A 144,179-nucleotide genomic window follows, 5' to 3' on the forward strand; every position below is an offset into this window, starting at 1 on the left:
GTTCCCATAGTATAGAGCCTTGTTGTTATTATGTGGGGGGTAATAATGAAAATCCCCCACGCTTTTAGTGAGGAATGGCAAATCACCAGAATAACAAACTGCGTAACACGCGAGCCAGCCAGCCTGCGAGTGGAGCAGAAACATTGTTTGCCAATTGAATTGCGAATTTTTGTTTTGCTCCGTGTGAAAGCAACCCACGTTAATCACAAAGCTGACCCTGATCTAGTTAATGTTTTATCCTATAAGGCAGCGCTCATTTTGTTTACGCTGTGATAATGTCGAACATGGAAGCGTATTACTCCGTAAGTTACCATTGGGTTCATGATCATTATGGATTATACCAACATCTTTGATTATCTACAGCAGTGTAATTTTACATAAATTAAAACGCAGTACTATATATGAATGATAAAAAGGTATCGCCCTTTCTCGCAAAAAAAGCAGGCGTTAAGTTGTTCAAACACCAAATAGACACATATTGCGAGGCATCAAGTTTCCATTTGCCACACATACTTGTGCAAAAAAAATGCATCTCAAGCTGTCTCTTGGGTGTGGACCAATCAACTTCAAGGACAGTGCATACATTATCAGAGTTATGTTTTTGTTTGCGTTATGACTGCAGGTATTGTGGTCTATGCAAACATGACTCCTCGTAAAAAAAGGTGTCAGTTTTGTTGCCAGATAAAAGGGTAAAAAACCAATTATCATATTTTTTACTGGCAAATGAGGTACCAATAGAATGTATGCATTGTCATTGAAGCTGAGGCAGTCTATGTTATGGCTTTGTCTCACCAGTTCTACAGCAAAGACCGCCAAATGAGGAACATCGTAACGCCTGCATTTATGCCAGAAAGGGTATGAATCCTGTTTTTGGTCATTCAATATCTTCGAACTAAATATTTTAGGGAGTTGAGTCTGAGATGGCTAAAGTCTGCACAACTACTGGTTTTGAATGTCACATTGCATAGCTTTACATTTCACAAGCGAGTTGGACAACATCTGGAAATCCCCTCTGCTCCTATTGACGTAACAGATATGCCTCAGGTTATCGGATATCAATGAAGGTCTGAGCCACTTCGTTTCAACGTGGTCGAATATCACATTTAATAACCATTCAAGATGTGCTTTTATTCAATTGGCGCATTATAATTTACTGGTCAATCTAGATTTGAAGTTTTCGTGACTGCAGGGATCCATACTCTTCGAAAGAACCAAAGAGTATTTACTGGTCAGTTTGATCAAGCTTGGAATGCATCGTCTGTATGACCCGAGGATGCGAGGAACCTGAATTGAACCAGCCGTATGAGTGTGTCGGGGAGATGCATTTTAGAGTTTGCCTCGCCTCTGGTTGTGTGGCTCTTCCTGGGGGCTAACACCCCTTTTGACACGCGGAATGTGGGATTGCTGGGATTGTCACAATTGAGTTATCCTCCAATAAATGCGGCACGTTTCCTTCGATCACAAATACTTCGGGCGGTTTTAGTCACGGCATTGAGACGCTTGTCTGGAACTTCCTAAAAAATTTGGATGAGTGTTTTTCTTTTTTTAAAACATCGTCTTCGATGGAATGTGTCATTGTTATGCTTCGGAAAAAAAAAATTTGAGCTTTGTTTTTGCAACTGGTATGTTGGCTAAAATGTGGCCCCTTAAGACAACTGGAGTATTTGGCAGCTATAAATTTCCACGCGATAAGCCACTTTGTTGAGCTATCCTTTGTGGCCGGGTCACTTTTGACAACCAGCTCCAGTGTATTAGCTCAGTGTGCCTTACGCGGCAACATATAAAAAAAATAGTTTAATAGATTAGTTGAACATAAAATAACGTGACATGACATGGGAGCACTCTTCAAAGCGAGCTAATTCAGTGATTTACCATGCGGCTTGACGAACTGCCTTGCCCCCTCTCTCCGTCTCCCGACGAGCTTATTACGTCTCGGTCATGCAGTCTGCTTCTGCTCGCCATGCCGCACCATGCAGTTTGTGTGTGTGTGTTTTTTTTTTACGAGCAGCAGAACAGATGGGAGCTGTCACATTAATAATAGGCGGTCGCCCATTATTATTGAGGATGGTGGGGAGGGTTTGTTGGGGGAAGAGGGCGGAGGAACGTGACAAGAACGATGTTTTATTTCCACGTGAAATGCCGAGTGCGCATTTTACGCACGTAAATTATGCAACCTGGCGGCTCCCAAATTGAAGACAGTCCACGGATGTGCAATGTCAGCGAATGCTTTGATTATGTTTATTGAGCAAATGGTGAAATAAACCAGTAGCATTACAAAGAAATTACAGTGATGTTAGTAGAACTCTTAACGTCGTTACGTAACTTCAAAAAAAGCATAGTTTTCTTTCTCCTGTTGTCATCGCATTACAATGCGGTCTTACTTTCAGCCCTGGTATACATTATACACACTCAATTAAAATTTCCACAAAATAAGAATATGTACGTGAAAAATCTATATTTACATTTAGCACACAAGGACACAACAATGCAACCACGCAAACACAACCTGACTATTACCATTCCGAGAGAACTACTGCCTCAAATTAATTATTGTGTTCAGTTTGTATGCCAAATGCAAACCTCCCACCCTCCCCCCCTCGGTCATGTGGGGAAAAGGACCAATCAGAACCACGCGTGCTTTGTATAAAGGTGCAGCCCTGCAATGGCTTGGGTCATGTCACTGCTGGTGGAAAGGACATCCCCCTAGTAGTGGGAACTTCACGATGTGCGGCCTCCCCTTCTACGCTGGAGGAGGTGTGAGCACCCACACACTTAACCCTACCACACAACATCTGCCGACTCATACTGATGGGTGGTGGACAGAGGCTGGGGGGGGGGGGGATCTAAGAAAATGTCTCTGTCATTACAACTGCCTCGCCGGGAGAGCAAATCGAACCGGCGATCTTTGGGTTGGAAGTTCAGCGTGGTTAGTTGACCCCTCCAACCCCGCGCACATCCGATTAGCATGGTTGGCTTTCGACAGGTGCGAAAGAAGTTCAACATACCTACGTACACACGGTGTGCTCCTAACCATTAGACCAGGGCAGCATTCTTCCACCATGATGTAAAACCAGGTTATTTCTGTAAACGTGCAAGAAATGTCTGAAAACTAAGCGACAGTCCGTGAGCGTAGTGAAGGATGATGAACTATATTTTTTTTCTCAGAGACTACATGCATTAACCGTGGCACGCTTTTACGAGTCCCAATTTGCACAAGCCTGACAGATGACGTAACAACTTTGTGTATTGTAATATATGCATGGACATTAACTGTAAAGTATAAATCAACTGTTAGAGTTGATGTTACATCACTGCTGAGCTCACGTAAACTGGACGGTAAACCGGCCATTCTCTTATGAATAATAATAATAAAACATCTTATCGTTTAATTTTAAAAGTGCGAATAGAAACATTAAATAAAACATTAATAACAAACCGTAATGATCAATAGACTTCAGTGTGATCAATGGACCTTTCAGTTCCAATGGCTTTGCACAAAAAACAACCTTTCCTTGAGTAAAGGAACACCTGGAGGGAGATATACCATTGGCAGCTGAGAAGCATTTTGTGTAAAGCCCATTTGTGAAGTCAATGGTATATAAAAATAAATAAATAGACAATGAAATATAATTTTTATACGGGGGCAGTGTGGGGTGGGTGGATGTACTCTGCTTAAGGTATATATTACGTGTTTACTTGTTTGCTATATATGTGTCATTTAACACCATGGGCACCTTTGCAAACGAGATATTCCATCTCAAGGGGTCATCCAGGTGAAACGTTTTAATAAAAAAGTATAACGGATCCGACACCATAATGTACAACCACTTCTGAGCCATTTTTTGAAGACTACATTTCTTTGTCTGTGTACATAGTCCCCATATGTCATATGTAACGTTAGGGTTGTTTGACCATACTTCACCACGCCGGTCAGCTCGGCTTGGTGCAGTAGGCGAGGAGAGACGTTGTGAGGATTGCACAATACCATGGATTTTTCTGTACTGCCGTCTGCTAACAACAGCCCACACCATATTTTTGTATTGTGTGGTGGTCACCCATCCAAGCACTATCCAGGCTCAAACCTGCTTATACTTCTGAGATAAGATGTGATTGGGCACATGCGCTGCGGGATTTGGTCCGAGGCTGATTGAATGTGTTCAGAAATGCAGTTCAGATTGTCGCCGGTTAGTTCAAGAGAACAACTTTAACGTCACCTGACTGGTCTCTAACAATGAAATCACACCGATCGTGACAAACGTTCTCATTTTGGTTTGTGCCTGTACATTCTTGAACGACATCTCACGAATATGACCGAAAGAGAATAAGGCCTTCCAATGCGCACGCTTTCCCGATATTGGCTGAGAAACAAAGGGTCGCGCGGTGTTCCAGAAATAAAAAAACACAAGCAGCAATTTACATGGATCGATGCGATTAGTCCATTCCCAACATTTCTAAATGCGAACGCCACCACTGTCAATCCTCAAAACATGTGTTTGCGGACCCACCGTGCACCAACAACAAAATGACTCCCAAACACCGTATCGGCTACGGTTCCGGGTAACACATCCCATGGACTTGGAGATCTTCAGTCGTCCGCAGACCACAGGCTGGCAGCCACTGGTCGATTCCACGATGGCAGCTTTTGCTTGCACTTTACACACAAAGGTTGTGTGGAGTGCAAGCATTTTCAAGAAGTTTAGCTTTTTTTCCCCTAAAATGTATGCATGCGGACGATGTTCATCACCATGTAGAGTTGGTATAGTTTCTCATGAGCGCATCGATTTACTGCATGTGCTCCTGAGCACATGGGTTTTTTTTCTTTAAAGTGTTTAGGAATAACGGACTGAACTTGTAATTGCTTTAGTAGGACCATTACATTTACAGAACTCCTATTAGCCACGATTATATTGTCCGCAACTCCTATTATTCACGGGACTATAGGGTCCACGGAAACTCATATAATTCATGAAGTAAATTCGCAGATGACTCCGCGGATAATAGGATCCGCAACTTTCGTCAACCACGTCTGATCACGGATAAGAGGAGTTCTTTAACCACCACTTTGGAGCCTCCACTTATGTATGTATGGCTTGGTGTACAAATGTGCCACTGCGACCCCTAATGTACTACAAAGGAAGACATTCAATTGTAGTCTTGCTGTGACATTCGATAACGAACTAGGTAACATAAAAAAAGAGCCATCAAAACAGACACCTTTTAGTTAAGCATATAATAAACGCACATCCAAGACTTAACAAGAAAAAAACGAGGACTCAATAACATTACCATCAACGGCCGTGCTTCGTTTAAGACGCAGACTTCTGCGACTAATGTTCGATTCATCATAGATTTGTAGGTCAGATCGCGTGAGTGTGACACACTTTGGCCCAAAAACCAATTGTGAATCACAGCTTGATATTTCATTGTTGCAAGTCTTATTTGAAGATAGTTGTGAAGAGCAGTATTGTAATACAAAGTTTTGAGTGTGCGAGCACTTCTAAAAAAATAAGTATAAGGATGTCATACATGTGGTGATATGAATTTGTTTTTTTTACCATTAATTACCAATTTAACCATTATCAATATCAATGGGCTAGAAAATATCTATCTGCATGCATGTGAGGCATCTATAACTGGTTGAAGATATCATCTCCAGGGTACGGCATTATATAAGATGATGTTAAACAGTCTTTAGCACTTGTGGAGTTCATCTTCTTGGTTCTTTCGGTAAAGTCACGTAGAAGGGAAGTAATAAAATAATAAAAATAAAACATAATAAAACAATTATTACTTCCCTTCTACGTGACTTTACCGAAAGAACCAAGAAGATGAATCACTTGTGGAGTGTTTTTCCATAAAGCTTTTAAAAACAATTCATATTAAACTGTACAATAAAATCACTCGTAACATATGACAGGAACATGCGATGCCCCAAACACACATGTTTCACTTACTTTCATAAATAAGTACATTCTATTCTACTTTTGCGTGTGGAAATATGTTCAAGAGCTTAATGCCAACGTCGAGGTTTGCTGGCCACGAGAGAGCTTCAGAAGAAAGTTGGCGTAGTTTTTGCAAGTTCCTCCATTTAGTAAGTAATTAAGCAAATTACACGTACGTTTAAATTGTTGAAGCCGATAAGGCGATTGTACGGTGTGGGTTATTGAAGGTCTTGCCTTTTGTCTGGTAGAGGAATCTTCATTCTAAACCTGGAATGAGTTCATTACTGTTACCTAATCGGATTTGCTGTGCATCCCTAAAGAATGCAAGGTCATACCTGGAATCTGTATGGACATTAATTTGCCGTACCTAGATAGATACAAAGTGGTTTTTGCCAACTACGACATTACAACCAAATAATTAGATGTACAAAATCAATGATGTCACATGAACATTTAAAATGTATTTATTTATTAGTGCTAGAACTAATAATGCGGTCATTCCGAATAAACCTGTGCATGCCACATTACACAACCTCAGATTCACCTTATGACCATTGAAGTACTTGTGTAAAAAGATGCATTAAAACTCATCTTGTAAGCACGATATATATCTATATAATTTATATGTGTAGGAGGTATAACATATGTACAGGTGATTCATGTTAAAGCTTATATTAAAAGAGAACGTTTGAAAGTCATTTTTCAGAAAATACTGTTTGCGATCTTTAAGGTCTGCTTCGATTCCCACAGCTACAGCCGGTGCTAAGCAAGAGACAACACAGACCATCATCTTCTTGGTTCTTTCGGTAAAGTCACGTAGAATGGAAATAATAAAATAATAAAATAATTCTCAGCGACGTTTCGGCCACAACGCAAGCAGCCGAAACGTCATGAGAATTATTTTATTATGTTTTATTTTTATTATTTTATTATTTCCATTCTACGTGACTTTACCGAAAGAACCAAGAAGATGAATCCCTGCAGTCACGAAAGCTTTAATTCGAAATACAGACCATCATCTTCAGCAACGGGCATTAGCAGGAGGGGGGTACCAAAAGTAACTCTGCTGAACCCTCCGAGCCGCTGACATAGAAAGGGGTGCAAGTTTGCCTTTACTGTCCACGGCTTGCGAGAAGCACTCGTCCCAGATGGGACACTAGCGCTGGGCGCGGTTGCCACCACTTGCATGTTATGGGAAGCAAAAGAATGTCTCACAATACCGGACGATGTGAGAACTACAATACGACGTGTAAATGCATTGTCTTCGGTGGTGTAGCAGTAGTAGTATTGTTATTATAATTCCTACACAACTTACAAAAAAGCTGGGACTTTTCATATTCCGGGAAGACTTCCCTAAGACGGTGCACCTCAAAATAGAGGACGATGCTGGGAATACCAGGACTGGTGTCAATCCCAAGTGCTTTGGTGGCTGTGCGGCAGAGGAGGGGGAGGGGGGGCGGTGTTGGGGTTTAGCCTCTGGACAGGGCCCTGGCCTCACTTCCTGCGGCACACCTCGGCGTAAGCGAGCTCGATCTCGCGGTCCGCCGGGCAGGTGCGCATGAACTCGTCCTGGGCGTACGCGTTCTTCAGGTAGCGCCAGATGCCCGTCAGCTGCTCCGGAAAGTCAAAGCCTCTGTAGCGCTTGCACACCACCTGTGAAGAGAGGCGTGCGGAATTGTTGGGTGTGAAGGAAATTGGACAATACCCGCTCGTTGCACTTGCCCAGTCGTTAACTGAACGGTTGCATGAGACTTGGTGCCTTCTGGCAGTTTTTTGGTTTGTTGCTGAAAGAAAAGATTAACTGTTCAAGAAAATGGGAGTCTTGTCATTCTGGTTATCTTGATCGTAAAGGTGCAGCCCTGCAATTACTTGCTAACGCCACTCCTGGTGGAAGGGCCTCCACTCGAGGGAGCTCTGGAGAGCTACCCCCTCCTCTCGAGAATATTTGTCCTCTTTTATGCCGGAGGAGGTGGGAGCACCCACATTTTACCCCATCACACGTGACGTTTATACTGCTGGGTGGACAGAGGTGCGAGTTTTAAGAAACTCGCTCATCGTTTCAACTGCTGCGCCAGGAGACTTAACCGGTGACCTCTAGATTACCTGTTCAGTGTGCTAACCATGACACCAAGGCTTCATTCATAATATAGTCAAGCAACCATTTCTGTTCGGTTATACATTGTTTTATATTCTTACATCACGTTAAGTAAAATTTTACAGGTTTTTTACATATCGACTGCATTTGGGAATATATTCTAGTATATTTCAGAAGCTGCTATAATACAGTTTATTGCGTTTAGCAAAAGCACTTAGGACTGGTCACCAAATATTGGTGTGAATTACTGAGTGCATTATTGATAGGTCTGGGTGAGTGGTGAAGTCAGGGAATCCATGAAATGTAGATTCTCTAAACCAAATATAACCAGAACCTTGTATACTTATATATTATTTTCAATGTTACCACAAAACATTTTATGAATTGCATCCGAAGGCCCTCCCATTTTCTAAAATAGGAAACCACGAATATTATTCAATAGTAATCTGTAATGGGATATTCTCCTGCATTCTATCTCAGTTCACATCACACTCCACGGGAGACAAATTAGTTGCTTCAGTAATAATAGGATTGTACATTTGTAGTGACATATATTGGGTCACTACGGCGTTTAGCGCCAGCTACTGAGAGAAGAGTGCAACTGTGCGTGTTAGAGCCTCTCTCTGGCACCAGAGGACGTATGGCATGGAAGGGGGCCCTAGGGGGCATGGTTCTGGTGACAGTCAGAGAGGGCATTTGAGGACGTGACAGTCTAGGTGAGCCCGAGAGGGCACGTGACCAGGACAGGATAATGAGGGGGGCCAAAAGGTGGCGAGAGGGACACGTGATGTTTCGCCCAGAACCTTCTAGTAGGATCTAGAAGGCGGCGTGGCCGAGGGCGGAGCCAGGCCATGCTCAGGGGCATAAAAGGGAGGTCCTAAGAGCAATCGGGGCTGTCTGTTGGAATGGAACCCATCGATGCTACGTCTTTTCGATCCTCGGTCCCCGGTTATGTAGCTACCCTGTTGTGGTCTAGTTAACGAGTGTACGTTTATGTAGTCACCCTGTTGGGGTGTGAGAATAAACATGTTGCCTCCAAGTTCAAGTGTGTGCCTCCGTGGAACCCACTACACATTTGAAAGTGTTTAGCACGCGACCTAAAGCAATGTCTAACTCAATGCTGAACCTGTGCTCTGAATTAACCATCCTCCTGGCCATAATTGTTGGCAGGGACAATCCAAACAATGTGGAGTTTGGATGTTTCTATTTATAAGCACTCAATTGTACTTATGCAAAACTTTCAGCTTCCTATCAGTTCTCGAACGTCATTCTAATTGACGTTTAGCCAGTCAATCACGGTTGTCTAGATATACAAGACGTGTAAATCAATCGTGAAAATTATTTTGTATATTAGTGTGTGGTATTCATTTAGCTTTTCTTGAGTTCTCACTGTTACAAACTCGGTGGTGCTGTGCTAGGCCATGCATTGTGTTGGGAAAGAGCTCAGAGCTGGAGTCTAGCCAAATTCATTGGTGATGGGAATGAGACCAGCAACGCATTACAATTGAGAACCCTGTTTTATTCACAGGTGGTTACCTGGATACAAACTCAGGATCTCAGCAGTTCCGGCTCAGTGCTCTGACATCCGAGATGCCAAGCTACCTCCACAAATGACTATGGGTTGAGTTTTACCTGACTCAATCAGAGGTCCCTGGCTCCGGTGTGACTTTAGTCAGCATCTGTATTTTATTATGTTTTATTTTTATTATTTTATTATTTCCCTTCCACGTGATTTTACCGAAAGAACCAAGAAGATGAAGACAGCATCTGTTTCATCTTCTTGGTTCTTTCGGTAAAGTCACGTAGAAGGGAAGTAATAAAATAATTAAAAAAATAAAACATAGCCTTCGTCTACTTGACTTGTCAGGTAGACGTTATTTAGTCATTCTATTTATCTAGTCGACTAAAGCCGTCAAGAATGTAGTTCACCTTCAGTTATTTAAAGGTTGGTGTGGGAGCCACGAAATTTTCCCTCTCCCAACCACATCGAGCAGGTTGTCAAATCAATGAACTTAGTACATCTATTTGATATTCATTTACAAATTAAAAAAAACATTTGATCTTCCTCATTGCACCGGAGTTTCTCATATAGTTGATAAATGATCTTCGTCTGCACCTTCATTCAGCCTCGTAATTGTTTGTCTCATCACAGCAAAGTAAGGCTTTGGCCTATGGTGGGCAACCATCTACAAAGGGTGGTCCAGATGTCTTGTGACACGCAATTAATTGTCTCCTAACATTTTTATTTATTACACGTTTTTTATTCATTCACTCTGTCTGTTGTTGTTGTTGTCGTATCCTCAAATCTTGTAACTCAATTTTTACCCACTTCCCAATGTGGTATCGACTGTAATCTTGGTAAACTTATGTCATACTGATGACAATACTATATTCTATCATAAAAAATAAAAAAAAACATATATTTTAAAACATTATTTTTTATATGTTATGTTTCGGCTTGGGTCTAATTGTCCACGCTCAACTGACATTGGCTGTAAATCACTACGGTCCCTTACGCTATGTCAAACTTTCGGGGCCCCTTCCTGGAGTCATGGAGTTCTGCCATTACTCGTACGGTACATTTCATTAAAGCGTGTTTTAAAAAAGTATTTTAAAATATTACTTATTTTAAATTGCTTCCATTGCATGACACACCCATTGGTATGCATGCAAAAATATGAAGTTTTAGAGAATTAAATAGGGGGGATCACAAGACATCTGGACCACGCTGTACAATAGCCGTCATTCTTGATGCTTATCATCCACTCAATAGTCAACGTCGGCTCAAATAAATATATATAATAATTATCGGTGAACATTTCCGTCGCTGGTTTCGTTAGCAAAGCGAACATCGCCCGGGCGGCTCACCTTGACAATGTGGAGTTTGGGCAGGAGGTCACAGTCGGCGAGCGTCAGCTGGTTCCCGTCCAGGAACTTTCGCTCGGTCACGTCGCTGCTGTTTTCCTCGTACGGCAGCGGCTCCTTCAAGTAATCGTCGAGCCGCTTCATTCGCCTTCAGGAGGTTCTTCATCAGGTCTGCGCAGAAAGCGTTTCCGTATCGGGGGGACATTCGTGTTATGTTGTCGTGCGGTATCAATAATTCAGCGATGAATGCGCCAACAACAACAAAAAACACATTCTGTTGTCTCGAGTGAGTAAGACAAGTGTCGACTGTTATATAAGAATAAAAAATAAACTCCATTAATGTTTAAGAAGTGAAACTGAGCCCTGGGCACTCACAGTTGTCAGAGCCGTTGTCCGTGGCGCTGGAGTTTTTGATGTATGCCGAGAACCTGGAGAACACATCAGCCCCTGCCTTGTAGGACGACTGATATTTGACGCCCAGGCTTGGGTACCTGTAGAGTGAACGACGCATTGCATTAGATTGGTGTGAATGCAAAAAGCAAGACATTCGAATTCCGTGGCCTAATAAAGGCTTTCATTCGAGGCATGAAGATCCTTTGATGTAATGATTAATATCAATTCTCAAGGCTCACAATATACCGCATCGAATCACACTTGAGTAATCGGCATTTTTCAATGTATGATATTACACGTGGATGATATGCGAATCTCTTACATTTAGGCAAATGGAGATAACTAAATTGTAAAAATGAGACCAACGAGAAACAATAAAAATATGATGGTAAAAAAGAGATGCAAAAAAGTGTCTGTTCTCGCATGGAGTTGTTGCACCTTAATCTGAACATTGCATTGAACTGCCGAGTAGGGAACCATTACACCCCTGGTTTTCATTACGAATATATCTTACCTTTGAATAATTTAGCCATTTGAAAAAAAACAAATGCAACACAATATTTTTTTAAAAATACCCTTGGGTCTTGTGCTAAAACAACACAACTACTTTATATCATGCAAGGAATACACATTGCACCATGGGAATTGCTACCATATTGTAAGTCCCTTTTATAAATGTTTGATGCCACGTGTAATGCGTTTTTCCAGCCATTTGTGTCCCTTGCGTGCCATAAAAATGACGCACAAATGCGCCATTTGGCGGCTTGTTTAATAAATAATCAAAAGCTTTCGCGAGATGTGATTAATGGATGAGCACATTTCATATGGTGTACAGTGTTGCATTTTCAATTACAAGATGCCAAGGGCAGCATTTTAACCCTTCGAGGCAGTAATCCCGACGAGGACACTGAGCGGCTGATTCAGGACCTTGTGAACAATTTCATTTTCACTCTACGGAGCTTTGAGTCAAGACGGATTATCTGTGTCATCTCCACGGGGCATTACAACCGCGAAGTATCGTACGCCGCCAACACGTTTGCCCGGTTTATTCTTTTTTTCATAGATGCTCTCCTCTAAACTAGAAGCTGTTTGTTTTTGATGTTTTTTGTTGCTGTTGTCGTGCTGATAAGTAAAACAAAAAGTTGTATGATATAGAATTCTACATTCATTGTTAAAACTAATGGCATCACAAAAACACTGTCGTTTTGTTTGGTTTTGCCATGGCAGTAGTTTTGCTAAATGAGTATACAGTGCTTCATGTAATTGCCAATCATAATATATTAATCACGTACAAATGCCACATTACTGCTGCGGTATTCAGAAATATATCTGTTATAACTACATCTTGCATCTGCTGAAAACATTCCCATTTAGAATGTAGCAAATAATATGTGTGATGACAAGTACGCAATCAGCTAAGTGACCAATTTGGAGCAAGCACGTGCAGCATTTGGTCTGACGGAGCGCGGCCTCTAATGCACATCTGTGGAACATGAATCGTTACATTTCCTCTTATTTGTCCTTTGTTGTCACGAAGCCATTGTGCATGGCTTTGTGACATCGTCAAAAGCTGGTCCATCTAATGCCTATTGTGTGGACTGCTGCATCATCTGCTAGACTGGGTGGGTAGGGGGGGCATTATAAAGGATAATGCAGAGGATACTGTCCCCGGCTTTTAAAACCCATGGCTATCAAAGTATTGCCTTAAAGGTAAAATGTAGATAATGTAAATGACAATCATGAATCCATCCATTGCTAGAATGTACCGCACCATGAGAGGGTCGTTGTGAGAAAGGGTGGGCACTATACTGCCCTTACTGTATTTGTGGCGCAACTTGTTGTGTAATCGTCTTCAATGTTCTTCACAAATACATTTTTGGGGTTTTATAAAATAAAAAAATGTTGTACCCAGCCTAGAAACAGGGGCATATTCTTGAAAACAGCCCAATACTCATTATCCATTATGAAATCCTGGCGTTCCGTTTGTCCGTCAACTGAATTGAAAGAGCCTTTCAGAAGGCCTGCAACAAAAAAGTTATAGAAAGTGGACCCCAAGCCCCTCCCCCCGAGATGCGGGGGTTAAAAGTTTATCCAACAGGTTTACAAAAATTGTCGACCCCCCCAAATTCGTTCTTAATTCCCCGCAAAAAAGACATTTCTTGTAACACAAGAAATGCATGCCTACACACCCTACATACATTAGAGTCAGTAGTACCTTGTACAAATTGGGGTGGGGGGGGGGTGAAGAGGACATCAGTGGGGGCGATGAGCGAGGCGCAATGCGCCCAAATTCTAGTGCATTAAAATTGACCGCACGCATTAAAAACTCCCTTTCGGTAAAGAATACAGGATAATACATTACTGTCCTGTAGCTGCCTATCTTCACTTGAATAAAACATGAGATCAAATAAACAGATAGCAATATGCATTGCATGTTATGCTACACACCAAAACCAAGATCCCCCGTATATCATTTAAAATGTAAATGTTGTGGCTTGGCTCTCCAACACACCGGTGTGCTGTACTAGTGACGAATTAGCACGTTCTGTTTACGTGACGACGCTTACTAGTTGGTTGTGTCGGGTGGTGGCGGGTTTTAACGACACATTTATATATTTACGCGAGCTAACCCAACAAAAACACCTCTTATGGATTTAAAAGGCTGTTGGGGCAAGTGCTGTTAGCGAGCACCTATGCAGGCCGGGACGACACACAATAATGATGTTTGCCACAGAACCACCCCTAGCCGCCCCCCCCCCCCCCCCGTGTTAACGTTGAACCCACTGCCCCACAGACTCACTCACTATGAGGCTGAGTCTACCTAGGGGAAGGCCCAGGAGCAGTTCAAATATTCCCAACTGGACATTGGTCGTAAGTGGGAATTGAACTTGGGGTATTCAGGTCCATAGCGCAGTGCGCTAAGCACTACACTCATACGTGCAGCTCTCAGACATACAATGTGTGCATATATAAGTAGTTTTATCCACCACTTTATTGTAACAAATGCAACTTTGCATGTTTTAATAATGCATTTTTCACTCTTAGTTTGATCTCGATGTTGTTGTAGTGCTTGTTATTTGATCATCTGTGGATATTCAAATTCTCTCCCCTCTTACCTCACTCTAGGCTGCTTCACATGCACTCCTCACCACCGTTCAAGGCCGTTTGTTGAATCCCCGAGTCAGCCTTCACTCTGTGGGACGTTGCTTCTTCTCATCTGGTACCTACAGGTCTGGAACTTCCTCCCGCTGACCATCTGCACTGCTGCTTTTCTGCCCGTGTTTCTAAGTCCAGTCTCAAGACCTTCACTTTCTCCTGTTCCCACGACTCTCTCTTGTCGCACAAAAGTAGAGTAAGTGAAGTTACTTGACCACCGGTTAGCTGTGTTTTAGTTAGTAAGTAAAATGTAACCACATTATAATGTGGCTTTGAAATCTACACAAGATTTCACTTGCCCAACACATAAACAGTGCTTCAACTTTGTCCGTGGCCCAATCACCCCCTAGAATCTTCCCGATCTCATCAGATCTCAGAAGCCAAGCAATTGTTCGTGCACCTTCAGTATTTGTGTGGAATCACCACTGGCGTTTGGCAAGTTTTGTTGGCATGGCATAGTGCTGTGGAGTGGCCAAGGATGGCAGGTGTTGAGTTGCACCCTCCCCCCACTTGTATGGGATTTCTAAGCAGACTTTTGTGGCTTCTTCCTCACGAAATCAAAACACTCATTCGTCGTATTCGACAAACATTCCAATGCAGGAGGACGCTCCTGAAAGGCAGTCTTGAGTCTCACGGAGGCTTTGCCAGATAAACAATTGGCATTATAAAAATAACTGTTTTATTTTTCTGAACTAACCTCATAGCATAAAGCGTAGCTAGTTAGAGGCTACTTTCTAACCCACGTTCCGCTAAAACGAGTCACCCCTGAATTTAAAAACCACTCCCACTTGCTGCTTGTTGACTTCTTGAAATAAAACGAAGTGAAACGTTTGATCCTTGACCTTTATATATTGCACCCCTTTCAGAATCAGAGGTCAAGTAAGTTGAAACATGCAGCACACGTGATGCGAGAGTTCTATTGTGATCACGTCTGTGGCAGTGGCAACAAATATGCACGCATTATTTGTCATAATAATGACGGCAGTTTTAAATTGTGGTTTTACATGACACCACGAGATGTGGTTTTTTGTGTTCCCGTGCTGCCGAGACGTGAAAACTACAAAGTATTGGGCGCACTTGGCGTCAGCTGTGCGACTGTCGAGCATCAGTGTGACTCAAGAACGCTTTGAAGGGCTCTAGTGAGCCACACCCAGAGTGACAGCCTCTGTTACCAGGGCCAACAGCGTCAGTTTAGCCCACGAACCAAGGGTGATTGGTCAGTACCACCTGGCGTGGCAATTGTTGCTCATACCCACCAGCAGCAGTATCCACCCAATGTGGGCAGAGAGTGTGTCAGAAATATACCACCTGCTTTATGGACACACTTCCTATATATTTTCATATTCCATGGATGTTTAATGTAATTTTTTTTTAAATTTCCCCTAAACATTATGTTCTATATATTAAATTACAAATCTGTGCTGCAATACCGTTAAAAAGACTAGACGCTATTTTTATTTTACCAAGTAAGGGTCTTTTTAAGTAGCAACCTGGCCAAAAATGATAGCTTTAATTAAGTGGCTTATCGTGGACATTTATAGCAGCCGAATACTCTTCTGAAACAACATATTTCCCACGAAAAGCTACCACAGTGGCGTTGCAATCGAACAAACACGTGATCGAGAGATAGCATTTTTCCAGAAAATAATCGTTAGCATGTGCCACCGTTGGTGGTACCAATAGTCCCTATTTTGGGCAAATGGTTTTGAAGCGCCAATGTGACAAGTGCGCGTGTGGCGGGGTCGGTTGTGCAACCGCACACGCTTGGACACTATCTCAGAGCTGCGGCGAGGGCCTGCCCCGTGCCGGCGAGCCATCTGCCTATCTTCACCCTAAGCGCCAACTTCTCCTGTAGCTCTTGCTCATGAATGGGTAAAGGTGCAGCCCTGAAATTGCTCGCTCACGGCACTGCTGGCCAAAGGGCCTTCACTAGAGGGAGTTCTGGAGCACCCCTTTTATTTTGGCTCCTGATCTGTACTAAGCGCAAGACTACTGTTTCAACACGCGGTAGGCTTTCGTGACCAATATTATTCGATAGAGGTTTTTTTGGGGGGTTAGATCACGTCAATATAAATGTCTCGTTAAAGCCACCACCCGACACAGCAAATTCGTAAGGTTTGTCACGTAAACAGAACATGCCAATTAGTTACGAGTTCGGCACACTAGTGTGTTAGAGTGTGACAGAACTACTGCTCACAGGGATTATATATGATGGAAACTAAGAGATGCCAGTGGTGTGGTTAATACGATTTCTATTTTTAGCCTTGTTTTTTACAGTTTCACAGGCCCATTAACTTAACTTTGCTGTATAAATTTGAATATGAATTGCACACGTAGTAAATAATTGTTATCACCATAATTTGCATACAAATGTCAAAGGCAAAATTAATTAACCGAAAGTGACTTTACCGAAAGACCCAAAGAGTATAATAAACCTATTTTTAATTAAAGAATCAATTCATCATTAAGTACCAAGTGGTTCATTAATGTAAAGTTTGCGGCATGCCCACTGACACTAACTGAAGTGTTGATACTACCAAAGTGTAATCAGCTGTTGTTCAGCACTGCATATAATGTTCATTTCCCGTAAATATCAAGAGGCGTTTTAGTCATTAGTCATCCATTCACATTTTTTCACGAGGAAATAATAGTAATTTTCAAACCTTCTACTAATCCACTGCTGGATAAAGGGCTCCCTCCACATGCCGTATTAGTAATGGGGTTATATGATCATACTTCCCTCGGCTGACCAGTGCGGATTGGTCAAGTGGGATGTCCAAACCGCTTTAGACATCACTCGCCACTGATGTTAGCCGTGGCTGCGAATCAAAAACTCGGGCACGCTGGGTTCATAATGTAGCACGCGGATTGCTGCGCCAACAAGAAAATGACAAAACTACGAAACTTGAATATCTGTACGTACAGTATATGAATCTCTGTATGTATTTGAGGCTCTGTGATGGGAGTTAATTGTCAGGCCAATGTCCCCACACCGGTTGTACTGGATTCCAATGAAGTGAACGTCGACATCAAAAGTGCTGCCCAAGGTAATTGGCCAATCGGTAGACGTCTTAGCCACCTGGCAATGTTCCGAGTCCACAAGGTTTGATCCTCAGCTTATCCACCACAATAGGACACTTATGTAAAGTATTATTACAATATATATTTTTTTACATGATTCAGCATTTCTTATTATTATAGCTACAACTTTTTAGTCACCAAATAACTTGTGATATTACATATTATTAGGAAATAGTGTTGCTTCTTGATTATGATTTGTTATGATTTAGGAATACTGTTATTGTTTTCCTACTTACATGGCCCATTATGGTGACATGTTAACTACCTTGCCTGGTATACAGGAGGTCGTGGGTTCGTTCCCAGACCCTGATGCCTGCTGTATATTTGGATTTTTCACTGGGTCCTCCGGTTTTCCCCTCCACATTTCTAAATAATGCGATAAGCCACTTCATTGAGCTTTCATTTTTGTCTGGGTCGCTACTGAAAAAGAGCTGTATAGCTCGATGGACTTTCATTGGTAATATAAAAAGAGTCAATCGTAGTAAGACACTCTGTAGCCTATGGGATGGGCAGGGGATAGGCAGGGGCTGGGCAAGGCAAGGCCACATTGTTTCCCTCTTAGTTTATTTCAGCATTGATTTACGTCAGAGAAGGCCGATGATAGCTGGTTACTCACAGGGTTCAGAATAGCCACGTTTTCAAATGTCGGAGTCGCCTTAGTGATGGAAGGGTGTGGTGGCGTTTGGATTAAGTATGTGGCATATTGTGTCTAAATTTGGAACGTACCGGACACATCCAATAAAAAGTCACTGGCCTCTTTGTGTATGTATGTGTGAGTCGATATGTGTGTGTGAGTCGATGTGTGTGTGAGTCGATATGTGTGTGAGTCGATATGTGTGTGTAACTCTATGTGTGTGTGTCAGTCGATTTGTGTGTGTAACTACATGTGTGTGTGTCAGTCGATTTGTGTGTGTAACTACATGTGTGTGTGTCAGGTGTGTGTAACTCTATGTGTGTGTGTGTGTCAGTCGATTTGTGTGTGTAACTACATGTGTGTGTCTGCCTTTTTCGCCCGGGTATTCACCGCTATCGAGTAATAAAGTACAAGTTGGTAGTTTTTTCTAAACGATCCCTGGCTGTGATGGAGGGAAATAGATGAGGAGAGAATAGCAAAGGAAGGGGGGAAATAAGCCATAGAAGCTGATAGAAGGTTACATTTCGATTTGAAGCTTTCGTGACTGCAGGGATTCATCTTCTTGGTTCTTTCGGTAAAGTCACGTAGAATGGAAATAAAAAAAAATAAAACATAATATAATAATATACTTATTGTATTATGTTTTATTTTTATTATTTTATTATTTCCATTCTACGTGACTTTACCGAAAGAACCAAGAAGAAAAAGGTTACATCTCATCAACAGTGGTATCCAGACAGCCTCCGCGGCTGAAAAACACATTTTACTTATCAAGTAGGGAAATTTGGCAAAATCAGAGATCCTGTTAGCCTCCACTTAAGTATTATCAGACACCATGATTAATTTCACCGTTCGCTTTGAACATAATTGTGATGTCTTCAACGGGGAGCGGAACGTCAGTTAACATGTCATGAAAATATTTAACAGGCCTTCAGGGAACCAGATGCAATTGCCCCTTGCAAACTGCGCAGTTTTTTTTGGTTGGGGTACTTTTTCAATGACAGGGCACGCTTTTTTGAGTCCATTTTCTCCTCCTTGCATAGCCTACAACAACCAGGGCTATAATTGTCCCCGTAATAGAAGGGAGGTGGGGGCAAAACTCACGTGAAATAACAAGCCTGTCTGAGACTTAAAAGGAGCCTTCTGCCGTAACATCCCTCTTTCCCTGGATGCAATTAAGATACTGAGCTCGGGGGCTTATTTCACGACAATTTAACCATCACTGCCCTCCGCTCCTGTTTGATCGTGAAGTTCATCCTCTGTCTGGTTTATTATCCTTGCACGTGAGCGCGTCGTTGATGGCCTTTGCCCAAATGTGTACAACGACTACGACAGAAAGCAGTTGAGGTGGGGTGCGCGTGATGGAGAGATGCACGAACGTACGACGCACGTACGTTCGTGTACATGCTGTGCGCTGAACTTCTTTGCTGCCTAAATTTCGATTTTAAAGCTTTCGTGACTGCAGGGATTCATCTTCTTGGTTCTTTCGGTAAAGTCACGTAGAAGGGAAGTAATAAAATAATAAAAATAAAACATAATAAAATAATATAAAATAATATAATAAAATAATATATCTTCTTGGTTCATTCGGTAAAGTCACGTAGAAGGGAAGTAATAAAATAATAAAAATAAAACATAATAAAACAATAAGAACCAAGAAGATGAATCCCTGCAGTCACGAAAGCTTTAAATCGAAATAAAATAATATAATAAAATAAATTAATTTTTTCTTTTTATATTTTATTACTTCCCTTCTACGTGACTTTACCGAAAGAACCAAGAAGATTCTTTGGTGCCGTAACGTGGCCAACCTGAGTGAAACACCGGTGACCCGCGATGTCCCCCCGCGGGTCGGCGCTTTGCGAGCTCGGCAGCCCCGTTTGCACTGAAATCCGAGATACGTGGCCATTCCAGTGTGTGTGTGCGCGCAGTCCGTGTGTTTGAATTACAATTTGTTTAGACATTGGAGCAGCCTGTACAATATCAACATGAATTGTTTCCATTCAGCCGCTCCGCATTGGGTTACTTCTGTCCGTAGGCGAAGTTTGACTTCTGTATTTGGAGGATGATCGGTGCAAGGGTTCGCTTTGTCGCTCGCATAAGGCATCGCGGTTGCATATAATTGAGTTATTTTTTGAAATCTTATTTGTAAACTACTGAATTTTTTTTATGAAGGTGTCCACCACCGACACAGTCAATTAGTAAAGGTTTGTCACGTAAACAAAACGTGGCAATTCGCTACGAGGACAGCACGCGCCGGTTGTGTTGGAGAGTAAAACCCAGAACGTTTACAATTCGAGCCTGACGTTTCGGCAGTAATTACAACGAGCATCATCAGGCGCACACAGCAGCGTGTTAAAGGTGTCCAGTTTGGGCGAGGCGTCCCCCCCTCCCCCTTACCCACCGTGCCCCCCTTACCCCCCTCCCGGGTCCCCCCGCCCATGCTCCCCCCCCCCGCCCCCCGCCCCCCCCGCCCATGCTCCCCCCCGCCCCCCCGCCCCCCCCGCCCATGCCCCCCCCCCGCTCATGCTCTCCCCCGCCCCCCTGCCCATGCCCCTCCCCGCTCACGCGCCCCCCCCACTCACGCTCCCCCCTGCCCATGCTTCTGTCTCAGTCTTTGCTGCGTTTTGTTAAAAGCCGCGGATACATTTGTAACGTCACTTGCCCGGTAGGCAATACTGTGGGACAACACCTCGCCGATGTACATAACACACGATGAGTAATCGCTGCACGTGCTGCTGCACCCCCACCCAACATCGCATTGCTCCCCCGATGTTGTGCCACTCGCACGAGGGGGACGAGCGTGCAAAGCCAGTTTTTTTTTTGCTCAGCCACGCTGCGGTTTCGCAGTGGGTAGGACGCAAATGTTGTTCGCAGTCTATTTTTGTACATGCCGTTTATAACTTAGAAAATATATTTTTTGTAACAAATCAAATACAGTAAAACCTTGGATTGCGAGTAACTTGGTCTGCGAGTGTTTTGCAAGACGAGCACATTTTTTAAATAAATTTAATTTGATAAACGAGCGAGGTCTTGCAATACGAGTAGTACGTGTATATTCTTTGTCTGCCGAGCGTTACGTGATCACAACTGATATACGAGTGCTTTGATATACGAGTGCTTTGGATTACAAACACGTTTCCGCAACGAATTATGCTCGCAATCCAAGATTTTACTGTATACATCTTTTTTTTGCCATGTTTAACTTCTGGTTCACGCTCGTAACGGATAATGTACCATATTAAAATTCTAATGTGATTATCACCTTTATCATACTTTTTACGTATGAAAAATAAAACTAATAATTCTGATGTTTAAAGTCCCTCGAATGTTTACACTGATCGTTGATCGCGCGTTTGCATGCTTTTGCATGATAAACAGTCTTAAAATCTCAAAAGAATGTTAATCCATTCTAAACAGCAGAATTTAGTTAAAATTAATGTAAGTATGTGATGTGGTGAATGCACTATCAACATGCTTTCGTTGCCAAAATTGCCTATTGAGGTATAACCAATGTATCACATATTTGACAGATATAATCGAGGCATTTAATGAGGGTAGTGGTGATACAGTGGTTTGGATTCCCAGCCAAGGCTAACTAACATCAATGGCGAGCGATATCTGAACTCCGCCTGCACACCCCAACATTTCACAACCAGCATTGACCAGTGTGGTGAAGTATGGTCAAAACGACTCCCAGGAGGCGTTCATCCAGCATTGGATGAACAAGGGCTTCCATAGTACGTTTCATTATCATCTTATACTATTAACAAAAATTATATCCATGCCTCGAGTTTTCCGCAGAGGTCGCAAACGGGTTTTGATTCCTTACCCGTACCCGGCCGCACCAGGGTCGCAAACAGGTACCCGTACCCGGCCGGGTACGGGTAGGGTACGGGTATCGGGTACCTGATTGCGACCTCTGGGATGAAGCCATGTTGCAGGCGCGGGTGGGTTGATTCTAGGAACTTGAATTGTGAGAAGAGACAAGACGTTGGGAAATGAGTGACAAACAGTTACTCACCAGTGACTCACGGTCTAGCCGTACCCGTACCCGGCCGCACCAGGGTCGCAAACGGATACCCTTACCCGGCCGGGTACGGGTAGCCGGGTATCGGGTAGGGTTACGGGTATCGGGTACCCGGTTGCGACCTCTGGTTTCCCGGCTGGTTGACAGGCGGACTTGCTATCCACCGAATAAACCTCGGAGGGATTGAGGAACCAAACTCTCTCCCAACATCAACGGGACAGTTGTCAGAGCCCCCGACAAAGTAAATATGAAGCCCCGAATAGTTAATAAAAGACGCTACTTTCTCAACCACCTCAACTCAAATTCACCCAATTCTTTCTGCACCAAGGTAAACACGAGCGGTGTGTCCACGAACGGGAGCCGATATCGCCGCTTACATTGCCGTTATTGATCGTTCCGAGTGGCACGCCTGTGATGCTCAGGCTGCAATCTACACGAGTGTTTATTGAGCCAGACCTTGGCACAGCTGTGTATATTCTCACGTGCTTACGAAGAAAGGACATCGTCCGAAACGTCGCCTATCACATGTTTCCATTGTAAGGTGACATTGTCGCTGACGAATGTGTTGATTTTGTGTTGTTGTTGTTGTTAATTGTGCGTGGTTGCACCACACTTCCTATGCAGCGGCATCGCTAAATCATGTGCGCACTGCAACAGGGGGTGATTCCTTCATGCTTTTATCGATACCCCAGTGCTTTCTAATGACCATCCATTTCCTCAACGGGTCGTCGAACAGAGTGAAAGCGACGGGTCCGTATCTCACATAGCTGTAGGAAGCAGAGCGTTACGAGATTTAATTGGTGAATAGAGAATGGTGAGTAACACACGTGCAGAAGCTTTCAATTGAGGTGTTGTTTTCTCCAGTTTCTATCTACAAATGCATTGCACTGTGTGGTGTGTCTGTTGTCAGGTAGTGGCTGTTTGAGGAATGTTGTGAGGTCTTCGTTTGACTGGTATAACGGATGTGCTCCTCTACACCCCAACTGTAACTCTGTTGCGATTGGCTGCTGTCAGCCATTGCCACCGGAGCTAGCCAAGTAACTGGCTAAACGGAATTGTCCGTGTGACAAATGAACATTGACTTGAATTGAAACGGCGGAAGAAGCAGTTTTAAAGACAACAGATAGCGCCACTATATTTCGATTTAAAGCTTTCGTGACTGCAGGGATTCATCTTCTTGGTTCTTTCGGTAAAGTCACGTAGAAGGGAAGTAATAAGGTGGCAGTAACAAATGCAGAAGGCTGACACGGTGCATTTAAGATTGATCTAAATTTGCCATTTGTGCACCTATTAATGTAATTCTTTGGCCAGAATATTTTTTTAAAATCATGGAGAATAGAAAGAAAAACATCACAATAAACATTGTCTCGTGCTCCGGTTACAAGATTGTGATAAGAGTCGTCGCCTTAAACTAAACTTTGTCAAAACGATGTTTTATTTTACCAGGTAAGGCCCACTGAGCTATGTAGATTTTTTTCGAAAGTGATCTGGCCACAAATGATAGCTCAACGAAGTGGCTTATTACGTGTAAATTTGTAGCAGCCAAATACTCGTATATTCCATTACAGTGCAACGGGTTCTATAGCTAGTCATTGTGAGGAATACATTTTACAGTGCTTTGTCAATCTACTGCTGGATATCACCATCGTTCATCATTCGACATGTTCTATCCACTGTTGATCTTTGGGTGGTGGCTTCCAATGTTGTGTTAACTCAAAAGCATTTAACTGCAGGCAGGGTAAAAACAAATATACTGCAGAATAGTGTGCGTGCTAAATGGAGTGAACAAGGCTATTGCCTTTAGCAAGTAGACACGCGTATGTATGTTTGTTTATGTAATACGTGTTTGCATGTTTAAACTGTTTGTATACGTGCACTATTACGTGTCTACACCATAGACAACATCGCAAATGAGATTCTCCATCTCAAGGGTGGTTTCACAGGTGACATTTAAATTTGGCCCGAGTCTTGTCAGTTACAGCTACTGAATTATTGCTGTTGCTGTAGACGATTGTTCTCACTGGCAACATTGGCAACAATGGCAACAAAAGCCATTGAACCTTCACTTTGATGTTACGATCAAACTGTGCTGGATATTTTGTGCACTAAAATAACACCTACAATTAAATTAAAGGTCACGCAAATATAAGTGTACACTGCTTAACCATGAATGATGCTAGGAAATCGTGAGGGCTCAGTTCAATATGCTGAACATATACGCGTGGTGAAAGTGATAGTTTAAAATGACTACGTTGTTATCCAAGTGTGGTGAAGTATTGTCAAATAACTCCCACGATCCACACGGTCTGGGGAGGTCTTCATCCAGTGGTGGACTGGCAACAATGGAGGTATCAGTGCAGAGCTAACCATGAATACATAATATTCATGCCTGGGTAATACAAAATTCACATAGCACTCAGCAGCATTCTGAACAATACTTTTTAATTATACTCTTGATGTTACACATTTTTGTCAGTCCCACTGCTATGTGTATACCTCTCCAAGCTGTGCCGCTCAGTGGGTTCATTTGGCCATACTTCACCAAGCTGGTTACAGTGTGGGTCGGCGAGTGAGAGCCCAAGACCGGTTAATATATGACTCGCTCTGATGTAAGTGGCCATGGCTGGGAATCCAACTACCCAAACTGCCAAGATATGGTTAGTAATGTAGGGGGTTACTTTCATACTTTATATTTAAACTCTGAGCACAGTGGACTTACTATTTTCTGCATCAATTGACTGTGAAATATACGGTCAGCTATTCCTTTTCAGATTGCAGAATTCTGCGATATTGAAAATGCACGTTTTCCAGTGTCACCCAGATTCCACATTGTCACATTTTCATTTGGACAGATGCTTTTGACTTAGGGTTATTCTTTGTGCTGATAATGATGTACATGTTCATAACTAAATCATGTGTTATGCTATAAAATATGTTTATAGTACACAGTAACATTGAACACATTATTTAGTAATCAAAGCAATGTGGTTTTCCTTTTACGTGTGGCTTGCACTAAAAATTTTCCATTTTGGTGAATCACAATAACACATTTCCGATATTACAGCTGGTCTGTGTTTAGTCAAAAGGAACACAAAGGAAACGGGAAGTGACGATGACATTAGGACATGGTTTGGTGGGCTGCAGATATTGACAGAACCGCAGTCTTGGTTCGTCAAGAAGCGGAAGTTCATGTATGGTGACTTGAATACACAGTGGGTATACTTTAATTAGTAACTGCATGGCTGAGTCAGAAATTACATTTTTGAATAAGTACTTTTGAAAAATTTTTGTAACATGTTTTAAGTGGGAAGATTCAAAATGTACATGAAAGAAAATGTCATTGTATTTTTTCCCTCCAATGTATTCCGATTGCCGTGTCGGAATCACATCATGAGACAAAATAATCCATTTGGAAAACGCACACAGAAGCTTGCCTCGTGTCAGAGAATGGCCTGCAAAAGAGATTTTGCACTGGACCTATCACAAAGAAATTAATAAAGTGGATTAGTTACCCTTTACACAGTAATAGTTGCATTTTCTCATGCTCTTTATAATGAGACTTTCACATGGGAGTCATACCAATATTTTACTTTTATTTTAAGAGCTGGGAATCTAGCCAAACATGCCGCAAGGCTAAATTTGTTTTGCCAATTGGTGACTGGGTTGAGGACGATGAGCTCACGGCACGTGAGTAGCCAGTTTAATCGTGGGCGGCTGCCCAGATTTTAACCCAGTGTCTCAGCGGTTCTGGCTCATTGCTCTGGACTCTGAACCAGCCAGCGACATCTACACAAGATGAATTAATTATTTTCTTGGTGGGCCCTTTTATTACTTTGGAATATTTGCAAAGGGTTTTGTTTCAACATGAAATTCTGAGCCACATCGTGTCTTAATAGGTCCATAATTGGCGTGGCTGCGCAACTTCGATGTATGATCTTGCATTTAGGGCCTAAAAAAGACACCGCAATGCTCAAAAAGAAACCGAGTCAGAGCTGTACCCACACATCGGGCTGGGCAAAGGCTTTCAGAAAAAGATGCGAAATAAACTTCGCTGCCTTTGTGTTAGTCCCATATTTACCTATTATACATATAATATTACGTAAAATTCGTAAATAATAATGGAAACATAAGGGTAAACTTTGAATGCCTTACAAGATACGATCGTTGTGAATGGATATCTTCATCAGTTGGCCTAAAAGCAGAACGTGCCCAATCTCATGAAATCTGAGAAACCAAGCAGGTTTGAGCCTTGACAAAGCTAGGATGGGTGACCATCCATATGCTAAGAGGCTAAATGGTGGGTAGCATAAGGTAATGTAATTGTACTTTTATGCTCTCAACATCGGTGTGATGTTAACTATCTTGCCTGGTATACAGGAGGTCATGCGTTCGATCCTGACGCCTGTATATTTGGAGTTTGCATATTCTTCCCATTGTCGCGTGGACTTTTATCAGGATCCTCTGGTTTTTCCCTCCACATTTAGAAACATGCCTTTAGAGTATTTGGCTGCTATAAATTTCCACGTGATAAGCCACGTCGTCGAACTATCATTTGTAGCCAGGGCACATCTAAAAAAAGAGCTATATAGCTCAGTGGGCGTTACCTGGTAAAAAATTGTTTAATAGTTTAAATCTATGCTACCCACCTTCACCAACCCACACTGACGGCGTGCGGGAGGGGGGGGGGGAGGCCTTCATCTAGCAGTGGATCATCAGCTCGTGTGTGAATGCTCACCTCGGGGGGCAGAGAGTCTCCTCCAGGAACTCCTCGATCTTGATGAAGTCGGTGCGGACGTCCCCGTTGAAGGTCAGGAAGGGAGGCTGGGATCCAGGTGCCAGGGAGCGTAGGATCGCTGGCTTCCTGCAGGTGCACAGGTTTTGGGCAAAAACGAAATGTGCATGGAATTTATGGAATACTCTGGAGAACTATGGGAACCTCATTTGCCAGTAAAAATATGCAGGTATTGCGGTCTATACAAACATGACTCCTTGTAAAAAGGTGTCAGTTTTGTTTATATGTTCATTGTCGTTTTCTCTTGGACCCTATTTCATCCCAATTGCGTTATGTGATGAAATAAAGAGTCCGTTCGGATATCTTGTAGAGCAGTGGTGCTATAGAGCGGCTCAGGGATGTGGATATTGGGGGGGGGCAGTAAATTCCCACCAGCTCTGCCATATCAGAGTGCTGTTTACCTGCCCTATGACAGTCAAACCAATATGTTTAATTCTCAGAGTTCAAAATCAGCCAAATTAAGATCCAAATTTAATTTGATGTTATTATTTTGCATGGTCATCATTGGTAACCAGGCTGGGACCATCCACAATCATCAAGTAATGACAATAGGAATCCTAAAACTTCATAAACAAATGCAAACCTATCTTTCTTTAATAATTATTAACTGCAGAGACAACAAAACGTTTGGTTCAGTGATCTGAGTCTTGTTAATGACTGAGGTTGCTAGGTGGACCACGGCTTGTGTGTTCATGTTAAGGGCTAGGGGTCACTGATTTCAACCTCTATTGATAAAAGCACTCCATTTCAAAGTTCACAAAAGTGCTGAGGCTGTCCAGTCTATGAAGCTTCTAAACTGACATTGAATATCCTATGACATTACATATATATTGAGGAGGCTATTGATGCCAAAGTCAGGTAATAATGGGAAAATATTAACAATTTTTTAGGGATTCATCTTGGTTCTTTCGGTAAAGTCACGAAGAATGGAAATAATAAAATAATAAAATTAAAACATATTTCTCACGACGTTTCGGCCACAACGCAAGCAGCCGTCCTCAGGTGGAGAGCAGGTCTGTCCATCCCAGCTTAAATAGTCGCTCCAAGCCTGGCGTGTGTCATTCAGACTCTGTCCACTCGACAGACCTGCTCTCCACCTGAGGACGGCTGCTTGCGTTGTGGCCGAAACGTCGTGAGAATTATTTGATTATGTTTTATTATTATTTTATTATTTCCATTCTACGTGACTTTACCGAAAGAACCAAGAAGATGAATCCCTGCAGTCACGACAGCTTTAAATCGAAATATTTTTTAGGGAATGAACCAATACATTATTTAGAGTGGAGGTTGCAGGATGGCATAATGATTAGCACACTGCGCTCTGCAACTGGAGACCAAGGCCAGTCCCCAGCCACGACGCACATCGATGGTCAGGGATATCTGGCACAGTCCTTGGCTGCCCCCTTCATCAACCCACACTGACCAGCATGGAGAAGTATGGCGAAAACATTCCCCATGGCCAACACGGCCTGGGGAGGAGGCCTTCATCCAGCAGTGGCTTGATAAGGGGCTACACGTTCTTATTGTCATTTAGAGTACACGTAATATGCTGTGTCTAGAATTAATGCAATATAGTACTGTATTCCTAATAACTAGAACATATTTCCTTCATTTAAATTAAATGTCATGGTGCTCCAACTTCGGTGATACTCAAGGCAGCTGAGGCCCAGTGCATCTCACATTAGGACGCTTTAGGTGATTCAAATAAAGCACTTTATGTAAACGATGAGAAAACCCACAGTTGCCTCTTTGTTTGCCCTACTGCTTGTTGAGATGGTTACATTACCAAATTAAACTCTTCTTGAGATGTTGGCTGAAAGATAACGACCAAACGTTTAGCTCTTGAGCTACTGACTGACTCAATGTTGAGCGCATTGTACTGCACGTGCGATGTGGCAGTCACATGACAAGCATGCAAGGAATTATGAGAGTTGTGCCTTACTGGTGTTTGTGACCCCATCCTGGGTCTCCCCTAGGTCGACTCAGCTTTAAATGAGTACCTGGTGTGGTGGTTAAGCATCAGTGCTGGGCAGACAAAGCCAGGCAGCTGGGCGTGGTGCTGGCCAACCGCATGCAGTGGCAGCCTTAATAGGTGCTGCTCGCTAAAATAATTTAGCTCTACAGTCTGTTAAGGCTATATATGTGTGTTGTTAGATCTATTAATAGAATGCCAATACAGGAGGCACGGGTTATACTGCTGCATTTGTGACTATCATGCATAAACGTGTGCGCAATGTGGTGACACGTCCTCATGTCATATGCCCTCATGTCATATGCGCCACACGAGGAAGAAGAATAAATGTACACTAAAGCCATTAAAGCCAAACCTGCTCATTACTGGTTATTTTTTTAACAAATATTAAGCCAGCTCTTTGCAAGCTGGTTCCAAGTCACATGCAGTGGCGTAGCTAGGATATAAAATTGGCAACCCCCCCCCCACCCCGTTTAATCACATACCAAAATGTAATTACTTGACATGTAGGCTGTGTGTGGCGGGATGTATAAACTTTTAGGTTGAGGTGTAGATTTGTGCAGTAGTTTCAGGCTGCCGCGCCCGCCGCAATAAGTTAAAACGTAACGTTATAAGCCTCATTTTGGCGCCCCTTTACCTTGGCGCCTGGGGACACGTGTACCCCCCTGCCCCCCCCCCCTAGCTACGCCTCTGGTCACATGTCCATTTTGTTTGTAGTTTAACCATTTATGCTTTCAGGTTAGCACTGGCAAAACAAACGTGGACAGCTGGGAACAAATGTAAACAATGAAAATAACGTTTCTCATAAGTGACCGATGAATTCTGTGCATTTTACATTGTCCACTTAAAAAAGACAAAATTATGCAAACCCACGGAAGAGATATACCAGAGAACACAATAAAGTATATCGTTTAACAATATACTTTCATATATCCCATTCCAGGAATTTGGGAGGATATTTATCAGTCGGGCGGATATTTAAAAGAAATGTCCTCATTGCCATTCCACAAGTCAAGACATATCAGCATGGGCGTGTGAAAATGTACAGATGCGTGGATTTCCCCTAACTCGTGTTAGGAGAGGGGATGATGAGGGTGATGGAACAGTTGTGGTTCCTGTTTTTGTTCCCTTGTTGTCGTTACTGGGAGGTCACATGTGGACGTGACTTGTGCCGGGGGCATGGCTGTGATTACTCATTCTCACATGTTCCACCGTAAACCTCGGCCTTTAAGTTCGTACCTTCCCAACAGTTTTATTTTTTAATGTACAACTGCAATCGTTGACCGCGTTCTGTGCGATTGTATGCGTGTGCAGTTTGGGTAGCTGCCTTTGAGTTTGACAAGAAAAAGTATGGACAAGAAACATGCGTTTAAAGCAGAGGTCGCAAACGGGTTTTGATTCCTTACCCATACCCGGCCGCACCAGGGTCGCAAATGGGTACCCGTACCCGTACCCGGCCGGGTACGGGTAGCCGTTCCCTACCCATACCCGTACCCTACCCGAAATGAGTGACAAACGGCTACTCACCAGTGACTCACGGCCTACCCGTACCCGGCCGCACCAGGGTCGCAAACGGCTACCCGTACCCATACCCGGCCGGGTACGGGTAGCTGGGTATCGGGTAGGGTACGGGTATCGGGTACCCGGTTGCGACCTATGGTTTAAAGTGATGCACTTCAAAGTCTCGTATGCTGGCCGATTTGTGTTCGGGGGTATAAAAGCGTCAAATCACACAAGGGGCTATTCACAGAGTCAAAGAGAGTCGAAATAGTGCTGAGCAGACCCACGTGCAATACGTGCTGTGCGTAGTAAAAATCATCTACCCAGCCAACTGGTTCAACCTTAGAGCGAGTGACTCACAGCGGAAGGTCGTGAGTTCAAATCTTGGTTGGGGGTTGACTTTAGCCCATCATCCTTCGACAGATCATTAAAATGAGTACCACCTTTTAAGGAAGTCAGCAGTGGTTGTCGTATGGAGAGCATCACTCCTGCCGCAGGGATGTGGAATGTCTACTGCTGGCTCAGGGCTGTAAACAGGATATGAGCACTTCCTCCTTGATTACTTGAGCAGGACATCACTTTTACCTTTGCACTCATAATATACGGGTGGCAACGCTGTCCACGGTCAACAGGAATGATATATATTCCTAGGTTTTTTCGGTAAAGTCACGTAGGTAAAAAATTTAAATTAATAAAAGTAAAATAAAAATAAAATAAAAATCACGACGTTTCGGAGGCAACACAAGCTTCCGTCTTCAGGTGGAACCGTCACAGCACGAAAGCTGTATCAAGTGAGATACATTCAAAGAAAACAGTCCTTGTATATATACTGGTTGAGGGTGGGAAGAGCCAAGGTAGGCCCTGAATATTATTTTGTGAGGTTCGGTGCGGCTGAAGCGCGCTGTTCGGAATAAGCCTTTGTTGTGTAAACTAGATGCGGATGGATTTGTAAAGCGCAAAGAGTTTGCTTCGTCGTCTTATAAAAGCATATCAACTGCTTATCTAGCTTGCGTAAAAACAAAAACCGAGCCCTCTTCCCGAAATTATATCGGTTTTCCCTTAAAGTAAAACTGCTACGAATAATGAAATGCGTTGGTATGCAGTTGAAACAGTGGGTGATGCCACAGTGGCTTACACACACACTAGCAGTGGGAAGGACTCTGGCATGCGAGCAGCACTGTCTTTAACGACCTGTCATTCTTCATACTTTTGTCCAGCCTGGTGCTAGATTTGACACTTCGAGTGAAAAGCTGCTACTGTACGCACACGTCGCAATTACGGGGAAAGGCGGTAGAGATGGGCGATGCTCGTTAAAGCCTCGTCGTGTGCCCCCAAATCTCATGGCCACGAAGACAAAATCCCAGTGGTACGCAATCAACGCACGCACACAAACGGAAGACCGTTAGTAAACAGCTTGTGATAATGTTCCCAAAGAATGCAACAGCACAGGGCGCTGGTGGCTGCGTTCACTACTAAAACACGAACACTTAATAAACTTGGAACGTCAGTAGAGTGCTGAGCCTTCAGTTGGCAGACCACACTTTGTGTTGAGACATATCTTCTATTGGCCAGACATGAACATCACAAAGAAATTACGCATGACCCTGTACTGCATGATATTTAATTAACTCTTTGTGTTTGCATATCGCAGAACTGTATATGACACCATGCCCAGTAGATTATGATATGCTTTAATAAGTAATAAAATAGCAACCCTTCATTAATTGCTCGACAAGGGGGTTTGTTTGACAATACTTCATCAGCGTTGGTCAGTGCAGTCTTGGTGAGGGGGCAGTCGAGGACCGTATTAGGTTCAAGCTGCTACTGATGTTTGCCATGGCTGGGAATCGAACTCTGGTTTGCCTTGTTCAAAGCACAGCGTGCTAACCGCAGCGCCACCGCTCCACTCCCGCAAGCAAATACTAAGGAAAACGTGGAATTGGGAAAACATCCCCAAAACTGATCAATGTTAGCCTGTTGAGACACGTTTGGGTTGCAAATACAGTAAACTGGTAAACTAAACATTGTATTTACAGAATTGTACCGGAAGCAAATGTTTTAGTTTATTTACTGCGTTAAAAATAAATGTGACACCCTATGATTCACACCTGGACAAACAAACACATGTAGAATATAACCTATATTTTATCTTGCAATAAATGTTATATACTGTGGCTTCAAATTTCATGGCATTTTTTCTGCATGAGATATTTTATGTCATGCTAAAAATACTGCAGTATTTTACAGATCAGGTGTATCACCTCACATTATTTAACCTGAGGTATAAAACCATGCTCAGTGACTCTTACGGGAGGCAAAGTGTCAAACACCTCATGGTTAATACTGCATATAATGTATTTAGTATATGACTATATTTTCTAAGCGTGTATATATAACGAAATATAAAACAGGGCAGCTAAAAGACAAGTTCTACATTTTTACAAAATCCGCTTCACAAATTCAGCAGAAAACATTAGCAGTTTACAAACAGGACCTTGTCTAACAAACCAAAGCATCCTACAGCAAATAAGAGGGGCGGATATGCAGTCCACTCAGAAGCAGATGCTAAGAGGCACTTAAAAAGGCCGCACATCAGAAAGGGAACATTTACTCTAGAAAAAAATATATATACACGCGAATCGTTTTCCTTTTTGCAGCGCTTTAATGGGATGGGCTTTCCGGAATTTTCAGCGGGGAGAGAGAGAAAAAAAATGAAGTCGAAAACTTTCCTTTGAAAAGCGGGAAGGAAATGGTCCGTCGAAAACTTGAACTGGGATGACATCCAACGGACGTGATGTCTTTACCGATAAGTAACTAAAATGCTGCGGACGCAGTGGTATACAAACGTAAGAAAATTGCTTCGGATGGTGAAGTTCATTGTGTGAGTGTCCTTCGCGTCCTCTGAATGTCCCTCTTAAATTAAATTTGTGTACGTTACAAATTTATCAGCGAAATACTTTATTTTGATAAAGACCACATATAGTTACGGGCAGTGATGTGTTTAGTTTGATGTGTGTGTGTGAACGTGTTTGTGGCATGTAGTCCAGGACCGGGGAACGGGAGTGGAGCGCTTAGCACGCCGTGCAATGAACCCGACGAGCCGAGTTCGATTCCTGTTCATGGCCAACATCAGTGACAATTATCTGAACTGGTCCTGGGCCTCTCCTAGGTTGCAAATGAGTACCTGGTGCGATGTGTAAAAACATCGCCACTGGGGAGGCAAAGGCGACCGGGCGTGGTGTTGGCCACCCACCCCCTTGTGTGCCGTACCAGCCTTTATAGGTGCTCACTAACAACACTTGCTCCAAAAGTCTATTATGGCTATACGGGGGATCTTTATCTTTGTATTTTTATGGAATGTAGTCGAGGCCCGCTTTCTATTCTGATGTCACATCGGTCAACATGACTCACAGTGAAGTAATAGTTAATGTTTTCAAAATAACGTTTGCATATGTTTTGCTTGACTGAACGTAAGTAAAAATACCCTCCCCCAGCCAACGCCAACTCAATGTAATTAACTTACGGGCGAATGTGCAGCGCATGTGCGCGGTTTGCAGTGGTGGGTGGTGCGAGCATTTACTTTGTCATGTCGACCGTGGTGACGTTGAAGGTAACCCCCTTGAGCCAGAGCACCATGAAGATCCTCTGGCACAGGGGACAGTTTCCAATTGTCTCTCCATCACTTCCAGCCTGGAAAACACCAGAAGGCATTCGAATGTATTGCAACACACGCACTCGTCTGGAATACAAAGAACAATTCAGCAATGCAGCCAGTGCCGGATTATCTTGGTAGCAAAAGTAGCTACATATGCTATGGGCCCCGCACTTTCAAGGGCCCGCGCTATCAATTCCGGTTTAGTGAATCTGCACTTGCTCTATTACTATAGTACTACACTGCCTTCAACTTTTATGAACGACTTGGTGTTTAAGGTTAACGATTTGTCGTATTATCTGGCCGTATAGCAAATGAAAAAATACAATTACTTTACTACGCAAGTAAAAATTTGCGTTTTAATATTTATGTGGTTTATTTATTTATTTTATAACATAAGCGGCGACCCTTTATAACATAAGCTACAGGCCCCGCACTAACTTAATTCGGCATTGAATGCAGCACAAATACACACGCACAACGAATTATGACTACCCACAACCACCACACGGAGGGGACGATGACAGCTTGCAAAAAAAAGGACATTATCATTTTTACATCATCGTCAATCATCATTGGTTATCGTCGTCAGCCATGATAAATCCACTGCTGGATGAAGGCCTTCCCAAGCCGTCGCCATCGCTCGTGGTCCTGCATTGTGATGACCCATCTAGTTGATTTCATCCAGAGCCGGCCCAGCCACTAAGCGACCCTTGCAATTGCAAAGGGCCCCGTGGCCAGCAGAGGGCCCCCTAGAGTCACTGCTAGCGAGTGGGTGAAAAAAATCATACATCAAAGGGGCCTCCAACCAAATTTTGCTTAGGGCCCCCAAAGGTCTAGGGCCGGTTCTGATTTCATCGCTTAATTCTCTCTAGCGGACAAACCATCAGGTGTTTGAGCCTGCTTCGGCTGTCGCGTCTTCGTGAACGTCGACCACCTGCCTATCTTCTCTCCTCGCCAAGCGTCGCGCCCAAACCCACGTCTGTATTCTATGAGATTTCTTTTACCAATGGCAAAATATAGTAGTAGGTTTTTACCCTTTTAAACTGGTACAAAACTGACACCTTTATAATGTCAAAACTGACACCTTTAGAATAAAGGTGTCAGTTTTGTACCAGTTTAAAAGGGTAAAAACCTACTACCACGTCTGTATTATTTATCGGTCAATATGATGCGTTTGTTTGTTGGCCACTTATTTGTCACTTGTTTTGAACATGGAGGCCTTTGCTCAGCAACGGTGTAAAAAATAATACCTATATGTTGCCCATGTACAGAGAACATTAATAAGTAACACGGCAAATTTGGACTACCCACAGATACTTCACAAAGGGTGGTAATGACCGTTCCAAAAACTTTTTTTCAAAACGCATGTATTCAAATTTATATATGATGAGAAATGAGAAACTCTCCCTATCCCCCCCATAAAAACAGAAAAATAATGCAGGCCAGAGAAGCCATGAGTTTCAAACAACAACACAAAAGCGCGCGCGTGTGTGTGCTTTTTTCCTGCCACACTTTTTTGTACCTTGTTCATTTATCCCTGGGTAACAACAATAACAACAACTAAATGTTGCTTTAAATAATTGTGAGTTTGCTCTGCGACTGCTCTGTCTTTGGGGCTTGAGGCCGTGTTTCTGTTGTCGTCAGCCCCCATCCTACCCAGGGTGGTTAAGAAAGGTGACATGGGTTGGGATGAAGTCGGGTGGGGAACCTGGCCCGGACTCCTCAAAGAAAGTTCAATCTTGCCCCTTTGTGGAATTGGGGCCCTTTTCTCCAGACACTTGCCTCTTATTCCCCTCCCCACAACCGCCGCGTCCTTACATGGGGGACCCAATGATGGGCTCTTGGTCGACGAGCTTATTTAGCAACTGCCGTGAGCGTCTTCGTCAATGTTCATGCATCATGTATATAGTGTAGTATCTCGACCGGGCTAAAACAACATTGAAGCAGGGGGTGGGAAATAAGTTGGTTGCATTGTAAAATAATTTGAGTCGTCTGCCAAATGGCACAACCCTCATCCCATCTGATTTTGAGCTTCATGTAACTGTAAAGTCGTTTTCGATATAGTCATGACACTGAATTTAAATTTACATGCCTGTTCATGTGCCCCCGCCCCCCAGAATAAAGCTTTCAAAGATATCTAACAAACGACATTTGTTGTCCGAAAGTCAAAGTAAGCTATGTACAGCCTATACTAGGGATGAGCATTGGATTTTTATATTTTCAGACTTTCAAAGACACGAATGGCTAATGATTGCATTGGGATTCACGAGGCTCCGGATTGTATAGGCTTTCAGTTGGCGCACTGTGCGATGGTGAATTCATATCGCAGTGCCGCCGGCTCATATTGCTTTGCTTGCGGTCACAGCTCATTTTAGTAGCATGACTTGTCTCCTGGCTTCACACAGCGAGTGTGGCCGACAAACAGACGCACGCATCTCGCTGAAGTTTTTGTTTCAATAGAAGAGACTACAACATATTTCGCAGGCGGTACAGATACCACGCCATTAATTTGGTGTCAACTGCCAAGTGTCATGAATCTTGACTTAAAGCTTTCGTGACTGCAGCAATTCATATTCTTGGGTCTTTTGGTAAAGTCACGTAGATAGGTTGAAAGAAAATAATCAAAAATAGCAGAAAACTACGACGTTTCGATCGCAATGCAAGCGGTCGTAGTTTTCTATTATTTTTTGTATTATTTTCTTTGAACATTTTTACGTGACTTTACCGAAAGACCCAAGAATATGCCAAGTGTCATGTTGTTCATATAGTTGGTGAACTTCTTTCGCACCGTACGTAGCCAACCGTGTGAATCGGAGGTGTTATCTGTGACCCCAACGACTCCAAATTATCTGTGGAAGCTGCAGGGTCCACAAAACCCATTATCTGTAGCCCTTTTCTTCCCATTATCCACGATTAGCCACCATTGTGTTTTTTTCTCCTCGCAGGTAAGTGCAGTACACCCGCGATGATTGTATCCCACATCACCGTGAACAAGAGGAGTTCTGCAGTATTATTATATTTCCAAAGTGATTGTGAACCACTCTTTGTGTACACGGGCACTTTAGTGCACACTTATTTTTCAGTTGGCCTTCTATTGGTGAGCAATTTGAGCAACATCTCATATCACCATAATGATTATTTTAAGTAGAAGTTAAGCCTGGTCCTCGACAGATGTCTTGTGACCCGCGTTTAATTCTCTAAAACTTAATGTTGCTAACGGTTTATTTACGACAGAAATTAACATGCAAAGGAAAACAAATTGTTGGAAGATCAATTAATTGGGGGTTACAAGACAGCTGGACCACCCTGTGTGCAGCAGTCCCAGCCACTGGCTCCCTGCTGAGTTTTCAAGGTTAATGGCCATGCCCAGTGGTCAACGTTTATCTTGGTAGAAAACTACAGTAAACGGTTCCTGTGAAATTATCAATAAATCCTCATTCTGCAGCTGCTGCAGTCTTTTATGTCCAGGGTAGGGAAAGGATGGCCTTAGGGAGAGTATAGAAAGAAATATGCGATATTTGCGGGGTGTTTGAGCCTCTGTGCAATCATGCTGATGGCGATTACTGCGAAATACGTGATGTTTATTGTGATGCCTCTTCTTTGTGTATTATGATCTGGTGCCTGGGGTCCTAAGGGCACAACATTTGTATATTTATAAACTGTTTGTTTTACTATATGTGGGTCAAAAGACCCCAGTATTTGCCTTTGAATAGGAAGTGAACACACCGTTCACATCCGAATATCAGTTTTAGCGGCGATGTCCTTTCTTTTGATGATGGTGTGTCACTTTAATAACCTTTATGTAACCCACACCAACGCCACGTTTGAACCTTGACCACATTTTACGACTCAGCGTTGTTCCACTTCTGTAACACCACGCAGCTATATGAAGTTTGCAGGCTCTTAAAGGGAAGTTTACACATTTTAAAAAAACTTTGGTGTTTATACCAAAGTGTAGCAGGGCTATGTCATCGGCCGTGCAATAATTATTCAAAGTTTACACCTTGTACTCAAAGTACTGACATACTTCCCATGATTGTTACGTGGTTTTTTGAACGTGGGATGTAAATGGTTGAATGCAAGTTTAAATAAATTCGTAAGAAAATGTGCAAAACACTCCTTTTGAAATTACCCAGTCTTTCCGACGCAGAATCCTCCCATAAAAGACAGTGATGAGACTCAGTTTGGCATAGTATTTACAAGGACTGTACACAAATATTGATAAGGATTACATTGTATGTATGCATTGGAATATGTGACCTCGCTGTCCTGATTACAAACATAAATTAAAGCGCCATTTCAATGATGTAATTACTGAAATGTAACATTGGCAAAACATTGGCAAACGCGTAGCTTTTGTCCACAATGTTGTTTTTGTGATAACAAACACATTGCAACCTATAACCTCTCCTTTAATTCTTACAGAACAAAATGTATTGAGGTACTATTTACTGGAATCTGAGCAGGTTACAACACGACTTTCTCGCTGTCTGTCTGTTGCACCGAACCAAGTTCTGTCTCATCCACTTCACACAGTGAGTGCTCTTTGTTTTAGAAGGCTCTGGAAATGTTTGAGTGGGTAGGCATTAGTGGTGTAACCATTGGAAGAAAATATTTGCATCGCATACACCTCATTTATAAACAGCCCTTTGCCACACAGCGCGCGTGTATTTATGGTGACATTCTCAACGAGTGTCTTGTTTTCATTTGCACTTGAATTTATAGATATATACAGTATAGACATATTTATATTTTTTACAAGTGAATATCTCAACACTATTCTGTTCCACGATGGCCAGACATCTGAGGACGGCTGCTTGCGTTGTGGCCGAAACGTCGTGAGAATTGTATTTTATTATGTTGAATTTTTATTATTTTATTATTTCCCTTCTACGTGACTTTACCGAAAGAACCAAGAAGATCTTGAAAGAGGTGGAGGGTACCCACACTTGACTCCACCACAGGCGACCTGCCAGTCGACCGTGATGTGACGGAGGCGTTGGTTGCAGTGAAGAATCATCATCACCCTTTGCCGATTCATTTTAACTGCCAACACCAGAAGATTGAAATGGCAACATCCTCCCGAAGTCCAGTGGCGCTAACTATCATTAACACCATTGCAGCATTCTGCCTCTTACACTGCATTCATATGATACGGTAATTAAAGTAGCGAGGATAATATCGATTTCATAGTGCTTATTTCAGAACGGTATCGTAGCCTACAGTACTGTTGTTAAATTACACTGCACAAACTGTGGCCAGCATATACAGGGTGCTTCGAAAATGTGTTAACGCTTATGAGAATTTACAACCACACCACAAGAAATGTTCCTCCAGGCTCTGGAGACCACCTGGAGAAGATTCGAGGCGTGTGTTGACAATGATGGTGAACAAGTGGAGACTCTTTGACTTTTAAAGGCTATTAACATTACATTTTCTTGGTTCTTTCGATAAAGTCACGTAGAAGGAAAATAATAAAATAATAACAATAAAACATAATAAAATACAAATCTCACGACGTTTCGGCCACAACGCAAGCAGCCGTCCTCAGGTGAAGAACAGGTCTGACAGACCTGCCGAAACGTCGTGAGAATAATTTTATTATGTTTATTTTTTTTATTTTATTATTTCCATTCTACGTGACTTTACCGAAAGAACCAAGAAGATGAATCCCTGCAGTCACGAAAGCTTTAAATCGAAACATTACATTTGTTATCATGTTCCCATTAAAAACGATAATCCGCTAATAAGTGTTAAAAAAAATGTTCTAAGCACCCTATATATATAGATGGTGCGCAGAAAAAAACAACTCACACAGGAACCCTCACATTGTAAAACAAGCCTGCAAAGTAAATGTGGTACTGAATTACCACCAAGTTTAAAAAAAAGTCGCTACACTTGTCAGCAGGCATGACCTCATGTGTTATGCATGTCCAAGCCACTTGACTTCTTTCTCGAGGCACAATAGGCCCCTCTTACAGCTTTATTTACTTCTGATGAAGTTTATTCATTGCTGCAGCTTGCTGTCTGAACATCCTTTACACGATTACGGTATTTCACTGCGAAATATCCACCCGTTTCTTACGATATACCAAATAAAACACACGCGCGCACAAATTGGGACACCTAATACTATAACACGTTTCAATCAATTGAACAAAAAAATGCGCTGATGATTATGGCAACAATTGTGTACAGCACTTCTGTAATGCGCGGCTACTTTATTAAGACGTTTCCTCACTCAAACATTCACGTGGGTGTCTCGAGACACGAACGATTTCCTTCAATTATCAATTTACGCACGCACTTGGCTTGTCAAGGCACCAAACATCCCTAATGCTATTTAGAGTGGCGTAATCGTTACAGGTGTGTCTCGCACCCAGGGCATTGTCGTGCACACGAGTTAAGGCCACATTTATTTACTTATTTATTGCTCGTGCCACACCTGAACGAAACATTTTGACCCAGCCCAATGTTCACGTCCAGCTGAGGAATGTGAGCCGCGTCCACTGAAATTGTCTTTGCTGGCCATGCATTTTTTGTTTGTCATTATCGTCTCTAAATAATGAACTTTATCCATATATACAGTATACGTCTATTCACTGTCACTTAAATTCCGAATAATGAAACTCTGTTTCACGTTAGGGTATTTTATATATCGGAATTGCAGACACCCGAAAGCGTTTTAATACACACATTTGATGATGCCCTGTTAAGATGTGGTGGTTAAGATGATTAAAATGCTGTATGTGCATTTTATCATAAGTAAATAAAAAATATGTTCATGGCCAAACAGATGAAGTAATGTCTATATTTACATTTTACCTGCCTAACGAGTATTAACAAAAGTATTGCAAAGCAGGAATTATTTGCTTGTTGCATATTGACAGCAACCAACATATCATAGGCCAACACATCATAAAATATTACATTCATGTTAATAATAAATAACAAAACAGTATTTTCAGACATAGCACAAGTATTATTTATTCATACATAACACACACTTTTTTGGGGTTAATTAAGAGTTTTGGTCAAATAAACTTTTTTTTTATCATACCACCTTATAGAGGTGTTCCAATAGTGTCAGAATAAGGTTCTAAACGGAATTGACCAGTCACTCTCGTATACTCGTATTGAAAGCACCTTCGTACACATGAAGCAAATGGACATGAGTCTGTTTACATTCACAGGTGCTAGCGATATTTTCAAAACGTTGTCGTCACTCGGTAAGAAAAATGCACGTTCACAAGTCGACCTTACCTTCACAAACAGCTCGATGGACGGCTCGTTGGCATCAACCCCGTTGGACATTTTGAGACAACTCCAAAAGTGGTCGGACAAATGTGAGCAAAAAAAAAAATAACTAAAAGCCTACCAATAAGTAAAATAAGAACAGCAACAAAAAAATCTCGCCTAACACCGGGCCAATGTCGAGAGATGACGAGCCGCCCTTTATTTTCTCTCCAGACTGCAAATGCCAAAAAGGATGACAGCAACAGTACGAGCGAAGTGAGTGAAGCGCAGAGGGGAGATCGGAAGGGCGGATGCGAGCAAGAGACCGCAGCTTGAGGCTTTTTATTGGCGACCCGAATTAGGAGCAGAGCGAGCTCCACCTCCCAACATCAGCAGAGCTGCCCCCTTTCCACGCCCGCTGCGCGTGCGTCACTCCACTCCCAGACGCGAGTGAGTAAAGTTGGCCCTTTGTTACCTGCATGCTAGCGAGCAAGGACTTTGTGGCTTGGTGCAACGAAACGCAGCTGGCGTGCGCCAAGGTTAATGTTTTCTAAGATAATTCTGAGCATTTTGACTGTGGCTCCGGGGATCCCGTCGCATTGAATATGGGCGGAGGGGAAATATAGAATGTCACGCTTCGCGTATGACGTTGATTGGTGATGGCTCTGTTATGGCAATAGCACACCAAAGGCTGCGTCGTAGGCGAACACCTCTGTGCAAGTGTGAAACCCAAAGTGTAAAAGCCAAACAAAGGTAGCAGCAGTATAATGTCTAAACCAGCAGGCTACCGTATTGTTATTCTTGGTTCTTTCGGTAAAGTCACGTAGAAGGGAAATAATAAAATAATATTAATATGAAACAATACAAATTCTCACGACGTTTCGACTGCAACACAAGCAATCATCATCAGGTGTGAAACGTCGTGAGAATTTGTATTGTTTTATATTAATATTATTTTATTATTTCCCTTCTACGTGACTTTACCGAAAGAACCAAGAATATGAATCCCTGCAGTCACGAACGCTTTAAATCAAAATTTACCGTATTGTTATCAAGCACGTGCCCTGTATGGCCAGAGCAGTCAGTACCGCAGGTTCAGCAGTGGCACAGTCATTCTAACACTGTGTTGTGAACCCAGCAATTTTGAATTCGACACAAGTCCATGGAACTCTCAGTGGTGATTGAGATCTGAACTCGCCCGAGTGTCTCTACCACCAGCCCTCTCTCCCCCTTTCCTAAGCCACACTGGCCAATGTGGTGAAGCCGTGACCTTAATCCAGCATCGGATTGGCAATTGGCTGTAAATCAATAAAATCAGCCAGCGTCGTACCCCAGGGGTCGTCAGTGTTTATGTTGATACAGCAGCAGGTGCTTCATTTCAGGCTGCGTTGACCTTGAGTAGAGTCTCAAGACAGATTCAGATATCGTAGCAAATAGCACGGTGCGCTATCCATACACAAGCAAACACTGGACAATGCCACAATACTGAAGGTAAAGAATGGAAGGCAGGGGCAACGCAGTTATCAGCTGTTTGCACACGTGTATGCCACTGCTCACGTTGCTTTAATTAAATACGGACACTACAAATTGCCACAAACATACTCAACAGGTAACGTGCTCGAGTGTTACGAGTTTTTACCGCAGACCAAATGAGTTTTGGGATTTTCTCAAAAATAGCAGATTTTGTTACTCAAAAAAAGGTCACATCTTCTCACCTTGGATGTAATGTATTTTTTGATGACCATTACAGTTTTAAACCTTCCAATAATCCACCTGCCTACTTATCTTATTGGAAAACAACTACACACTCCTGCTAATTCCTGACTTTACTATTTGCTTCATTGGGTGTTTCGTCATAGTTGTGTTTGGTATATCCCACCGAGGTTTGTGGACCAGCTTTCCATTAACCGCACATTTTTCTCGGAGAAGAGGAGTCCATTGGCAAATTCGTAAGAATACATTTTTTTTTAGATAACCCTGCGGATAATCCGATGTGCGATATTTCTGTCCCACATCACCGTGGATAAGTGGAGTTAACTCCTGCATAATACTATTGTGTTGACTACGCATAGATTAAACATGCACGTAAAATACCTGTTACGCATCACTTTACATCACTGGAGAATTCCCACTCATAAGATCCCGAGGGCAACTATTATGATGCTGTTGTCAAGGTGTTGTTAGGACCACACCCACCAGAATTGCACTATATTGTATCAGTAAGGTATTTAACTCCAGCATATATCGCTGTCGTCTTTGAATGTTCGCGAGCCTTGTCATATCGCAGTGTCGTGAATCATCACCATATTACGCAGTGCACCTATTTATGGTTCATTATACCGTCCCTTAAAACAATAGACTGGTGTGTAAATATTTAAACAGGGCTAACATTGTCGTCACAAACTACATTTGTTGCCATGGGTTGCCGTACTGAATTACCCCTTTTTGAATCTGGAGGCTCCTCTGCTCCCTTTATCCATTCTTAACTCGAAATTTATTTCAAGTTTGCTTAGAACGACTATGTATACTCCCTCCTTAAATAAGGTAATGCTACAGGGTTGACAGGTACAGATATGTATCCTCTGCCCATTCACGATTGCCACATTAACCTTGAAAAGTAGGAGACATAGCTCAGATAATTTAATCTAAATGTGTTCAGAAGGTTTTGTCATGGGGAGGTCAGCCTTGGAATGTACAACATTTATTATGATTGTCTGGCTAACCATTTTTTCCTACGGAATTGGCTCACTTTTAGCACCATGAGTAAGTAACCTTGTGTGCTGTGAACGGAATGTGTCATGTGCAGGTTTTTGTTACTTAAAATATATTGATCATCATCATCATCAGCCATGATCTGTCCACTGCTTGATGAAAGCCTCCCCATATCATCGCCATCTATCGAGCTTTAGGTGGGACAACAATCCATCTCGGACCTACACACAAGCTGATGTTATCAATCGTCTCTGCAGTGGACTTTCTCTCAAGCACGTTTCCTCATTTAGTCTATACCGACTAACAGTCAATATCTTAATACTAATAGGGGTTTCCCCTTTTTTGGCAACAAAACTGACACCTTTTGCAAGCGATCATGCTTACATTAACCACAATACTTGCAGTCACATGCAAAAAAACAATACTCTGATAATTTGTGCATTGTCTTTGAAACTGATTGGTCCACACCAGAGACAGCTTTCTTTAGAGCTTAGTCTCATATGGTGTTCGACCAGATGACGCCAAAAGGCGCACAGTCTTATCAGAGTATTGTTTTTTTTTGTTTGCATTTGACTGCAAGTATTGTGGTTAATGTAAGCCTGATCCCTTGCAAAAGGTGTCAGTTTGGTTGCCAAAAAAAGGGGAAAAACCCTATTAGTATATTTTGGTACTGGCAAAGGAGGTCCCATGATGTAGTCAATATCTTGTCTCTAACTTGCGTATGTTCTCGCATTCGTGTGGTCCACTTCCGAGTGTGCACCTCTCCATGCTTCTTTGCACACTTTTCAGCTTTAGTTAAATGTTCTTTGTCATCGTCCTTGTTTATGATTCACGAGTCATAGCAGGTAATGTACACGGATGAGTGATAGACTCATTTAATGAACAAGATTTCAAAATATGAGCATGTTTTTTTCTAAGCAGTTGAATATATCTGTTAGAGACACAACTGGGAAAACCCATCCAAGTATTTTTTTTACGCCTGGCGACGATCAAAATTCTAAACTATTAAATAAAGAGGTGGACGCAAGCAGGTTGGATGCTTTTAGAACAGCGGTGTCCCAACCTTTTTGGCACCAGGGACCGGTTTCGTGGAAAACAATTTTTTCACGGACCGGGGGGGGGGGGGGGTTCATCATTGGGTCTTTCCCTCTTTTCAAATAAGCTCTCCAGCGACGTTTGTTTTTTACTCATTTTGGCTAGGGGTTAGCAGCTTGTGGGCTTACCAAAACTGTGACTGAGACGAGTGCGTAGTGCGGGGAAGAGAAGTGGTCAATAAAACAATGGGCGGGCCACGTGCGGACTCACCGCTCTCTCCTGCTGCTGTGCGGCCCGGTTCCTAACAGGTCACGGACCGGTAGCGGTCAGCGGCCCGGGGATTGGGGATCCCTGTTTTAGAATATGTAACTTCATGCTATATGGAAGAGCAAGCATACAATTGTGCTTAAGCAAGACAACGTATTCACTGTGCCCTAAATTGATTTATTGAACAAGAGATAGAACATATCATTTGTATTCATCCTATTGATTTTTCAAATGTGTGTTTGAATAAACAGCACTTAGAGGAATGAATACCTGATTTGTAAAACCAGTACTTGTTCAAAACAATTACTGCGAGAATACTGTTCGTATGAAAGACACAACACGCATTCTTAATGAGGTATGGTACCAACATTACTTCTGATATTCAGCTCTGTTTTATGAATGAACGTCTTTATGTGCTTGTTATTTGATTTATTATAGTGTAAGTTACTACTATCCCATAAAATTGCGAATGTTAGCCTTTTTTAAATAACATGCAGTGTGGTATTGCTCTCGATTATTGATAATATATATAAAAATATATATTATATATAAAATATTGCACTGCACTGCACTGTTTTAGTTTACTCAAGAAAGCCTTAATGAGCCTCAAGTATTTTTGGGAGGGTTCTGCATTGGAATGTTTGGCTAATTTCCTCTATGAGTGTTTGGCTTCGCGTGGGAGGAAACTGTAGAGGCATACAGAGATATAATCCCGAGCATACGAGGGGCCCTACGTTCCACACAACGAGTTCATGAACCCACTTGCTGCAACTGCCACTTGTTGACCACCTCGAGTTTTGGCCCAGCTGCTTTGAGAGCTTCATAAATGTTTCGTGATGTCCCCAACTCTTGGCACATCCTCAATACTGTAATGGAATTGGCCAAATTTCCAAACCTGTCAACCCATACGGTTTACCTCGTATTCTTGTACAGGGAAATAGAGTTTTCAGGTCCATATGGCATACAGCCATTGCAATGCGGGCAACCAATTGTTGTCTATTTGTTTATGTTTCTCCCTTGTGATGGGACTTTGTAGGATGAACGTTGAGATGTATAAGGGCACGGCGTGACCAATAAGGTCTCAATTGGTCTGTAATAAGATAAGCACTGATGTCATGGGTTGATAGGTAGGAATTCCCAATGCAGAACCCTTCCTTAAGAAGCCTCAAGACTCGCCGAGGCATTTATAGATAAGGGGTATTGTTAAATAAGCCTGGCTCTGCTAATGAGACCCAGAGGGTTGAAACCGTTCCAGAGTTTGCTTGCTTTAAAAAAAATATGCTCGATAACATTTGTCTGGAAAGTAAAAAGCTCAGCTGATAAGACTAAAAACACTTTTTTAATTATTTAGAAGTGTTAACACTAGACTGAGTTTTGCTTGTGTATGATTATTATTGGAGTCCTGCATTGCGGGGATATAGCTAAGAACTAGTTATTTGATGAATGTTTTGAAATGTAAAGGACATTAAAATCTCTTGACACCATGCAGCTGTATTCTAAACACGGGCCCAACTTGGCCAGTGGCACCATCTGTTGGTGCCACTTGCAAATGCAGGGAAATGTCCAGTGCTGCTTGCTTCACATTTCATGCAATCTAAAGGCATATATATGAAACACCAGCTGAGGATTCATCTGTTAGCAACAATGTTCTGAGTATAAACGCACGTGTGGTGCCAGTTCTAGTGGGCCTCCACTGACTGACTGGCAGCTCATGCACAGGTAGTATATTTTGTGTGACGTCATCAGCGCGAGCACATCGACGGCTGTTTACATGACGTCATCGTTGCAAGCGAATGACTCGTTCTGCCTGCGTCATTCACCCAATTCAGTCGCTTGACGTTGCCACAATAGGCTGCAGTCGTTATGACATCATCTGGCTGTTGATAGTCGCTATGATGTCATCGCCCTCACGAGTCGACAACGTAACGAGGCGGTGTTAAATTGAGAGATATTTGTATATAAAACAAATTTTACAATTGAATAGTGACAATTCATCGATTAGCTTCAAAGTGAAGGGTCAATTAATATGAGACGCCTTCTATATCGTCAAATGAATATTTTAAAATATATATTTGTAACTCGCTATGACGTCACCTGGCAGGGTTTTTCTTCACATTCGATCACGCGGCCGTGACGTCATCGTAGCGCTGTATCCGTTATCTGTGGGGTGACGTCACGTGGGGTGGGGCGCGCGAGGGGGTGGGGGGGGCGCGCGAGGGGGTGGGGGGGGCGCGCGAGGGGGTGGGGGGGGCGCGCCAGGGGGTGGGGGGGGGCGCGCGAGGGGGTGGGGGGGGGGCGCGCGAGGGGGTGGGGGGGGGGGCGCGCGAGGGGGTGGGGGGGGGCGCGCGAGGGGGTGGGGGGGGGCGCGCCAGGGGGTGGGGGGGGGGCGCGCGAGGGGGTGGGGGGGGGGCGCGCCAGGGGGTGGGGGGGGGGGCGCGCGAGGGGGTGGGGGGGGGGCGCGCGAGGGGGTGGGGGGGGGCGCGGCGGACGTTACGTAAAATCTCCGCGGAAGTGACGTCATGTCGCTCACCGACATGACGTCACTACTGTAAGGAGACAGGCCGCCTCGGCTAACGCAGATCCCACCGCCCTCCATTCATTGCGCTCGAAACTCGGCGGGGTGAGAAACAAACAAAACCTCGCGTCCGTGCGTGGCACCAGCCTCGTTGGTACTGCCGGCCGGGGGCGCGAGCGTGTCTCTCGTGTCGCAACAACAGCAGCAGCCGCAGCCGCAGCTCGAGATGGCGTCAGGAGCCACGCGGATGCAGAAACTCTTCGAGTTCATCAAAGTTGTCGGGCAGCTGAAGGTTCGTGTGTGTCTCGCGTTGTTGAGGCGGCGCCATTCCTCACCACCCCCTCACGATGGACGTTGTCTGCTGCTTCTGTACCGACGTCGCCCCAACGTTAACCCCCCCAAGCAACCACGGCCCTACAGTCGGGCCTAGTCACCGCCGGCTAGCTGCGTTTCAGTTTAATTCCACATTTGAAACGAACAAGGGCTGTTGCCCGAAACGTCGCCGATCATTGTATTTGAAGGCAGTGTGTTTGACGGGCGTGGCGGTAAAAAAAACATTGCGGTTGTGTTAATTGCTCTTTGCATTTGTAACTGTGCTGTGGTAAGCAAGCAAGTAACGATTTGTACTTTGATTCCTGTTACCGATTATCGGTGGTAGAGGAATCGAGTTGAATCCCAGTCGGGGCGTACAGGCCCCGTTCACATGCAGGGTGCTGTAGGTGGTTCATTGAAACGCGATGAGTTTGTGTAATATTTGCAGGTTCGCGGGGTTTAACCGCAGCGCCTCTGCCGGTTAAAAGGCTCCACCAAAACCGCATTGAGATAACGGGAATCGATTCGTGAATCGAAATACAAGAATCGTGACCTTCAATCCTGCATGCGATTGGCTCCAATTATAATTAATTATACATTATTTATAATTGCATCTTCCCGTTTCCTTTGCGTTAGTTTAATGGCATGACAGGTAACGAGTTGCTGTGAACCATTAAACAGTTGCTGGGCACAAGCTCAGAGGCCCGAAACGTCGAACGGCCAGCAACACACGGCACTGTCAACAGTTAAGATGGATGCGAGTGATTACGAATTGAGCAAGGTCTCATTTAGGAGTTTTTGGCAAAATAAATAATGTGAATAAATGTAAGAATCTAGAAGTGAGAGTGCAGAAGCAGAATATTGTGACCTGCAGTGGGGTGGTTGAACACAGTGCAGTAATGATGAGATGCGTGGGTAGAATCATCCACAACTTTTAAGTAATCAATATTTTGCATTTATAGTGCGTTTGATTTCCTCCGCATCTCAAAGTGCCTTGTCATCTCTCATTTCAACCATTAGACGGAGCCCCCCTCGTGGCAGGTGTTCCTGTGCGGCTTACACATATCCTTAACGCTCCACAGCAACGGTTAATGAGTTTGTACATAAAATAACTTTTTGCTTTCAACATGCCAATAACATCTGGTAACCCAGCAGCATATTAACAAGCTCGACTTTACTGATGAGACCCAGGAAGTCAAAACCGGTCCAGGGATTGCTTTGTTAGCCAAATGCTGCCAGATATTAGTTGTCTAAAAATCCAATAGACCGATGACTGAGAGAAATTTGGATAAAATGGACAAAGCAAGTTTCCTGCTTTTAATTGCCAAGTCACATTTCCTGCTTATAATTGGGAATGCAACATGTGGGCCAAAGCAAGAACTTTCAAATGACACCACCTGAGGTATATTTTAGTCACAATCATCAGCTCAGATCTCTCTACTGCGGGAAGAACCCTCCACAAGCTGTTGACATATTTCATGGTCTTGCGATGCAACATCCATCTTGGTCCTGCACAAGAGATGATATCATGGCTCCGTCTCTGCAGTAGATAGATATATTCCGGGGCATTTTCCCTCCTTAAGCTGCTGCTCAATTGTTAGTCTTGACCACCCTTCATCATCCCTTCTCGCAGCATCGCCTGCCTAGGCCCACTTTTACTAACGATCATTATGTCACTGACGTGGCTACCCCCCCAGCTCCTCTCCAATGGCCCGCATCAATCATTTATAATTTCGGGGCACTACGGTGGCGATGTTAATTGCCTCACCTGGTATACAGGAGGTCGTGGGTTCGATCCCAACCCTGACGCCTGTATTTTTGGAGTTTGCATGTTCTCCCTGTGGTCATGTGGATTCTTCTCTGGGTCCTCCAGTTTTTTAGGAACATGCGTTTTAGAGTATTTGGTTGATACCTCTTGTAAATCATTGTTGGTTAATTATTCTAGGGGGAGGAGTGATTTTACTTTTCAGTTATGTATGGGCAAAATAAATGGCATTTGTTTCGTGTAATGATGTTTTGTATGCATACAAAGCCTTGAATTTGAAATTTGGAAGCATTTTGGCTGAATTGAACATTTGCTAGAATACCATTGAACACGATTCAATATCTGTTTTCCAAGTTATTACATTTTCACTTATTACTTTTGTGACTGCAGGAATTCATATTCTTGATTCTTTCGGTAAAGTCACGTAAATAGAAAAAAATGTTTGAAAATAATAAAAGCAAAAAACCTACAAAAAGTATATCTAAATAGTAAACTAAATAAAAAATAAATAAACATTAATTTAAAATAAAGGCAAAAAATCCAAGACGTTTCGATCGCAACACAAGTGGTCTTCTATTATGATTTTTATTTTAATATTTTTTATTTTGTTTTCTATTTACGTGACTTTCCCAAAAAAAACCAAGAATATAAGTTATTACATGCCATTAAAATTAACCTTGATAGCTGATGTCCTACTGTAGTTTTAGCTGAAAGCGTTTGATGTATCTGTGTTGACATCTTCTTTGCATTTTTTATAATGGCCTCTGGCATCTGGAGATGGCATAGAATTGTGCCACGCAGCGTTCTCCTGGGACTGTTATCATGCACAAATACTTTAACCGGTTTCTGCAGTGCATGGGTTGTCTCTACCCTTAAGCATTCCCTCGCCTCAATTTGCGACTTGATCTTTATTCCATTTGGGTTTGTTATTTATATAACATGTATCCGCATGATAGAAATTATTCAGAGTTTGAATATTACTTGGAAACTACAGTACACCAGAGTGAATGGAGTGGTGTAAAATATGTATGTGCCCTCCACGCCGTTTTCACTCCCTCCACCTTATTTTAAAGATGTCTCCCCTGTCTTGGTGGCAGTCAAGTGGGCGTCCCGACATTTTACTGCACTAGAAGTTAAAAGCCACTGACCTGAGTGCAATTATATCACGTGTCTGCATGGGCACGTGCTGATACAGCGGATTAAAGAAACTTGGCTAATGTTTCAAGCAACTTTTGGCGGGAATTGTAGCTCGGAACTCTGCACTTTAAATTCAGCATGTTTACATCTACACTATGACGGGACTCTTGCACGCAGGGCAAACCATAACTCCGATGCGGACATCTCGCATATTGTTTGAGCTTGACTAAAGCTGATATCTTGACCTCTATTTCAGAACGTCAAACGGACTGGATGGATCTACAGAAGGGTGCCAGACCCAGAAAGTGTGGCTGACCACATGTACAGGATGGCCATTTTGGCTTTCCTCATTCGGGATGAGTGTCTTAACAAAGACAAGTAAGTGTGTTGCATTGGATTGTGAACTTGTCGTTTAACAGTTATTGGCATGTAGATAAGTGCACTTTCCTCATAGTTTTGCACATGTGAAAAACAAACAACTTTGGACAGTGAACTTTTACGTAGAATCGCGTTGTTTACGTAAAGCCTTATAGCAGCGTTTAGCAAAAACGAAGTACTGACATTGAGACACATTTTATTCCATTCATGTAGAAGTTATTTAATATTTTCTTGTCAACTATTATGTAAAACCTGGCACCAGCCCTTTCCATTCACAGCATTTCACGACAAAATGCATCTTCCAGTAAAAACATTGTTAAATGTCTTTTATCCGTCCAGAACAGCTGCAGAGAAATGTAAACATTCCTTTAAAGCTGGGATGGTTTTTCATTTCTTAGTAGAAATGAATCCCAGGAAATGTGGGGATGGCCCGTGTGATAATGACAGTTATTGTGTAGATGCATGAAGCTGGCTCTGGTGCATGACATGGCAGAGTCGATTGTGGGGGACATTGCACCAGCTGATAACGTCAGCAAGGAGGAAAAGCATCGCAGAGAAGAGGTATCTGCTTATTTTGTTACACTATGATTGTTTGATGAACTGGAACAGAGTACACATAACTAATGCTCACAAAGTAACATTGAAGGTTTTGGTGTCTGGCCCTTAATTTTTCCAATATTTTCAAATTTTATAGCAATCATTTGACCCTTGGGTTCTAGTCTGATGGCATTTAGATATGTTTTTATTTGTGTCAGTTTAAAATAATTCCTCAGTGTACACTTTGTTAAGTATTTAAACAGACTCGTACATTTGAAGGTACTGCACAGATGTTGAAAAGAGTTAACATTTGAAATGACACTGCACCTTGAAACTGCAATGTAATTTTTTTTTTTACCATTTGTAGGATGCCATGAAACACATTTCAACCTTGGTAGATGAAGAAATTGGAAAGGAACTTTATAGCTTGTGGGAGGTATGTACCATAGATACCTTTGGCGATGATTGAATTGCTTTCATACACGAGGTAACATGTCCACACAATACTCACTCCACAGCGAAGCTACTTGCTCTGGGGAATCTTAAAAGCAAGGTTTAAATCTGCACTTGGGTTTGCGAGTGAATCGCTGTCAAATCACATCCTTTTACTTCTGCATTTTTTTGTTTTACTCAAAGGAGTACGAATACCAGAGGTCTGCGGAGGCCAAGCTCGTGAAGGACCTGGATCGATTTGAGATGATCTTCCAGGCGTACGAGTATGAGCAGACTCACCATCGTCCGGGAGAGCTCCAGGATTTTTACAACTCCACAGAAGGTAATGTATACGTGGCACAAACACGCAAGTGCAATTGAGCAACAACTCTGTTACAAAGGTGATCTTGCAAAGGTGATTTTTATAATTTGAAAAAAAAGTATATTCTGGCATATGAGAACTGTACTTAATTCCAACATATATGGATATTTATTATACCACAGATAACAGGTTTTGGTATACTTGTATATCAATGTGTTTTATAGTTTTCACCATTTCTTTAAAGGTAAGAGACATACCAAACTTGATTTGAAGCTTTCGTGACTGCAGGAATTACTCTTTGGTTGTTTCGGTAAAGTCACGTAGAAAGAAAATAAATTAAATAACAGAGTACGACGTTTCGATTGCATACCAGTTGTTGATTTGTTTATGATTACATGTTTAAACATTACAAACATACTACACTGGAAGCATTATATACATTAATCGACTTGGCTAGTGTGCTGTAAAAGTCTAGAATAACATCTCGAATAAAAAAAAATATTTTCAATTCACTGCATTCGAGTGTCTGCGCGAATCTCCACGCCCGCAGGGAAGTTTCAGCACCCGGAGATGGTTGAGTGGGATGATGCCTTGAGAGCCTTGAGAAGCACAGGGGAGCAGCGCGGCGCGGAGGGACAATCGGCGGCAGGAGCGACGGCCGCCCAACCGCAGTGTTCCAGGGCGGGCCTCGGATTGCGGACAGAACCCGAGGGACAGACCGACCAGCCTAGCCCTCCGTTCCGGTCCACGCGCAACTGAGCGTGTGGCTCTTTTCACCGGTCGTTTAAGAAGCATGCGCAACACCGCCAAGCTCGCTTCAACTCGCCGATTCGCAGCAGCTTGCGTCAATGCCACATTCGCGAGCCAGCCCCGGTGATATTGTAAACCAATTCGTAGCTGATCTTTAGAGCGTGTGACATCACAGCGGGATTGGCTCGTGAAATGTGTTTTGGACGGTGTTCACATGCCTCGGGTCAACGATCCTCACATCTCGATCGCTCGGATGCCATTCCATTCCAGCATTCCTCGTCTGCGATTTACCTCAGTCGATATGTATGTTGTTAGGCGTTCTACACGTTTGTGATCAATAGACATTGAAAGCTGGATTAAAGGTGGCTTCTGAAGGAAATAATTTGAAGAATACACGATCCTCATTAAAGTTAGACATTTAAACTTCTTTCGGTGCACAAAATGTATTATTTTACAAAAAAGGCTAAAATGTGGTACTGAACATTATTTTAATTTATTTTATCCTATGATAACTAGTGGGTATACAGTTGCTGTGTTATTGAGGCTAGCTAAACAATGCAAAAGTGCTTCTATATCTTATTGTTTTTTTCACGACCCCCCCCCCTCTGCACACTTGGGGTTGTGCAGTTGTTGTGAATGCCTTGAAGAAAAAAACTGCTGCTCCATTCCATTTTCACTGCAATAGTGAACAATGCATGTCTATTCTAGATTTGAAGTTTTCGTGACTGCAAGGGTCCATACTCTTTGTTTTTTTCGGTAAAGTCACGTAGGTAAAAGAGGAAAATAAACGTCGTGATTAAATTTATTTGCCTACGTGACTTTACCGAAAAAACCAAAGAGAATTCATGTCAACGCTATGTGGGAGGTATTTTAAGTTTTATTCGTTGAACATTTTCACAGTTTTATTCAGAATGAAGCAACATTGGAATTGTACTTCACACCTTAGAAACTTTGGTTTCATTTTGTAGACATATATACACAGCTTTAATTGGCAACTAAGCGGTGCCACTTAATGCCAGGTGTTTTGTGTTCTAAAATCCCCTTACACTGTGATGTGTGGTCGATGGAGTTAATGTTTATTGCACTGATGTACTGTGACTTTCATTGCACTCTATTTGCCACACTTGACTTGGTTTGCGTGGTAGTAAAACACAAGATGTATTCTTTTTTTTCTCTTGGCTGAATGGAGACTTAGTGCTTCGTGTCCGGTCTGTATTCACCGTAGGCTTTTATCGAGCAAACTTAACAAAAACGTGTGGCCAGCAAATGCTAAGTGTTTAAAAAAATAAAAAAGAGCCTTGGCTTTAAGTGCTGCTGTAATCGCTTTGGCAAAGTGCAACACGTCAGCTCTCAATCCTGAATAGTGTACTCCTTTTGCAGTAGATCGTACACAGTGCTTGTATATATGTATCTAGAATGCCAAAAGTCACTTTGTGTCATACACAAGTTATGCTGTCACAACAAGTTAATGGTAAATAAATTGAATTGCGGAGCTAATATATGTTGTACACCGGCTATTTACATATACGTTTGAATGTGGTAAGAATTTTATTGAGATTACACAATACATTTTTTTAAAATGAAGAAACATTCTAGATCTTAAGTTTTAGTGACTGCAATGATCCATATGTTTTAGTTCTTTTGGTAAAGTCACGTAGGTATAAAATGAAATAAATAAAAAAAATCAAATCACGACGTTTCAGAAGCAACACAAGCTTCCATCAAGAGATTATAATCTCTTGTCACAAGCAGCTCTTTTGCCCACTACAGCAATTTGTTTCTTGCCGTGGCTGTCCCACCTGATGACGGAAGCTTGTGTTGCTTCCGAAACGTCGTGATTTGATTCATTTTTATTTTGTTTTGTATTTTATTTTATACCTACGTGACTTTACCGAAGGAACTAAAGAGCATCAAGAAACATTGTTACTTTTAGCAACAGTATTGATTATTCATTTTCTGTCTGTTGTTGCTTTCAGCGGGTTTTAGTTTGTTTGTTTTACCGGTGTTGCCATTCAAGTAACCCTGCACGATTCGCTGCAAGATTCATAGTTAATAGGTTCTTCCTGGCAGCCTGTGCCCACTGCTATTGAAAAACAAATATACTTAACTGAAGTAGGTAATCTACTTTTAAAATAACATATTTAGATAATTGGCAGGTAGCCAGAGTACAAAACCACAGCCCGACCTGCAACATTTTCACCTATATGGGGGGGGGGGGGTGATCACGTGGGATAGCGGAACAGCGTTCGCCACTTGCTGCAGAGGTTCACAATTCGAATCCAGATGCTGCCCTGATTAATACTGTGGGTGTACGAACCGCAAAAATGCGCCATCTGGTTCACACAGTGGACGTTAATGATACCATGAGGCCATTCGCAGGACTTGGACAATCATGTGCAGTGGCAGTCAAAGCTTGCCAAATTCGAAATTAATCCACAAATTATTCAATTCGGATTACACACAGAAATTGTCACCCCCTACTCGCAGACGAGCGTATTGGGCGCTATCAGAAACAAAACCTTTTCATCGTCTTGTTTCTTTCAGATTCGCGTATAATCTGAATTAATTGTGTTCACGTATAATCCACCCACTAATATTTGTAGTACAGTTATCATTGCGTACACAGTTCTTAAAATACTGTATTTCTAAGACGTTACCTTCATATATTTATTGTAAAAAAACAAGTATTTTTAAGTAATGTGCTGAAAACTAATCGTGTAAGATTGAGCATTGTTAAGAAAATTTTATTTTGGAAATTGTGTGGCGCGCTTATGTAAAGTTAATGGGAAAGTGTATTCAACAATGTTTTTAATAGCTCCGTATTATATTAGGCAAATACATCCATTCGTACGCCAATCGTGACCAAACAACGGAGCAATAAGTAAATTGTGGTGTTTGGACATTAATCCACAAACTATTAAAAGTATGAAGGTCTACATTCCTTGTTGCTAAAATTACATGTTCTTACTCTTTGCATTAAAACCACTACTTACACGACCATACTCGGTGATATAATTACACATTCTTAAATAAACCTTGCATATAAAAAATATTAGAAGTAAAACGTTAGGTATCAAATTGTTAATTAAACAGTGCACATTGTGTTCATGAAACGTATGATATGGCAGAGTAAGTTAACGGTGTAGTTTAACATTTCTGCGCAGTGTATAACTTACATTGCTGCCATGCATGCGTTTGTATTTTCTGTTTAAAAGTTTAGTAAAAAAAATAATCCCAAAATCTTTTCATCTTTTTAATTTGTGTTTAATGTGGAAGAACTGTTTTTGTTGTGTAAAAATTGAATTGGAAGCATCGGTGTGTTGCCGCTGCTGAAGGGGGTGCGAGTTTCTTCATTATTTCTTGTTGCAGCAAAACAATGAATGGGCACCTGTACCTCTCCGTACGTTGGCTTCGTGGAGTTATTGGGTCGGCATAAACACCACGTCTTTTTGGAGCCTATTTGATATACTACACGATAAACCTGGGCATGCTTTACAGTAAATTCCTATTCACCTGTTCGACCTTATAATTAATTGGGGTATTTTCGTAACGAGAGGTCTGATTAAGACCGAGGAGGAGGGGATGAGGTGAATTTGGGACGGCGTTTCATGCATGAAAATGTACCACAAACTCTCACCCCGCGTGATCTTTTAACGCCAAACATTTCCCAGGTGTTGGCAAAAGCTGCTTGTGAATCGGCCTCATTGTATAAGTTGGGGGTCTGCCTTGTGTTTCCTTTGCTGCTCATGGGCCCTGCCAGGGGACAGCAGTTTAACGTTAATTCCCTCATCCCTTGTATGTCAATGTGGGGCTCCGTTTGACAAACGACCACTCAAGTCCCGCACACGAATAGTGCAGCTTTGATAGGGGTGATCTGTTATGGGTCAGTATTGGTTACGCGACTGACTTGTAAACATCTCCGGCTGTAACTTGATAATCTCGCAACTAACTCTGTACAAAGTGTTGGAGAAGTGTGTGGCATTGAGCTACTATAAGTTGTACTTAGAGGCGATGTGCATAAGGTTTAAAACATCGAATTGTGTGTGGGCTTCAATTTAGTGAAGTTAAAGCGCTCGTTTTAAGCAGTCGTGGCGTTTGCACATTTTAAACACGTTTGCAGTAGTTGGGATGCGCAGTTCGTTCACAGTGATGTGATTAGTCACAGTGTGAGAACATGTTTAGCTTTAGTTCATGCAGTGGCAACGTAGAAAATCAACTCATCTGTGAATGGCGATATATTTTTAGTTTTTCCAACATTTTAACTTGGCAGGGAAAGAGCAGGTATTAGCATTCAGGCCTGACTTGACCTCTTGCTGCTACTGTCAGCCAAGCCAGGTAATCAACACCTCCGATTAGCATGGTTGGCTTCGTACGGTGCGAAAGAAGTTCAATGCACAGTTCGTACAATAGAGAATAAGCAAATGTAAAACCTTGTTCTGATTATAGTTGACAATTGGGACTGCATGAACTGCCGAAGTTACTTCTAAGTGAAAATATAGGTTTTAAAAAATGTCCTGTATTTGATTTTCAACATTTAAATAATTAACTCCTTTTGCTTACAATTCTCTGCTGATTTGCATGCAATTTGCATGTGATTCACTCTTGGAAGGTTTGCCCCGGGTGTGTGCCCTTGAATAAACAGCGTTGGTTAATGGATTATATGGTAATCAGCCGAATAACCACTGGGTAGTGCAAAAGAGCATGCATTGCTTTGGCTAAAACGTTAGTGATGTTGGGTATTGCATCGATCTTGTGCAGACCGGGAAAAGGCTATTTTGTGGTATAATTGTATCACTTGGATCCCCTTATGATTATTAACAAGGTGCCTTTGTATTGATTTCTTTAGAAAAGGTACAACTGCTTAACCGCACAAGCATGTTCTCCTCTTAAGTAAAGACTTTGCTGAAGTGTGTGTTGCACGCACACGTCGCTCAATGATGCATCTTAAAAAGACAAATAACTTTTAAGATTTTGTAACAGTGGTTGTGCGAATATATGTGGTTGGGTTTCTCATGTTGTAAAAGCTTGCGAATAAACATGCATGGTTGTATTGTCGTGGTGTAGTATAATTGTTTCGTTTCGTTAATATTGCACACGTGTACCTCGTCCATTGACATCTTTTTACGAAGCACTGACTGTCCGCTGCAAGTTGTATCTTGGACTTCTTTCGCACCGTACGTAGTCAACCTTGATAATCGGAGGTGCAGGCGAAGGACAACGCAAAGCAGTTGCATTTTGTAAGTGGAGCAGCGTGGTACAATGGTTGCCCCCAATACACTTTGAACCTGGCCGCCTGAGTTCGATGTCTGGCCATGCCTGCGATTAGTGGTGATATCTGAACTGAAGTCTGTTTCCCCACCACACCGCCTTCGCCAACCTGCACTGACCAACGTGGTAAAGTATGGTCAAACATCCCTTGTGTCTTGATATGCTGGGTTGCCAACTGAAGTGCATGGGAAGAATAATATCTCAAAATACAGGAAGAAGAGAAACCTTAAAAGATTTCCCCAGCTGTCTCGAGAGGATGATCCCTCGGAAAAACGGAACAGGTGGCAATCCGACCGATCGTGGTGTGGAAGGGCCATCCAGCAGTGGTTTTTAAAACATTGTTAAATTTGATCCTTGTACGTGGTTAATATGAAGATTATAATACACAAGGAGTTATACGCTGTTATCATACAGCATAAAACCAATCTGCAATATATTGTGCAAAAACGTTCCAAGTCTAATTTCGAATTGAAAATGCAAATGTGTCCCAACGCAACTTTAGCAACACAATAACATGACGCTGGTCTACAGGGTGGTCCAGATGTCTTGAGCTCCAATTAATTAACCCCTAACATTTTTTTTCCTTTGCATATTAATTTCTGTTTTAAATAAACCTTACTTTAAAAACATTTTAGAGAATTTAATGTGGGTCACATGACGTCTGGACCACCCTGTAGAGTGTGGAGAGAATTCCTATCGATTATTGATCAGGGTATGGAGTTCAGCATTCAGCATTGTTCGTGCAGTGGAGCACACGGAGTGTTTGAGCGTTTTAAAGAGTGTTTTCCCGAATCATAGCTATGCAGAAAACATTTACAGTGATACCAGTTATTAACTTGCTGCGTTTTGGCAGATGTGGAATATTTTTAAAGTTTTGGATGGATGCTTTATAAGAATACCGTTACAATAATACAACGAAGAGGTCTTTGATTTACACTGTAATGCATACAGTATATTTTCCCATATATAATTATGAACGAATGTACACCATGCAGTACTGTTGAACCTGGACAGTGCTTGGATGGGCGTCATGAATACCAGGTGTTATAGGTGACGTGCCTATGTCGTGGACAGCAGAATGGTCAATATCGGAATCAGAATATTTATACCGGATGAATCCGATGAGCTGCAATGCTCTTTTTCACCGGTGTGACGAGGGCCTCAGCCAACAGCGGATCCACGAAAGGACTGCCCAGTACACGTAGATACGCCATCCAGCTGAGAGGTAGATCAGGAACATCACAGACACCGCTTCTGCTGGGGACTCCATCCTGATGGACCCTTCCATTGGCACAAAGTGGGCACTAGAGGCTTGGCGGTCGAGTATAAATGTCAACGTTGAGATGCAGTCCCAACACACGCAGGGGCGAGCTACGCTGGCGAGAGAGAGAGAGAGTCTATTCTTGAGCAGAATTAGCGTTTGTGGATTTCCCAAAGGTATCGTAGCGCCGCTCTGATCCAATACGCACAGGAAGATGTAACGCCACACCGCCGTGTGTACACTACGAGCACGTTAATTTCCGTTGTTAAGAGTGTAAAAAAAAATGCATTTCATTAAAAATATATATGCAGGATTATTATTCTTGGCTTTTAAAAATGATTGCTTTGTAAGCCTTGGCTAAGGATAACAGAACAAGCCGTGGAACAATGATGTCTGCAAGATGAATGTTTAACGTACTACAAGATCCCCTTACTCGTACCAGGAAAACCCATGGGGGCCGCTCGCAGTCGGGATGCTATCGCTACCCAAATCCAATTTCATCGTTCCTCCAGCTTTGTGAAGCATCGTGGTTTTCGAGGGGACAGGGAACAGAGCAGACGGTCTCTTGTTGTGCAGCGTATCTCGATGTTGCTTGCAGCACCAGCAGCGATTGCTGTGATCACGCCTGTACCGTCCTTAAATGTTGTACTCGTTCTACAGGATAAGCACAAAATAGAGGGGGGGGGGCTGGGGGGGTTAGATCGTGTAAATATAAATGTGTCGTTAAACCCGCCACCACCCGACACAGCCAATTAGTAAGTTTCGTCACGTACACAAAATTATGATAATTGGTTTTTTACCCTTTTATCTGGCAACAAAACTGACACCTTTTTTTACGAGGAGTCATGTTTGCATAGACCACAATACCTGCAGCCATGATGCAAACAAAAAACATAACTCTGATAATGTATGCACTGTCCTTGAAGTTGATTAGTCCACACCCGAGACAGCTTTCCTTAGAGCCTAGTCTCACATGGGTTGGACCAGATGACGCCAAAAGGCGCACAACTCAAAGACAATGCACCATCAGAGTATGAGAGCTCGGGGTAAGCAGTTTTGTTGCCAGATAAAAGGGTAAAAAAACAATTATCATATTTTTTACTGGCAAATGAGGTACCAATGGTGATTTGTTACTAGTTCAGCACACCGGTATGTTGGAGGGTAAACCCACTGCAACATTTTCAATTCGAGTACGACGTTTCACCGGTAATTATAACAACCAGCCTCATGAGGCGACAGCCAGAGTTGTGGAGGAATCCTCCTGTTGTGTATAGTATTTGTCGCGAAAGCCACAATTATGTCTGCATCCCAGGTTCAGAACCGCTGTGCATGTCAAATGTCAAAGCCGCGTCGCGGTGACGAAAAAACAACCACTCGAAACACAGGATCAAGTAAATGCCTTACTAACAGCGCATGGGCTAGAGATGTGGACATGCGATCACTCTGTATTGTAGCCCATAGAAATTGAGGTAGGGGTGGGGGGCAAAGGGGCCAGTGGTTTTGATTGAGGGGGGAAACAATTCCAAGGATTTTGAGGACCACTGGGTATATGATTGATTAGTCAATACCGTTTTATCCACTTGAGGGCACTGCTGTTCTTTCTGTCGGAACATAAGTAATTCTACCCTTTGCATGGTGCCATGTATTATAATCAGCACCATATGTTTATTAAATCATCAATAATTCATCAGTGTACACTGCCAAATAATGGTATGTAAAACAAAGTTACGTGATTATAATGTTTTTCTTCCCACCACCAAGAAAAACGTTTAAATACTTCAATTTAAAAGCACTTTTAAAAATTCATATTGTGCAGAATAATTGCCTTTTCATTTGTGTAATGTGCGAATTTAAAACAACATTAACTGGAGGGTTATCAGGATCCCCTTGTGGTTCCTGATCAGAGTCCTTTGTGATGATTTTGGTAATGCAGTACTATTAGTTAACAGGAGCAGAATGTACGGTGTCATTTTCAGCTGATTGCTTAATGTTCCATTAATACAAAAGGTACCACCTGTACAGTTACAAGGGAAGTTGACTGCTCTTTCAAGGTCATTAACTGGTAACGCCCCAGCTCATTTGTTAAAATGTTTTTCGAGATAACTTAGCAGATTATACTTGAATTTGTAAACAGACGCACGTCGTTATCTGTGGATAGGCAACAATCTTTTACCCATGGCTAGTCCAACTTGCTCGAAAATTGAACTTGGTTTTGTCGCGTAATTAATTCCGGCAGAGTAAATAATGGATGGTATCTTACTGCAATTACATAGTAATGAAGGTTAAATGTTAGGGGCAAGGAGGCAGTGTTTAGATTAGGACTAAACAATTAACATTTAATTTTCCTCTTATTTAACTAACCATTAAACCTTTGACCTCTTGATTTTTTCCAAATGCATAAAAAATACAGAGGACATTCCTTATCTATGTCAGAAAAAAAGCACTTTTAAATGTTTACATCTGTTAAAATAATAATTACAATTCCAGTACCGGATACGTTTAAAACAATGCATTTGTTTTTCATAAACTGATAGCAGCAACATCGGCGGATTTTGAGTTTTAAGCATCGCCTTTTTGTCGGGTTAAGATGAAGTCCCCTCAGGTGCTTGGTATCAACAAGGGCCAGCTGGCTTATAGTGTGGCATTGCAAGTTTAGCACCTGATCTAAGGTTTCCCCTTCTGTTTCATAAGACCCACAGTAGAAGAGACAGTTGTGTGGATTGAAGGCAGCAAGCAATGTGGCCTTTAATTTTTTCTACTTGCTTAGCAACTCCGTCAACATAAGGAATAACCCTTTCCATGGAAATTCAAGTTTTCATCAAGCTCAGCAAAGCCAATTCAATAAATAAGCCTTCTCGTGGTTTCAATAAATCGTATGTTTTTGTGAGAAAACAAACCGCTTGCGTCAAGCAAAGGCGAACTGAGACATACATTGGTTGTAATTGTGAGTGCAGTCACGATGAGAGATGTACGTACACAACTATTTCAGCAAGCAAAATTGGTGATAGTATATGTCACTGCACCCAACAAAGTGCATTTATGTTGTGCAGTCTTAAGTTATGCTTCTGTATACAAAACATGTACGCACGCACACACACACATCTTCACAGACAGAGGCATAAATATACAAGCAATTTGCATTGTTTATTATAAACATCAGACAACTTGTAATGCATGTCTTCAATGTTTAGTACGAAAGGCAGAATCATTTAAACGTCAGTTATACTCATAAATGTACAGATAAAGGTACATTGAAACGCTTCCCAGGATGCAGTGTTGTATTCCTCTTTAAATTTTAAATACATGTTAAATGTTTGAACGTTCCTGTGATTACATGAATCTATAATAATTCACATATTGAATAATACATACAGGACTAACTTTTTTCTTCTTGGTTCTTTCGGTAAAGTCACCTTATATTATGTTTTATTTTTATTATTTTATTACTTCCCTTCTACGTGACTTTACCGAAAGAACCAAGAAGATGAATCCCTGCAGTCACGAAAGCTTTAAATCGAAATTCAAAGGACTAACTTTGTAGACATGCATTTGAAATGCATTCACGTAAAGCTTATTAACATTCTAATGACCATGCGACCACCTGTATTTTCCGCTTGCAATTACGACTGAGCTTTCAACTGTTTTGGTGAACATTGGAAAATAATGTCAATAATAATGTAAATGAGTGTTACTTTTGTGTTTGAGGGCAGTGGTATAGTGGTTAGTGCACTGGACTATTAATCTGTTGACCTGAGTTCGGCAACGGCTAATAGCAGTGATGAGTGATACGTAAAACCGATACTGGGTCACCTCTTATTCCAGCCCGCACTGACCCACGTGGGTGAAGTATGGTCAAACAACCCCATAATCGACAGTGTGAGGAGTGGATTGACAAAAGGTTGAACGTGGTTGCGTTTTTGTAACACCTGTGCATATTGTAAATGTCAGTCCAAAGAAATACATTCTGATAGCTATCAAGAAAGAACATATAAATGAACAGCATGTGTTTTACTGCATATTTGTATGAGTGCGTTTTTCAAAGACATATAAGTGATGTATCAGTAGCAGAGCACATTTTTGGCAATGTGCAGAGCTACAGTAACAAAGAATGGTTGTATAAAATCGCCCAGAATGTGTGCTGATTTTGTTACAATGCACCAGAGTAGAAACAATAACTGCAGCAGCCTTGCTTATATCCTCGAATATTGCCAAACGTACTCTTGTTGATGTTTTTGTGGAACAATTTTTATTTTCTACATTCACTGAAGTAATTTTCTCTGATGACACCCGTGTCATTGCGAGCCACGGTCAGTGTATGTGACAGTGGTATAAAAGTGAATAGAAGTTAAGCCTACACATAATAATCTCCTGAATGTGAATTTAATTACAGAAGAGTTTGCTTAATACCCTTTTGAAAATCTCACAATATTAGTTTTGGGGGCAATTCTGGTTCCAATTCAACATTTTTGCCATAAATCACCTGGTGCTTTCAAAATAAAAATTTCATTTCCTGCATGTCAGTTGTTTTTTTTTTACTGCCACCCACTGTGACTGATAAAATATTCACAGATCTGCAGTCCAGCTGAGATTCTGCCACCAACCATGCATGCACGCACACACTGCACTCATTGTTAGGGCTTTGTTATTATCCTTTTGTCTCAGGGGGGGCTCTGGCCATCTGCAGATCCCTGCTCCGCTGATACACTTCCTTTGTACTGCTGTTGCACCCTCCCAATTCTCGTGCGCCCTGAAACAATGTCGCTAGGATTGTTTTACAGAAGTTTCTGTTGGAGAGGTGAAAAGCCAAGAGTGGTATGCACTGGATATTGCCTTGCAAATTAAATTGAAAGTAACCTGCAAATGTCGGTATAATGGCTACGTTTTAAAAGACGTATACTGTACGTGGACTGCAGCGTTCAGTCTATTCGTGCGGAGAGGAGTTTGACGAAAGTTCGGTTAAAAAGGTAGCGGTATATTGACGATTTGGATTTGCAACAGCCATGGATACTTCTCAGAAATGTTTTAAATGTATTTTTTTTTCATTAGAGGAAAAAAGTAAGCCTGCAACTCTAGCAGTTTACACAATTTTGAAAGACTCTCATATTTCATTATGGAGGAGACATGATGCAAGTGAATCTGATCTGAAGTTGAGTTCTGTTTACAGACACCATCTTATTTCAATTGTCGAGCATTTTGCATTTGAATAAACAATGGATTCTCATGGTGATAGAAAAGTGTGATGCAAATCAAAATGCCAGCAGAGAACGATCGTCAATCAGGCTTGAGTTTCATATTAAAAAATTCCAAGCGTGAACTAGTTAAGCAACATATTACGGCGTTGTTTATTACCACCCACTACGGCTAATAACGCATTTACACATCTGCAGCGGGGGTGGGCTCCGCCAGACATATTTTACTCATTTCTTGAGCTTAAGTGTTCTTCTCTATTTCCCATAGCCCCAGATCTGTCACTGGCTTTAATTTGCACCAACGCCTGGCAAAGCCCTCTCTAAGAGAACACACTCCTCACAGCAAATATATTTAACAAGAAACAGTCCCTCCTTCAAAGCGCTGGCTGGTTGGTCGTTGTAGGTTTTATGGTGAAAAAAACCATCACCGTTTTCATATGTCTATGGTTATGGTATTGCAAAGTCTTGCTTTGTGATCAAGGCTGAGCAACTGTGAGTATTCCCTTGACTCGACCACAATTTTCCTCAAGCTAGATGAGCTCTGAGCCGGAATAACACCTATAAAGCTGCCATCACAATTGAGTTCCAATGGTAAAGCTTTTCATAAATTTAACTTAATCTTATTTCTATTATAAATATTGTAATAGTACATTATTAATTGTATGTTAGAATTCTAAGGACCATTTTCCTTTTTGTCTTGTCATTTCCAATTAAACTTACATAAGCCAGAATCGCAGACTTTTTTTTTCCTTTTTAGCCGTAACATAGAACTAATATTTCACTCGGGAAACTCAATTTAAATGTCTTTAGAGCGTATACAGGTGACACCAATAATGAAAATGGTGTTTGAATAGCACGCCTGCTAAATAAAAAAAAAAAATCTACAGCACTGCAAAATAAGATTTTTCTGGATATGGAATTTACATTCCTTGAATAAGCTGTTAACGTACATAGGGTAATGAATGGACCAAGATCTGGTGTGGACAGTTGAGCTCGTTCCAACAATAAAATCCAAAGATAGAGTCCTTTAAACCCTAAGAGCGTAATGCATTACCATTCTCGGTTTGATTTTGTTGACGTCTGCAACTTTCGTGTATGCACGAAAGTTGCCAGCAGGGGAAAGTACTGCAATGCTATTTCAAGCAGTTTGATGTGCTAATAATTTTGGCCAGGTGTGACTTCATCGCAATCCACTTTTATGAACTGAACCTCAGAAGGAAGGGGTCATAATATTTTTTTCTCTCTAAATTTGGTTGTGGCCAATTTTTTTGGTTGTTGTATCTCAAATTTTGGGTTTTGCGAGACTACGACTATGCCGTTTAATTACGATAGTTTACTGGTCTGATGTTCACTTTTCTGTAATAGCTCACACGCAAATATTTTGCTCGCTTGGTTGGCATTCCATTTTTTCATATTTCCAAACAGTCCTTGCCAAAAGGGCATATCGTCGTCGGTCGAGAAGAGTGGACTGAATGTGCACAGGAAGAGTGGTGGCCGGTTCGAAGATGGGTCCATCCCACGCGCTTGGTACTTTATGCCTCTCCCGATGTGTCAGTGGCTTCACAGGGGGGGTTGGGGGTGAACAGAGAGGCTCTTGTGGGCTTTGCACTTCATGCTGCTCAAGTTTCAGCTTCTTGGCAAGACCCCCTTGCCCCAGTTGGCCATCTGTCCACATTTTACCTTCATATGGATGGATTCCAGCAAAGACATATTTGCTGCACCTTATTAGAAAGTTGCAAACAATTTGCTGTGACTGCGCTGATCGTTATGCTCACACTTTGAATGACAAGTCTCATTATGCACTTAATAAAAAAACATATTTTAAAAGTACTGAGCTGCTACCGCACTGCCAGTTTTTTTGTATGTGTCCCACATTGCAAATTCAAAACGCCGCTTTTTAACATCACACGGCGGCCACGATGGTGTACGACTTACCACAAATGTCAGTGGTTTACTGAAAGTTTTATGAACAGCTGTATTGCTTTACTTGACTGCTCAAGCGAGGTTAAATATTTTTGTCTTTTTTGTTTCCCCCCCCCCCCTCCAGGCACGGTGGTCAGTTTGTTTTTAGCCCTTATTCGTCGTGTGCATCGTGAGCTCTTCATCATCAATAAGGCTTAAGTTTCATTGCTAAACGTTGCACTGTGCAATGCGGATAAAGCATTTGAGTTTGTGTATGTTCACAGCGAGTATTATTGTTTAAAAATACACGTACGTATTTCAAGAGTTTCTATTTTTAATAGCGTCTGGAATGTATGCACCACAGATAGAGCGTGCCAGTTAAGTGTGCAGTGCACCACGAAAAAAAGAAGTGGAAAAATATCTGCAATATATTTTGACTACTAATAGGTTATTCATTTACAATATACATGGCGATTTTATAGTTTATTTATTCACGTGTGTTTATTCAGAAGTTACATATTGTAGGTACATAAGATTCATACTTTATATACAGTTTGAACATAGACACAATATCAACATCATATATAACGTTTAAAAATTATAATTTAAAGCCCTTTAAATTTCGATTTAAAGCTTTCGTGACTGCAGGGATTCATCTTCTTGGTTCTTTCGAGTAAAGTCACGTAGAATGGAAGTAATAAAATAATAAAAATAAAACATATTTTATTATGTTTTATTTTTATTATTTTATTACTTCCCTTCTACGTGACTTTACTTAAAGCCCTTTATTAAGCTACTGCTGGATGAACGCCACCCCTCTCTATGCAGGTCTTGGGAGTTATTTTGACCATACTTCACCACGCCGGTCAGTGCGGGCTGTGTGAAGGGGCTGGACTGGTTTAAATGCCACTTAGAACTGATGTTAGCCATGCCCAGGAATACAATTAGCTTCTTCATATTATAGAATAATAATACATACTTAGTCTGAAGACACCTTCTGATCAGGACATTCCTGCGTTGGGATGTTTGGTCGACACCGTTGACATTGTGTGTTGTTTAGTCACGGCAGGAAACCGCAGAATCCGGAAGAAACCCGTGCAGAACAGGGCGGGGGGGGATAAACATCCACAAACTCCGCGCAGAGCGCACTGTGTGAACCACTGAGCCACCGCTCCGTATATTATATTCCAACACACACCAATATATACACAAAATACAAGCAGTTATATTTCGATTTAAAGCTTTCGTGACTGCAGGGATTCATATTATTGGTTCTTTCGGTAAAGTCACGTAGAAGGGAAATAATAAAATCATAAAATTTAACATAATAATATAAAAATATGTTTATTTTATTAAAATAATACAAATTAAACATAATAAAATAAAAATATGTTTATTTTATTATTTCCCTTCTACGTGACTTTACCGACATAACCAAGAACACAAGCAGTTATGTTCAACCCCCCCCTCCCCCCCAAAAAAAATCACAGAGCTTTGTGGGAACTGGGGAAGACGCCAAAATAATTAGCAGAAGCAGCAGCAGCGGCGGCGTCGGATGATGATGATGGAGAGTCGTCGGCAGCGAGGCGTTGTTCACCGCGGCTCGCTCGGAACGCGCTTGGCTTGCGAGTCGGCCGTACCCCGGTGCAGTTCTCGTTGAGCCAGCGTGCGTACCGGAGGCGCAGTTGTATAATGCAGTGTGTTTACTCTCCCGCAGAAACACACACACATACATCAACCCTATCGGATTTGCGCTCTTGCGCTTGGGCGCAACCGTTCAGTCCAATTTACACTGCCACACTTCGGCCGTACGCAGAGACATGCCTACCTCTCGTGGCCGCTGGATGCATAAGCCAATAATGCTGTGTAAATCACACGAAATGCCCGTGTGAAGAATTGTTGAATTTTTTTTGTATTATACGTGTTAAGTGCGCATATCTTCTTTTTTTCGGGGGTAAAGAATGGAGCTTGGAACGGTCCCTCCAGTTACGTGAAGAGTAGGCCATTCTTGCATTGTGCATGAGCCTTTACGGAGAAACCCAATCTCCCGCTATTAATCTGTAGTTCCGGGGCAATCTGTCTCGCACAGACGTCCCCCAGCACTGATTACTTGGGAAATCTACCCTCATTATATTCCACTAAGTTATTAGACTGTAAATTTTCCAAACCTCAAATGACTTCCTGAACCAATTCAGCCCATTTAATTAAGGCAAGATGCGATCCCAGCTTAAATTTCCTGCTCAAGGCCGATATTATTATGTTCCAAATACACAGCGCTCCAGTGGGCCATAATGGAAGAGAGTTTTTTTTTTATTACTGCAGAGAAAACAGGTTTGCGATTCCACTTGTGTTTTTTTTGTAAGCGCCTATTCAGTGGCAGATTGGAGCAATAAGGTAAACTGGGTTAGACCAGCTATGGAGGGAAGGGGGATAAGAAAAACAGACAGACATGAATGCATGCTAATGTACTGTGTACCACTCTTTTTTTTTTGGATCAGAAGTAGGTATTTGGCTGTTGGTTTTAAAAATCCATTTGGGAAAGTGAGTCATATGTTTGAAGGGTGCAATATGGTAAGTGTTGTAGCACATAAAACATTTCGTTCAGCCTATTCGCTCGCTCTCTCTCTCTGTTTATTTCTGTTCAGGTTCTTTGTATTTTGTATTATTATAAATAATTGAATATAAATTTAAAGGTACTACATCAAACACGTAAAAAAATCGCTTCAATTTCCCATATTATAGTTTGTGAACTATGCAAAAAATTAATATTGCAGTTGCTAAGCAAATTGCTGGAAATATATATGCCAAAAACATCTTTATTAAAATTGCTTCCCGCAATACGAGACTTTTACAGATATATTATGGCTCTGGGTGTATCGGCTTTAATTAACTGAATAATTGAGCTTCCAATTTAACCTGCAACAATATATATGTCTAAAGCATTCAATCCATATCAGTTAATATGGTTTGTGGGACTCGTAAGACAGAAAGGGGCTATAGTTACAGAAGACTAAATTAACAGTAAACATGTACTACTCTGCTCTATTTCCACAATATTTTAATATGTTATAAACTAGCTGTATGCACCGTATGTATATAGTATGCTCAGTGTGTGTGTGTGCGGGTTTGTACAGAGTTGCACGGTCAACACCAGTTACGACAATTATTATCTGAACCGCTCCTGGGCCTTCCCTATATCGACTCGACCTAAAATCAGTAACTGGTAAGATGTGGAAGCTTTGCCACTCATCAACCAAAATAACAAGAAGAGACATTTGGCTAGAATTCGGTAAACAACTCGATAGCTCAAGAGCCGCAATGAATGCACCGTTGTGAATACGATACGGTCCTCAATAAACGACGGTCACGATGCGGTCCTTGAAGAGCATGCATACGCGGCTCCAGAGCCACAGGTTCCCCGACCCCTGCACTAGGGAGACAAATCTTCTTGGTTTATTCGGTAAAGTCACGTAGAAGGGAAGTAATAAAATAATAAAAATTAAACATAACAGAATAATTCTCGACAGACCTGTAATATTTTATTATTTCCCTTCTACGTGACATGAGAATTGTATTTATTATGTTTAAATTTTTGATTTTTATTCTTTTATTATTTCCCTTCTACGTGACTTTACCGAAAGAACCAAGAAGATGTTTAAAAGTCATGTAACATGTAAGATATTTGTATGGACAATTGACAAATAAAATGGAATTGAATCTGCATGCAGAGAAGCGTGAAGAGGTGCATGCTCGGAATTGCACAGACAGCGCCGGCAGAAGGATGGTTAAACGAAATCATTTTTTTGCTAAACTCTTTTTATTTTACCAGGTAAGTCCCACTGAGCTATATAGCTCTTTTTCAGATGTGACCTGGCCACAAATGATAGCTCAACGAAGTGGCTTACCGTGTGGAAAAGTATCGCAGCCAAATACTCTAAACGCACGTTTCTGAATGTGGAGGGAAAATCGGAGGATCAGGAGAAAAATCCACGCGACCACGGGGAGAGACATCCGCAAAACTCCAAATATACAGGCGTCAGGATTGGGATCAAACTGACGACCTCCTGTATACCAGGGGAGGTAGTTAACATCTCGCCGTCGTGCTGCCTTAAGTGGGCTTCAGCAGGATGCGTTGCTGCAAGTGCGAGCATGGTTGGTGGTGAAGGCTAATGATGGAATGGCAACCAAGGAGAGAACATTGCCCAAGAGGATGTTCATAGAACTGGATGGTTTGTTGCTACGCGGTAGGAAGAGCGAGATGGTGATGAACTTGGCGAGGGAGGCCTTCATCCAGCCGTGGATAGAGCAGTGCTCTAAATGATGACGGCATATCTGGGCATGACAGCTTAAATAATTTTTTTATACATTTTAATTATCTTACTAAAGGCACTGTAGCGAATTGTGTTAGCAACACGCCAAAGCGATTTCTTTTTTCAAACGGTGATTTATGTGCCTTGATTGTTGATTAATTAGCTGAGCTATTTGTCATGCTGTCCGTCGGATTTTCATAGGGCGGGGTAATACCTGCCTAATAATGCCAGTAACTGCTTGCAGGTGTTGCCTTGTCGACCTTTGACCTGTAGCCTTTCCCCTCTTGCAAGATGTGAATTGTGCCGGTTCCTGCGGCGTGGAATGTTGGGCGGGATAGTGGGATTAGTAAGGAGTAATTGCTCTGAGGTGTCTGTGAGACGTTATCCCCCTGACAGCTAATAGAACTTGTTACATACGTACTGTAACAAACCAGTTTCAGAGCAATGTTGCGCCTGTAGGCCCTGTCAGCTTAGGCAAGTGGCATTGTACGTATAATGAGCAGACACAAATATATCAGTTGCCCATAATTACGGGGCTGACGCCGAAAGGTTTCGCTTGTTAAATCCCGAGAGCATGTACACATTTTAATTAACTTGTAGAAATGCATCCCAAAAAAAGAGTGTTTTTTATTATTATTGAAAACTTAAGTGTGTTTAGTAATTTATTTATTTCGTTAGAATTTAATAAATGAAAAGGATTACACCACTTTGGCCTAAAGGGTAAACATACCCACTGTGGCTGCTAAACAGAGATGTAGAAATTTTCATTAGAGAGTGCACATACGTGCATATCCTCTATGTCTTCTGGGTCTGCCATACAATGCGGCGTTTTTCATTTGAAGATAAATTATTCAGAGTTGTCGAGAAACTATTATTGCAGGTTTCAATAGCTAGCAGACCTCAAATGTTGTTCACCCAGTGACGCTTCAAGACCATATACGAAGGGTCCTGCTAAGATGTTGTTCGATACCTTATTGTGCACTGTTTGGTTCACGTTAAAAAAAATAAGGAACGCAATTAGAGTGACTGGAGAAATCCCAAGCATATGAAAAGGAAAACGTCGAAACTCCACATGGCTTGGGCAGGAACCTACTTGCAGCACTCCCTCGAACGAGCTTATTGTCTTGCAAGTAGGTGTCTTTCTCCCTCACTGTTGGCTTCAGTGCGATCCACCAGACCAACCGTACTACTTACCTCGAAGTTTGTGTATGATGAGTGAACATGCCCAGACTGCAGACAAGTCTGCTTTGTTCACCTCGTAAAATTCCAATGTTCATATTCGTATTGCTTACTTTTCTTTTTGTACTGGTATGTATATATATATACAATTATACTAATCATGTGACCGTAAGGTCAGATGTCTTCATGTCGATCGCTAATTGTAACACGAAAAAAGCATGACGTGGATCTAGTAAAGGCCACGACTGGACGGTAAACGAGAACACATCCCTGGCTCAGAGCTAAACAACTCCTCTCTGCTTCACTCTGACGGCTGAACAATTTTTGTTACACGCACGACGATTGGTCGACGTGAAACAAAGGTCTTTATCTGGCCCAGGGGTATTGAAGTCGCCCAACCCGAATGTAATTAAACATCTCTACATGTGGAAAGTTCTAATTCACTTAATTTTCGCGAGGAGGAGGAGGGTGTGGATTTCATTTTCACATAACGGGAAGCATACTGCTTTCGAAAAATGATAATAATATACGCTACACAAAGAGACTAACACACTTTTTTTTCTCACGGGTCAATTGCCTCGACAGATAGAGTGGTTGAATATGTGTGCTTGCTGTTTCAGTGAAGCTTGCTCAATAGCCACATTGATACCAAAGTAATCACAAAAGTAATATCTTTTCAATTACGGGTCGGCTCTGCTTACCCTTTGACCCTATTTCCTGCAAGTCCTATTATCAGCGGGATCTGTACGGTCTGTGAAAACTCTCGTTATAAAGTGGCCCTATTATTCCTATTATCCTCAATTAATTGCGGATCTTTCCTGCGTACAAGTGGGCTAAATTCGCAGATAATCCTGGCGGATAATGGGATCCGTGATATTGGTCTCCCACACCCCCAAACGTTAAGAGGAATATATCTGCAAGATGCCCCCGGAGAGTTTTTGCTCAGATGGTTGGTTGCTGAAACCTCGTGGAGCTCGGCCGGTGGGATTGTGCTCGACAGGGCTGACCTCCTTGCTGTCGCCGCGACGCTGAGCGGGGAGTGTTTCACGTCTGCACGCTGGACATGAACATCAGGCTTGCTTCTCAACCGGAAGACAGCAACCTCACATCATCATCATGGAAGGTAGCAGGAGGTTCGGGCACCACGCTGGCGAGATGTTATCTACCTTGCCTGGCATACAGGAGGTCGTGGATTCGATCCTGACCCTGCTGCCTGCTGCTGTATATTTGGAGTTTGCGTATATCTCTCCCCGTAGTCACGTGGATTTTTCTCTGGATCCTCCGTTTTTTCCCTCTACATTTAGAATCAAAATGCATTTAGTGTGTTTGGCTGCTGTAAATTCCCACACGATAAGCCATTTTGTTGAGCTATCATTTGTGATAGCCAGTTCGCTTCTGAGAAAATAGCCATATAGCTCAGTGGGCCTTCCCTTCTACGTGATTTTACCGAAAGAACCAAGAAGATGAATCCCTGCAGTCACGAAAGCTTTAAATCGAAATGATTTTTTTGTTTTTCATAATTGTCATCATCCCTCGGCATAGAGGAGAACGGGTCCCTGCTGGAGTTATCCAGCGACACTCATCCTCTGCAACTTTCAAAAATACTTCTCTTAACGGGCTCGGCAATCGCTGTCAAGTTTGCCGCCCATGCAGTCCCAAAGGTTCAGGCCAGATTACAAGGCAGCGTTCGCGTGAGCTCGTCTCGCTCTGTCCAGATAGTTCAGCTTCAATATTAACTTTGTGTAAAGTGATTTATACACTGAAAGCCAAAGCGAATGTTCAATAAAACTGGCAGAGTTCTGTGGCGTAACTATATTCGATGGAATGCAGCTAAAGCTGTCTGTCAATACAATAATGGGCTTAGCGGTTACTTAAATGTTACCTCAGTGTTTGCCTTTTGCACACAAAGAACGTTTTGAGGATAGCCCTGTAGTTACAAAAATACTTTTAATTCACAGAAAAAAATGGAGTCGATTGTAATAATAATAATAATTCAATGTCTAATGCGGTATTCCATCCTAGGATCCCAATGCGCAAAGCATGAAGGGCAGGGAAACAAAAACAGAACCATGGGCAACCGACCAAACTAAAGAGGGAAGGCCACTTTAAAGAGATGGGTTTTCAAAGCAGACTTCAATGTATCTACCCACTCCGATTGCCTGATTTCAAGTGGCAAGGCGTTCCATAGCTTGGGTGCTACGCTAACAAAATCCCGGTCACCAAAAGAGTGCAACCTAGACCTGGGAGTGCTGAGCAGCTGGGACATCAGAAGACTTTGGGTGAAATAATAAATCTGCAGCCATATAGCTGCGCGTGACTCACGCACCGCGTGATTGAGGCAAACGGAGCTAATTTCTCAGTTACATCGGTGGCCTCGGCAGGCAAATACTTATCAAGAAAAAAATGGGGACTCTAATGGTCCAGAGTCCAACCTCGCCTTACCTCAACACTCCAAAGCAATAACTGCAGAGTCTGCTCACCCAGACTGGGCAGAGTGAGGAAGCCCCCCCGTCTCCCTATGAAACTTCTGCAGCGCCTTTAAAATGCGGTTTACTGAGAGCACATGTTGTGATGACCGCACAATTTCCACATTTTTATGCGAGCGTGAAAGCGATGGTGACAAGTATGAGAGTTTCCATGTGCTTCTCTGCAATTTGGCAAAACTAATTTATGGCAAGGCACAGTAATAATATGTGGGAAGGTACACATTTCGTCTTTGTCTAATATTAATTTAAAAAAATATATACGGTCTGGGATTTGCTTTATTATCACATGTGTATATGTGCGGTAAAAGTGTAAACCATTCAATTTTTCATATCGATGGTTATTTTTTGCACGTGTTTTTTCTTCTTCTTTTAGCGAAGGCAACATCTTGTAGCAATCGTGGCCAGGTGTTGGGATTAATATATCACGCATATTACCTGCTCTGTTTCAACGTATTTCAAGTTATAAAGACCAACACTAAATAAAGCGAAGGTAAAGTGAGTTCAGCAGTTGGTCTGTGCTCTTGGTTTTCATACTTGATTGATTAGCAATGGATACACCCATTTTCGTCATCTGGACACCCTAATCCTCTACACTTACCAGAGCCCGCGTAGAGAGAGGTATGGGCCCCACTCTTATTTTACGGCTGTTAACAGGGCACGCGGTGCTGTCTGATTGCAATGCGAATTCAAATTAAGATGCTGTACTGGGAGAACGAGGGTGTTAAGTGCAAGCAGACGTTGGGGCTGGTGACCACGTTGCTTTCTGTTGCTGTTGCTAATCGCTACGTTGGCTTTGCATTCGCAAGCAGAGGACACATTTCGTGATATATGGAGGGAGTTGGACGGGGGCGTTCTCTGGTCAACGTCACTGCCAAACCCGTCAACCCCGCAAACTCCTTCCATATGTCACCACCCCTCCCACGCCCGCATGCCAGCCAGGGTGCTGAGTAACATGCAATTTACATTGGGATCGAGTTCCAGTGGGGAAAGAGAGAGGGGGGCGTAGGGGGGCTGATTAATTAATCTACTTCTTCAGCTTTATCCAGCCGTGTAATTGTTTACAGTTGCTAATACGGCGCAGAAGGTCAGGTTACGGTCGAACTGTAATAGCTTCACGCACACGTTGTATGCGGGGGGGGGGGGGGGGGGGTCATGCGCTCAACGCTGAGCTTTTTGCGAGACACAACTTGCCACGACGTTGACACCAGAGCATTGGCTGCGTCCAACGCGCTGCTTTGTACCACGAATTAACGTGTAACCTGATTTATGCGAGTCTCTGTTGGATTGCTTCGTGTTACTCTCGAGCCGCTTCCTGCTAATTAGTAATTTCCTCTCTGCCTTTTTTTTCTCTCTCTCCCCACCTCGCGACATCGTACACAATATTCGGTCTGTAATGTGGCGCAAGGAAAACACAAAAAAAACATTCCATCCCTTTTGCATGCTAATATTGTGCTCACGTGTGCACTATTAATAGGATGTTATACAGGTATTCACTGTCGGTTATATTGCTGGGCTTTCATGTTGTCCTTCATATATTTCATTTCGCAAGCACGTACACATTTTTATTTTTTTATGTTTTTATCTTAACAATATATAAACACGCGTGTCAAAGATTCAACAGATTTTGTAACTCTTCATTGATATTACATCTCTGCACTGCACACAGAAAATTTGGACATTAAAGTGAACAACCCCACGCAATTATTTTGACCACGTATATGCGCTGGTAAATAAAAACAATACAAATGATCAAAATGGTAATGACAGCACTCTGTCAAATTAGAATTTAGAACAGATGGCAGCGTAAATGACTCTAATGCGTCATTACACAAGAAAGGCTAATATGTGTGTGAACGTGGTTTATATAAACAATGCAAAAGCAAAGGAAGAAACATTGACTTCTTGGTTGTTGAGAGAGAAAAAAACACAATTATCTTAACTACTATTAGCGATAACATCATTAGGCAATGCATTTTGTTCACATAAAAAAGTCGTATTACAACATCGTATTGTGGTATAGGGATGCAAAACAATATCAGGACATATACAGCCAACATCTGCATTTGATCAAGTCGTCTAAGCAAAGAAAATGAACTCAGAATACGGATGTATTGCATTGTATCACAATTTTCCATTAAATTGCAGTAGGTTTTAAAGTAATGTGAAAGTCACCTTTCAATACAATGTTATGTATGTGGCACATGCCCACAGTGCACGTGTGTGTGTGTGTGGGGAGCGGTAGTGTAGCAGTTAGACCGCTGCGCTACGAACCCGGCGACCCGAGTTCGATACCCCCTCACGGCCAACACCTGTGACTATCATCTGAACCGGTCCTGGGCCTCCCCTAGGTCGACCCAGCCTCAAATGAGTACCTAGTGTGGTGTGTAGTAAACATCGCCACTGGGGAGACAAAGGCGGTCGGGCGTAGTGCTGGCCACCCACCCCCTCATGTACCGTTCTGGCCTTCATAAGTGCTCGCTAACAGCATTTGCCCCTACAGTCTGTTAAGACTATACGGGGGGATCTTTGTCTTAATGTGTTCTGTTGTCTGCTCTAAATGCACTCTAAATGCAGTGTCCTCTCTATCCTTACTCCGCGATGGTGAGATGTTAACTCCCTCGCCTGGTATGTATGAATGGTCGTTGGTTCGATCCCTACCCTGACGCCTGCTGTATATTTGGAGTTTGCCTGTGCATCTACCCGTGGTCGCGTGGGTTTGTCGCCGGGTCCTCTGGTTTTTCCATTCACATTTAGAAACGCGCGTTTAGAGTCTTCGGCTGCTATAAATTCTCCACGAGATAAGTCACTTCGTTGAGCGATCAATTGTGGCCAGGTCGCTTCTGAAATAGAGCTATGTAGCGCAGTGTGAGCCTTATCTGTTAGAATAATAAATAGTTTATAGTTTTCGTTTTAACTGATATTTTCACATACAGGGAAAGGACTGTTTATAATATGCATCAGTATATCAGCTGTGCGGGATGAAGAGGCGTAGTGTGTCAGTTGTGCTCGGTGGCTCATAAATATGGTGGGGTTGGTGGCTTACTTGAGGATGCTCGTGCCGTGTCGGTGTTTGTGAGCGTTTGGTTGCAAGGCTTCACGTATCAGCTGTCCGTCTGTCTGTAACGGTGCAAGGGGGTCAACATGATAACCCTCGTAGAGATCATCCAATACGTTGCAATACATTCGTATCAGCTGTTTTGATATTTGGGATTTACATGACGGGTGACTGGCCAAATTGATGAGAGAGTTGCCCAAAACTTGGGTGGCAAATTTTTTTTTTGTTAAAATAATTTTCCTTGCCAGTCACGGCGATGATGTCACCACGTGTCTCCCCATCTCAATGACGTCGTTACGTATGACGATTGTCATGGTCACACGTCATGCGCCTTGTGACGTCGTCTTGCTGCTCGGCTTGGGACGGTAACGTTATCGATGATTAAAATGGACAACTGCATGTGGGAAATCATTATAGATGCCATGAATATGAATTCGTCTTATTCGTTGTTGTAGATTGACTTAAAATTTCCAAATATTTATGGCACAACAACGCAGGCGTTTTGATACCAGATTACCGTAACTCTTAACAGCGCCGTGTTTTGAATGACACTATTCTTAAGAAGTGAGTAAACTTCACTTGACTTCTTAATGCGGTTTAAGTATTATGTTTATCGTAATTGGTACCATAACTTCGCGGAATCTGTGTTTGATAAACCACGCAGACATAGAAAAAACACACACACAGACGTGTAACAAAAACCCGTTGGCTTTACTTTCCAGAACTTTTTTCCCTTCCCCCAAGTTGTCACGAAAGTCACTTGCGGGGCTTTAGTGAACATGAAAAAAACCATTTGTGTCAATCCTCGTTAGTTGATGTATTTCACTATAATATTCAGTGCAATGTGCACCGACCTGTTATGCACCATCGAAACGGAGCGGAGGTTTAAGTAATTCCCGAGTGCATTGCTATCCTTCGACAATCGTTTTGAGCTACATTCAAGTATTCTGAAAACTTTGCTCAAGCTTCAGGCTCAGGTTTTGAAAGTGGCAAGAAACATAATGAAGCTTGGTGCCAGTCCACCTGCCCTCACAAGGCAGAGATTGCCGGGCTTACTGTGAATTTTACATCTGAATTCCAGTGCAATGAGAATCGGTTGAAATGACATCCCTCTTGCTATCTATCAGACCAAAATTAGATATCTTATTCCTTTTGCCAATTTATTAAAATAAAGAAATATGACCAATTACTTAATTAATTAAATCTATTTTATAACAAATAAAAAGTATATATATTATTTTAATAAAAAAAACATATATCATTATGAATGCTTTTGAAATTATGTATTTCATTTGACAGGCACACAATGTCCTGTGTATTGGCTTAAAGTCATCATCATCAGCCATGTATGCACTGTATGTATGTAGAAGATATTTTTCACCGTACGTAGCCAAACGTGCTAATCAGAGGTGCGGGGGAAGGACAAAAAACTAAACGCAAAATTTTGTTCTAAAAAAATTAATTTTCTACGTACGCGAGTTGATCTAATCGCTCCATCTCCTTCACGACTCTCCTTTTATACACATTTGTTTAACCTTCAAACAAATATTAATGTGTGTCGTTAAACCCGCCACCACCCGACACAGCCAATTTAGTAAGGGTCGTCACGTAAACAGAACGTGCCAATTCGTTACTAGTTCAGCACACCGGTGTGTTGGAGAGCCAAGCCACAACATTAAACAGAATACAATAAAATTAGAATTTACAAAGCGTCTAAATGCAACAACATTTCAAGACGATGTAAAATACAGTGGGTGGGACATGGTCTTGCTGGAGTATTGGAAGTATAAGCGATCCATGTCATAAAGATAAAGAGTGACATTCAAGGAGAATAGGAGTATCATGAACCTGAGCCATGAACCGAGATTTGCGCAGATGCAAGTGAGTCCACAGTTGCAGATGGCGGGAGAGAGAGGCACGTCTAGTCGACAGCGGGTAGCAGAGGAGAAACAGCGATCTCGCATGAATCAAACGGTGGCCTCTTACATCCAACGTCACGTTTTGGTCAATTTGTTAAATGCATCGATGTGTCAGGAACGAGGATTCCTCGCATTCGAATTAAATGATAACATCGTGCATTGTCGAATTGCGTCTCCTTTGCTTTGCGTTTGCGAATGCGACCTTTCCCACTCGCACGCTTAAATTTCGATGTAAAGCTTTCGTGACTGCAGGGATTCATCTTCTTGGTTCTTTCGGTAAAGTCACGTAGAATGGAAAGAATAAAATAATAAAAATAAAACATAATAAAATTATTCTCACGACGTGTCGGCCACAACGCAAGCAGCCGTCCTCAGGTGGAGAGCAGGTCTGTCGATATTCTTAGGTGTTTTCGGTAAAGTCACGTAGGTAAAACATTAAAATTAATAAAAGTAAAATAAAATAAAAATCACGACGTTTATTAATGTTAATGTTTTACCTACGTGACTTTACCGAACACACCTACGAATATGAATCCTTGCAGTCACGAAAGCTTCAAATCCAGGTCTGTCGAGTCTACTCGCACGCTTGTTGAACGTTCGCACGGCGGATGTGCGCACGGAAGAAATGTGGCAGCCCCCTTGCACGTGTCTTGATCCAGGCTTTGCAGGTGTGGGAAAGGAGCCGGTTGTGACTGCGGTGCCGTGTTTGCTTTGCTCGCATTGCTCCCATACGCCAGGCCTGTGAAGCCTCCTTTCCATGTGCAACACTTCTTACGCATCTTTTCGTGTGCAGGGAAATGTTCACTTTGCTTTAACCAACAACAAGAAAACGTTATTTTCGCAAGGGCACTGCTGTGGTCGTTTGAACAATCGCTTGGCTTTTAGCTGAGTATCTTCACACTTGGAGGGGAAATGGGGAACCTAGACTCGGGCACATAGGAAGGGTAACAAACTGTGATGGGATTCTCGTAATTTTCACAAAGTATTAGAATTGATTATCACATTTAGGGGCCGTCCATAAGTGACGTCACGCACCTGGGGGGGGGGGGGGTCAGACATTTGTGACGATGTGTGACGAGAGGGGGGGGGGGGTGAGAAATGTGACGTCATATCAAAACGCGCAACTTTAAATAAATATAGACTACACGTTCTGCTTATATTCTTGGTTCTTTCGGTAAAGTCACGTAGAAGGGAAATAATAAAATAATATTAATATAAAACAATAAAAAATTCTCACGGCGTTGCTTGTGTTGCGGTCGAAACGTCGTGAGAATTTTTTATTGTTTTATATTAATATTATTTTATTATTTCCCTTCTACGCGACTTTACCGAAAGAGCCAAGAATATGAATCCTTGCAGTCACGAAAGCTTTAAATCAACGTTCTAATTAATTAAATATACTTTTTAATAAATGTTTCTCCTACAACATCAGAGTGCAGCAGCACATTAAATACGCACTACAATGATAATAGATTAAAGCGATTTGAAGCATGTTTTATTTAAAAAATGGAAATGTGTTTTTTTTGGGGGGGAGGGGGGCAGAGCTTTTTTACGTCATATTTGAGGGGGGTTGACTTTTTGTGACGCCGTATGACGAGGGGGGGTAAAAAATTGTCCAAAATCGCGTGACGTCATTTATGGACGGCCCCTTAGGCAGTCCCAAACAGTGCCCACAGTGCACGAGAAGGGCCTGTCCAAAGGCCGGCTGGTAGAGCAGCAGAGCGAGCAGCCTGCGAGCGGAAGCGTATGAGTTTGAATCCTGTTGGGACATTCACTCAGCCCATTATCTCTTCAGGGTCAGTTTGCTAAGAAGTTAACAGTGACTGTCATCTAGGTATACTTGTCCCCGACATACGAATGTGGAATTTTATTGGCTCAGGGCTGCGAACATCAGCGATGAATGATCTTTTTGTTGGGGTCGACTGAACTCAAGCCACCGGTAGTTAATTGTCTCGTTTGCAAGAGTGCCGCTGGGCATTCGTCTGCCAGTCGGGGGGCGATGATTGCTACGCACAGTATAATCCCACTTGAGCAATGTGTGGTACTTTAAGATTGTTTGCAAGTGATGGATAGACAGTAGTGATACTTCCGAACAAGGAATAAACCGGTACACCGTTGTCTCCTTGTTCTGCTGTTGCTGAAAAGTAAAGTGGTTACATTTTTAACTGTTGTAAGTGGGTAGTCGAAAACAACGATGTGTCCCTTCTGCGACACAGCACGGTGATGCCACGTGACTTGCAAGGCATGCTGGGTGGACTGCAGTGGCGGCTCCTGCAAAATCTCTCAGGGGGGGCAAATGTCTGGATGATTGATAAGGATAAGGTCCACCCATGCAATGCATACATTAACAGCTTAAGCATGTAAAGGCAACTTCACTTCTTTAATATTAATGAAAAATAAAGTGACTCTTACAATACATCTCCTTGTTTGTTTCTCTACTCACTATTAATAGAATCAACTCAAGTTTATTTTATTAAAGATTCCACTAGGTGGTGACAAATTATATTGTTGGATGAAACGTGCTTACGTATGATGACGTAAGCACGTTAGGGCGAGCCCTCCCGGAAGTCATAGAGAATGCATTGGAGCGCCTGCCGTTCGAAAAAAAACATCTTTGAATGTAAGTCTATGGGAACACTCGGGGCGATTCTCAGCCGGAGTGAAATCGCCCAAAAAGAGGCGGTACTCCACAGAACGTGACATGACGCTGATTGGACTATATCCAGAGGCACAGTGACGGCTAGCGTGACTCTGTGGTTGAATGACATTGGTGGTGCGTCGCCCAATCGCCCTAATGAAGAAACCGCCCCTGGTGGACTGCTCCAAATATCTCGCAATCGCGCTTTTTGCCATCTCCAAATCACCTTTTGCGTGCATTTTTCCTCTTGAGTTTTCTCCAGCCTGTGAGGACAATTTTCTCGCCGATGCAGCGTCTCGTCATTTATGGAAGGTGTAGGAATTGGTTTGCAAGAAACTCTGCACAGATCGGGGCAGCAACTCGCATCATGCTCTGCTGATTCAGGTGGGTGTCTCATGATGGCACCATATCTGCATGAGCCACCCCAACCGCATCTTTGAGTCACTGCTTTGCATGTGTCACCACGCGCAGATGAGAAATATATAAAGAAGACAGAGTGGAGGATAGATATTAAATGGTGCGTGCTCTCCTCCCCCCAACTTTCTTTCTAGTTACTCCTTTAAATGGCTAATGTGACAATTTAAATAATGGAACATGCATAACAGCCAGCAGATAATTATGTAGGCTTGCAAGCGTGATCAATGATTTAATTATATAAGACTTTAAAAAAATTATGGATAGCATTGCATTAACTAGGCTACTCTCCCATGACTAATACTGCACTGTTGTAGCAGAAATGTAATTAGGAATGATTATTTTTAAATATAAATATGCTCGCCACTTAATTATAGTTTTTTTATGTAAGGCATTTAATGCCCTAAATAAATTAAGTAATTAATAATAAAATGTTTTCTTTTTTTAAAAGCTCCTAATTTCACGCTCGTTTATGGGCTTATGTTTGTTTTGCTTTTATTTCCCTCTGCCAGGGCCCATTATTAGCATGTAGATCGTATTGGTGTAACAAGTGTGTATTAGGGTGTTGCATTTTCCTCTATGCTAATGTACTTATCACAAGTGTAGCATTAAATCAACAAATTATAGCAATTAAATGATTCTGCTTTTGTTTGCATATTAATAAAAAAAAGAAGTAAGGAAATGGGAATTTCCTTAGTCTTACACATTTTCATTATGAATGTTAATTAGGTTCGACAATAGCTGGCTTTCACGTTTATGCACAACCATGATAACGATAATAATTTAGAAGAAGTGTCTCTTGCGCTCCATTCTCATGGATGAAGAAAGCCTCGCCGCATCGTGTTAGTTGTGCTTGGTTGTTCAGATTTAACTTCTCCATGGCTGGTCATCGTGGGTGCAAATATCACTCGCCACTGATATTAGCCGTGGCGCGCAGGGTTTCTCGTGCAGTGCGCCAGCCACCGCGCCTTCGCTCCACTCTGAGATTGCCCCCCCGAGACAAAATTTGTCACGCACTCAGAGCCATAGCCACCGAATCATAAGAAATCCCAAGAACGCAAAAAAAAGATAATCTATGAATTTACACGGAGTGGTAGGTGCACGCTCATTTCTCATGGCTGAGATGGAGGAGGTGAGCTGAATAGGATCGTGTCGCTACTGCCCTAAATTAAGTTCGTTGTGAAGCTTCATTGGTCCGTTTTCCTCTGGAAGACGGTGACAGCACACAGGATGAAAGGTGCTGTGTGATGAACACAAGGGCAGGCAAACGGGGGGCTGTGCGCTCATTATACTGAGATTTCCACAAGCGGTTGAGGAAAAAAAACCCATCAGGATCACTTGTGAAATGGCAATGAAAAATAACGCAAGCAATACTCCCGCTTTGATTTGTTGTGCTGTTGCACAGCTCCTCGATGTGCTTTCGAGTTGTGCCGCGTGTTGTTCAGCATGATACTCGTTTCGAACCATGTGTTAAATAATCTACATCTGGTTCCATCTGTATGGGTGCTGGAGTGTTTCTCCCTTGGGCGTGGTGGGGTTTCTCTGGGTGCTCCGGCTTTCTCCCAATTGTATAAACACTCATCAACAATTGGCTGAAAAGATTTTCTTGGATAAATATATATTTTTAAGAACCTCTCAGCAACTGGAGTGGAAAGTTGGACATCATATCGAGCCGTGGGCTTACATTGGTCCAACATTTCGCTGGAGCACCTGGAGTCTAGTTTGTTATACTTCACCTCCAATTAAAACAGTTGGCTACGTACGGTGCGAAAGAAGTTCCACATACATACATGTGCTGGAAGCTTCTTCATGAAGGCTGTGCATCCCAGCGTGTGGTACAAAACGTCGGACATCATGCCACGCCGCACACGGTGCAACACAACAAACGCTTCAGAGCGCTACACAGAAAGTGTAAAAAAAAACATTGTCATCTTAGATAAGTTTCCTCATTTAACCAAATAATTTCCATATATAAGTGGAAAGTGGGCTTGACTTCAAATGGACATGGGCCAATTCTTCGTGTTTTATTGCAGAAGAGACGATTACTTTTGTTTTATGTGTCACGGGATGGGGGTTGTGCTCATAGAGAGAAGGATCTTTATCACCTAAATTCTGCAGTTGATGCAGGAAATGTTACCCTGCCATAGTATGCTGTTTGACTTGAACTCAGTCTTTAAGTTCATAATAATACAATTTAACTCATGCCAAGGTGGCGCAGTGGTAACCACACCGTAATATAAACCTGCAGACCATGGACTCAGATGGTAAAGTATGGTCAAACAACCCACCATGACCAAAAGGTGTGGGGTGAGGCCTTCAACTAGCAGTGAAGATTTGCAAAGATCTGTAAATTAAAAATTAAAATTAATGAACATCTCTTTGTCAATGTAATGCTGGATGAATACCTCCCCCGCGTCCGTGTCAATCATGGGGGTTGTTTGACCATGCTTCACAATGCTGGTCAGTTTCGGTCGGTGAAGGGAGTGTGTTGGGCCTGGTTCAGATATCTCTCCTGACTGTTAGCCAGCTGTGCACTTTGAAATCGAGATTGAAAACTCGTTTCTTTTAGAACCGCTCTTTGTGTTTAGTTTGTTGTCCTTCCCCACACCTCCGATTCGCACGGTTGGCTACGTACGGTGTGAAAGAAGTTCAACACACAAACATAGCCGTCGCTGGGAATCGACCGGTTACCAAATTCGCTAACCACTGCTCCATCGCTTTTTCATGTCCCCCCCCCGCCCTCATGTCAAATGTAAGGGCCATGTACAGCGAGCAACTATGGCAATGTAATTCAAATTTGAGGTGTGTGTAAAGAAAAATGGAACTGAAAGGCTCTCCACGTTTCAACCCCTGGGCTGTTCTCGGGCTGCGTTGCTGCATCAGCGATGTGGCGAAGCAGCAGTCCGCAATCTCGTCGCAGCGTGCAAGCAACCAACAACCAGCGCTCAACGTCGCCAATGACACACACGCACGCACGCGCGCACGCACGCACGCGCGCACGTACACACACGCACGCACACGCACATACACACACACACGCACGCGCACATACACACACGCACGCACGCGCACATACATACACACGCACGCGCACATACACACACACACGCACGCGCACATACACACACACACGCACGCGCACATACACACACACACGCACGCGCACATACACACACACGCGCACACGCACGCACACACGCGTGCGCACACAACAACAACTGCCATTCGCCACTAAGTGGCGGTGACGATACCACGACGCTTGTGCCAGGTTAGGTGCACGTCGAGGCCACGTGAAGTGTCGAACGCCCGCTCGCAGGAGGTCACGGGGCAGACCCAGGTGCCACGGGTCGACTGACTGAGATGACTGGCTGATGCACCACCTTTGCTCCCTACTATGCCCCGTACTGTGCCAACTTGCGAGCTTTAGCCACCCGGCTCTCCGCTCGTTGTTGTGAGCGTCGCTCCTCCCCCCTCTGTTGTTGTTGGAGAGCGACTGCCTCCAACTGCCCAGTAGCAGCGTCCTTCACGAGCCTCCTCCACAGAGGCCGATCTTAACACCAATGGTACTGGGTTTCGGCAAGTCCACTCAGCTCCACATCCTCCTGCACCACATCACTCCATCTCTTCTCTAGCCCGTGCCGCGCCCGTTTAGCCCCCTCGATCCGGCCGAACAAAAGCTGTTTAGGCATGCGGTGGCTGGGCATGCAGGCTACATGACCCAGCCAACGCAGCCTTGCCTGCCGGAGGAGCTCACCGATGGGACTTTGTCCAGATCTTTCAAGGATATGTGAGCTCCTCACACAATCCAGCCTGGTTAAACCCAAGATGGATCGTAGGCAGGCCAGCCTAAATATTTCTAACCGGCGAAGATGTTCCATTAGGAGGGTCCACGTTTCGCAAGCAAAGAGAATGGAGGGAATGACTGTGGCCGAGAAGACCTGAAGCTTTGTGCGGAGCGACAGACCAGGTAGCTTCCACACAGTGTTACGCAACCCATGAAAAGATAATGCCGTTCGACTGATTCGGAGTGAGACTTCTGCTGTCAAACCAGAGCCAGTCAAGAGCACACTGCCCAGGTATGGGAAACTCTCCACTCAAAATACCCAGGCAGGTGCTTAGTTTTGGTGGGGCTGATGGTAAGTAACCACCTTTTAGTGGCAAGCTCCAAGTTCAGCAGCAGCGCCTCCAACTCCTCTGAGTGAGCAGCAATCATCTCTGCCCGGTGCCTTTCCTGGTCTCAGGCTGTGGATCGCCTTCAGTACTTCCTCAACAGATGGCACCTCAGCCAGCCACTCACAGGGGGCGACTTCTTCTTCCCATATGTGAAGCACCGCAGCCTCAGCTGGGTCATCCCCACTTCGTCCCACGATGTTTTCCAGGCTGAGGGATTTCCCCTCCCCCAGGACCTCAGAAATGCTCGGCAATCTGTAAACCTGTTACTGGGGGTCGGAGGTTGGATCACCATTCTATCCCCTAATGATGGTGATAGGTGTGGCGCTGCAGGTTACTTTTTTGATGGAATTTAAAGAGCGATTTGTGATCGCGGGCCATTGCGGCAGACTCCATCTCCTCAGCAACCCACGACCACCACCCATCCTTGCAGCGCCTCACGGCTCTCCGAACCTCCGAGCGAAGGCTGCGGTAAGCCTCCTCATTCTCTGACGTGGGATGCTGTAGAGGATGAGAGTGGGCCTGTCGCTTTTTCTCAGCCAGCCTGAACACCTCCTCTGTCAGCCAGGGTCTCTGGGAAGGTCTGGACCATGTACCCAAAGTAGCTATTGTAGCTGCATACACATCCGCCCGTAAGCGCCACCACATTTATCTCAGGTCTCTGTGTCTACTTACATCAGCGGCAAAGTGCTCGGTGCATAACGCTTTTGTGCAAATGCTGTTAAATTTAAAGCCCATTGCATACATCAAAAATGCACCGTGCAAAATTGTACTTGACACTGTTGCTTATTACTTAAATTCCACGCATTCTGCTTCTGATTTATGCAGAAACCTGGCATTAATCATAATTTTTTGATTCATTCTTACAGCATCCCCCCCCCCAGTAAAAAAAGAGACATAAATAAATCCCTTTACTCGGGCAAGCACAAATGCATCGAGCTAAATAATTAACATTGTTTTTAAATGCTCAAATCTCACCGGTATTAAAGGTTTTAGTTTCAAATGCAAAAATCTAATTAACACACCAGCATGCTGTTGCTCCAGTTGTGTTTGGTGCACTAAGCAAAGCAACAAGAGGATTTACCAATAAATTGAACATTTTTAATCTGCCGAGGCTTGGTGGGACCAACACTAATTAATTATCATGCTTGTTGTGCACTTGCCCCCCCGCACGCCCCCCCCCCTCTTTAATTTCAATAGACAAGATTGCGCAACCCGTTTTATTGAAGTGCATTAGCAAAAGCGTTCCAACATTATAGCACATTCTAAATGGGCGCAGCTAACAATGCGCAAGGCTGCAGCAGAAATGCATTAGGATGGAGTGGGGTTTAATTATTTATTTATAAGGTTGTTCAGTTCATTTGATGGGAAATTGGATCGGCCTATCTTTTGAGCTATAATTAATCAGAACGCAGACTGTAATATGATGCATCCATTAGCCAAACAAGAAAACAAATGGGCTCAAAATGAGCACATATTTGTTTGGTGTTGCATATCAGCCAGTAATAAATGGGCACCTTATAAAGCATTTCTTTTACGCTTAATGGTTTATTATATTTAGGCCCTTATGCTGTTTAGATTAAAAGTTAGCGGTATTCGTATTCGCTATTTTTCATTACTGAGCTTTAAGAGATGAATGCTTCATTACCCTAACCCAGTAATATACTGAACTGCTGCAGCAATGTACATTCGTTTAACACGAATTTCAGGGCAACAAAACACCTGCATTAGGAACAATATAAACGTCATATCTACTAAACTAATAGGGTTTAAAGTGGGAGGGGGGGGGGGGCATGTCTAGTAAACTGCTCTAAAGTAATACAATTATTTAACGACTAATTATGCAGTAAAAAGAACCTCAAATTAAGTTTCCCTCGTGTTTATTTTTAAACATTCCAAGATTGGAATAACCGTTAACATAACGAGAGACATCTCAAGCTAAAATAATTGTTTCCTCTGGACAAGTGGTAGCCACCCAGTAAACAAAAGACCTCAAAGGAGAGTGGAAAGTTATGGGGGGGGGGGGGGGAATGAAATGAATTACATTTTTATCAGAGCTAATGCATTTATATCAGTATTGCTTGGGGGTTCCACACGGTCACATCTCGAGGGGGTAAGCCCTCACACACACCAGATTGTCTGTCATATCACTCTCGTTGTCTTGTTGCTCAGGATGTTTTAAAGAAAGTAATTACTCAAGATTTGTTTTTTTGCAGTGCCGATACTAGGATTACATGCATGTGTGTGTGTGTAGGGAGCGGTGGTGTAGCAGTTAGCGCGCTGCGCTACGAACCCGGCGACCCCGAGTTCGATTCCCGCTCACGGCCAACACCGGTGACGGTTATCTGAACCGGTCCTGGGCCTCTGCTAGATCGGCTCAGCCTCAAATGAGTACCTGGTGTGGTATGTAAACATCGCCACTGGGGAGACAAAGGCGGCTGGGCGTGGTGCTAGCCACCCACCCCCTCGTTAGCCGTGCCGGCCTTGATATGTGTTTGCTAACAGCACTTGCCCCTACAGTCTGTTAAGGCTATACGGAGTGGTGCGGACATGATGCCAGTCATCTCAGTCAGTAAACCCATAACACCAGGGTCTGCACCGTGACCTCCTGCCGCCGAGCCTCGACACTTTACGTGGCCTCAAGGTGCACCTAGCCTGGCACAAGCGATGTGTTGCGGTACGTGCGAAGCGTCGCCTGGAGAGTGGCCGCTCCAGTGTTCTGGTTTCTATTCCCAGTCATCGACTGCGAAGGACATTGGTATCTGTGCTGGGAGTTTGTCTCCTACAACACGTTTCGGTCTACTCAGAGTAAAATGAGCACCTGGAATTGGGCATCAACGCCAGCCCTGGGAAGAGATATTAACTACCTCGCCTGGTATACAGGAGGTCGTCGGTTCGAGCCGGTATATTTGGAGTTTGCTGGCTCTCCCTGCGGTTATGTGGATTTTTATCCGGGTTCTCCGGTGTTCCCCTCCACATTCATAAACGTGCGTTTAGAGTTGTTTTTTAAAGTTTCATTTCATTTATTAGGTATAGCCCTGTGAGCCATGCGGCTCTTGACTCGGGTGCAACCGCAACAAACAAAAACATGAACAGGGAACATCTTAAAGTGACTACGCGCAACAGAAAAATTCAGGAAAAAACAGAAAAAGTCTTCCAAAAAAAGCACCGAATATCAATGCTGTGTGCAAAAATCCCAGTGGGATGCAAGTCAAACAATAACAACCATAAGACAACTTAGATTAAAGTTATCAGTCTAACTCTGTAGTACTACAACAAACAAATATGGCTAAACCAAAACGTTTTCAAAATCACCAAAATAAAGCTATAAAAACAATGTAACACTGATCATAGGAACTGTGATTCAAATCTAGCAATAAACGATATACATAACATGTACGACCAAACTTTGCAGCCATAGCTGGCAGCATGAGTCACACTGCTATAACTGACCAACTTCGTTGAACTATCATTTATGAGAGCCAGGTCGCTTCTGAAAATAAAATAAAAAATATCACGACGTTTCGATCGCAACACAACCAATCGTTTTCAGGTGAAAATATATATGTTCAAATTTTTTTTTTCATCTGAAGACGATTGCTTGTGTTGCGATCGAAACGTCGTGATATTATTATTATTTTTCTATCTATCCATAGAATATGTATTCCTGCAGTCACGAACGCTTGAAGTCAAGCACTATATAGCTCAGTGGGCCTTACCTCGTAAAATAAAAACACAGTTTAGTATAGTTTAGTTCTATACCGGTATGAATTGATGCTTGCCAACACCACTTGCCAAAGCAGTTTCTCGCCATGCTGCCAGAGGGGGGTCTCCTAGTCATTGTGTTATTGCGTCTGTGTGGGCACAAGCTGCTAAAGACTGCTCAGCATGGCGTGGGCTTGTTTGTGGCCTTATACTCCGCAGGGAGCGAAGATGAGTAAGTCAGTCTGTGTGGGCAAATGCCTGCTTGCAAGAGAGAACTGTGTGATTTGTCCTCACCGTGAGATGAGCAAAGCTGTGAGCCTGACAGTCGCCGATTGAGGGCGGTGCGCGTCATACAACAACAGCAGCAACAGCAGCAACAGCAGCAGCAACAAAATGCTTGGTTGCTTTTAGTGAGCACCAATTTATCCAATACACTCGCTGTCGTTTCCAATCGCTTTGTATCCCCCCCCCCCATACGTGAATTATACCCCGCAGGATGATGTAACGAGGCTATTTGGTAATTGTGTACATTTGACATTAGTTACTGGAGGGAGCTTACTTAAACATGAGAGTCAGCAGAGGGCAGGAGTGCACAGATATAGGAAGTAAAATCACGGCGAGATCCCTCAAGCCTTTTGGATAGATGAGCCCATTTTTTCCGAGGGATTGCAGACTCTGGTCCAGATCTGGAAATATAGGGTTTGTTGTATTTAAAAAAAAATCAACATTCTATTTTCTACACTTAGCAAGATACCTACTTTATTTTACATAATGAGCTCAGCTTGGTTGAATTGAATCACACATGGTCTGTTTCGGTTTCTTGAAATGTGTTTTCTTGGCAAGCCAGAACATTTTTTAAGTGGTGCTTATTAATTCTAGATAATGTACCTCGTGAAGTTTGCCGTCTCCAAACACGGATTATACAACTGTGCCAATAATAATAATTGCCTCCATCTATAAAACTCACATTCTCTGAAGGTGTGTGCAATGTACGTGTGGTGTGTGTGCTTCTGCGTTCACATTTCAACGTGATATTCTTGAAAAGGAGATCTATTAAAAAAAAGTCTAGGTGGGGTTTCTTCCATTTCACTGGAATGTAATTAACTATTTGAAGACGAAAGATATCTGAAAGAAACCCCTTTTTTTACGATCCAAGTATCAACATGTCCAACGGAGTGAAATTCAAAGTGTTGTCCAACCACCGGTCAACTTGACTCAAATTTATATTTAAAAAATCATTATACACGTTTGAGAAAAGACCCACATTTCGTGCCGTTTAATCCCAGCGATTTTAATCGGTATTTTTTTTTACTTGTAACATTAGAGGTTCATTACATCCAAAATTTACAGATGTTTAACAATTCAAGTTATTTCCTCGTGCGTAGGGGAAAAAAGTGAACAGGAAATGAAATGTGTCAACCCTAATTTGGGTTCTTAAATGACATACAATCGGTGTTCGGTATTATTACACGTGGCTATGTGAGTGCATGGCAATTTGCGAATGTACACAATGCACCGTTTGTCTAATGAGACATTCACACTACAATTAATGTTAGTTTCTGCTACTCCCCGTGCTCCGGTAAACGGGAGAGAAAAAAACAAATCTTTGACTGATGACAAGAAAATACATTAACTGGTATTTGTGCAACATCAAATATATCAATACATTAAATGCCAGCTGGATTGTTCTGACGTGTAAAAGTTTGTAAGGTTAACGTGTTTTACAAAATGTGCTTGAAATGCGTGAGGATAACCAACTTCAAGCTGTAGTTACCTTCCTGTGGTGTGAGGATAACCAACTTCAAGCTGTAGTTACCTTCCTGTGGTGTGTGGATAACCAACTTCAAGCTGTAGTTACCTTCCTGTGGTGTGAGGATAACCAACTTCAAGCTGTAGTTACCTTCCTGTGGTGTGTGGATAACCAACTTCAAGCTGTAGTTACCTTTCTGCAGTGTGAGGATAACCAACTTCAAGCTGTAGTTACCTTGCTGCAGTGTGTGGATAACCAACTTCCAGCTGTAGTTGCCTACCTGTAGTGTGAGGATAACTAACTTCAAGCTGTAGTTACCTACCTGCAGTGTGTGGATAACCAACTTCAAGCTGTAGTTACCTACCTGTAGTGTGAGGATAACCAACTTCAAGCTGTAGTTACCTACCTGCAGTGTGTGGATAACCAATTTCCAGCTGTAGTTACCTACCTGTAGTGTGAGGATAACTAACTTCAAGCTGTAGTTACCTACCTGCAGTGTGTGGATAACCAACTTCAAGCTGTAGTTACCATCATGCAGTGTGAGGATAACCAACTTCAAGCTGTAGTTACCTACCTGCAGTGTGTGGAAAACCAACTTCAAGCTGTAGTTACCATCCTGCAGTGTGAGGATAACCAACTTCAAACTGTAGTTACCTTCCTGTAGTGTGTGGATAACTAACTTCAAGCTGTAGTTACCTACCTGTAGTGTGTGGATAACCAACTTCAAGCTGTAGTTACCTTCCTGCAGTGTGAGGATAACCAACTTCAAGCTGTAGTTACCTACCTGTAGTGTGAGGATAACTAACTTCAAGCTGTAGTTACCTTTCTGTAGTGTGAGGATAACCAACTTCAAACTGTAGTTACCTACCTGTAGTGTGAGGATAACCAACTTCAAGCTGTAGTTACCTTGCTGCAGTGTGTGGATAACCAACTTCAAGCTGTAGTTACCTACCTGTAGTGTGTGGATAACCAACTTCAAGCTGTAGTTACCTTCCTGCAGTGTGTGGATAACTAACTTCAAGCTGTAGTTACCTTCCTGCAGTGTGAGGATAACCAACTTCAAGCTGTAGTTACCTACCTGTAGTGTGTGGATAACCAACTTCAAGCTGTAGTTACCTTCCTGCAGTGTGTGGATAACCAACTTCAAGCTGTAGTTACCTTCCTGCAGTGTGTGGATAACCAACTTCAAGCTGTAGTTACCTACCTGTAGTGTGTGGATAACCAACTTCAAGCTGTAGTTACCTTCCTGTAGTGTGTGGATAACCAACTTCAAGCTGTAGTTACCTACCTGTAGTGTGTGGATAACCAACTTCAAGCTGTAGTTACCTTCCTGTAGTGTGTGGATAACTAACTTCAAGCTGTAGTTACCTTCCTGCAGTGTGTGGATAACCAACTTCAAGCTGTAGTTACCTTCCTGCAGTGTGTGGATAACCAACTTCAAGCTGTAGTTACCTTCCTGTAGTGTGTGGATAACCAACTTCAAGCTGTAGTTACCTTCCTGTAGTGTGTGGATAACTAACTTCAAGCTGTAGTTACCTACCTGTAGTGTGTGGATAACCAACTTCAAGCTGTAGTTACCTTCCTGTAGTGTGTGGATAACTAACTTCAAGCTGTAGTTACCTTCCTGCAGTGTGTGGATAACCAACTTCAAGCTGTAGTTACCTTCCTGCAGTGTGTGGATAACCAACTTCAAGCTGTAGTTACCTTCCTGTAGTGTGTGGATAACCAACTTCAAGCTGTAGTTACCTTCCTGTAGTGTGTGGATAACCAACTTCAAGCTGTAGTTACCTTCCTGTAGTGTGTGGATAACCAACTTCAAGCTGTAGTTACCTTCCTGTAGTGTGTGGATAACTAACTTCAAGCTGTAGTTACCTTCCTGCAGTGTGTGGATAACCAACTTCAAGCTATAGTTACCTTCCTGCAGTGTGTGGATAACCAACTTCAAGCTGTAGTTACCTACCTGTAGTGTGAGGATAACCAACTTCAAGCTGTAGTTACCTACCTGTAGTGTGTGGATAACCAACTTCAAGCTGTAGTTACCTTCCTGTAGTGTGTGGATAACCAACTTCAAGCTGTAGTTACCTTCCTGTAGTGTGTGGATAACCAACTTCAAGCTGTAGTTACCTACCTGTAGTGTGTGGATAACCAACTTCAAGCTGTAGTTACCTACCTGTAGTGTGTGGATAACCAACTTCAAGCTGTAGTTACCTTCCTGTAGTGTGAGGATAACTAATTTCAAGCTGTAGTTACCTACCTGTAGTGTGTGGATAACCAACTTCAAGCTGTAGTTACCTTCCTGTAGTGTGAGGATAACTAACTTCAAGTTGTAGTTACCTTCCTGTAGTGTGTGGATAACCAACTTCAAGCTGTAGTTACCTACCTGTAGTGTGTGGATAACCAACTTCAAGCTGTAGTTACCTTCCTGTAGTGTGAGGATAACTAACTTCAAGCTGTAGTTAGCTACCTGCAGTGTGTGGATAACCAACTTCAAACTGTAGTTACCTTCCTGTAGTGTGTGGATAACCAACTTCAAGCTGTAGTTACCTACCTGTAGTGTGTGGATAACCAACTTCAAGCTGTAGTTACCTACCTGTAGTGTGAGGATAACCAACTTCAAGCTGTAGTTACCTTCCTGTAGTGTGTGGATAACCAACTTCAAGCTGTAGTTACCTACCTGTGGTGTGTGGATAACCAACTTCAAGCTGTAGTTACCTTCCTGCAGTGTGAGGATAACCAACTTCAAGCTGTAGTTACCTACCTGCAGTGTGTGGATAACCAACTTCAAGCTGTAGTTACCTACCTGTAGTGTGTGGATAACCAACTTCAAGCTGTAGTTACCATCCTGCAGTGTGAGGATAACCAACTTCAAGCTGTAGTTACCTTCCTGTAGTGTGTGGATAACCAACTTCAAGCTGTAGTTACCTTCCTGCAGTGTGAGGATAACCAACTTCAAGCTGTAGTTACCTTCCTGTAGTGTGAGGATAACTAACTTCAAGCTGTAGTTACCTTCCTGTAGTGTGTGGATAACTAACTTCAAGCTGTAGTTACCTACCTGTAGTGTGTGGATAACTAACTTCAAGCTGTAGTTACCTTCCTGTAGTGGTAGGATAACTAACTTCAAGCTGTAGTTACCTACCTGTAGTGTGAGGATAACCAACTTCAAGCTGTAGTTACCTACCTGTAGTGTGAGGGTAACTAACTTCAAGCTGTAGTTACCTTCCTGTAGTGTGTGGATAACCAACTTCAAGCTGTAGTTACCTTCCTGTGGTGTTTGGATAACCAACTTCAAGATGTAGTTACCTACCTGTAGTGTGAAGATAACTAACTTCAAGCTGAAGTTACCTCCCTGCGGTGTGAGGATAACCAACGTCAAGCTGTAGTTACCTACCTGTAGTGTGAGGATAACTAACTTCAAGCTGTAGTTACCTCCCTGTAGTGTGAGGATAACCAACTTCAAGCTGTAGTTACCTACCTGCAGTGTGTGGATAACTAACTTCAAGCTGAAGTTACCTGTCCGACCCAAAGGCATAGGGAGGCCTTCATCTGGCAGTGGATTGGCAAAAGGATGAAAATTAAACTCATCATGTTTGCGTACGGCTGTTACATAACTACCGTGAACAGTTTCGTTTGTTACCAATGGATCGCCTAACGTGCATATGCATGTTTGGTGATGGCATGCAATGTTTGACTTGCACGTCTCTATGAATTTAAAGCGTCCTGTGCTGACATTCAGCTCCGTGATTAATGGCGAGGCAGTCACTTTAATTGCATCGCTTGCAGTCATTGTTTTTATGCGGCAAATTGTACACGTACAGTATTCTAATGTGTTTAAAATGACTGGCTACGTGTTGCATGACATATGTTTTTAATAGACTATCTGAATATTGGTAGTAATTAAAAATATTTTTTATATATAATAATAATTCATCACTGCAATCATTAATGCCTTTCTAAGAATGTTTTGTCTGTATGCTCAATGTACAATTGTGTTATTGTACATGCTGATTCATGTCGCCAATCCACCTTAATCCGCATACATTAAATCAAATCACGTAATCCTTTAGGCGAGTAGCCGTAGAGAATATTGTTATTACTCCATAAAATGGTGATTGTTTTTTTGCAATAAAATTGTGCAATCATATTGGCAATTTGGTTGTGCCAATAGAGTTTATATTTACCCTGATAAACAAGTTCTGATGATGTCCTATGTTAGTTTGAAATTGTCCTTTTTAAGCAAATAATTAACAAACAAACCTTTGTAACGTATTTCCAAATGAGTAATCAAAAGATGTAGGTATTTTGAATTTTGTCACATTAAAAAAATCGTGTGCAACAACAACACATTCACACCGGCACATCTGCAACAAAACTCACCCACCTGAAACATCAAAGACAAAGATCCCCTGTGTAGCCTTAACAGACTGTTGGGGCAAGTGCTGTAAGCGAGCACCTATGAAGGCCGGCACGGTACACGAGGGGGTGGGTGACCAGCCTTTGTTTTCCCAGTTGCAATGTTAACTACACACCGCACCAGGTACTCATTTGAGGCTGAGTGGACCTAGGGGCGGCCCAGGATCGGTTGAAATAATCGTCACTGGTGTTGCCAGTTTCAGTTTCATTGATTTGGTATAGCCCTGTGAACCATTCGGCTCTTGAATCGGGTGCAACCGCAACAAACAAAAAACATGAACAAAAAAACATCTTAAAGTGCAAACAGAAAAATTCAGGAAAAAAACTGCAAAATCTTCCCGTGAGCAGGTATCGAGCTGGGTGGCCGGGTTCATAGCGCAGCGCGCTGACCAACACATTACCTCGTCCCACACCTGAAGCATCACACACACGGTGTATAAGAAACGTCTCTGTGTATTTATTCAGTCTGGCTCAATATTATTTATCTTTCTGTGTTCGGCACTTATCTGTTCTTCGGGTTTTTTTTTTGTACCCCTCTTTCGTTTACTTAGCTAATATCCCAGTGATTGCTGCATGATAACTGTGTGCTTAAACTCTGAATTTAAACTCAGTAAACACCGCCCCGTATTTGCCTCGCATTTGCTTTGCATTTGTTTTGGATTTACCCACGCTGTTTACCCCTGAGCTCTATTGCGTAGAGACAAGCGTTCTCGGCGCGGCGGTAATACAGCAGGCAGGGGCAAGTTATTAGCTTGTCAGGAGAGCCGGCGAGGCTCCGTAATAGAGTGAGATTAATTTTTAATATTCCCACTCTGTATTACCGGCCATCGCTCTGCAGCTCTCCGGCACGGGGAAAATTACATTCGGAGTCCAAGCCCGAGGCGGCAATATTACCTGTGTCGATTACACAGATACAAGGCCGGAGAGGCGGCTGTTTGTTCCAATCATAAACTACTTTCAAGGGAGCTCGCTGTAATAAAGCAGGAGGGGGGCCCTTGCAGGTTCTACTTACACTTGTAATATTACTCTCAGCGTGAGGCAGCCCACCGGCTAGTTTCTCTCTCCCCCCCCCCCACCACCTCATCCACCCGTCTCTCTGTCCCCACCACGCACGTACAGGGGGATCGTACAGCTCTTTTGGCGTATTTCCTTTCAAGCCACGCCGTTATGGACGGCTGCAAATAAATACAAACCTTCTCGGTTGTGACAAACGGGTGGCTTCACGTTGGATTTGCGAAAAAGAAAGGAAAAAAAACCACCCCACCGTATTACATATGCAGCTCAGCTAAATCTTTCCCACTTACAGCTTTTTTTTTGCAATGATACAATAAAGGTGTTAACACCACTTGGGTTTGCTTTATGGGTACACAAAACTGTGCCTTGAATGAGGTATAAGCAATGGAGTTTCCCCCCCTCTTTTAAATTTACAATTCTACGTAGCGTAAAATGTGTTATGGTCAATGATGATCAAAGGCAGTTATAAATAATTCGAAGGAAATCTTTGCTTAATAAATCAGTATCCAGATGAAGGCAGCATTTTCCACACTAATCACATATGCGTCATGCCAGGGTTGTGATTTAAAATTTATATTTGTGTGTTTCTACAGAGAAAGATATTACATGAGTGATAAAAGCGACTGGAAATGAAGTTAGTCTGGCTAGGCAGATTATGGATATTAAAGTATGAGGTCTTAGAATATTACTATAGCATTTGAAGTCTCCGGGTTTGACAGCTGCTTGGTGAAATTGGATTTCCTGTAATAACCTTTTAATCTTAAAGTTCCTAGGAGGTATGTGAGACCAATGACATAGCAGTGTTTTTTGGTAAATCAATTAAAATAATTTAAATATAAAAACAAAATGGGAAAAATACTTTAAAAATTTACGAACCTTTCTGTATTTAATTGAAAAAAATTGTAATGTTTGTAGTTCCCAGAGTAGGTTATTTATCACAGGATTTTAAATTGAAAAACTAAAAAAAAAATCCACTGACTACTACAATGTAAATTCGTACGGGGAGAATATTGATTTACACATTAAAACAATATTTTTACCTATGTTCATGGTATTTAATAATATGCACTATAAAGCAATATATATTTTTTTAAAATATAAAGGTCATTCCAATAAGTCAAGCAAATGCAGACTTGTTTTAAAGTGTTTGTATTCTAACATTTGGCAATGAGCAAAGCTATTTTTACACACTGCATGTTTACAGAGCCACACATTATTTTATTTATAATCTCTCTCCGAATTCCCAACCTATTAAGGATTTTCTTGGTAATTATAATAATGTAGTTATTTTAAAAAAAATCACAAATGCATATTTAGATAAAGTGATCTCTGGTTTATGAGGACAGGTACGGATATATATATACGTAATCCACAGAAACTGAAAATGAACAGAAAATAATAGTCGCAAAACAATGCATACAATTACAGAGTTAACATACTAATGAAAACAATTGCGTGATATTATAGTTCTGAAACGTTATACTAATAAATGCACAAACCCAAGAATAAGAATGTTTAATTTCAATGAAATTACATTTGTCCGCCCGACCACCCCAATACGCGCCACACTCGGAACAACGGGAGCTTCAGCCACATCGGTGGTCGTAGCAAGGTCAAAGGCGGTCGAAGGTAGAGCTGGTAGTGGCGGTGGTGCTGGTGGTGGCTTTGGTGCTGGTGGTGACGGCTGCAACAGCGTCGGTGGTTGCGAGCAATGCAGGGGTGGTGGCGGTGGCGGTGTTGGCAGCCGCGATAGTGGAGATGATTGCGGTGATGATCGTGGTGGTTGCGGTGATGATCGTGGTGGTAGCGGCACTGGTGGTGCTGCTGCTGCTGGTGTGTTTGTGGTGGGAATGTAGAACTGGTGGTATTGCTGCTGCTGGTGACGCTGATGATGGTTGTGTTCGTGGTGGTGGTGGTAGAGCTGCTGGTATCGGTGCAGCAGCAGCAGCAGCTGAGAGAGGCTTTGCACGGCGTTGTTTCCGACGATGGCAGTGTGGTGTGCGGTCTGGCTGCGCTCTACGCGTGCGTGCGTGCGTGAGCGAGTGCGAATGAGCAGAGTTTGGACTCTATTTTCTGTCGGGCGGCCTCCTGCCGGCCGTAATGGAGAGGGGTGCTAAAGCGAGATTTACGGTCCACATGGCTGCCGTCCCTCGGTGCCTGGAAGCGGGAGCGAGAAAATTGCTGCGTTGACAGGGGTCCCTCGAGTGGGGCTGGAGGTTGTTACTCCGGGAACAGAATCGTCGGTTTTTTTGCCTCTTTCCTCTGCCCCCCCCCCCCCCCCCACTGCAAACTGTAATTTACAATAAACACCTTTTTGAAATACTTTTGGGCCCACGTGGAGAGAAAGCCCTCTGGAGGAACTGCTGGATGGTGTTATAGGCAAGGCTTGTACTTTTAACAGTTCTTTTGTTAATTTCGCTAAAAAGTATTTTTGTGTATGAGCCCGTTTTTTTTTACGTCTTCAAAAGAATGACGCCCTTTCCCCCAATTTTAAAATGAATTTTCCTAGCAATATTAACTTCGGTTATCTTTAGAAAAATCAAAATGAAAACTGCTATTTCGGCAAGAAATAATAACATTTTGGAAGCTCCGTGATTGAATGTACAACTGTGCAAGCAAACATTATTGCCTCTTTCATCTTCAGTTTCCATCTCGCTGACTTTCATTTTTGGAGAGCTCTTCCAAAATGCTTTCTGCTGTCTTACAGGTCTGCTGAACTTTCTTATTATTAAAGTAATGTGTATCCGTGCTTGCCTGTCTTTGGACACCTGCAGTACATTGCTGCGTGCAATGTGTAACTCTTTGCAATATTTTCATTTCTTTCCTTTATACTGAACACACAGCAACCAAGCCTTTCCCTTTGCCTCCATACCCCCTTCTGCGGGTCTCTATGCTGATCTCTCACTCACTGGGTGTTATTGCGGCTGCCAGTCACAGGCTATATTGATCGCTGCTGACAGAAAAACCATTTCCATGAAAAAACTCATTTCCACTGACCGCCGTATAATCCTGGCCTGCGATTTGATGAGAGAGAAACGAGTTTCCCAGTAAGTAAACAGTAAAGTTATTGCTTCAGGGAGATTGATCTGACCCACTAATTTCATTGGAGCAGAGTTTATAAAGTTTCTGTCGAGATAAAGCCCGTTGCCGATGCATTTAATAGAAAGGTCGACGGGGATTTTCTTAGAATCTCCTGTTTCGGTATAAATACCGCCGGCTGCACTGTATAACGCTGGGCTTGGTGGTTTAATTTAAGAAAGTGATAAATGTGTGTTGGGATTTTCTCAGGGTTACAGGCCTCAATTTCCTGCTATTGATTGCTAGCCATATGACGAAGCTTCGTTGTCAAGGGCGGGAGCCAGGTCCAGAGCCGTAACGCAATCCGCGCTCCCCCCCCCCCCCCAAACACAAAAATCCCATCCTCCTCTTACCAGATGTCTTCATCTGTCTGGCCAAAAGCCTTCTCATTTAATTCATTAGACGTGTAAATAAATAAATAACCCCCTAACCGCCCCAGCACAGCTGATTGCGTTTAGGGCAAAACACTGCGACCTGGTTTAAAAAATATATATTTTGTTTTGATAAATACATTGTAATTATTTTAAAGGTTTGCATGCTTTTATATGACATTTTCTATTTATTGGTGTATATAAAAAAAAATGGGCTCGATAGGGTGCAACATTGCAAATGTCATGTGTGGTTAAATAACAACTTTAATGGGTTTTTTTATTTTAGGAAAATAAAAACATTATTCCATCAGTAGTGTCATTTTGAAAACAACAACACGAGGAGGCCTCTTTATATAATGTCATACCAACACGCTTGAATAATGTGCTCAGTAATCGAGTTTATACAATTGCCAAATTGAATGTGGGGAACACGCTATTAAAATCAAATCCAGACATTAATTGTATACGTTACTGGGGTGACGCGCAGTGGACTAGAGAATCGGATGTTGTAATTGCTTAGAAATTAGCTATTGAAATATTACGTTAGGGGAGGTAATTTCTCTTTCTGATTTTTGTTGGAAATGGGACGGATGTTGTGATAAAAGCAAACCTATAAAAAACACCGCATCATACCTCCGCTTAACGAATGCATTGCATTCAATGTAATTCTAGTTTTACATCCATGACTATGCAAAGCTGTCGTAAAATACAATTCGGTGGTTCTTCCCGATGTGCGCGTTATGTTTGTTTAATGTGATCATTCATGGAATAGTGGCACGCACGCACGCACCATTTGAATCACAGATGCTTTAAGCATATACAGTACTGCTTTTTTTAACATTTTCAAACTTGCAGGTGCAATGAGTTCGTTTTCAAGCAGTGTGGTTTATGTGAGTTCTGAATGTTCACGTTTTTCAGTGTCCTAAATGTATTTCAAAAATCAATGAGCTGCAACTGCGGTTTATCCCTTTGACCGGCAAAACCCAGCTGCGTCATATTTCAGCTTCGCACAAGTTTTGACATTTCACTTCATATGCAATAATGATTTTCAGAGCATTTTGGGGGTGTACACTTTCCACAGGAAAACTTATGCAGCTGCATTCTCTTTATATATATATATTTTTTTCCAATGGAATTATTACGTGTTTTAAGTTGGGGCAGGCGAGCCATTGGCGCAGTGGTCAGCAGACTGTTGCGATGAACCCGGCGATCTGAGTTTGCTTCCTGACCACAGTTAACATCGACGGCGAGCAATACTCATGAACCGTTCCTGAGCCACCCCACCGCTCCCCTTCACCGTCCCGCACTGACCAGCAAAATGAAGTTATGGTCTAACTATCCCCTTGGCTAACCATGGATTTTAATACCTGACATCATACTGACAATTCAGCATCCTTTAAAACAGCTCCAAGTGTGCATTTTTTACAGGCCTACGTTGAAAGAGACGATTATTCTCGACCATGTTTTTTGTTTTTGGATGGGTGGCGTTTGGGTGTGCGGGGGGGGGGATATGGACAATGTTTGGCATCTGATGTTAAAACAACTGATATCATATTTCGCTTCAGCACCCTTTAAAACCCTCACATGTAAGCTTTGGGTAGCTGTAAGGAAAATAATTCCCTCACCGCGGTATTTGTGGGCCCCAATTCAAACAGTTCTGTTTGTGAAGCGTAATGTCAACTTGTAATTCGTTCTCTCTCGAAGACTCTCTCGAAGACAGGGAATGCATCGGAGGCGAGAGCAAACTACAGACTCGCGGGAATGGCCGCCAGGCAATGAGCTGGCACCAACCATTGCCCAAGCTCTGCGATCCTCAATATGTGAAGGTGCTATGAGGCTGGGAATACTTGGAGAAAAGCCACGCATGTGAGGATACAACACCTTTTTCCAAGACAGATGGAACAGGTGGAGTCCGCACACTTTTTTTCTGGGCCGTATTCTCCTGGCGGGCCAGGGTACGGTACTTCTGTAATAAAGGTCGTTGAGGCGACTTCTGGAATCCGGTCTTTTATTCAACTTATATTACAGCTTTCCTTCACGCTGCTGACAGGCAGGGATAGATAGAGACGCACTGCCATGTGGCAACCCGGAGCCCCGCTCACACGTGGCCCCCTTCCTCCGTTCGTTCCCGTTCTGACCACGTGTCGTTCGTCTCCACCCCTATTTAATACCCGGGTCACGTGGTACATTTCCACCAATCCTGGTTAGCCTCCATGGAATATTCCAGGCTCCCTCGTAGGCTCCCGGGACCACGCCCCTGACTCATCTCCCCATTGGCTGTGGCCAAAGCCAGCAGAACCAATCCTTACAGCTGTCACCTTTCTATTACGTCAGGTTCACGCCCCTAGGCTTCCCCCCATTGGCTATAGACCAGGACCGGCAGAGCCAATCATCATGACGAGTTGTGATACGTCAGTGAGCCGGATATATCCTCACATTACACCTCCATGACGCCCACGGGATGGGAGTTTCACAACATCTGTGTGTGACCCACCAACCGCTTGCTTGCCTCCACGGTGCTGGATCGCAGGTGTGTGCCGCCACTGCCTGCCTAATGTTTGTATATTTCCAGCAGAGGTGGGACAAAGTCATTGTTATGCAAGTCCAAGTCGAGTCTGAAGTCATCAAATTCATGACTCGAGTCTGACTCGAGTCCAAGTCACATGACTCGAGTCCACACCTCAGAGGTGGGACAAAGTCATTGTTATGCAAGTCCAAGTCGAGTCTGAAGTCATCAAATTCATGACTCGAGTCTGACTCGAGTCCAAGTCACATGACTCGAGTCCACACCTCAGAGGTGGGACAAAGTCATTGTTATGCAAGTCCAAGTCGAGTCTGAAGTCATCAAATTCATGACTCGAGTCTGACTCGAGTCCAAGTCACATGACTCGAGTCCACACCTCAGAGGTGGGACAAAGTCATTGTTATGCAAGTCCAAGTCGAGTCTGAAGTCATCAAATTCATGACTCGAGTCTGACTCGAGTCCAAGTCACATGACTCGAGTCCACACCTCAGAGGTGGGACAAAGTCATTGTTATGCAAGTCCAAGTCGAGTCTGAAGTCATCAAATTCATGACTCGAGTCTGACTCGAGTCCAAGTCACATGACTCGAGTCCACACCTCAGAGGTGGGACAAAGTCATTGTTATGCAAGTCCAAGTCGAGTCTGAAGTCATCAAATTCATGACTCGAGTCTGACTCGAGTCCAAGTCACATGACTCGAGTCCACATCTCAGAGGTGGGACAAAGTCATTGTTATGCAAGTCCAAGTCGAGTCTGAAGTCATCAAATTCATGACTCGAGTCTGACTCGAGTCCAAGTCACATGACTCGAGTCCACACCTCAGAGGTGGGACAAAATCATTGTTATGCAAGTCCAAGTCGAGTCTGAAGTCATCAAATTCATGACTCGAGTCTGACTCGAGTCCAAGTCACATGACTCGAGTCCACACCTCTGATTTCCAGTCATAAACATTGTGTATCTTAGCAAAGTTGCACCTTTCTACCGCATCTGTAGCACGATTAGAATTTCAATTGGTCACGAGTCACTCACTTCCTTACTCATGACCAACTTAGCACATGATAAGCAGCTAATCTGTGCGTGTGTGTATATATAAAATGTATTGTCCTTCATAGGTGCTCGCTAACAGCACTTGTCCCATCAGTATGTGAAGGCTATACGGGGGACCTTTGTCAAGAAACCCCCTTCGACCACTCCACCATTTTCAATAAAAAAAGTATCATTTGAAAACGTTTATGTATTTAATGCAAAATAGATTGAACGAATATTTTACATCTATGTTTGACATGTTAATATGGCAATTTCTGCTTTTTCAAGTCATACATTTTATTCCCAATCATACATTGGGAAGGATTGCGTGCTAGGTATGGCGCTACCATTCTCCTAAAGTCCTGGCACGCAGATGTTTATATTTATTTTTCGTTCCAAAGGTAGCATGTGGATCCTCGTAAAGTCGAGTTTTTGGTCTTCGTTTACATTGTGGAAAATACGCTCGATGTTTAATTCCTCATCATTGAATTTCGACCGCCTTCCCACCACAAATATTAAATATTCACAGATATCCCAATACGCGCACGCACGAAACTATCGTTAGCAGAATAAAAGTTGAATTTGTCAAACTTTCTCCCCACTCCCAGGGTTGCGATGCTGAGCCGGTGTTCTGAGTTGTCATCACTCATGCTACTTTTCTTGAGCGATGAAGAGACCCTGATACTGGCCACAGCGGTGGGTGAGTGAAAGTTAATCCTTGAAAAATATAAACAAGATAAAGGACAGATATAATGGACTTTATATATATAAAAAATAGGTATGGACACTCTGAGCTATTGTTATGATTACATTTGTTAGTATTGTCACTGGCTGGAGCGGAAGAGGAGTTGTTGGTGTGCTAGGCCACGGACCCGCCGACCTGAGTTAGACTCCTGGCTAAGTTTTAACATCATTGGTGAGTGATAACAGGTCCTGCCTCCCAACCGCCTTCACCACCCCACACTGGACCAGCATGGTGTTGTATGGTCAAACAGCCTCCATGACTGCCAGGGTGTAGCCAAGAGCTTCACCCAGCAGTGGATTGTGAACAACGGCTTGTGAATTGTCGTCGTCATTGTTATTACAGTGTCGTTATTATCGGAGTGCTATAATAACGCTGTTGGTGTTGCTGACGTATATATTTCGACTTCCCTCGGCAATGCAATTTCATTTTAATGCATTCATCTCATTTCAATTGAAAACCCCTTCCATCACAATGGCTCTCTCCGATGTGACACAAGAAAAGTAGACTTGGGGACAAAAAAGCCGCAGCGATGGCTGGTTCTGGGAGGAATCGTAAGACTGTTACAGGGTCAGGTGGCCTCACACTCATAGCTGACCTCAATCAGGGAATGACACGAATGCAATTCAATCATTGAACGGAGGGGATGGCTTTAGTAATAACCTAAAGTAAGAGTCCCAGTTGCGGCTCTGAAGTCGGAAAGGTGCGGCTACAGTGGGGCAGCCCGAGACATGAATCCAGTTTCAGGCTTGAATGGACAAGGCAGTATATCTGTCCACTCTGTACAGGGTTTTTCATCAAGTGCAAGTCTTACCCCCCTCTCTTCGGTGCTGTGCATCAAACTCAGGTGCAGTTGTTCATCTGCACCGTGCATTGTTGGTCTTATTTGCAGATTCAGATGTCCATTTTAGAGCCACAAAACTTGAGCACGTGCTCAATGATTGTTAACTTATAGCCGCATATCAGATTTGTTTACAAATGTGCATATTGATAACTACACTGCAGTTTCATATTTGTGTGGTTTTTTTTGCACGTTCAAATAGACGAGGATTCAATGTGCTGGGTTTTTTTTATGGTTTCACATTTTCTGCAAACATGATTTTGGAAAGATGAGTGTTTTGTGCGGTGGAATGGGTGAGTCTCCAGTCATGATGGACTGAGTTTCTGCCATGTGTAATGTCGCCAGCAGCGTCAGGAAGTGCGCTTCAATGCGGTCCATTTAGAAAAAAAAGCTACCACTTAGTTGCATTGCGTTAGGAGTGGATTGGGGGACAAAGTAGAAGTATGTGCGGAGGGGGCGGGAAGGCGATAGGCAATTATATAGGGTGTGGCAGAATAGGCCTGTGAGTAGTGTGGATTGATCACATGGCTTGTTATGACGACACAAAGTCAGGGGTTAAAATGTCATCATACCAAATTATGTTGATGTTATCACTTTGTCGCCTTACCATCACTTTATTCTGCGAGATTATATAGTTGTTATGAAGACTACACCATGCTTCAAGGTCTATTCTTGCAGCATTGAACAATCTAACTTTAATTCTAGATTTGAAACTTTCGTGACTGCAAGGATTCATATTCTTAGGTTTTTTCGGTAAAGTCACGTAGGTAAAAAATTTAAATTAATAAAAGTATAAATGAAATACCTGATGATGATTGCTTGTGTTGCAATCGAAACGTCGTGATTTTTATTTTTATTTTATTTTACTTTTATTAATTTTAATTTTTTACCTACGTGACTTTACCGAAAAAAACCTAAGAATATGAATTTGACTTTAGGTCGTTCCCTTAATTGCCAACCTCTGGGTGCCACTCCAATGTCTGTCTTTGTAACCATCCTTCCCTCTTCCATCTGGCACACGTGTTCCACCCTTCACAATCTCCTTTTCCCTGGCTACATCTACCACGCTCTGTCTCGGCGCATTATCATCTGAACATCAACGTTTTCTTCTCTTCATACTTCCATTACAATGTTGCTCTAAAGTAAGCCAGAAGCTTGTTTTAGAGGAACATTTATGAAATAAAGCCAGGAGCATATTTTATTGTTGATTTGTCAAAGTGCAGCTCTGTGATCTACACAGTGACATAAACAATAGTACATCTTTAAAACATATTTAATGTATACAGTATCTTCATGAAAGAGCATATCAAGACACGCGCAGTGTACAAGACAACCATAGTAGCAGAAATAGCGGAAACAAATAAGTAACATTACAACGTGAAAACAGTACGATTTGAAAGGCGAGTGGTGTTGGTTGAGCAAAGGTGCAGCAGGCCCTGCACAGGCTGCGTCAAACACTGTAACCGCCACGCTAGTGACAATGTACTGGAATGTGTATTACTACAGCAGTTAAATTTCTATGTAAAGCTTTCGTGACTGCAGGGATTCATCTTCTTGGTTATTTCGGTAAAGTCACGTAGAAGGGAAATAATAAAATAATAAAAATAAAACATAATAAAATAACTCTCACGACGTTTCCCGTCCTCAGGTGAAGAACAGACCTGTTCTTCACCTGAGGACGGCTGCTTGCGTTGTGGCCGAAACGTCGTGAGAATTATTTTATTATGTTTTATTTTTATTATTTTATTATTTCCCTTCTACGTGACTTTACCGAAAGAACCAAGAAGATGACTACAGCAGTTTTAAACAACGGTGGAGGTGTGTGTGTGTTTGTGTGTTTGTGTGTGGGGGTGAGAGGTAAAGATGGTGATTTGAATAGAGGTGGAACAGCAGTGAGATGGGGGAAATTTCTAGAGAGCATTTTCAGGGGAAGTGACTAAAAAAAAAAGTGTCGGCGAAGAGAATGAAGGACTGGAGTCCGGACTTGCGGGCGGGAACGGAATCAGCGGCGTGGGCAATCGGGAGGAAAATTCCAGACGTGGGGGCTGTTAAGGAGAAGCAGTGAAACTTCACATCTAGATGAAGCAGTGATCTCCCAAGAGTGTGCAGTCCCATTGTAGACTTCACCAAAACGCCTAGGCTGAGAATTGCCTCCTTTTTCATAGACCAAACCCAGACATATTTCTCAGGCGAGCCTAGGTCTATCAAAATCATAAAGTATGCGCACTGTAATAAAGTTCGAAGCGATGCAACCAGAACCTCGGTACAAATCAATTCCTACCATCTGCACACAGGCACCATTTCCCAGACTATCTGGTTTGAAACCCGGACAGGTGGCAACCTCTACCTAGGATCTTTGCTTAAAATCTACACACAGGGGAATAGACTGAGATAACAGAAGAGAGCAAGGCCCGAGAAAGGCAATGTATTATATTACAAAACAGTGATGTCTTATTTTGGGTCATATTCAGAGCAGTGCGAAGTGGTTTTGCTTGTGGTTGTGATTTAGGAGTCTGGTGTGCAGAATTCTGGATCTTCTGGAAGGAGATTTAAAGGATTGCCAGAAAAGAACGCTACAGTAGTCGACATGAGTTAGTGAGGCATCAATTATGGTACATTTAAATTTCACATATGAGAGACATTTCGCTGATGAAGGTTAGATATCTCCCCCAAAAATCTAAGCTCTGAATTTGGAATTAATTATCTGATGTCACGTTTGGATTCAGTATCATTACAGTCCTCCAAATTTAAACGTCACCTGCCTAGGTTTTGAACATTGTTAAAGTTGAACAATTTTGGCATTCACCTATGTTGGTGGAGAAGAGAAATATTGACAATGTTCGCTGATACGAGTGACGTCTGAGCTGCCATGTAATGGTTTATCGGAACCCATAATATGGTGGCTGGTGGAGCCACTCCTCCCTCACTGTCTGTGATGTTCTTTGGTTCTTTCGGTTAAGTCACGTCTAAAGATAAAATAATAAATTAAATAATAGCATATTACGACGTTTCAATTGCAACACAAGCTAATTTGTTCTCTGTCCCCTCCCTCTCTCCGCCCCCGCCCCCCTCTCTATATTTAAGGGACCGTCACAGAAACGACCTCTCTCTTTGTGCCGATATGTGTCCTCTCTCTGTGTGTCCTTGTGATGTCTGTCTGCTTGTATGTCTGTCTATAGTTAGATTTTTGTTGCTATTTCTTTTATGCCTGATGATGATTGCTTGTGTTGCAATCGAAACGTCGTAATATGCTATTAGTTAATTTATTATTTTATCTTTAGACGTGACTTAACCGAAAGAACCAAAGAATAATTCCTGCAGTCACGAAAGCTCCAAAATTAAGATTGTCTGAGATGTCTTTGTCAACACTGAAGACTCATCTGCCTTTAGCGATGCTACGATCACTCAAGGTGCAGTTATCCTACTGTGGGTGCCTTTGGCCTAGCTAAAAAGGTTCATTTGCTTTAGGCGATGCCATAAATACTGTGAGTGCCAATGCCACAATCGAGGTCCTCATCTGCCTTTGGCAATGCTACAATTAAACTGGGTCCCAGTAGCTTGTTGTGGCCAGGTGATTTTGGCCTTATGAAAACACCACATAAGTGATCTTCATAGCTCGAGTAACTCGGGAGTAACTCAGGATATCATGGACGTGTCACTTTTTAAACATCTCGAATTTTTACCCACCTCAAATTGTCCCTCAAGTCGAGTTCAGGCCAACTCAAGGGCTCCATTGATCGGCTCTAGATAGATATCCATGGAAACGGGGTAAAATAAAAACCCCTTTGTGAGGTTGGACTTTTAATTTTCACCTTACCCCCGTCGTTCTGGAGAAGCTCGTGTATGGGGAATTTTGCCAGTACTCGGCAATAATGAGAAATCAACATCTGTTGTTATTTACACTGCTTATGTGCACATTCAGCGTGACCTTGTTTTTATTAATTTACCTGCCTCAACACTCTGCATGTGATCATAATTCATAATGAGGCACGAGTAATTGTGCAAATAATATGTACAGTTTTAATTGATGCAGGTATTAAGTGTATGAGTGAATTATAATGCTTGCAATGCAAGTATGACAAACGATTTAATTTTCGATTTAAAGCTTTCGTGACTGCAGGGATTCATATTCTTGGTTCTTTTGGTAAAGTCACGTAGAAGGGAAATAATAAAATAATAATATTTTTTCTTTTATTATTAAATAACAATAATTTTTTTTCTTTTATTATTTCCCTTCTACGTGACTTTACCGAAAGAACCACGAAAACAAATTAATGCAATGCATTTGACATAATCCTGTTCCTGAATAATTGTTGTCCAGACACTTTTGGTTTACAATATATGTCAGTAGACAGTACATATGCAGCCCTCACGTCAATCTACTGCTGTATAAGGGCCCACGGCATGCTGCTTGGCCATACTTCACTCGGTTGGTCAGTACGGGTTGGTCAAGGAAGGGAGCATATACATTGGTAGCATAAGAGTGTAGTACAACTACGGATTGTGCCTGTAGTGCCGCAACCTTTACAGGCACACTTTTGCTTGGCCTCTGAGATATGACAAGTGAGCACATTTCCGGCTATTTGGTCATATACTCGCTTTGCAATACATCTATGAAAACGTGTTGACAATCACAATCTAGAATATTGGACGTTGGTATTATAAAATGTTTAGGCTCATCAAATTTCTTTTTTCAACGTGGCTTATATCAAACTAGCTGGAAAATCCACAACCAACGGGACCCGAAAGAATGGGGCATAATTTGCCATAAATATTAAATGCAAGAAAAATAACATCAAAAAATAAAGCGACTCTAAAATTCATAGAGTGGAGCACTGTCTTGGAATTAGCCTTGGCAAAATCTCTTGGGCCAAAAAATGATAAGTCATACAGGATATTAAATGTCAGAGCCCGCAGGCAGGATAAAGATAATAGCAGTTCTCCACAGCGGCAAACACGCATATTGGGTGTTTGGATTGGTAATTTGTACTATGTACGTGTGTTGATGGTGTTGGATGCCTGCAGTGTCCACAACACTGCAAGGGATGGAATGTTTATCATCTTGATAAAATCTGTTTGACTACTAGACAGTGCAAGGCAAGCCGAAGGAAGTGCTTCATGAAGGCATAGTGCTTTAAAAAATATAATCCGGCTGAAATCTCATTTCCCTCCAATTGCGTTGTGCTTAAAGGAGCAGTTTCACATAATTACGTCCACCCACTGCATTTTCTCTTTCAATCTTGATTTTTTTTTCTGTTTCCTTGCTGTATGGACCGTTGAATTTTCTGAGAGCTATAAAATTGTTGATATTTAAAAGCATGAATGCCTATTAAGATATTATAAAATCCTGTGAACATAACATGCTTTTAATTCATATGTAGTCATAGAATGATTAGGATGCACCTGTGCATAAATATATTTTCTTCTAAAAAACATCTGATCGATGCAAAAAAAACCTTTAGAAATAAAAAATAGGTTTACGCACATATACTTAGTGAATAGGACAGATCTTGAATAAGCATCATCGCTGCTTGGGTTGATTACTGAAGCATAGACACAATACGCGGAGGCGCTAAAGACAAGCGGCGCTGTGCGATGGAACATGGTTTCAAGCAATAGGATCATCAAAATGAGACGTGAAAATGACCCAGTAAGTTGAGTTTTTTAATGTCCAATTCCTGAAACTTCAAAAATGCATTTTTACACTACACATTCAATCCAATGGATTTCATTAGCAGTCTGCAATGTGCATAAGTCAGCTTCTTCTATAGCGCGTGTTTTTATAACGCAGATGCGAATTGGACACAATGCGATTGAGTAAACAGAACTACGTCACGCGAGTAGGAATAATTAAGCGGTGGTACGGCTGCCTCGGCGCAGCATCACGCAAGGCAGTGGGATGCTGCTGGATGCTTCTAGATGCCACCCACGTGCCTCAGTCTTTGTTCAGCCTATAGTAATAGTGTTTTACCCTTTCAACTGGTACAAAAACTGACACCTTTATACAAGGCATCATGTTTGCAATAACCACAACACAAGCAGTCAAAATGCAAACAAAAAAGAAACAACTCTGATGATGATAATGATATGCACTGTCATTGGAGTTGATTGATCCACACCCGAGACAGCTTTCCTTAGAGCCTAGTCTCCATTGGTGTTGGACCAGATGACGCCAAAAGGCCAAAAGGCATCATCTGGTCCAACACCAATGGAGACTAGGCTCTAAGAAAAGCTGTCTCGGGTGTGGACCAATCAACTTCAAGGACAGTGCATATTATTATTATCATCATCAGAGTTGTTTCTTTTTGTTTGAATTTTGACTGCTTGTGTTGTGGTTATTGCAAACATGATGCCTTGTATAAAGGTGTCAGTTCTTGTACCAGTTGAAAGGGTAAAAAACCTATTACTATATTTTGCCACTGGTAAAGGAGGTCTCATAGTGTTTGTTCAGCCTGCTTACGCATCTCACGTGTTATCGCGGACTGTGCTTTACCCTACATTACATATAATTTATTATAACTCGATTGTTCCACGACGCGGTGTTCTTCACGAATGCAACTACTATCACACAATAGACGAACAGACTGCGTTGGCATTAGCGCATTTACACCACTTGTTTATTTCCCGATACATTTTGTTCACTTTTTTTTTAAAACACGCATTAACACTCGTTCGTTTGGCCATAGCGCCGACACATTTTGGTCTCACTGTCTCGGAGGCTTGCTTTCGGTGGAAGGAGGGGGGAGTACCTTTAGCGTCGGCCGACAGCAACCTAGCTTAGCGTGCAATTGAATAAGTATAACCCGTAAAAACAAAGTTTTTCACTATAAATCTTTTATATGCGTGGCGGCTAGAGTCCTCTCGTCCTCTGGCTTGAGATGGCTGCCACCTTTGGGTCAGATGATTGTCTGCCAGCATTAAGCAATTGGTAATTAAATATAATATTTTTGTCCTAAAAAGTGTAAAATTTTGAAATTTGTTTTTCACGAACATTAATTGTCACGCACAAGGAGTCTGTGTGGAAAATGTCAGCTCGATTGGATCACGGGAAGTGGGTTAAAAAACGACCGAAAAATTTGCACGGTCCTAAGCAAGCAAGCGAACTTAATATAAAGGATTTAAAAAGGATGGCACACATCTCCAACAGCCGGCACGACTACGTAGCACTGGCAGGTTTTGAACTTTCGTTTCAATCCTGGGAACCTTGCAACCCAGCCGTGGGTGTGCTACCACGGAGGAGGAGGAGAAGCAACAGCAGGTCCAGGCTTTGGTTTATGGCAGCCAGAGTGATCTGCTACAGGGCATTAAAATTCCCCACTCCAGGTGTGGCAATAGAATTAAACGTCAATATGCTTGTACATAGCCTGCACCTCAACGACGACTGTTAAGGGGGAACACTTGGCATGGGGATATAAAACCTTATAATGGAATGTTCTGTTTGCAGTCGAAAAAAGCCTTTGATTGGTTATGTTTCTGAGACGATACTTTCACCCTCAGGACTTGGCCACATTGTGGTACACTTTGGATTGCAATTTAACGTCACGTTTCCTGAGCTTTGAATTGTGCGTTTGTGCATTTTTTTGGTGGTTTAATGATTACTTTCACTAAAAATGTAATGGAGTTAACGTCACTACGTCCGTTCATTTTGATATTTTGCAAGCGTCGATTGCACGGCGTATTGAATCCTGAAGGGTGGATTTAAGGTTATTAGGAATCATCTTTGAGCCTTAAGATGCATCCTTTTAAAATCAAACTGACTGGCGGTATTGGGATAGTCCAATGTGGGCTGGCAGTATAATCTGCTCTCTATTTTATTTGTAGTGTTTGCCAATTGTAGCTGAATTCAGCTTCAGAGGAAAAAGTATCAACATCTCGCAGACGTTTAAGCCTCCACAATACTCTGTGCAAGAATGTGCTTGGTAATAAAGGATACGATAGCTGTACAGCAAGCACTCTTAGGCACGTAAAACAAATTCACTGCATGAAATGATTCATATGCGATTAGTTCACAACTTTGCTATTACACGTTTCCATGGCAGAGTAAACAACATTAATAAAATACGTTCTTAATAATTCATAGCAAACATATACATGTTGGATTTGCTTTTCTTTCGCCCATTTATCTGTCGTGTGTTTTTTTTTCACTGTACGCAGACGTTCCTCTTAGCACTTTCTGAGATGTACAGCAAAATTCGACTCGCAAGAACGTGGCCTCGGAGAACTGCATAGTGCGATGATCTCAATAAAAAAAAATTCCTTCTTCTGCTGCAAGGGCTGCAAATATATCAATGCTCCATTTGGTAAATGGAGGTAACTGTCTAGAGAAAGAGGAACGTGTGATTTTTACACGCTTTCATTTAACTCAATCTGTCTGTCGTTGTTGTCGTTGTTGTCATTGTCGTTGTATCCTCAAATCTTGTAACTCAATTTGAACCCTCTTCCCAATGTGGTATCGACTGCAAACTGGGTATACTTATGTCATACTGATGACAATACTATATTCTATCATAAAAAATATATATATTTTTAAACATTCTTTTTTTATATGTTATGTTTCGGCTTGGGTCTAATTGTCCACGTTCAACTGACGTTGGCTGTAATTGGCCACGGTCCCTTTCGTTGTGGCAAGCTTCGGGGCCACTTCCTGGAGTCGTGGAGTTCTTACATTACTAGTACATTTCATAAAAGCGTGTTTAAAAAAAAGTGTTTTAAATATTACTTATTTTGTTTAAAAAATAAATCCAACCAGACGGAACACCAGGAGCAACGAATGGTTGCTCTTTGCGTGGAGCATTTGAAGACTTTTACGATTGCGTTTGATAGCGCCGTGCATGTCCAGAATTGAGCTGAACGCAAAGTTTCTCACGCCACCTGCTAATTAACAAAACACATTACGGTAGTTGCACAGTGCAAAGTGCCACTATAATTCCTGTTGCATACAGAGACTGTAAGTCAAGACCCATGTCTATGGCACATGAAGCACGAGGCTCTAAATAGCCTCGATGCCATGTTGTATTATGCTTAACATACGTGACTTTGTTTTCATCTTCAAAGACCTTAAAATAGATGTGCTGAGAAAAGGAAATTGACCATATCCAGAGTCCCTCGTCCTTTAACAATAAAATACATTTCTACGTAAATAATTAAAGAAACAATTGCGCTTTCCTCCCATGCAAATAATAATAATAATATCCATTCAGTTCAAACCAGTGGATCAAAGCAAAGTGGTGGCCAAATTGAAACATCCTTTCTCCTCCCAGCAGAAAAGCAGTTTAATGTAATGGCATGCTTTTTACTTAATGCATGTTAAGTAAGTTGTATGTTCCTCGTGACCCTATTTACTAGATTGATACAGCCATCGCTGCTGCGTGTAAGTGGCTTTAAGTGCCGGAGAAACGACGTACATTTACTGTATTAAACAGAAAGTAAAAGGTCTTGCCCATCACGCAAAATAGCATGCGCCTGTCACAGAGTCGCATAATGGAACGTGCACAGAACACCACTAAGAGCATTTTCTGATACTTGAAGGTGAAATCACTTAAAAGCACTGGGCATGAAACTTTGCCTATGTAACCATACTATTTGAAAAAAGCATTGCCTTCGCTTCTGTGAACTGCATCGTATACTTTATACGCGTGCAGATGTTTTGCCACAGGGAGTGGTGGTATGGTGGTAAGCGCACTGCGCTACGAACCCAGTGACCTCGTTTTTATTCTGAGCTGCGGCTATAACATATCTGAACCGGTCCTGTGTCTTCCCTGAGCCCTAACTGGGTGTCTTGTGTGGTGTGTAGACATCAGCGCCGGGGAGACAAAGGTGGGCCGGGCGTGATTCTGTCCACACCCACTTTTTGATGTATTGTGCAGGCTTTCACAGGAGCTCACTCACTAACGGCACCTTCATCGGTAGCCCTGATAAATCCTGGACGACGGGGAACCAGCGTGTTTGTATATATATCTAGGCGTTTATATTTGCGTAGACATTTCTACGTTGAATATCCCGATAAATATAGACAGTATCTGCAATAAAGTGTATGCGTGTGCGCCTATGTGCGTATGAGCACATTATTGTGGATCTAAAGGAAACAAAGCGTGTTACCGCATGCTATGTCATCATCGGCATTATCGTTAGGAATCTCTTCATTACCCTGCATTGTTAGCAACCTCCCTCCTGATCTTATTTCCTACCAGTAGCCTCGCAGGCAGCCACGGGATCAAGGTTGTCACTGCCAGGTCATGTGACTGAAGGTCCTGATGCTTGCAAGGTATTCCACGCATGTCTACTGCGAGTCCTTTAGCCACAAGGTCAAACAATTTGCATCATTGCCTACCGCTGGGCTTAGGGCTCAGAGATATTTGATTCTCTGGAATTGAATAGGGTTGTGCAAACAATTGATTGAAATTTGTCGGGAGGCATAAAAAAGTAATTTCATTATAAAGGCCCTCATAGAATGGGATTAGGGATGTAGAGTGTGTTGTGAGTGCCACTGAATCTTTTATGATGTACTATTGTCACCAGCCAACTTGCGTAAGGCTTCTGTGTACACACACTCTTAACAATATTGCATATTTGATATATACACAGCAACGTTCATTAATTTACAAATTCTTCGTTGTGAGAAACCTGATCACACTATGCGATAACACATCATTGTGCCAATGCGTAGGAAATGGTGGCTTTAAACAGCATATTTATGTTTTTGTCAGTTTAATAACGTTATTACGTTGTCTTTAAAAAAAAAAAACGGAAATTGAATTGAAAAGTGATAACAAAAAAAATGTAATGCTATTAAATAAAAAATATATTAAAGGACGATATTCGGATTTGCCAGCTTTGTGTTTCAAGCTTTAGGGAAATCACAGGAGCCAAAAATAAGCTCCTCTTGAGTATTAGGTGAAGATGCATTTTGCGTGAAAAACACATACATCCCCATGTTTGTGCTTTAAAGGTGGTTTATTGCATTGAAATCATGCCAATTGTTGGATGGAAATGTATGAAACTTTTACATTATGCTCAGCAGTCATCCTAATTCAACAAATTGCCAATGATGGGTAATGAGCGGGTTCTTCACATTGGGAAGTAAAATCCTCAGCCTGTGTAAAAGGGACCTTCAAAAAGATTAGTTGTTCCCGCATGCTGGTGATAAATTGCTCACACGTAGGGATTGGGTCATCATTGAGCATGTAACAAAACAACTATAAAATCAACAACAACCTAAAAATGATAGCACAATTATGCAACTTTCAATTTTCATTAAATGTAAAATTGATTTTTCAAACGTTACACTACCAATTTTACACTACACTTGTAAATATTATAACTGTTATCTGTAGAGGCCTATTGGAGATTCCATAAACATCAGCGCAAGTAAAATGCACTGGGCCATGGTTCTGACCTCACGCTACCAAATATCTGGGTGGCTCAACCGGGACCCATGGTAAGCTGGCATCCCTGTCCTTTTTACATAGCACCACCCACACAGTGAGTCATCTCTTTCATGTTGCCCCTGTCTACGTCTCTGTCAACTGAAGTAGCCTCAACCCCTTTGTCAGTACGTTGAGTCTAGCGTGAGGACAAAATCTATATGTTTGCAATTGCTTGGCATGTTGGGACGACCTTTCTGAAACTTGGACTCTACTGGCCAGCCTGGGACATTGGTTACTTTATTCCCAGTTGCCAGATTACCCCATCATGCCGTACCAATCGTAGAACACGTGCCCTCTAGCAGCACTTAGCCAATAGTATGTCGGCGGCCCAATAGTGTATTTGGCTTCTATAATTGATACATTATGATGTGATGCTGCTGTGTTTGTGATAGTGGTTAGCACACGACACCGGCAATCCAGAGATGACCGGTTCGATTTAATTTTTAGGCAGTTGACACGATGGGCAAGTTTCTTAACTCCACCCCCATCCCCCAACTCCTATTCACCCAGAAGCATAAATAAGTACAGCCACAGTCGAACGTGTGTGGTGGTGTAGAATGTGGGAACTCCCGCCTTTGTCAAGATGTCTGGCCAACGTGTGAGGGTAGACAACACATGCTCGAGAGGCGTAGAGTATTTAGAAGACCATCTTAGCGGGGCTCTCTAGAGCTCCCTCGAGCAGAGGCCACATCTGCCAGCAGTGATGCGAGCAAGCAGTTGTGGAGCCGCACCTATTACAACGACTCATTACCAAGCCCGAGTTAGGTACTGGGTGGGATTGTTGCATTTACTTCAGCATATTGAATTACCTTATCTTACTTTAGTTGCCATCCTTACATAACCTACGCTCGGTGCCAGATGTTTTGCATGGGCGTGTTATTTGTTCGTATGTCTTGTATGATTGTAGCTCTTGCATATAACAGGTCCGATTTATTTTCACATTAAAAGCATGGCATCTTATTTTATATCCTGTTATGTATGTCCTCTCAAGCTATAATAAGTCAATATCTTTCGAGGTGGCGTATACAATGTTGCTAACTGTGGTAATGTTTCACGCTTAATAGGCCTCATCTATATCCCAAGTATTTCCAATATTTTTTTACAACTATTTAATTGCCTATGTCAATCCACTGTAGGATGAAGGTCTCTACATTGGATGCCAGTAACAAGCATTCCTACTCTTAGTTCTTTCGGTAAAGTCACGTAGGTAAAAAATGAAATTAAAATTAATAAACAATAAAAACAATAAAATCACGACGTTTCGGAGGCAACACAAGCTTCCGTCTTCAGGTGAAACTGTCACAGCAAAAAATATGTATCAAGTGACAGTTTCACCTGAAGACGGAAGCTTGTGTGGCCTCCGAAACGTCGTGATTTTATTGTTTTTATTTTTTATAAATTTTAATTAAATTTTTTACCTACGTGACTTTACCGAAAGAACTAAGAGTATGAATTATTGCAGTCACGAAAGCTTCAAATCTAGAAGTAACAAGCATTGTTTACCCATACTTCACCGTTCTGGTGAGTGTTGTATTAGTGCGGCGGAGTTCTGGTCCACTTCAGATAAAACTCACAACCGTTGATAGCCATGACCGGAATCGAACTCACATCGTAGCAAAGTGCACGAACCCACAACCGCTGCGCTGCTGCTGCCCATTGACATTATCTTTCCTATGATTCGTAGAGTTTTGTACGGGTTATCCATTAAACCATCCCTTTGGACAATGATTCCAATTTTTATATAATGCACGGGCATAATATGACTTTGAAACCCCCCACCCACTTCCTACGCATTTCACAAGTAGTACTAATCCCATATCTGCATTTCCCATAAATATGCAAAATTACTCTTGATATGCACATTATTTTGTCAAGGCGCTCTTCCCCCTCCAACCCAGCTTAAATATACGCTCCAAGCGTGGTGGTGTTTCATTCAGACGCTGTCTTCTCGACAGACCTGTTCTTCACCTGAAGACGGCTGCTTGTGTTGTGGCCGAAACGTCGTGAGAATTATTTTATTATGTTTTATTTTTATTATTTTATTATTTCCCTTCTACGTGACTTTACCAAAAGAACCAAGAAAATGATTCCAATCCCCACCAAGTTGACTCGCATCACAACTCTCTCTATGCAAAAGGAATTGCATCAATCCAACAACGGTAAACTACACGCTCATTTAATATCTTCCAGACTATTACTTACGGAGGCATAGGACACGAGACAGACACTTGATTTTGGGCATCCATCCAGACAAATGTGGCCACGAAACACGGAGGAGGCATGAAAAGTACAATCTATCACCGCAGGTGAACTCCAGCTGTGACTGTGATATGTGCGGCAGTCACTTTCACACCCAACTGTGCCTATACTTCATTAGCACTTTGAGGGTGCACGCCATTGGGACTCCATTACACAGGATTCTTGAGGGCTTTTCCTGATGCTGCGTGTTCACATTCTTCACAGGTTGTATTTTCAACAGGGCTTCCTGCAGGGCTGATATTTCCGCTAGACGGCACTTAATTTTTCGAGCCACCTCAGCAGGTGTGGCACATAAATAGCAGCACACCTCAAGCAAACTTTAGAGGAGAAAGAATTATTACTGATGGCTTAGAGGGATTATTTTTTTCCCACCCACTGCCTCCCTCCCTTTATTAGACAAAATTCAAGCAAAAGTCTAATTTTGTCTCCTTTGATGAGATTGAGACGTTATTAGTTCACCTGCCTGCAATTATATATTAAGTTAAAGTAGGACGTTTGGAAGAAAAAATGAACCGCGGAACAAATACAAAATGAATACATTAAAGCTCGTTGTGTTTAGTTGTAAATTATGTTTAAATGTGGAAGCAATGGTTCACATGAAGATCATTGAAGGCAACATTCTATACATGTAATAATTACATTTTACTTTGAGGGGAAAAATACAATGTGGCTGACTAACTATACTATCTTCTGGAAAAGTATTTTAATCAATATATATTTTAGAATCTCTAAGTTATCTGCGTACCGTTGAAAAAAAAAACACTTGGGCATTGCGGCTAGAAAGCTGCGCGCAATATTTGCCAAAATGGGATTGGACTTATTTTAAGGTCTAGCGATGTAGCAAATGCTTGCTTTTATCTGTATTACAAAAACAGCAGCAAGTTGTGGTGTTTATTTCTTCGTCCTTGAACAGTGTGCTCAGCATGTATATGTCACACCCTCTACTGCCCACATTGGCAAACTCTTGTCACGCCAAAATACCCTTCAAAATTCCTGCTGTACAACTCAAGGTCTGCAGGTTGCTCCATGAAATTGCGGCGGCTGCCACATTATAAAATGTCTCTTTATCAGATGATCACATTAATTGCTTTATTCTTTACTCTCCGTATCAGCAGTGCACCGCAGCAGGAGCGACTCACAATGAGAAAAGTGTGTAAGGCTTTCCGTACATATCTGAGTGAAGGCTTTATTTATTATATTAATTGTATTTATTTTTACATCTACCACTGTCTGTTTAGAAATTGCTCGGCCTTTAAGGTTAATAAGAAATTTCCCATTTAAAAAAATCAATTGCATATGAAAATACTGATGTTGCAGTGATATCCATGATTAATTCCATACTATGAAAACTGATATATCATTATTGGGCCACATATTCTGTAAAACATTGCATACGTTCCTTAGGGTATATAATTGAGAAAATATTTTTTTGTTTTTGTTAAGAAAAACACTATCGGTTGTTACAAAATACATAATATACGTTAAAAATAAACTCACGGGTAAAGAGGCACCTTCATCCAAGCATCAAGCCCCTTGAAAGGAGGACGTATCAAGTGATTTAAATGAGAGGTCAGCTTGTCGGGAGTAAAGGTTACCTCTCGCTGTAAGAGCTACTTTGAAAGATCTCTCAGTCGCACGGGAGTAGAGAAGTGCGCACCGCTGGTGCACATCACGCCACTTGGCTTACGTTCGGCATCCCAACATGGGCTGCCATGCGCCACATTACATTCACAGTTTTCCGTATCAACTCAGCCAAAATGTACGACTGCTTGGGTTTTAGCGGTCGCGCTGCACGGCTCTGTGGTGTGCTTTGAGGTTGTTTCGACTTTTCGTTCCACATGCTGGGAGCTTCATCAGGAACTGTTGAAGTTCCTCGTTTATTTGTGTGCTGTGAAGAAGGGCCATCTCCCGAAACGTTGCCCATTGTAAATATATATTTTCCATTAAGGCCAAACGCTGTTTTTAAATCCTTTATATTAAGTTCACTTGCTTGCGCGCTTACGACCGTGCAAATCTTTTGGTCGTTTTTTTTTACCCACTTCCCGTAATCCAATCGAGCTGACATTTTGCACACAGACTCGTTGTGCGTGACAATTTATTTTCGTGAAAATTTTTTTCCATAACTTTACACTGTTTAGGGATTTTTTAAAAATATTTAATTACCAATTGCTTAATGGTGGCAGGCAATCATCTGACCCATAGGTGGCAGTCATCTCAAGCCAGAGGACGAGAGGACTCTAGCCGCCACGCATATAAAGGATTTATAGTGAAAAACTTTGTTTTTACGGGTTAATTTTTTCACGTCTACGTTGAGTTTTGTTTTTTCTTCAGGAACTGTTCGTTTGGCTATCAGCCAAAGTGTGTGAGTTCAAAGGACATGGATCATGAGTGCTTTCCAATTACAGAGTGCTGTTTGTTTTTGTGCCCTCGTGATATTATTTTATTCTGTGCAAACAATACGTGTGTGTGCTAATACTGCTAATGCAGCACAGAAACATGTGGAGCTGATTGGACTTCTTGCCGATAACTGGCACCAGCAGTGTCAAGATCGGCTTATGTGGAGGAGGTTCGTGTAGGATGCTACTGAGAAGTTGGAGGCAACCATCCTCCAACAACAGAGGAGGGCAGAGGAGTGACACTCACAACAACGAGTGGAGCGCCAGGTTGCTAAAACGTGGCGAGTTTGCGCAGTAGGGAGCACAGGTGGTGCATCTGTCAGTCACCTCAATCAGCCAACCCATGGCACCTTGGTCTGTCCCGTGACCTTCTGCTAGCGACCCTTTGACGCTTCACGTAGCCTTAAAGTGCACCTAGCCTGGCACAAGCACCGTGGTGACGTCACTGCCACTTAGTGTTGTTATTGTTAATACTGTGTTGATTTAGAGAGATTGAGGGTGTTCATTTTATCTAGCAGGACACTAGTATGGAATCCTATAACATTTATATATTTTTCATAACTCTTGCTGAAATTCATGCAAACATTAATGTTGCACAAAGATTACAAATATTGCAGGGTGCAGAATAAATAGCATAGCCAAGTGATGGGATTATGGTAAGAACTTATTATTTTGAAGCATTAATTGCTCATTATTGGGAGTAAATATTTTCATCCACTTATATTTAAATGTCCATTAAAATTCAGTGCTCATAGAAAATGAAATGTGACATACACTCCATCATACAAATAAAACCGATGCAGTCGGTGTCATGAATACAGTCACGATTCAGTGATGGGCAATAAATAAGTCTAGCCCGATGATGTAATATTGTTCAAGTGGTATAGAGGAGGATATTTCATTAAAACTGGACAATATATTTGAATTCTATCTGCACACAATATTTCAGATGACAAGGTATGATTTTTAAAGGAGCATTCAATAATTCATTTATTTGTTCAATTAATTGTTGTTTGCGTCAATACTTAACTTAAATTGAAAAGCCCACTCGCCTTGAGAAAGTTTTCTGTTCAAGATGACTAATTATCCATTCATTATTAATGTGATATTTCACTGTAATTTCTTTTGAATTTCAAACAGGACGTATTTTCGCCTCTCAGATGGAATGCGCCCACAAACGTGTTGTTGTTGCTGTTTTCGAAACCTTTGCCTCTCTAATAAGTAGCACGCTAATACCACCCCAGCTATGAGCTTGTTTACAATTCTAACAGGGCAGTTTCCTCTACACACTTTGTTGTCGGGCAGGGATTATTCGAGTCGATCCTCTGCATGATGTCACCCAATTAGAGAGAGCTAAATCTGACTTGGGAGAAAATCTCCAGTTGATGCATCGGCAAGAACCCAGACAAATTAGACGATTCGTTTTGGTGATCATGTTCTGGCCACTCGCGTAACGTCACGTGCCTTGGCGAATTGCCAAAAAAAACCTCCTGACATTCAGAGAATGCACATCCATGGAAACAACGGGTTATGTTAGGAAATCGAATCGCCAAAATTGCCACTTGCGAACCGTTTAAAGCATTAGGGAAAGTTTTACGGTTTTAAACATCAGTCCTGGGAAGTCTGGTGCATGGATAACAGTTCGTCTGTAAATATATACGAACTATAGGGTGCACTAAACAAGTCATTGTCCAAATGTGGTTTGTCCACGATACAACAAATGTTCACATACAAAACAATCTGAGCCCTTTGTAGGTCTGATACCAGATTCCCGTTAAAATAAATTCAGTTGATTGTGGTTTCAACATTTGTGCATCATCCATAATGATGTAATTTTAATTACAAAAAATAGCACTCTAACGATGTGAGCCCAAGACGTGAAGCACACACACACATGTGCTTAGGGTTCCGACAACATTTGGCTTAGAGGAGCATTGACACTTTAAGTACTCCAGAAGTGTTTCATGGTGGGACAATGTAGTATTGTCGGAGTGTAAGGGTCTGAAAAGGGTGTTTATAAGCGTGGAAAAAAGCCCAATACAAGGCGCATGCGTGTAATGAGATGAGTCGCCTCGTGGCTCAGGCAGCTTCAGCACTTTGAATTCTCATGCCACATTTGCACACACACACAGTGCAATGATTCCCTTGGAATTGATGCTTTTGAAAGGGGGATGTGCGGGCAAGGTTTTACATGCAGCAAAAAAATAAACGAGATGAGCAGGTTTTACAGCGAAAGTGTCAGGAATTTATTCTTTTGAATCTTGCCAGGTGTTGAGCGGAAGGGCGCGCGAGTTCCATCTTGGCGACAGTCAGAGGTCACGTCCCAGGCCTGTAAACTACCGACAATGCAATCTGAAAGGACTTCTAAAACAACATCCATTCTGGTTTACATAATAAATCCAGCTTGCGTTTTGCGACCATTGATGCGTTTGAACTCAGTTCACTCGGAAGACCGGGCGAGACTTCAGCTCACATTTAAGCTCCGAATGAACGACACCTGATTCGTTGTTGGCTCTCAGCATTCGGGTGAGCGACTTCAAACCGCGACTTTGTGCGTTCTTTGAGTGGGCCACCTCCCTCATAAGACCTGCGAAATATGTCAATGGAGTGCTGCCGCTTCCGGTACGACCGCCACTTCTGCTCACACACATGTTATTCATCGCAGCCTCGAGTAAAAAAAGAAAGTACACTTTACAATGTGGTGGCGCGCCACGGCCACGCAATACTTTATCGGCAGAAAAGTGCCCCTTCATAATCCTGCTCCATCTATTTGCATTCTATGGAGATAGTTCTAATTTGGAGACTTTCGGCAGCGCGATGGATTAGCTTATCGTACAATTCCCATCACAATGGCAACTTATCTTCACTTACCTGTCATGTTGGTACATCGCATTACCTAAATGTGGTGCTCTTTTTCAGCAGCGGATAATTTGCAGTTTGGTCGCGCAGCAGTAGCAGCGCAGACTTTTTTGTTTGTTACATGCGAACATGCCTGGAACATGGCTGATCAAATGGTACATCGCCTTCAAGAATGTTTTTTTTTTAACTAAAGCCATGACGAAAACTTCTGCGCACAACACCTGAACGTTTGCAGTCGTTTCTGAGTCGGCGCAACGCTGCAGAAAATAGGTGTGGAATTCAAGTGACGGTGCGGGTCAATTGCATTTGCTGCGGCATTGCCTATTTTTGCCTTTTCTGCTAGATCCCATGTACAATTACATTTTTTTTTCTTTTTCTCTAAAAGCTCACGTTTAATAGTGTTTGACGGTGGAGATGAAACGTGCCCTCAGACCGTAATGACCGAATGCGTAATGCTCGTGATGAGTGTGTCGCGATTCTTCCTGCCAATGCTTTGCTTACCTTGTGCGCGAGAGCTACGCACAACTTGTGTGACAGCCTGTTACGCATAAGAATAAACCGCGGGGCTATTTTGGAGTGTGCGCGCGCGCGACTATGTCTCATCCATAAAAATGCCACGATATCTGATTAAGCAACAGACACTACAGAGAGTCGGCGCAGAGTTACTGTGAACGGCTTGGAGACATGTCATAAATAACATAGCCAAACCACATGTTGGGAAAATGCAACCACTAAACCCAGGACCTGGTGGTACAGATACGAAAATATTCTTTGCTCTATTATGATAAAAAAAATGCTGTTTTATCGTGTGTGCTCACATGCTTGAGATAACGTTGCAGAATCATTTTCCCCCCTTCTCTGCACAATCCACGGTTTTTTTACAGTTACAGAAACTTTATTGCAGTGTATTATGAACACGTTTAGATATGCAGCAACGTTGTTCCTTACGTTTGTACCTCTGTATCGTCCAAGTGGAACATTCTAAGAAGCATTCCATTCGGACTCCTTTCATTGCAGTATTAACCGAGCAAAAAAAAGCTTGCTTTTAAAGCAGTCGCGTAGAAAAAAATACGAAGCAAAATAAAAAGGACATTTGGATTGCTTAAAAATGATGCCAGGGTTATAAGGCTGATATGGCCCCAATATGGTGTACGGTCACGGATCATTGCCTTTGCTTACGACAGCTATGTGTCAAAACAGTGTGTTAAAGTGACAGCTGGAGCAATCATCTTTGTTATTCCGAAATCCATTCTGTTAAGGGCAGTGGAGAATGTAGAGTGCACAATTGGACCACTCGTGGTCACACATTCCTGTAAGACAATGGGTTGCGAATGCTAGTCGGAGAAAGTTTCTCCTGAAGGGTGTTATTTGTTGCTTAGAGACTTGTACATCAACGTGGCAGGAAAATTGCAATATTATATGGGTCCCATTAATACGAGGGTATTGTGTGTGCACGTCAAGTGTTGGGAAGAAAAAATTAGAGATGTCTGACAAAATGTATGCACTTTTCAACACCGTATGTTTTTTTTATTACAAAGGTACCTTGTAATGAATACTAACAAAATGAAAAGCAAGAGTATCATGTTACGATGAACGTTATTGTATGTATACTGCGATGAACATTGCAGTTATTATTGAAGAGTGAAACAGTAAATGGGAGTCTGCATGCTTTCCTACGTATATACTATTGGCTGTTAATGGTGCTTAACCAATTTTTATATATAATTTACAAAACAAGTACAGTAAGCAGACAGTATGTCCTCATCATAGATATACCCCTCCACATGAAAATAACAGTTTTTTCTAATACAATCCACGTTGGCCCCATGGCTTTCTGGGAATTACTAATATTAACAAAACGGAATCGGTACAAGAAAACCCTGGGCCAGTTTCGACACACAGTGTCTCATCAGCCGAGTCAGGCTTGCTTGAATGATTATTTTGCAATGTATAATTACGATGTGAATCATGGGCAGATGTATTTGGTGACTCCGACAATTTGTCTGCATTTGGGAATTTCCAGACCGTCAGAATGGTCACCTGCGTGGCATGTGTATACATGCAAGAGACGAGGCCAACACAAAATGCGCTATTGCACTCAATTTGTCCGAAGCGTAACTTTCCATTCAGCCTCTTGTTGTCAGTTTAGGCCCCCAAAGGGAATGATTGATGATGTATATTATGTTGTAGTCATCGTTGTGATTTTTTTTTTGTTTTTAGTTTTATTCTGTCCACTTTCAAAATTGCAACCTTTGTCCCTCTCCGCTGCCCTGCCAAAGGAAACCTTCATAGCACAGTGTGCCTGGTGGATCACTGCAGGAAAGCTTTTAGGATTAAGTGTCAGTGATATGTTTTCATAGTGGGACATGAGCCATTAGGCGGACAGCACTGTTTATAGAACCCTTTAAAGTGTTCTATCTCCTGACCCATCTACCAGTTATTTTAGAGGTGGCTGAGAGCAGAAGAACCGAATGCCAAACTTCTCATCTATAGATCATACTTAATTAGGTCATGAAAATTCCTTTGTAGCATACATTTCAAGCGGTGCTTTGATCAAAGGTACTCTCCCCCCCCCCCCCCCCCCCGAGGCATAACAGGTGATGGGGATGAGAATTGCGATACGTTACAGATACAGGCACACCTCTTATATTGAAAATGGATGGAATTTTAAAGGGCTGCCAGGAGAACAGGCTGAACCCTAATGGTAGTAAATGGAAAAAAAAGTGTGTGACAGGGAGCCATCACTGAGCAGCATTAGCGAGGTTTTAGGCGCTAATCTTTATCTCACAGTTTTATTTATTTATTTACCCTTCTCCTCCCTCTCTCCCTCTCTCGCTCTCTTTTATCGGGGGAGTGGTTTTGTGCGTCCTGTGGCTATACGGGACACTTTCATGTGCGGGCTTGAGGCGGCGGGGCTGGCTCGGCGTAGCTGTCAAGTCAAAATGACTTCATTAGCGAGGATCGAGAGAAATGGCCGCTGTCATTCATGCCAGGGGTGACTCTGGGACAGCTTTCGACTTGCAAGCGGCCCGCGTGCACGCGCGCTCGCACGCACGCGCGTTCGCGGCTCTGGAATTCACCCACGCGGGCAGGAGGGAGGGAGGGAGGTGGGGTGGTGCGTTGTTCCACAGCGTTCGAACGGCCGCCTCCAGATACAAAACCCCACCGTGTGCTGCACTCGAGGGCAAGCTGCCCAAGATTGGGCCAGCTGAGTGGCCAGAGTGCAACTCCGCCTTGGTGTTCTCGACAAAAAAAAGCCATTAAGTGGTGAGGCTTTTAACCCCAGAATAACCCCTCTTATAGCTGGTATGCTGATGATATGTATTAGTGACAGTTACATTTAGCTCAATTAAGGCTGTAGGTGGAACCCTTTGTTGGACCTTTAGCTTTGCATGGACACGCACGGCGGAGGGACAGAGAAGTGCGTTCGCACACTTTGACGAAGAAGGTTCGACTTTATATCGCTAACTTGGATAACACATCTTCTCGCAGTTGATTTTATTTCGTTGTCGTACACTCTTAATGTGTGCGCACCCACCCATTCATATCTTCCTCGGATCAAGTCTCGGCAAGCCTTATCCTGGTTAGACCGGCGCACACACCGAGGATACATTATTATCATTCTCCAATTTTGTAAACCACGGTGGTAATGAAAAATAAATAAAGTATCCTGCACCTTATAAAAAATAAACACGCGCTTTTTTTATACAAAGCCGCTGAGCGTGTCCGTAAAGCCCTTCCGCTGTATTTAGAGTGTTTAGGTTTTAACCCTGTGTGTTTTCTCACGCTCTGTCTTAATACCTGACATTTCTTTAGCCACCTGTTAAGGTGCAGAGCTGTTGCCCAGCCTTAGCAGGAATTGAGAAGAAAAAACATGTTCCCGGTGCTCAGATCTTAACGACGCTTATAAGCAGGTTAGGAAAATAATTAAATGAAATGTGAAGTATGAGACTTGGCCATCGATCATGCATGCTGGTTCAGTAGATTCAATCTGAATCAATAGCATGTGGTTTCACGTATCAAGGAACAGTCCTACTAAGAGGGGGGTGGGGAGGGTAGATTAACAATGCGTTTATGCCAATGCACCACATACCCTTCATGTCTAGAAGGGTCGTTCAGGTTAAATTTCATTTAATAAAATGCACTCATGCTACCAGGAACTCGAAGCCCAAATAATAATTACGTCTGTGGCTTTAGACACACCATTCCCCCGCTGTTGGTCAATGCACCAAACCGATTACGGTGAGACGCTGTATTGCTTTCATGTGGCGTGACTTTAATTATTTTGTTGAGATACATTATTTTTTCTTTACGGTAAAAAACTCACGATATTCTGCGGAATAGACAAAATCCGGCGACAACAGAAGGACCAGTGTGAGTTAAGAGGAAGCCTGTCATTATACAGGATATTAAACTTGTTCGTTATCCAGCCCTTAATTTTATATCTTTTCTTCTGCCGTCTCGCCACGTTTCCGCGTATCACACAGCGCCGATAACTTCTGCTCCGAATGAATTGCGGGAGGAAATGACTTGTTGTAACTTAAGACTCCAAATGAAAGTGGGTCCAGATTGGACATTGCACAATACCGCTGTATAATGCTTGCCCCCTTACACCATACACCAATCATAATGACACGGGCTTTTTCATTTCGGTCACCTCTTTTTACCTAGGAATATTAAACATCGACATGGACACAATTTCATCAGACTTGATTTGCCTTTTGAGTAAAATGGATCTGCTATCGTAATGCTATTTGGACATAATAGGGTATTTTTTTTCTTCACAAGTAATGTAGTGGTCGTAATTGTTTTAAATCACAGATGACATTCAAGGTTAGCCTGCTTATATATTTGAATATGTTGTATTTCGCTGTAATCAAAAGAATGGAAATTATGTATTATACCATCGTTTACAGCCTTTCATTTAGCAGACATCAATGTTCAATTCCTTTTTTTCGGATCCAAATTTCAAAAGCATCGTGTGCTATTCATATATAATTTTAGAATGTTATTTGCATGAATGGGACCTGAAATACAGTATTGACCTTGCCACAAAAGAATCATATACAATTCTATAGTCCACGTAAAGTAATTATATTTTCCAAAATTCTTTTATTAAAACACATCTGTGGTATGCGAGAAAACTCAGAATGAATAACAAAAACAATTCTCGATGATTTAAATGTACAATACGAATATACATACGCAGGATTACCATGTGTGCCTTTTACCCTTCTTTGGATGGCAAATGAAACCAAGTCGACTCGTCATTATAAATAACTGTCTCCTGTGTGCTATTTAGCGAGATATGAGCGGCGCTACGTAGGTGTTATTCTCCGAGATTTTCATGTTGTAAGTGCGATTTCTTTAGACGTCCGCATAGGGAATGGGTGTGTTGCATGCAACAACAAAAATATAAAAAAAAAACTTGACAAACATATGTAATGTATGTACAATTCATTGTTTCATCAATGGAACTAATTGTTTTCAACACGTAATATTCTGTAAGTAATATATTCAAATATATATAACATTTTTTTATATATGGAATGGGATGCTGTGGTTAGCACATTGTATCTGAAATCCAAAGTTCGTCAGTTTGATGTCCAGGCGCGGCAAGTCGGAACAATGGCACTTTGTAAAAACATCATCCACACCCCCCCCCCGTCACCCCCTCCCACGCCTATGTCCACTCAAGCTGTATAACCACGGGTGCCTCACAGTCAGTCGATCGGCAGCTCGCGTGAGGTGGGGTTAAGCGTGGGCACTCACTCCTGTTCCAAGACGTCTGGACAGTTGGAAAGAGTAGGCAAAACATAATCTACAGTCGGTCTCTCTCTAGAACTTCCTTTAATTGAGGCACCGTTTTGCCCACAGTGGTGCAAAGCAGGCAATATCTAATCTAGAATCAAAGCAGGCAATATCTAATCTAGAATCAAAGCAGGCGATTTGAAGGCTGTACCTTGACTCCTCTATTCAAGTCCGGAACAGGAAGACTTCTTCGCAATTCCGGCAAATCGCCTGATGAAGCTGGTTGTAATCACCAGCGAAACGTCGGACTCGGAAATGTAAATGTAGTGGATTTACTCTCCAACACGAACTCATTGGCACGTTTTGTTTACGTGACAAACCTTGATAATTGGTTGTGTCGGGTTGCGGCGGGTTTAACGACACATTTATACTTGCATGATCGAACCCCCCCCCCAAAAAAACTTTCTTATCGGGCTGTACCGTTACTACCGATAATATATGTTACATTTACAAACAAACTGCCATGGTCATGAATGTTCGTGCCTCATGTTAATGCGGAGTACACAATGCCAGCCATCCGCAGTCAATTTATAGACAGCAGAGGCTATTGATATGTGAGTCTGGCCTGGAAATGCGTCCGCACTCAACCCATTCCAACGTAAGTATCCGCCAAACTGTGTCAATGTCGAATCATCATCATCATCATCGTCGGCAGCCTGCGGCGATGGAAAGTACTCGTTTCATGGACGTTAGAGCAGTGGTTCTTAACCTTTATTGCAGCCTTGCACTCCCTTTGGTTTTCAATCGTAAAAAAATGAAAATGTTCATAAATACATTGGTTTCATGAAACAAATTAGACGTACTTATGTGCCCGTGCTTGATTTGCGTTTCGATTATTTACCTTCTAAAAACAATTGGCCATGTCTCGCACCCCTAGAAAGGGCTTCTCGCATCTCCAGTGGGGGTGCGTGCACCCTAGGTTATCAGAATCAGAATGAGAAAGGGGTTTATTCGCCATGAAAGTTCGCACAGACACGAGAGACGATGAGCTCCATCAAACCAAGACCGGGAGTTGAACTCACAGCCATCTGATTGCGAGTTGTGAACTTAGCCGGTCAAGCTGATGTGCGACCTCACCGTCATCATCATCATCCACGATCTATTTACTGCTGGATATAGCACCTCCCCCCACCCCCCATGCCCTCACATCCCTCGTGGTCTTGCGATGGCACAATTCATCTCATTCCTGTATATAAATGGACCTCATAACTCCATCTCCACGGTGGTTTTCCTCTCAGGTGTATTCTCTTCTTTGGCTAATATTCCATCCATCTTGACTTAAAGCTTTCGTGACTGCAGGAATTCATATTCTTTGGGTCTTTCGGTAAATTCACGTAGAACAAAACAAAAAATTAACAAAAAACTACGACGTTTCGATCGCAACACAAGCAATCGTCATTTTTTCCCCTCCTGATGACGATTGCCTGTGTTGCGATTGAAAAGTTGTAGTTTTTTGTCATTTTTTTGTTCTACGTGACTTTACCGAAAGACCCAAATAATATTCCATCCATCGCCAGTAGCATCCATCACTCCTCCCTTCCGTCCCACGATATTTCCCACCCATGCCCACTGATGATTGTTTTTAGTCTTCTTCTGATGTCTGATTTTCATCTGTTCCCTGATCCAAACGCTCTCCTCTGCCCATCTTTCGGTGTCGTTCCAAGTATGCATCTCATTCTGCAACTAAGCGTAGATCTTCTTCCCAGTACTTTTATACTTCTGTTCCATTTCCTTCATCCAGAGTTCATATTATTGCATGCAATATGCACTGGTTGAAAGCTTTCCTCTTCAGGCATGAGTTCACCTTTCCTTAGTCGTCTCTTTATTGCATCTTGTCGATCCCAATCCTTCTTTGTGAAGTTCTTGAACAATTTCTCGTAATTTCAGTACATCAATTGACGGTTTTGTCAGCAAACCTTGAGACGGCGAATGCTTCCACCGTTTATGTTTACGCCTTTATTTCTTTTTCTCGCCTTTAAACGAATCTTGAGACTCACAGACCTATTAGCCTTCCATCACGTTTTCGTGAAGATATTCAGGAACGGAATTATGAATTTCTGGAGGCCAAAAAACTCCGTGAGAAAAACTTGACTCAAGAATGGGGTTCTCACCGTCGACTACAAACATACTATCAATCAGATCCTCGAACGAATGAGGACCAAACAGCATTACGTTAACACCGTGGGTGAGTTCAATGGGCAGAGCGCTCCAGTGTGCTCCCAGGGAGTTGTTTTTCTTCTATTGAATGACCGCTTAGCCCAGAGTGCAACCGTAATAGGAGCTAATAATGGTGCCTAGGAGCTGCCTCACTGCACGTGACGTGGGGTGTGTCAGATTACAGCCAATCGGAGGCGCCGTGCAGGGCGCACGCTCATTGGCCGACTGGGTGCGTGGCACCACCGGCTCGTCATAACGATCAGCAAGAGCGAAATTCCACCTTGTATTCGCGCCACGATAGACCCATTGAATGCACCCTCCCCCAGGTGTGGGTAGACAAAGGTGTTTGGGCAATTGCGAATATCCGTTGATCGCCACCTCGTGTTTCATGCTCCGCCTTAATAGGCACTCGCTAACTTCACTTGCCCATCAGACACACCTGGTTGAATAGGGTTCTTTGTGTGAGTGTGGGTGGGGGCGTTGTTTCGCTGTTGAGCATGAGCCTGACACAGATTACACAATAACGTCACCTCCACTTAGTGGTCAATGGCATGTTGCAGGTGTGCGTAATGTATTTCGTGCATGCTCTCACACACGTCAGTCAAACTTTCCACTACCTCCATTAGCATGCCTCACTTGATGAAGTCATCGGCTCAAATAGACACGCCACCAATACAGTAACGTCGTGAGCTTTTCAAAGCCGTCACGTTGGACTTAGACAAGTCATCTTTTTTGAAAGACCAAAACATCTCACACGTGTCGTTGAAAAGCAACGTACGAACGTGCTTAGATGGGGAAAGTTTGTAATTGTTGCATATTGCCTGCTGTGACACATGCATTGGGCAGGCGTCAAGGCCGTGAGATGTTAACTACCTCGTCTGGAATACAGGAGATCGTGGCTTCGATCCCGACCCTGACACCTGTATATTTGGAGTTTGCATGTTCTCCCCGTGGTCACGTGGATTTTTCTCCGGATCCTCCGGGTTTACCTTCCACATTTAGAAGCATGCGTTTAGAGTATTTGACTGCTATCAATTACAACATGATAAGCCCCTTCGTTGAGTTATCATTTGTGGCCAGGTCGCTTCTGAAAACGAGCTATGTAGCTCAGTGTGCTCTTACCCGGTCAAATAAAAAGAGTATAGTATAGGAAATATGAACACAAAATGGTAAAATTAACAAAGAAGCATGGAGAAATGCATGCTGGGATGACGCCTCGTGACAGCAAACACGTGGATGCAAATTACGAATGCAATTTGGAGACATAACATCATCCTATTGACTGTCGTAAAAAGTAAGCGGGTTTAGGCGGGACACATTTCTAGAAGCATGATGGCAAAAGGACAAAACTAGTGATGGACTAGCAGCTGAAAGAGAGAACACACCCAAGAGGATGACTACTATAGAGATGGAGTGATAAAGATTCGCTCATTGGCAGGAGCAAGATGGATTATGGTAGAGCAAGACCATGGTTGGTTTTGATGATGATGAATGTTAAAATGTAAACACAATTTGCAGTCGTTTGTCAGTCCACTGCTGGATGAAGGCCCTGTTGATTGGGCGTGGGATTGTTTGCGTTTGTTGTTCTTCCCCTGCACCTTCTGATTAGCGTGGTTAGCTACGTACGGTGTGAAAGAAGTTCAACGTACGTACATCACCTGGTCAGCCAGTGTGAGTTGGCGAAGGTCCAGGCATTAGGCGATTCAGAACTGGTGCAGGTGTCTCTCACCACCGATGTTCGACGAGACCAAACATCAACTCTTAACTATAATTCCACAGTGCCAGCCTGCATTTATCAAACATAATAGGAGATAAAGAAGAGGAACACGAATCAAGGCTGGAACCTTTCGATTCAACCCTAAATTGCAGAAAATCCTCGCCTCTCCCTGAGTGATTTGACGAATTTTCATCATTCGGAGTTGTACTTCGATGCAAGAATCTACTCCTTTGCACGTCTGATTAGCACGGTTGGCTACGTACGGTGCGAAAGAAGTTCAACATACGTTCATACGAAGTATCGGTTTGCATTGTGGCTCATGATTTCCATCTCATTTGTCCAATTTCTGTTCAATCAATTACCCCGAACGTAACATTACCATTATAATTTGCATTTAGTATAATTATAAATACATGAATCAATTCACGCTATAAACAATGTCATTCATGCATTGGTACCCACCGCACAAAATTGACTTGGATCGGTTTTAATTGATGCGTCAGTTACATGTCTAGAACGAAGGTGTGTTCGTTCCCAATGCGGTCAGTCAGGAATTATCCCACTCGGGAACGGTTTTTTTTTGGTGTAATGCCAGCATGAATTTTCTGCATCAAAAAATGGGGGGGGGGGGGGGGGGGTGAGTAACGGCATTGCCAAATTCATGGTAGGAATGCACCCGATGGCATTCTTGCAGTTGTATTTCTGACAGCCGTCGTAAGTTTTTTGCATGTCTGACATTGCCTTCATGTTTTTCTTGCATCCATACTCTTGTTAAAAAGTGTCCAATTCAGAGCGATGTAACATGCAGACATTAATTCACAGCACTCGAATTTGCAATTAAAATCGGAAATGCATCTCGTTTCTGTACGTGTCGACAACAGACGGGCATTTTTAACCGATGACCTTGCACGTTTGCATTTTACTTTGGAAATAAATGCTTTGTTTGAGGAACTGCCAAGTCCCTTTATTGTTTTGGACAGAAAATTACCTTGAACCTTAATACCATTCCGTGCTATTTTTTCCCCCTCAAACAATTCTCTTTGATAAAGCCAGTGCAATAATCACAAACTCTTTCATAGTGGAGCTGATATTTGCTGTCACATGTGGTCTGTTTCTATATCTGCCGAGATTTGACAGAATATTAGTGTAATTTATTTTAAAATGTCACATTTGAGTAAAAATGACAGGTTTGAAAAAAAAAACATTCATCTTTGATTTAAAACTAAATGTTTATGGTGCGGTTACTTTTAATGTTAATTTTTTTTTATGACTTGCAAACAGAAACAATTTCAAGAGCACAATTATAATTGTAATGACAAAGCATAAATGATGGAGTAATCGAAGGGGGAAAGTAACTGGTTTATTGAAAAAAAAGACGATTTCTGTTGGCAGTTTCCTTATTAGAAGCAGGGGAAAAAACATTCCGGTTTTGTTTACATCAAAGGTTATTTATTTTGTAATGTCGCTCACACTACAGCAATATAATACCACGTGTACATATTAGAGTGCTGGTGGGGGGGGGGGGTCTAACAGTGACACCGTGACTTGCGCACTGCACTATGAATCCGGCCACCTGAGGTTGATTCCCGGCCGTGGCGTTCATCATCAGTCGTGAGCGATATCCAAACCGTGATTGCCAATCTGCCCTAACCAGTGTGATCAATTATCAATCAAACAACACCCATAACTGACGCAGCGTGGTGAAGAGGGGGGCATCATTAAAATAAATGTCAGTAGCATGACTCAAAACAGTGCTTAGGGTGTCCATGAAGGTACACGATTTATGATTGGTCAGTAGTTTTAGCTACGTCAGTATAACTATATATGCACGTGCACACACAGTTGGAAGAGTAGGCCAAATATCCTATAGACTAGCCTTTTGCCCGTCCAAGGAAACTGAAACTTGCCAGCGAAAGTCAGACCGCGACGTGATATATTCATTGCATCAATGCGTGTGCAATTTTTAAGGGCGCGGTGACACAGACCTATTTCATTTAAAGGTTATAATCCCTTGTTCATCATGACGGCCTTTTTACTTTGATGTTTCAATAGCGTTATGGAGATCGCGTGACGTCAGGGTTCTGCCTTTGTAGTGAGGGTTGTGAGTTGACGCCGAGGAGGGGGGAGGAGGCCCCTCGCCCCCCCCCCATGTGGAGTGACGTCACCCGCTAATTATTATGAATGGCGGGGGGTGTCCATTTGGAGTTCGTCACCTCTTCATGACTATTAATGTGGGGGGCTGTTCGATGTGGAGTGACGTCACGCGCGGGACACACAGACATTATTGGCACATAGGAGTATAGGGCTCTCAAAGAGCTCCCTCTCGTGGAGGCTCTTCTGCCAGCAGTGTTGTGACTCGGCAACTGCAGGGTTGCACCTTTATACAAAGACTAAGATCCCCCTAATAGCCTGGATAGACCGTTGGAGCAAGTGCTGTAAGCGAGCACCAGTGGCGATGTTTTAACACACCGCACCAGGTACTCATTTGAGGCTGAGTCGACCTAGGGAATGCCCAGGACTGGTTCAGATCATCGTCACTGGTGTTGGTGAGCGTGAATCAAACTCGGATCAACAGGTTCGTATCACAGCGCGCTAACCGCTACACTAGCGCTCCCCGTTTATATATACACACACACATACACTTGATACAGGAGTATAAATATGATATCGAGTCCATGTGTCTGCCATGGCGTTGGCGACACACGTTGTCGTATAAGATATCTGGGAGAGTCCCGGCTGTCTGTCAACATCTCAACTGTGGTGGTTGTTTCACACGATTCTGTTATGCGCGCTGAAGCTTTATCTGTTTAAAAAATGGAAAAAAAACTTACTTATGTAAAGAATAGTATGCCAACGTTTCAACCACACAGCTCATACTGCTTATAATACCTTCATTAATGTATGCTACCTTTATGGACACCTTGTCGACAACTAAAAGTGTGTAAACCATGTAACATTTGCATTTTGATTTAAAGCTTTCGTGACTGCAGGGATTCATATTCTTAGTTATTTTGGTAAAGTCACGTAGAAGGGAAATAATAAAATAATACAAATATAAAACAATACAAATCTCACGACGTTTCGACTGCAACACAAGCAATCATCATCAGGTGTGAAATCCACAGTAAGAAAATTTGAAAAAATTTGAAAAAAAATTCTTACTGTGGATTTCACACCTGATGATGATTGCTTGGGTTGCACTCGAAACGTCGTGATAATTTTATTGTCTTCTATTTTTATTATTTCCCTTTTACGTGACTTTACCGAAAGAACCAAGAATATAACATCTGAATTATTGTCAATCTGCAATTAAGATACCCATCATCATTTGCCTTGGTTAATTCACTATTAAATGAAGGCCTCCATAAGTCACCACCCGGAACCTGCATGCAAGACGATTTAATCGCTCAGTGGATGTCCAATCAGATGCATTCCACTTTTTTGGCTGCCACTCCATCATTGCTGTATTCTTAAACGTTGGCCATTCACTCCTCGGAGTAATGTGTCCTCCTGTCCAAATCCACTTTACTTTTCTTAAAAGTTAGAATGTTGTCTCAATATTGTCTTCAATCCGTGCGTTATGCTTTCTGTCTCTCAGTGTAATTTCATGGATGCATTGCCCCATGATTCTTTGCTTACCTTTCAATTCATCAGTTCTTTTTTTTATTCACGGTTCATAGATTTTATTCTGCATGAAATTGAGGCAGAAATTCTACAAACCCAATAAAAACCAAACCCCCAAAAATTCAAACCGCACACGCAGCTTTTATCACGCCTTTCATTTTGCTCTTTATAAATATTGCCAGGCATTTATTTGTTAGCCTGAATGTGTACACACGACGTTCAGTCAAAGGACCCAAAGTCTCATTGGTTCTCATTTAGGATGAATGGCCATAGAGACCAAAGTGTACTCGAATCGAGCTAAAGGAGGCAGAGGAGGAAAGCATTAATTAGTGATGCAGGGGATAATGAGTTTTCATACCCTAATTAACTTTGCCTTCTGAAAACATAATTAACACTCTTTCTGAGTTTCCGCAGTAACGGTGGTGTTAATTACACAACAGGGCTTGGTGATTCAAACATCTGCCATGAAACTGTTTCCATATGAAAGCACGGCATAATAGCATCCTTGTATCTCGCACGCTTACTGTACCGTCCGTGAATTAAGCATGCTCGATGTCTGCTTTATTGCGGGACTCACACCTGTAAGGGTTGTTGCTTTTAAGCATTAATGTATACTAAACGATGTTTCAAAAAAATAGATTACACACAAGGGATGTGCTCCCGACTTTCATGTAAATTCGAAATTAAGCCTAGATACGACATTTTGGATGGTCAACGTTTTTTTGTACAGGATGATTCCAAAAGAGGGAAGTGATATCATGAATGTGACATCACGTCCACGTTTTCACCGCCAATAAGTATAACCAGTAAAAACAAAGTTTTTCACTATAAATCCTTTATATGCGTGGCGGCTAGAGTCCTCTCGTCCTCTGGCTTGAGATGGCTGCCACCTATGGGTCAGATGATTGTCTGCCAGTATTAAGCAATTGGTAATTAAATATTTAATTTGTTTTCCCTAAAAAGTGTAAAATTTTTGAAAAAAATTTTCACGAACATTAATTGTCTCGCACAACGAGTCTGTGTGCAAAATGTCAGCTCAATTGGATCACGGGGAGTGGGTTAAAAAACGACCGAAAGATTTGCACGGTCGTAAGCAAGCAAGCACGCAAGCAAGCAAGCGAACTTAATATAAAGGATTTAAAAATGGTATCACATGGCTTCGATTGACATCAATTCTGTGAGCCCAAAGACACATACATATGTAACATAATACATATAAGCTGAACATCTTAACATTTTCTACAAAATCTGAATGATTTTAATCCAAAAACTTGTCCTTAACACACACGCATGTGTATATTTATCATTTTATTATGATATTTGTAAAGTATTTAGTGACTCAATTGATGTGCAGATTGAAATATGTTATACTACAAATATGAAGCATGGATATCAAAAATGTGCATTTGTTGATAGAGGTTAAAAGGTGATGACATACACAATGACGTGTATGTTGTTCAGAGCAATTTGCTTAAAAGGCAGAAGGTAATTAAAAGAAAAGAAATATTTGAGATAGTATTATTATTATTAAATCTTATATATAAATAACTCATTAACATAACACGTCATTTCTGAATGTTAAATTAATGCGTTAAAGTCATGCTTCTAGGAGATTGTAATTGTGATTTGCTAAGATGGTGAGTCTGAATAGACATTAAAATTCTGCTTGAATTTGGCAGTGCAAGCATGTGTTTTTCATTTCCCATATACATATCGGCTCATAATTTAAAATAATTTTAAAATCAAAAGGGAACTACAACACACCTCCGAATCGATGGCATCTGTCAATGGTTCAACCATACATGTCACATACTTTTTGTCGCGTTTTTGTTGCTATGGTATTATATGCCGGCATTTTGAGAATAAAATATATATAAGAGACAGGAGGCATATTTGGAGAGCGAAGTTCAAACGCATTGAATATTTTCTTTTCAAACTTTTGTCAATGAAAGCAAGGTCATTTGGAGCAGGTTTTTTTCAGGGCATGTCTTCCCATGAACGAATGCCCCGCCTTCATTTCCAATGCACTGTCCTCCCTTCTTACAGTTCCTGCCATTACTCCTTCCCCTCCTTTTTAAAAAAGTAATTGGGTCGGGATGAGGATGGATAGGGTGAGTGTAATTAGAGCAGGGATAGAGGCTGCCCTGCCTGGGGCAAACAAATTACAGTAACTCTATACTCCACGCACCGTAATGGCTTTCTGATGGAAGGCTCTATCAGCCTCCAGTTATCAGACTGTAGAATAGATCGCTATGCTTTTCTGTAAAGCTTAGCAAAGCGGACTAATGGCCTGTGACAGCACGAGACGGTGGCATTACATGCAGAGCAGGGGGTTAGTCATATTCAACAAAACTTTTCAATTAAGCAGCGACTGCGGCCATTCCCAGGTTCAAGCCAAACGGAGATTGGACATGTCGCTAAAAATCACATCTTGCCGTTTTTTTTTGTTTAAAGTGTCCCCTTTTTAACTGCCCTGCTCTTCAACATCAATACCACCAAGTCATCGGCTGGCAAAGCACTGATGTACGATCCTGGCATGGCGTTTAATTTGGACTCTTTTGTCATTCATTAGCTGCGTATGGAACAAGCCGAGGCAAAGGACAAATGGTTGCTTCTTCATAAAAAGTTTAATTAGTTTTGGCTTTGTCATATCTAAGAACTTCTCAGTATTTGTCATCACGTGTTGTGAGTGTAAGGGCCTTCTATGTTTGATGGCAAGCCCTTTTGACTTATATTGGGTATTCCCACCCAAAATAAATGCTGCATATGTAGCAAAATAATACATATGAATAGAATTGTTTAACATTGGGGAATTATATTGCTTGCGTAGGCCTCATAGCTAACTAATAAATGTGTTGGTATACCTACCCATACTGGAAAATATAACAGTTTTGTCAAACAAATAGAACACAAGATAAAACCGCAGTTATCACAGTAATGCACTCCAGTACAACGTGATAGAAGTTGCTTCCACCAGTTTGCAATAAGCCATGCAGTTGGATATTAATATTAGCTTGCATTTCTGAAGCATGCGAAAGCAAGAGGAATGAATTACAGATTGCATGTGTAATAGTTATTAATATGTACTAAAGACGTAGCATACTGTAGTTTAAACAAATATCGTACACCAAATGTTATAGAGGACCACCATTCAAGAGAACACTTATAAACATGTGGCGTCATGTTCTCGTTGTGCTGCGTAGAAACGTGAAGCAACTGCGTTAACAACGGTGGCTTGTGTGTCGTGGTCTGCATGACATCATGCACACCATGTGTGTGTATTCGCGTAGTTAGAGGTCAGCCTGTTAGTACAGCCATTGATTTTTGCAAACACCTCTCCCCTAATCCGGGTAAAACGAGCTGGAATCCTAGTAAAATATTAATGCCAGGCAGATTGTGGGTGACATCACCGCATGGGATTGTTGTCGAGAAGATATCCACTGTGAGTGGCGTTGCACATAATGCCGTGCTTTCTAAATGCCTTTGCTATCCCATCATTAAATGCTCTGATCCCACTGAGCAGGTGTTCCACAGTTAATGTCAGGCCAGCGATGCTTTGTTGCCATCGAGAGTGAGAGCCGTTCGGGGTGAAAAGACGGAGATTTTTTTTTTCAAATATTGCAGCGTGTCCCACATATACAGAGCAACACGCTGGAAGCGTGGCGACCACGAGACGCCCTACTTTTTTTCGTGTAAAAGTTCCGGGGAACATTTCGTTAATTGGTGCTGTGTTATTAATTCTAGATTTGAAGCTTTCGTGACTTGCAAGGATTCATACTCTTAGTTCTTTCGGTAAAGTCACGTAGGTAGAAAAAAATGAAATAAAAATTTATAAAAATAAAACAATAAAATCACGACGTTTCGGAGGCAACACAAGTCTCCGTCATCAGGTGGGACCGTCACAGCCAGATTTGCTGCATCAAGTGTTATTACCTGACGGGAGTACGCTGGCGAGATGTTAACTACATCGCCTGGTATACAGGAGCTTCTCGGGTTTGATTCAGAGCCTGACACCTGCTGTATATTTGAAGTTTTGCACGTTCTCCCTGTGGTCGTGTGGATTTTTCTCCGGGTCCTCCGGTTTTCCCCTCCACATTTAGAGACATGCGTTGAGAATATTTGGCCATGATAAGTGTCCGCATGATAAGTCACTGCATTGAGCTATCATTTGTGGCCAAGTCGCTTCTGAAAAAGACAGTGGGCCTTACCTTGTACAAAAAAAGTTTATCGTTTAAGCAACAAATATTGCTCATCGTGGCCTTGTTGTACTGTATGTAATACGGACTTATGGAACATTTTTAAAAAGCAGCATATGTTTTAAATCTACCAAAAAAGGAGACAAAACCGATATTAATTCTCCATACAAAAAAAAATAACTGCAATCTATCACAGAGCTTTCCCTTCAAGGCCACAATGGTATTTAAGTCGAACTGAGATGGGCAGAAAGCCTCCGTGATGTCATGCTCATGCAAATGCTGAATTTGACGAGAGAGGGTTTCGTGAGATGCTCACCATGTCGAGCGAGTGATGGGAATTCACTTGGCATTGATGAATTCAGATGCAGCCTTTGCTCGCCGTTTGAGAGGACGCTCCACGAGAAAGCTGCCCACTCAACCTAACCCTCCCCCCCCCTCCTCTTCCTCCCCGTCCATTGAGTAAGCTGCGGAGTTTTCTCGGATTGATTAAGCTCAGCTTCAATCCCTAAGCGAACAGCCATTGATAAGCGTTGGTGGTTTTCTGGTTTCTAAATGAAAAACCCGATGCATTTATTCTCAGTTTCACTATATAAAGCAAGCCTCGTGCCAGAGCAAGTGTCTATACCCGAACAGCCAGGCAAATGCCAAAAAAGGTTTGAGAAGTAATTTAAATCATTAGGCGTACCTTTTTTTGTTGCTGTACGGTTAAAGTTGTAGCACGAGAGCATATTGACTGAACCGTTCCCGGCCCCCCCCCCCCCGCCGCTTCCAGTAGAAAGGGCAAGCTCTCGGCATGCTACAGAACGCTGCGTGACTCGAAACAATGGCCATATCTTGGAGGGAGGCGGGGGGGTATTATTGTTCGAGATCGCAGCGTGGCACTCGGCAGCAAAGATCAGCCCATAGAAACAGCTGGCGAGCGAAAAGGACTGATCCGATACACGGAGGGGGACCGGGCGGAACCCCCGGCT

General features: G+C 42.4%; 2 protein-coding genes across 2 annotated transcripts; one reads left to right on the plus strand and one right to left on the minus strand.

Annotated features, from left to right (window-relative positions):
- Positions 1-2,222: 2,222 nt before the first annotated feature.
- LOC133341831 (chloride intracellular channel protein 5-like) lies at positions 2,223-41,655 on the minus strand. Its single transcript, XM_061550603.1, is given in 7 exon segments — positions 2,223-7,595; positions 10,906-11,046; positions 11,048-11,073; positions 11,278-11,393; positions 26,932-27,057; positions 34,041-34,150; positions 41,379-41,655. Coding segments are annotated over 7 exon segments (729 nt in total). The 5' UTR covers positions 41,430-41,655; the 3' UTR covers positions 2,223-7,436.
- Positions 41,656-47,882: 6,227 nt separating this feature from the next.
- Positions 47,883-58,568, plus strand: HDDC2 (HD domain containing 2). Its single transcript, XM_061550604.1, has 6 exons — positions 47,883-48,172; positions 51,351-51,472; positions 51,931-52,033; positions 52,377-52,445; positions 52,646-52,784; positions 53,314-58,568. Exons 1-6 carry the CDS (start codon positions 48,107-48,109, stop codon positions 53,520-53,522), a joined length of 708 nt encoding a protein of 235 aa, XP_061406588.1. The 5' UTR covers positions 47,883-48,106; the 3' UTR covers positions 53,523-58,568.
- The last annotated feature ends 85,611 nt before the right edge of the window (positions 58,569-144,179 follow it).

Source organism: Lethenteron reissneri, chromosome 12, assembly GCF_015708825.2.
Source record: "Lethenteron reissneri isolate LAM-NWPU_2019-01 chromosome 12, ASM1570882v1, whole genome shotgun sequence".
NCBI lineage: Eukaryota > Metazoa > Chordata > Hyperoartia > Petromyzontiformes > Petromyzontidae > Lethenteron > Lethenteron reissneri.

Excerpts from the sequence above, each read along its gene's own strand:
- HDDC2 (XM_061550604.1), top strand. The coding sequence starts at position 48,107 with ATGGCGTCAGGAGCCACGCGGATGCAGAAACTCTTCGAGTTCATCAAA. Across the intron at positions 51,473-51,930 it reads GAGTGTCTTAACAAAGACAA|ATGCATGAAGCTGGCTCTGG; the intron begins GTAAGTGTGTTG and ends GTTATTGTGTAG. Across the intron at positions 52,446-52,645 it reads AACTTTATAGCTTGTGGGAG|GAGTACGAATACCAGAGGTC; the intron begins GTATGTACCATA and ends TTTTACTCAAAG.